This window comes from Hemitrygon akajei, chromosome 1 (assembly GCF_048418815.1).
Source record: "Hemitrygon akajei chromosome 1, sHemAka1.3, whole genome shotgun sequence".
Lineage (NCBI taxonomy): Eukaryota > Metazoa > Chordata > Chondrichthyes > Myliobatiformes > Dasyatidae > Hemitrygon > Hemitrygon akajei.
Genome location: NC_133124.1, coordinates 52,902,200 through 53,039,490, shown reverse-complemented (window position 1 = coordinate 53,039,490; position 137,291 = coordinate 52,902,200). Strand labels below are relative to the sequence as shown.

The 137,291-nt window shown below is 41.1% G+C and overlaps 2 protein-coding genes across 2 annotated transcripts in view; both read right to left on the bottom strand.

The window, feature by feature from the left end:
• Positions 1–15,803: 15,803 nt before the first annotated feature.
• Positions 15,804–82,068, bottom strand: LOC140726656 (HERV-H LTR-associating protein 1 homolog). The gene is made up of 13 exons (XM_073043320.1): positions 81,987–82,068; positions 71,335–71,423; positions 68,498–68,554; positions 49,190–49,270; positions 48,967–49,050; positions 48,784–48,867; positions 47,573–47,656; positions 45,923–45,976; positions 34,568–34,654; positions 23,177–23,266; positions 17,958–18,108; positions 16,536–16,618; positions 15,804–16,102 (listed from the first exon to the last, which is right to left on the bottom strand). The coding sequence occupies exons 2-13, from the start codon at positions 71,408–71,410 to the stop codon at positions 16,059–16,061; spliced, it is 975 nt and encodes a 324-aa protein (XP_072899421.1). The 5' UTR covers positions 71,411–71,423; positions 81,987–82,068; the 3' UTR covers positions 15,804–16,058.
• A 12,000-nt stretch (positions 82,069–94,068) lies between these two features.
• The window catches only part of kcnq3 (potassium voltage-gated channel, KQT-like subfamily, member 3), a 438,332-nt gene continuing 395,109 nt past the window's right edge, over positions 94,069–137,291 (bottom strand). Inside the window, exons 12-18 of the mRNA XM_073043231.1 lie at positions 134,512–134,538; positions 114,698–114,891; positions 111,017–111,116; positions 105,042–105,173; positions 101,652–101,750; positions 100,471–100,555; positions 94,069–97,138 (exon numbers count right to left, since the gene is read on the bottom strand). Of these exons, the coding sequence (XP_072899332.1) occupies positions 96,392–97,138; positions 100,471–100,555; positions 101,652–101,750; positions 105,042–105,173; positions 111,017–111,116; positions 114,698–114,891; positions 134,512–134,538 (1,384 nt within the window). The 3' untranslated portion in view covers positions 94,069–96,391. The remainder of the gene's footprint in view (positions 97,139–100,470; positions 100,556–101,651; positions 101,751–105,041; positions 105,174–111,016; positions 111,117–114,697; positions 114,892–134,511; positions 134,539–137,291) is intronic.

Genomic DNA, 137,291 nt, shown 5'->3' with positions numbered 1-137,291 from the left:
CGATAACCTTAGGCTCAAACAGGAAAATGATGAGGTGATGGAGCTACAGGGGGTAATCACACCAGGCAGGTACCTGGGTGACTGCCAGGAGAGAGAAAGGGAATAGGAAGCTAGTGCAGAGTACACCTGTGGCTGTTCCCCTCTATAATAAGTATACAGCTTTGGATATTGTTGGGGTGGGCTGGCACTGGGAGGAGCAGTAGCTCAGAGCTGGCTCTGTAACTCAGAGGGAAGTGGGGATAAGAGGAGTGCAGTGGGGACAGGGAATTCCCTAAGAGGAGCAGGAAGCAGATTCTGTGGACATGAAAGAGACACCCAGATGGTATGTTGCCTCCCAGGTGCCAATGTGAGTGATGTCTCAGAGCAGGTCCACAGCATTCGGGGTGAGGGTGAACAGCGGAAGTCGTACTACATATTGATACAAATAGGTAGGAAGGAAAAGGGGAGGAGGTCCTGAACAGAGATTATAGAGAGTTAGGCAGAAAGCTGGAAAGCAGGACCTCCAGGGTAGTAATCTCTGGATTATTGCCTGTTCTAAGTTCCATTTGGGATAAGAATGGGATGATTTGGCAGATGAATATTTGACTAAGGAATTAGTGCAAGGGATGGAGTTCCAGATTTCTAGGACATTGGGATCTCTTCTGAGAAAGTACAACCTGTACAAAAATTATGGGTTACACCTGAACCATGGGAGGAGGCTTGTTAGAGCTGTTAGGAAGGGTTTAAACTAATTTGGCAGTAGGGTGGAAATCGGGGTGATAGGGCTGAGGATAGGAGGGTAGGTATGCAAGGAGATGGAATGTGTTGTGTGAATGTGAAGAAGGATATGATAGGGCAAAATTGCACTAAGTGATATGAGTTGAAGTGCTACACAGGGATCAAAATTGGAAAAAGATGATTAATACAGGACTGAAGGTGTTATATTTGAATGGTCACAGTATATGGAATAAGGTAGATAATCTTGTAGCACATTTAGAGTTTGGCAGGTATGATGTTGTGGGGATCTCCGAGTCATGACTGAAAGAAGGTCATAGTTGGGAAGGATACAATGTACTTTGTATCAAAATGATAGACAGATAGGCAGAAGGGGTGGGTTGGCTCTATCGGTAAAAAATACAATCAAATCCTTAGAAAAAGTTGACAGAATGTAGAATCCCTGTGGGTAGAGTAAAGAAACTGCAAAGGTAAGAAAGCCCTGAAGGGAGTTATATGCAGGTCTCCAAACAGTAGCCAGAATGTGGAATACAAATTACTATGAGACAGTGAAAAGGTATGTAAAAAGGGCAATGTTACAATAATCATGGCAGATTTCAATATGCAGGTAGATTGAGAAAATCTCAAGAGAGGGAATTTGTAGATTGCCAACCTGATGATTTTTTAAGAGCATCTTGTGGTTAAGCCCACTAGGGGAATGGCAATTCAGGATTGGGTGTTGAGTAATGATTGGATTTGATTAAGAAGCTTGAAGTACAAGAACCCAGAGGAGGTAGTAATCATAATATGATAGAATTCGCCCTGAAATTTGAGAGTGAGAATTAAAATCGGATGTATCAGTATTTAAATAGAGTAAAGGGAATTACAGAGGCATGAAAGGGGAACTGGCCAAAGCTGATTGGAAGGGGACACTATCAGGAATGATGGTAGAATAGCAATGGCTGGTGTTTCTGGGGGAATTCTGAAGGTATTATATAACCATATAACAATTACAGCACGGAAACAGGCCATCTTGACCCTTCTAGTCCAGGCCGAACACTTACTTTCACCTTGTCCCACCGACCTGCACTCAGTCCATAACCCTCCATTCCTTTCTTGTCCATATACCTATACAATTTTTTTTTAATGACAAAATCGAACCTGCCTCTACCACTTCTACTGGAAACTCGTTCCACACAGCTACCACTCTCTGAGTAAAGAAGTTCCCCCTCGTGTTACCCCTAAACATTTGCCCCTTAACTCTCAACTCATGTCCTCTTGTTTGAATCTCCCCCACTCTCAATGGAAAAAGCCTATCCACATCAACTCTATCTATGCCCCTCATAATTTTAAATACTTCTATCAAGTCTCCCCTCAACCTTCTATGCTCCAAAGAATAAAGATCTAACTTGTTCAACCTTTCTCTGTAACTTAAGTGCTGAAACCCAGGTAACATTCCAGTAAATCTCCTCTGTACTCTCTCTAATTTGTTGACATCTTTCCTATAATTCGGTGACCAGAACTGTACACAATACTCCAAATTTGGCCTCACCAATGCCTTGTACAATTTCAACATTACATCCCAACTCCTATACTCAATGCTCTGATTTATAAAAGCCAGCATACCAAAAGCTTTCTTCACCACCCTATCCACATGAGATTCCACCTTCAGGGAACTATGCACCATTATTCCTAGATCACTCTGTTCTACTGCATTCCTCAATGCCCTACCATTTACCATGTATGTCCTATTTTGATTATTCCTACCAAATATCTATCCCAAAGATGAAGAAGAATTTTAAAGGGAGAATGAGGCAACTGTGGCTGACAAGAGAAGTCAAAGGCAGCATAAAAGGAAAAGAGAGGGTATATAATTTAGCAGAAGTAAATGGGAAATTTGAAGATTCGGAAACATTTTAAAAACCAACAGAAGGCAATTTAAAAAGCCATAAAGAGAAAAAAAGATGAAATAAATATGAATGTAAGCTAACCAGAGGATAAAAAAAATTCAGATATATGAGGAATAAAAGAGAGATGAAAATAGATATTTTACCACTGGAAAAGGACACTGGACAGGTGGTAATGGAGGACAAAGAAATGATGGGTGAACTTAATAAGTACTTTGCATTAGTCTTCACTGTGAAAGACACTAGAGGGATGCCAGAAATGCAAGTGTCAGGGGGTGGAAGTGAGTGTCATTGCTATTACTTAGGAGAAGGTGCTTGTGAAGTTAAAAGTCTGAAGTTAGATAAGTCACCTGAACCAGATGGACTACACCTCAGGGTTCTGAAAGAGGTACAGTAGCTGAAAGGATTTTGGAGGCATTAATGATGATATTTCAAGGATCATTAGATTCTGGAATGGTTCCTGAGAAGTGAAAAATTGCAAATGTCACTCCATTCTTTAAGAAGGGAGGTAGGCAGAAGAAAGCAAATTATAGGCCAGTTATCCTGACGTCAATGGTTGCAAACATGTTGGAGTCTTTTATTAAGGGTGGGATATCTGGGTACTTGGAGGCCAAAGTCCGCATGGTTTTCTAAAGGGGAAATCTTGCATGACAAATCTGTTGCAATTCTTAAGAGGTTAACAGGCAGGATAGACAAAGGAGAGTCAGCTAATGTTTATTGGGATTTTCAGAAGACCTTTGACAAGCTTCTACACATGAGGCTGCTTAACAAAATAAAAGCCCATGGTTTACAGGAAAGGTAATAGAATAGGTAATAGAATAAGATTAGCTGATTGGCAGGAGCCAAATAGTGGGAATAAACAGGGCCTTTTCTAGTTGGCTGCCAGTGACTAATGGTGTTCAATGGGGACTAGTGATGGAACTGTTTCTTTTCATGCCCTATGTCAATGATTTGGCTGAAGGAATTGGTGGCTTTGTGGCCAAGTTTGTGGATGATACAAAGATAGGTGGAAGAGCAGCACGTGTTGAGGAAGCAATGTGTCTGTGGAAACACTTTGTCAGAATGGGGGCATGGGCAAAGAAGTGGCAGATAGAATATACTTGATCATGCACTTAGGCAGAAGAAATAAAGGCATGGGTTTTCTGTAAATGGGGACAAAATTAAAATCAGGAGTGTAGAGTGACTTGCAAGTCCTTGTGTGGGATTCCTTAAGGATTAACTTGCAAGTTGAGTTGATACAACGGAAGGCAAATGGGACTGCAAGCCTTCATTTGGAGAGGATTAGAATATAAAGTAAGGATGCAATGCTAGTGGTGGTGGAGGGGGGGGGATGGATCTCATTGGAACCTATTAAATATTGAAAGTCTGGATAGAGTGGATGTGGAGAGGATGTTTCCTATAATGGAAGATCTGGCACCAGAGGGCACAGTCTCAGAACTGAGGGACATCCATTTAGAATAGAGGTGAGAAGGAATTTCTTCAACCAGGTTGTGGTGAACCTGTGGAATTCCTTACCACAGATGACTATGCAGGCCAAGTCATTGAGTATATTTAAGGCAGAGGTCGAATGGTTCTTGATTAATCAGGGCATCAAAAGTTATGGGAGAAGGCTGGAGAATAGAGTTGAGAGGGATAATAAATTGCCATGATGAAACAGCAGAGCAGACTTGATGGGCTGAATGGCCTAATTCTGCTTCTAGTTCTTAATCTGTTATGATTGCATACATGATTGATTTGATCTGCATGTTCCAAAGCGCAGGATCGTAAGAGGCTGCAGAATGTTGTAAATTCAGTCAGTTCCATCACAGGCACAACCCACCCCGCCATTGAGGGCATCGTTGGGAGGCAATACCTCGTGAAGACAATATCCATCAGTAAAAACTCTCAACATCTGGGACATGGCCTCTTCCTTTTACTACCATCGGGGAGCAGGAACAAGAGCCTGAGGACTCACACTCAACATTGCAAAATTAAGGTTAAGATTAGGTTTATTTGTCACATATACAGTATATTGAAAGAAACAGTAAAATGCATTGTTTGTGTCGACAGCCGACACAGTTATGCCACACTTGGAGTACTGTGTCCGGTTCTGCTCGGCTCACTATAGCAAGGATGTGGAAGCATTGGAAAGGGTACAGAGGAGATTTACCAGGATGCTGCCTGGTTTAGAGAGTATGGATTATGATCAGAGATTAAGGGAGCTAGGGTTTTACTCTTTGGAGAGAAGGAGGATGAGAGGAGACATGATAGAGGTGTACAAGACATTAAGAGGAATAGACAGAGTGGACAGCCAGCGCCTCTTCCCCAGGGCACCACTGCTCAGTACAAGAGGACATGGCTTTAAGGTAAGGGGAGGGAAGTTCAAGGGGGATATTAGAGGAAGGTTTTTCACTCAGAGAGTGGTTGGTACGTGGAATGCACTGACTGAGTCAGTGGTGGAGGCAGATACACTAGTGAAGTTTAAGAGACTACTAGACAGGTATATGGAGGAATTTAAGGTGGGGGGTTATATGGGAGGCAAGGTTTGAGGGTCGGCACAACATTGCGGGCCGAAGGGCCTGTAATGTGCTGTACTATTCTATGTTCTATTTTGCCGGGCACAGCCTGCGAGTGTCACCATACCTCCTTCACCAACATTACATGCCTACAACTCGGTAACCCTATCTCTGTCTTTGGAAGTTGGGAGTAAAGCAGATCACTCAGAGGAATGCCATGGAGTTACGGGAAAATCATGCAATTCCTTAGTGGTGGGAATTGAACCCTGATCTGTGATTGCTGTCACTGTAAAGCATTATGCTAACCACTACCCTACTGTATCATGTATTAAGGGCAACTTCTTCCCTTGCACTGTCAGATTTGTGAATGATCATGAACCCATGAACACTATCTTGGTATTTTTTGCTTGCACTACTTATTTAGTTCTGTAATTTATAGAATTTTTTTTGTCTTGCACTGTACTGCTGCTGCAAAACAACACGTTTCACAACATATGTCAATGATAATAAACCAGATTTTGAATCTGATTCATTGCAGTGTAAGGCAGAAAATTCTCAGCTACCTGTACCAAATGTCAAAAGAATCCTCATTTTCAACTTGGAAGAATTATGCAGCAATATGCTGCCTATGTCTGTTCTGGAAGACAACTCTGTCCTAGTTCTGTTACTTTATCAGTCATTCAAAGACCAGTCCTAATATTTTCCTCTGCTGAAGATCGCGTATGTGTGGTATACTAAAAATAGACTCCTGATTTGTATGCAGTGTCTCCTCATTGAGAAACACATGTACAATACATGCAGCAATGTGCATCAGTTTTTATGAGAAATTTAGAATTTATAGTGCTATAAATTTGTCATTACAAAATTAATAGGACCATATCCCTTAGCTTTTTCTATTAGCTGTGTCAAAGCAAGATTAAAAATCACTTCTCACTAACTTGTAATTAGAAATGACAAGAAAATCTCATTTCACTTTTAATCAAAACCAGCCTAATGATGTGTTCACTATCAACACTAATTTAAAGCTAAACAGAGACCCTGTGTACACCCTGCATTAGCTAACTCCAAAGCTCAACCCAGCATCTAAAATTTAAAATCTGAAATACTTCTGTAACATTCTATGGCAGCATTCCCCCCCACCACCATTAATAAGCCCTTACAGTAGCTAACCTGTAACACATTTTTAAAGAAAACATTATTAACCAATAACCTCACATGGTCTGTACACACCAAATGGGTGGTGAAAAAGGCACAACAGTGCCTCTTTCACCTCAGACGGTTGAGGGAGTTTGTTAGAACTTTCTACAGGGGCACAATTGAGAGCATGCTGACTGGCTGCATCACTGCCCGGTATGGGAAGCAGTGCCGCAGCATAAGGTCAGGATCAACAGGCTCAGGGACAGCTTCTTTCATCAGGCCATTAGACTGATGAACTCACGCTGATTTGAGTGTACTCTATATTACATTGACTGTTCTATTTATTATAAATTACTATGATTGCATATTTAGATGGAGATGTACCTACAGATTTTTACTCCTCATGTATGTGAAGGATGTAAGAAATAAAGTCAATTCAAATTTGCTGGGTTAGACAGAATATGAAGTAGTGCTTTCATTAGCAATTGCCACAATACATCTGACAAGCAAGCTGAGCCTAGCTGAGAACCTTGGAGATTCATAGAATTATACAGCATGACATCAGAATATTTGGCTCAACTCACCAAGATACCTATGCAAGCTAGTCCCCTCTGCCTATATTAGCATGTAAGTGTCATCACAAAGAAGGCAAAACAACACCTGTAATTTCTTTGAAGTTAGTGTAGATTTGTTATGAGAAGCTTCTATAGATGCACAATGAAGAGTATCCTAACTAATTGCACCACAGCCTGGTATGGAAACTCCAATGTCCAAGACTGGAAAAGGCTCAAGAAAGTGGTGGACACCGCCCAGTCGATCACTAGCAAAGTCTTGTCTGCCATTGAGTACATTTACATGGAGTGCTGCCACAAGAAAGCAACATCAAAGACCCCCACCATCTAGGCCATGCTCTCTTCTTGCTCTACCATTGGGCAGGAGATACAGAAGCCTTCAGAAGCCACACCATCAGCTCCAGGAGCAGTTATTATCCTACAACCATCAGACTCCTGAACCAGTGCGGGTAACTTCAGTCACTACTACGCTGAACTGATCCTCACTTTCAAAGACTATTTGATAACTCATGTTCTCAGCATTTTTTTTACAGAATTTTTCTTGTTTTGCATGTTGGTTGTTTGTCCATCTTTGACTGTTTAATGTTCTGTATTGTATTGCTTTTTCCCAATAAATGTATTTGTAGGTAATATAGACAATAGACAATAGACAATAGGTGCAGAAGTAGACCATTCGGCCCTTCGAGCCTGCACTGCCATTTTGAGATCATGGCTGATCATCTACTATCAGTACCCGGTTCCTGCCTTGTCCCCATATCCCTTGATTCCCCTATCCATAAGATACCTATCTAGCTCCTTCTTGAAAGCATCCAGAGAACTGGCATCCACTACCTTCTGAGGCAGTGCATTCCAGACCCCCACAACTCTCTGGGAGAAGAAATTTTTCCTTAACTCTGTCCTAAATGACCTACCCCTTATTCTCAAACCATGCCCTCTGGTACTGGACTCTCCCAGCATCTGGAACATATTTCCTGCCTCTATCTTGTCCAATCCCTTAATAATCTTACATGTTTCAATCAGATCCCCTCTCAATCTCCTTAATTCCAGCGTGTACAAGCCCAGTCTCTCTAACCTCTCTGTGTAAGACAGTCCAGACATCCCAGGAATTAACCTCGTGAATCTACGCTGCACTTCCTCTACAGCCAGGATGTCCTTCCTTAACCCTGGAGACCAAAACTGTACACAATACTCCAGATGTGGTCTCACCAGGGCTCTGTACAAATGCAAGAGGATTTCCTTGCTCTTGTACTCAATTCCCTTTGTAATAAAGGCCAACATTCCATTAGCCTTCTTCACTGCCTGCTGCACTTGCTCATTCACCTTCAGTGACTGGTGAACAAGGACTCCTAGATCTGTTTGTATTTCTCCCTTACCTAACTCTACACCGTTCAGATAATAATCTGCCTTCCTGTCCTTACTCCCAAAGTGGATAACCTCACACTTATTCACATTAAACGTCATCTGCCAAGTATCTGCCCACTCACCCAGCCTATCCAAGTCACCCTGAATTCTCCTAACATCCTCATCACATGTCACACTGCCACCCAGCTTAGTATCATCAGCAAATTTGCTGATATTATTTTCAATGCCTTCATCCAAATCGTTGACATAAATTGTAAACAGCTGTGGTCCCAATACCGAGCCCTGTGGCACCCCACTAGTCACCACCTGCCATTCCGAGAAACACCCATTCACCGCTACCCTTTGCTTTCTATCTGCCAACCAGTTTTCTATCCATGTCAATGCCTTCCCCCCGATGTCCTGAGCTTTGATTTTACCCACCAATCTCCAATGTGGGACCTTATCAAATGCCTTCTGAAAATCGAGGTACACTACATCCACTGGATCTCCCCTGTCTAACTTCCTGGTTACATCCTCGAAAAACTCCAACAGATTAGTCAAGCATGATTTACCCTTGGTAAATCCATGCTGGCTCGGCCCAATCCTATCACTGCTATCTAGATATGCCACTATTTCATCCTTAATAATGGACTCTAGCATCTTTCCCACCACCGATGTCAGGCTGACAGGTCGATAGTTCTCTGTTTTCTCCCTCCCTCCTTTCTTAAAAAGTGGGATAACATTAGCCATTCTCCAATCCTCAGGAACTGATCCTGAATCTAAGGAACATTGGAAAATGATTACCAATGCATCCGCAATTTCCAGGGCCACCTCCTTTAGTACCCTAGGGTGCAGACCATCTGGACCTGGGGATTTGTCAGCCTTCAGTCCCATCAGTCTTCTCATCACCGTTTCCTTCTGAATGTCAATCTGTTTCATTTCCTCTGTTACCCTATGTCCTTGGCCCATCCATACATCTGGGAGATTGCTTGTGCCTTCCTTAGTGAAAACAGATCTAAAGTACTCATTAAATTCCTCTGCCTTTTCTCTGTTTCCCATAACAATTTCACCCAATTCATTCTTCAAGGGCCCAACATTGTTCTTAACTATCTTCTTTCTCTTCACATACCTAAAAAAGCTTTTGCTACCTTCCTTTATATTCCTGGCTAGCTTGCGTTCGTACCTCATTTTTTCTCCCCGTATTGTCTTTTTAGTTAAGTTCTGTTGTTCCTTAAAAACTTCCCAATCATCTGTCCTCCCACTCACCTTAGCTCTGTCATATTTCCTTTTTTTAAATGCTATGCAATCTCTGACTTCCTTTGTCAACCACTGTGGCCCCTTTCCCCCCTTTGAATCCTTCCTTCTCTGGGGGATGAACTGATTTTGCACCTTGTGCATTATTCCCAAGAATACCTGCCATTGCTGTTCCACTGTCTTTTCTGCTAGGCTATCCGTCCAGTCAACTTTGGCCAGCTCCTCCCTCATGGCTCCATAGTTTCCCCTGTTCAACTGCAACACTGACACCTCCGATCTGCCCTTATCCTTCTCAAATTGCAGATGAAAGCTTATCATATTATGATCACTACCTCCTAATGGCTCCTTTACTGCAAGATCGCTTATCAAATCCTGTTCATTACATCATTCTAGATCCAGAATAGTCTTGTCCCTACTCCCTATCCTGTGGTCCAGCACCAACCTGATTCTCCCAGTTCACCTGCATGTTGAAATCCCCCATAACTACTGCAACATTACCTTTGCCACATGCCAATGTTAACTCCCTATTCAACTTGCACCCAATATCCATGACACTGTTTGGTGGCCTGTAGACAACACCCATTTGGGTCCTTTTGCCCTTACTGTTCCTCAGTTCTATCCACACAGACTCTACTTCTCCTGACCCTATGTCCCTCCTTGCAAAGGACTGAATCTCATTCCTCACCAACAGGGCCACCCCACCCCCTCTGCCCACATTTCTGTCCCTACGATAGCACGTATACCCTTGTACATTCATTTCCCAGGTCTGATCTCCCTGCAGCCATGTCTCCGTTATCCCAACAACATCATAGTTACCCATTCGCACCTGGGCTTCAAGCTCATCCGCCTTATTTCTGACACTTCGTGCATTCAGATATAGAATTTTTAGCCCATTTCTCCTCTCTCTCTGTTTGAATCGCTGCCTATTGTGCTTAACCCAGCTCCCCGAACTCCCATCAGGCTATACGCCCCTAGAATTTTGTTGTCCTTCCTAAATTTACTTATTCTTTCAACACATTTAACTCCATGTTCCGTCAGACCATCCCTCTGTACATGTGTCCTCCTTATCGCTTGTTCCGCCTCACCTTTCTCTACTACACACTTAATATTCCGGAACCGTGTAGTCCCCACCTGTCCTTTATTCTTCCTCTCGCTATCCTCTCTCACATTCTGGATCCCCACCCCCTGCAAATTTAGTTTAAACCCCCCCTAGAAGCACTAGCAAACTTCCCTGCAAGAATGTTAGTACCGCTCCAGTTCAGGTGTAAACCGTCCCTTCAGAACAGATCCCACCTTCCCTGGAACAAAGCCCAATTATCTACAAACCTGAAGCCCTCCCTCCTGCACCATCCTCTCAGCCACGTATTAATCTGTATAATCTTTCTGTTCCTTGCCTCACTCTCACGTGGCACAGGTAGCAATCCTGAGATTGTTACCCTGGAGGTCCTGCTCTTCAGCTTCGCACCTAACTCCCTGAACTCCCTACGCAGGACCCCCTCACTCATCCTACCCACGTCATTGGTCCCTACATGGACCACAACATCTGGATTCTTGCCCTCCCTCTCGCGAATAACCTGCACCCGATCTGAGATGTCCCGGACCCCGGCACCAGGGAAGCAACAAATCATCTGAGACTCCCGATCTTCCCCACAAAATCTCCTATCCGCCCCCCTGACTATAGAATCCCCTATCAATACCGCTCTCTTCTCTTCCCTTCTCCCCTTCCTAGTCGAGGGTCCAACCTCAGTGCCAGAGACAGGACCACTGTAGCTTGTTCCTGGTAGGTCATCCCCACCAACAGTATCCAAAACAGTATACTTATTTTTGATGGGAATGGCCACAGGGGTGCTCTTCTCTCTCTGTCTGCTCCCCCTGCCTCTCTTGACTGTCACCCATTTACCTACCTCCTGTCTTTTCGGTGTGACTACCTCCCGATAACTCTTATCTATCTCTGCCTCTGCCTCCCGAATGATCCGTAGTTCATCCAACTCCTGCTCCAAATCCCTAACTCGGTCTGATAGGAGCTGCAGCTGGATGCACCTATTGCAGGTGTGGACATCAGGGACAACTGTGTTGACCCTGACCTCCCACATACTGCATACGGAGCACACCACTGCTCTAACTGTCTCCCCCATTACCTGATCCTAGATTAGTCAGAATAAATGAAAAACAGGCTTATACTATATTAATAAACAAAGCATCTACATATATGTTACTGTGGTAAACTATGTATACCTGTCTGGACACGCCCCTCTGCTGACTGCTCCTGTGGCTCCTCACACAGACCCCTGTATAAAGGCAATTGGAGACACTGCTTCTCCCTCAGTCTCCAAGATGCTGTGGTCCCTTTTGCTGCTAATAAAAGCCTATTGTTCACCTCCCGTCTCCGAGAGTTATTGATGGTGCATCAGTTAACATATATTATCTGCAGATTCACATAATATGTAAAGGTAGAGATGTACAAGATGCTAAGAGGCAGAGGTCGAATGGGTTGCCAGAGACTTTTTCCCAGGGTAGAAATGACTAATAGTTGGGTGCATAATTTTTATGTGATTGGAGGATCATATAGGGAGAATATCAGAGGTATGTTCTTTACACAGAGAGTGGTGAGCTTATGGAATGTCTTGCCAGGGAAGTGGTTGAGGCAGATATATTAAGGCTATTTAAGAAACTCTTAGATAGGCACTTGGGTGATAGAGAATGGAGGACTAGGAAGGAAGGAACGGTTAGATTGATCTTTGAGTAGGTTAAAAGGTTACCACAACATTGTGAGTTGAAGGGCCTATACTCTGCTATACTGCTCTATATTCTAAATTTACTTTGAACTTTTTTTATTTGGCTTACATCACTCTAAACTTTTCATATGCATAAAAATGTTTTTCAAATGTTTTAAATGCTGTAATTGTACCTGCTTCTTGTACTTCCTATTGTTCCACATACTTTATTTAGAATTGTCTAGCAGATTTGTGAAAACCTTTTTATTAGTAGCACTCCAAATAATAGGACTTTAAGCAAAAAAGCAATCCTAGAATAAAATTCCTAATTTATTGAATATCGCAAATTGTTCTTGTGATTTTATAAGCTTAATAGGCAAATAGGTTAGTCCAGATGGGCAAAAGCATCGGCATGGATTAGATGCACGAAAGTGCTCAATTCTGTGCTATACAACATGATGACTATGTAATATTACACTGCATCCTATTATACAGGAAAATAGGAAGAAACAATCTGTTCACGCCTGTTTCCAATTATTAATAGCTGAAACTGTATGAATAATAAATATGAGAAAATATATCCACAAATACTTGTAATGCTTTCCCTTCCTTTTGGTAGGAAAGATCGATACATAGTTAGAGGCACCTAATGGAAACGGCAAAATTAGCAGAGGTTCACAAACTAAACTGTCTACGAATAAAATGTTGGCAGAGCACTATGAAATTATTTCAATATTTTCTTCTGCACTGAGTGCACAGTGTTTTTCTGTTATTGCCGGTGACATTTAGAAATGGCAAGACAGCTTTCCAAGAGGTACAGCAGGGGTATCAGAAAACATGTGGTGATGCCTGTCTATCAAGCTGGGAGGAAGCCTACCTGCCTTTCTCCTCTTGCCATTTTGTTTTGGTGGTGTCTGTGACATTAATGCAAGCTACGCAGAGAGAAAGGGAGAAAAACAACTATATTTCCAAGCCATAGCAAAAGCAAAATATTTTAAACTATTTTCAATGAAATACTTTTAAACAACGGATTCATTATTTGAAGAGTGCATTTGTATTTTTTATGTGACAAAGTGCTGAAATTGAAAGTTATTAGCGTTGCTGTGATAAAACCCGATTCCAGGGGGAGAGAACAAGCAGCTGTTCTTAAACGGAGTAAGTGACTTGGAAATTAACAGTACGAAAACTGAGAAGGAAGTGTAAATTACCGTGGCTGCATTCTACTGACAGATCACACCAAGAAAGATGAGAGTAGAAAGGAAAGACTGGCTTAAGAGAGAGGAAGAACAAAGGAAAACATGCATGGGACATAGAACACTACACTATGGGACTAGGCCCATCAGCCCATTATGTCTGTGCCAGCCAAACTGCACAAGGTCCATGCCCTTCAATTCCCTGTCTATTCATTTTCCTGTTTTAATGCTTCTTAAATGGTTCTATTGTATCTGCTTCCACCATTGAAAACAACTTTACTGGAACAACACTATGTTTGTTCCAGGCATTTACTATTCTCGATATAAGCAAAAAGCTGCTTTGTAAGTTTCTTTTAAACTTTCCCCCTCTCAAAGCTATACCTTCCAGTATTTATCATTTCGATCCTGGGAAAAATTGCTCTAAATATCCTATAGAATTTTATATACGTCTCTCAGGTTACCCTTCATCCTCTGATGTTCTGAGAAAACCAACTAAGTTTGTCCAATTTCTCCTTATAGATAACACTCTCAAGTTTCTACCTCTTCTGCAACTTCTCCAAAGCCTTCAAACCCTTCTTTTAACTTTGCATTTTACATCCATAAATTTCCAATAACAATATCTGAAGAAATACGTGAGAAATTGAGTCTTAGGTACCTTTGGTGCAGCAAATGGGTGCGGTGTATGGTGTTGTGGATACAGTGGTACCAGGATTACCTGTGTCCAGGACAACAAGTGGGTTGTCAAGACTGTTAGATACATGGCCCAGAGTTTTGTTTCGATAACTTTCCTGGTAACTGCATGGATGCGTTCAGACTTCGTGCAGTATCCATCATGCGTCCTCAGCAAGGTAGAACCCCATAGACTGCTGGGGGTGGGTGGGCAGTGAAACAACGGAGACCAGATGTTGGTGTTTGTCGATGTGGTTTCAGCAGACAGGCCTAGACACCGATTTAGTGGAGGCATTGCCTAGCTACCAACAAGCTATCGCACCTTCATTAACAATCCTGTAGCAAGATCTTGACCGTCAAAGAGACCTTGCAACATTCTCAAAATTCACTTTCAATTCAGCTGCATGTACATCATATTTCATTGTGATTTAAAGGCATACAGCTGAGTAAAGCACAGCTGGAGAGAGAATGGAGAGAGACCACATGGTTTGAGAGTGTGATGTAAGACCTTCGCTGAGGCGCTCTCATATCCCTATCATGGCTACCTTTACAAACATGAGCCTGTGATAACACTGCCCTTCAGAGGAGTGAAAATAGAACAGTGTGAATCAGAAGAGTCTCTGGGATTAGGATTTTTATGTTCACGGGTGTGCTTCCTGGGGTGAAGTCCCATTCTAGTCAGCATGCCAATTGTCACCATACTGATTACTCCAGTACTTTGACCACAGAGCTTCCTAATTCTTAGTGCCTATTAAATACTGTAAAAATCACTCAAGAGTGGGTTTCAACCAAATCAATGAGCTTTGGAACTTGCTCCAGTAGCCCATCCCAAAGTCTCAAGGACGACAGTTAGACAGCTGTCCTTTGCTCACTGAGATGCCTTTAAATCACAATAAAATATGATGTACTCACGCTGAATTGGAAGTGATTTTTGAGAAAGTTGCAACCAATAAGCTGAATGCGAATTGAAGGTAGAAAACAGAGCTTCACCCAGCAATGCTATTTTAGCTGCAAAAATAATAGCCTGAGGATGTTTTCTGCACACAGGTGAATAGCAGATGTAAGTGCCCAGGCTAATTTATGATATGTGCTAATTCTGACAAACCTCTGCATCATCACTTTATATTATACATTAAATAGTTTATATCTGCTATTTGCGTGTGAAAAAGTGACTTAGTGAGTCCAATTCTGAGCACTGCAAGAGCTAATTTTCTGTTCCAGAGTGGTTACTGGTTGTAATTCACCTTATTATTTTGCTAAACTGACAGGGCAAAAATATACTTCTGCCTAGCAAATTTATTGTGTAATGCACATGTTCAACTCTTTGCAAACAGCAAGATAGGACTTTCATAAACCCAGCAGAGGACTGGCACAACTCAGATGGTAACTTTGGAGCTTAACTGTGTGACTGTCCTTTCCCGAAGACACTGCACCAAATGTAATGACAAGATATAGAAGCCTCACAATTTAGAAAACAAATAATGCTTCATTATTGTTGTGGTTTTTGAACTAATATTCAAGGTAACCACAATTTTAAAAACTATTTAAATCAGCCATTTCAAATCCTAGTTGTTTCTAATGAACCGTTGGATATTGAGCATGTTTGAGTAGATATAACCGCTGGTTCCATCTGAATCAATAATTTCTTCTGCAGCCTATTTAAAGGTAAAACCTTGCAGCTGCTGTCTTCAGTTGGCAGGGCAGAGATCCAAAACATCAAGTAAATCATGATGGTCATTTCCAAAAAGAGTAACAGATTGGATAGAATGTAAGTGCTTTCCAATGAGGAGATAAAAGAAGACTCTGAGAAAAGCCTTTAACAATTTAATCTTTTTAAGTCCAAATCTCTTCTTAAGCATTACAATATTGACTAACATTTAACATTTGATGGATTAAAATAGAGCATATTGATTAATTGATCAATGTACGTATATTAACTACCTCACATGTTACTGAATTCACCATGTCCATTTAACATAATATCATTAAAAAGTTATTGCTAATAGATAGATATTATTTTTCCAGAATATTCCAAAGTGGCTCATAGTTTCATGAGACTATTTCTTTTCTTAATTTATGGTAGTCAGTTTGATTTGCAGATTTTTGACAGGCATATCTTCTTCAAAGCTGCAGTAGACAGAGGTAGATATTACAGATCTGAGGAGTTTCAGCTTACATACAAACAAAGGAGTTCTTCGTAAATTTCATAGTGATAACTGAATAGTGGTAATTTCATATTTAAACACTTTGTATGGAGAAGGAAACTAAAAAGTATCATATCATTAGCTCTCAATGATCCCTGCTTACTCATTAACACCATCCTACTGCACTAACTCCCACTCCCTAGCATTACTCTCACTCATCATGCAGTATATATCCCTATTGCACCCTTCAATTCTCTGAATCTGGACTTTCATGCATCCCCATTCTAGGCCCTGTCAGTGATGGTAAAAATTACAAATGCCTGGATAGCCTCCATAAACAGTCCCTCGATCCCTGTTCCTCTCTCCCCATTTTAATTAGCTTTAAAGCTGCATCTCTTCTGCTCTGTCGTACTTACATTTCAACCTAGAAGATTTCTTTGTGACCCTGCAGATGTTATTCTTTTGTGCCTGATACCAGGAGTAGTGATCAGTGCAATACCTGCATATACATTAAATTACTGTTAAAATTTCCATTCAAGAATAGATACACACATTTTAATCTAACATTTTGTTTAAATTATTTTCACAGATAAATGAATGAAAAGGAGAAAGACAATCATTACAAAGAAGTAATCAGTCAGTAATTAGCCATCAAGGTTGAAATGATTTAAATCCCAATTACTCAGACAGCTTAGGAATGATTTTGGAGAATAATTCTAATAAGAGGAGAAGGTGCATGTGGTCTTCCCATTCACTGCAAGTTTTTTTTCTTCTTTCACCCCTGAAAATTCCTCTGATATGAAGCTTTAGGACAGTTAATGTTAACACAAAGTACACTGCAGATGGATTGGTCAAATCAAGATGTACAAACAAGCTGGAGGAACTCAGCAGGTCGGGCAGCACCCATGGAAACGAGTTAATGTTACCTGAAATTTGTCAGGAGTTTCACTGAACCTGCTACACAGATTTTCAAACCTCCCCTCTAAAGAAGAGGCATTGTAAGTAAATGTTTAAGAAATAAAAGTTTACATTAAACATCCCAGATCCTTCATTTAAACAATAGGCTACATTTATGTTGCTTTCAATGGGGAGAACATGGCAAAGACTTCCATGGGACCAGTGAAGTTAGACAGTCACTATCTATATGTTGACCTTTAAAGCAGCTGAAAATGTTTGGGCCTCAAATTCTATTCTTGGGAGATCCCACTACTGATCCTGCTACTGCTGATGGTTCTCTAAGAACCCACAAGCATCCTTTGTTGCTACTCATAAAGGAATTGTGGAAATGGTATCTTTAAGGCAGAGATCGTTAGGTATTTGATAGAAGGTGAAAAGGTTACAATGGCCAGCCCAGGAATGTAGAATGGAGGTTACCATTCGTTCAGTCATTAATAGCAGGACAGTGTGAGGTACTCCATCTCCTAACCTTTATATTCAAACACATAAGCTGTGATGTTTATCATATGAAATTCCTTCAAGGAAATAGTTCATATTTAGGACAGAAATTCAGACACTTTCCATTGTCTATCTTACTTGACTGAGGCAAAAGATAGACGGATTACATCCAAACTAAACTTGTAACCAAAATATGACATTCCACCAATGTGTAAGTGCATGGCAGGTAAGACTAGCTCATTACCTGCATCCCATGAATAGGGGCTGTCCCATTGGAAAGCACCCACATTTTATATCTTACGTACCAAGGACCAAGCATCTTGCAAGCGTCAGAGATTATATATGAATTCATGATATTGCTTAAAATTCAATGTTAGTTTACATGTCAACAGCTTATTTCTGAGTCAAAAATCAAATCCAAAATAATATTCAGTTTCACTTACATTATGACAGCTCTCTGTGATTGAATTCTTCTCTTAATTTTGCATAGGCATCGTTGAAAGAATCGGCAAAGTTCCAGAACACACTGATTTATGTTTTGTATACCCACAATGGGCTTCTGTTCCTCTCTTTGCTTGGGAATACTTCTGCAGTCTATCATAAAAATTAAATCCTTATTTATAATAAGCTTAGAGCAATATGATGTCCAGTCAGCAGCATTACAAACCCCAGGGTATCTTTTTCCTAAGCTTTATTACTTTAATAGAATCATTGAACCACATGATTCTACAGCACAGAAACAGGCCCTTGTGAACTGCATTGTCCATGGAAATTGTAATGCCCATCTATGCTTCTCCCTTTGCCTGCATTAAACCCATATCCCTCTATGCCTTTACGACTAAATGCCCTTTACATGTTGTATTTGCATCTCCATTCACTATCTACTCTGGCAACTTCTTCTAGATAACTTTCACATTCTGTGTGAAAAGTTTACCCAGCAGATCTCCTCTAAATTGCTCCCATCTCACTTTTAACCTGGGACTAGGTCATTTTCAACTGTCCTGGGAAAAGACTCTGATTATCCATTTCAATTTTTGCCCATCATAAATTTAAAAACACCTTTAAGGTTAGCCCTCAACCCTCGATGTTCCAGTAAGAATAAATCCAGTCCATCCAATCCCTCCTTATAACTACAGCCCTCCATTCCAGGGAATATCCTAGTGCAGCTCCCCTACCACAAAAAATTGTATTGTTCCAATACTATGTTGATAATTCATTAATAACTTCATGTTCAAAGTATGTGATAGCCACGTTGATCCAAGAATTTCTGTGGGTGTTAGAAAGTTTCAGGATAGATAAAAAAAATAAAAAACACAGATTTATATTATGCTTGATATCCTGCTAATTGAACCATTTGGCTAAAAGCCAAGAGGGAACATTTGACAATAGACAATAGGTGCAGAAGTAGACCATTTGGCCCTTCGAGCCTGCACTGCCATTTTGAGATCATGGCTGATCAACTACTATCAATACCCCGTTCCTGCCTTGTCCCCATATCCCTTGATTACCCTATCCATAAGATACCTATCTAGCTCCTTCTTGAAAGCATCCAGAGAATTGGCCTCCACTACCTTCCAAGGCAGTGCATTCCAGACCCCCACAACTCTCTGGGAGAAGAAGTTTTTCCTTAACTCTGTCCTAAATGACCTATCCCTTATTCTCAAACCATGCCCTCTGGTACTGGACTCTCCCAGCATCTGGAACATATTTCCTGCCTCTATCTTGTCCAATCCCTTAATAATCTTATATGTTTCAATCAGATCCCCTCTCAATCTCCTTAATTCCAACGTGTACAAGCCCAGTCTCTCTAACCTCTCTGCGTAAGACAGTCCAGACATCCCAGGAATTAACCTCGTGAATCTACGCTGCACTTCCTCTACAGCCAGGATGTCCTTCCTTAACCCTGGAGACCAAAACTGTACACAATACTCCAGGTGTGGTCTCACCAGGGCTCTGTACAAATGCAAGAGGATTTCCTTGCTCTTGTACTCAATTCCCTTTGTAATAAAGGCCAACATTCCATTAGCCTTCTTCACTGCCTGCTGCACTTGCTCATTCACTTTCAATGACTGATGAACAAGGACTCCTAGATCTCTTTGTATTTCTCCCTTACCTAACTCTACACTGTTCAGATAATAATCTGCCTTCCTGTTCTTATTCCCAAAGTGGATAACCTCACACTTATTCACATTAAACATCATCTGCCAAGTATCTGCCCACTCACCCAGCCTATCCAAGTCACCCTGAATTCTCCTAACATCCTCATCACATGTCACACTGCCACCCAGCTTAGTATCATCAGCAAATTTGCTGATGTTATTTTCAATGCCTTCATCCAAATCATTGACATAAATTGTAAACAGCTGTGGTCCCAATACCGAGCCCTGTGGCACCCCACTAGTCACCACCTGCCATTCCGAGAAACACCCATTCACCGTTACCCTTTGCTTTCTATCTGCCAACCAGTTTTCTATCCATGTCAATGTCTCCCCCCCGATGCCCTGAGCTTTGATTTTACCCACCAATCTCCTATGTGGGACCTTATCAAATGCCTTCTGAAAATCGAGGTACACTACATCCACTGGATCTCCCCCGTCTAACTTCCTAGTTACATCCTCAAAAAACTCCAACAGATTAGTCAAGCATGATTTACCCTTGGTAAATCCATGCTGGCTCGGCCCAATCCTATCACTGCTATCTAGATATGCCACTATTTAATCCTTAATAATGGACTCTAGCATCTTTCCCACCACCGATGTCAGGCTGACAGGTCAATAGTTCTCTGTTTTCTCCCTCCCTCCTTTCTTAAAAAGTGGGATAACATTAGCCATTCTCCAATCCTCAGGAACTGATCCTGAATCTAAGGAACATTGGAAAATGATTTCCAATGCATCCGTAATTTCCAGGGCCACCTCCTTTAGTACCCTAGGGTGCAGACCATCTGGACCTGGGGATTTGTCAGCCTTCAGTCCCATCAGTCTTCTCATCACCGTTTCCTTCCGAATGTCAATCTGTTTCATTTCCTCTGTTACCCTATGTCCTTGGCCCATCCATACATCTGGGAGATTGCTTGTGCCTTCCTTATTGAAAACAGATCTAAAGTACTCATTAAATTCTTCTGCCATTTCTCTGTTTCCCATAACAATTTCACCCAATTCATTCAAGGGCCCAACATTGTTCTTAACTATCTTCTTTCTCTTCACATACGTAAAAAAGCTTTTGCTATCTTCCTTTATATTCCTGGCTAGTTTGCGTTCGTACCTCATTTTTTCTCCCCGTATTATCTTTTTAGTTAAGTTCTGTTGTTCCTTAAAAACTTCCCAATCATCTGTCCTCCCACTCACCTTAGCTCTGTCATACTTCCTTTTTTTTAATGCAATGCAATCTCTGACTTCCTTTGTCAACCACTGTGGCCCCTTTCCCCCCTTTGAATCCTTCCTTCTCTGGGGGATGAACTGATTTTGCCCCTTGTGCATTATTCCCAAGAATACCTGCCATTGCTGTTCCACTGTCTTTTCTGCTAGGCTATCCATCCAGTCAACTTTGGCCAGCTCTTCCCTCATGGCTCCATAGTTTCCCCTGTTCAACTGCAACACTGCCACCTCCGATCTGTCCTTATCCTTCTCAAATTGCAGATAAAAGCTTATCATATTATGATCACTACCTCCTAATGGCTCCTTTACTGCAAGATCGCTTATCAAATCCTGTTCATTACATAACACTAGATCCAGAATAGGCTTGTCGCTGGTCGGCTCTCGTACAAGCTGTTCCAAGAATGCATCCCGTAGGCACTCTACAAACTCCCTATCCTGTGGTCCAGCACCAACCTGATTCTCCCAGTTCACCTGCATGTTGAAATCCCCCATAACTACTGCAACATTACCTTTGCCACATGCCAATGTTAACTCCCTATTCAACTTGCACCCAATATCCATGCCACTGTTTGGTGGCCTGTAGACAACACCCATTTGGGTCCTTTTGCCCTTACTGTTCCTCAGTTCTATCTGCAGAGACTCTACTTCTCCTGACCCTATGTCCCCCCTTGCAAAGGACTGAATCTCATTCCTCACCAACAGGGCCACCCCACCCCCTCTGCCCACATTTCTGTCCCTACAACAGCACGTATACCCTTGTACATTCATTTCCCAGGTCTGAACTCCCTGCAGTTCCAGTTTGGAAGTGGAAAATGCTGCTGGAGATTTGAGGGACATTTCAGCGCAGACGTGATCAACTGAATGGCCTCCTGCTTTGCTTTGTCATAAAAATTTTAAAAAACATCATTTCAGAGTACTCTCTTCTTTTGATTTCTTGGATGTTGGGAAACTGAGCTTTAATTTAACCTGAGATTAATAAAATCCCTACATTAAATTTAAAGGGAACATTAGGGGAGGCTTCTTCACACAGAGAGTGGTGGGAGTGTGGAATGAGCTGCCAGATGAAGTTGTAAATGCAGGCTCACTTTTAACATTTAAGAAAAACTTGGGCAGGTACATGTATGGAGGGATATGGTCTAGGTGCAGGTCAGTGGAACTAGGCAGAAAAATGGTTCAGCACAGCCAAGAAGGGCCAAAAGGCCTGTTTCTGTGCTGTAATGTTCTATGGTTCTATGGTGCTATTAAAACAAAAACACAGCTACACTGTATAGGACATCTAAAAATGCTGGAAGTACTCAGCAAGTCAAACAGTATCTGTGACAAAAAGACAATCTTCTGGAGAACTCAACAGGTTGAGTAGCATCTGTGGGAGGAAAGGAATTGTTATTTCAGGTCAAAGCCCTGTATTTGTCCTGATGCAGGTTTTCGATTCTAAATACCAATCAACCTGCTGAATTCCTCCATCAGGTTGTTCCAGATTCCAGCAGCTGCATTCTCGTGTGTCAGCATCTGTTAAAAGGTGAAAGATTATTGAGACAGAAACTCCATTTCTTTTTCCACATTTGCTAACCAACCTGCCAAGTATTTCCAGCAGTTTCAGTTTTTATTCCATATCTTATTGAAACTGAACTGAATTGAGTGTACATGTGGTTCAAGTTGAACCACATATTTAGGAGATGCTGGAAAAGAATACGCAGATTTTATTGAAATGCCATCTTGTAAAAAATTTACTAAGACTACTTAGTAAAGAATATGCTGTGGCATAATTTCAGGCTACTCCGTCATTTTCTTTTTCAGTCTAATGTTTTCATTTACTCTGTCAACTGATTCATAACTTTAAATGTTTTTGCTCTGATATATGGCTAAGTACTTTTGTATCCAAAAAATTGACCTTGGGATCTTTCTTTCACTTAGTTACATTAGTAGTTCACATTGTTCTATGTTTCTTTTTGTCATTCTCTTACTAACCTTCCTTCCTAACTAACAACAAGTTCAGAGCCACAAGTAAGGCAGGCTGATTAATGTTCCCAGGAATGGTACCAGAAAACATGTTTGCACCAAAACTAAGTTTCTAACACAGTTCTGATGAAAGAACATCAGTGCAGTGGTGGCAGCTCTGTGGAACTTCAATCTAAGATGTCATCTTTCCTGAATAAAATTAGGTCAAGCCATTCGAGACTCAGAATTTCATTCACAGCTCTGCTCCACTGTGAGAAATTATTCATTTTCTCTCAATATAGTGTTAGTTCAATTACATCAAAACAATTGAACATTAACACCACATGCACCTGTGAGTGGCTGTGCCTGGAATGGGGTTGTCTTCCTCCTTCTGGGATCTTCAGTAGATGATGTGATCAATGTAGAAGTGATTGGTGATACTGAAATATAAATGCAAAGCTGTTTTTAAAATCTTATACATATTTTAATTTTCCTTTCTTTTGTGGGTGAGAATCTATATGTCTAAAGAGATGATTAATGGTAACATAGACAGAAACTTTCCTAGGTTCTGTCATTATCAATAAAGAGAAGAATAATGCACACATATATAGCACGATTGAATAGGAACATGCTTCCAGTCTGTTCAATGTATCACCTACAATGGACTACAAAGAATTTGCTTCCTGAATACTTTTGGGTGTGTCTTATGGATTTTGGGCTGCTGATCATGAAAATCACCATGAAATTCCCCTATCACACATCATATTTTTGTAATAGTCAATAACTTTTATTTCAATTCATAATTCAAGTCAGAATAACTGATGCAAGATTAAATTTGTATTGGTCCACAAATCAAACAGGTCATCAGTGACAGGCAACTTGAAAAACTTCTAGTGGGACTGAGGAAAATTACATGAAAGGTATTTAAAGAGATTGCTGAAAGTTTTCTTGGCAAGTACAGAGCACCAAACTACGTGCAGCTGGTTGACAACAAAATCATGAAGTGTAATATGCAACTAAGATTTATTTTCTGCATTCCCATTTAGACTTCGTCCCTGCAAATCTTGGTGCTGTCGGTAACGAGCATGATGAACGGTTTCACCAGGACATTGCGGTCATGGAGAAACAGTATCAGGGCAACTGGAATCCATCAATGCTGGCTGATTATTGTTGGACATTTAAACAAGAAGCCTCAGACACTAATACAAACAGGAATCCAACAAAACATTTTTAGCTTAGTTGAACTATTGCAAAGTGTCAGCACTGTTATGCAATTAAATGCATTATATTCAATAAAAGTTAATTTCTTGTTTCTTCAAATTCCTACATAATACAAGTAGTCTGAAATTATATTTGTATTCAGCTTCAAGTGGTCTATCATAAACAAAATGAACTTCTAATGAGGCAACACGTTCGAAAAGATATTGTTCAGTGATAGTAAAGGAGATGAACAATAGCTTAGTAAAAGAGATCAGCTACAAGGGGCATTTTAAATAATGTAAAGAGGCCAGAGGAAGATGTAAGAAATGTAAGAATAGAGATTATAGTTACAGAGTGGTGAAGAAATAATCTGAAAATAGCCATGGATTGAGGCACAACTGCACAAGCGCATGGATGTCACCAAGTTACACCAGCACGAAGGGTTTAAAAGGAGACAGCTTTATAGAGCAGGGGTGTTGTGGATAGTGTGGAGGGCTGACAGAGGTTACAATTGGACATTGATAGGATGCAAAACTGGGCTGAGAAGTGGCAGATGGAGTTCAATCCAGATAAGTGTGAGGTGGTTCATTTTTGTAGGTCAAATATGATGGCAGAATATGGTATTCATGATAAGACTCTTGGCAGTGAGGAGGATCAGAGGGATCTTGGGGTCCGGGTCCATAGGACGCTCAAAGCTGCTGTGCAGGTTGACTGGGTGGTTAAGAAGGCATACGGTGCATTGGCCTTTATCAATCGTGGGATTGAGTTTAAGAGCCGAGAGGTAATGTTGCAGCTGTATAGGACCCTGGTCAGGCCCCACTTGGAGTACTATGCTCAATTCTGGTCGCCTCACTATAGGAAGGATGTGGAAACCATAGAGAGGGTACAGAGGAGATTTACAAGGATGTTGCCTGGATTGGGGAACATGCCTTATGAGAATATGTTGAGTGAACTTGGCCTTTTCTCCTTGGAGCGATGGAGGTTGAGAGGTGATTTGATGGGGGTGTACAAGATAATGAGAGGCATTGATTGTGTGGATAGTCAGAGGCTTTTTCCCAGGGCTGAAATGGCTAACATGAGAGGGCATAGTTTTAAGGTGCTTGGAAGTAGGTACAGAGGAGATGTCAGGGGTAAGTTTTTTACGCAGAGAGTGGTGAGTGTACATGGAGCTTAGAAAAATAGAGGGCTATGGGTAAAGCCTAGGTAGTTCTAAGGTAGGGATATGTTCAGCACAGCTTCGTGGGCCAAAGGGCCTGTATTATGCTGTATGTTTTTTATGTTTCTAAGTGGGTAACAGTCATGTGAGGGAAGGGAAAGAGTCAGGTACTAGTGAGTACCCCTGTGGCTGTCCCCCTTGACAATAAGTACTCCTGTTTGAGTACTGTTGGGGCCTACCTGGGGGAAGTGGCAGTGGTCACGCCTCTGGCACAGAGTCTGGCCTTGTGGCTCAGAAGGGTAGGGAAAGGAAGAAGGCAGCAGTGATAGGGGACTCTATGGTTAGGGGGTCAGGCGGGCGATTCTGTGGATGCAGGAAAGAAACACGGATGGTAGTTTGCTTCCCAGGTGCCAGGATCTGGGATGTTTCTGATCATGTCCACTATATCCTGAAGTGGGAGGGAGAACAGCCAGAGTCTGTGGTACATATTGGTATCAATGATGTAGTGAGGAAAAGGGAGGAGATCCTGAAAACAGACGACAGGGAGTTAGGAAGGAAGTTGAGCTGCAGGACCTCAAAGGTAGTAATCTCGGGATTACTGCCTGTGCCACACGACAACGAGTATAGGAATAGAGTGAGGCGGAGGATCAATGCGTGACTGAGCGATTGGAGCAGGGGGTAGGGATTCAGATTGCTGGATCATTAGGACCTCTTTTCAGGCAGGTGTGACCTGTACAAAAAGGACGAGTTGCACTTGAATCCCAGGGGAACCAATATCCTGGCAGGAAGGTTTGCTAAGGCTACTGGGGAGAGTTCAAACTAGAATTGCTGGGGGTGGGACCCAAACTGAAGAGACAGAGGAAGGGGCTGTTGGCTCACAAATAGAGAAAGCTCAGAGACAGTGTGAGAGGGAGGATAGGCAGGTGATAGAGAAGGGATATGCTCAGACCAATGGTTTTAATGCAACAAGCATCACAAACAAAGCGGATGAGCTTAAAGCATGGATCAGTACTTGGAGCTATGATGTTGTGGCCATTACAGAGACTTGGATGGCTCAGGAACAGAAATGGTTACTTAGAGTGCCAGGCTTTAGATGTTTCAGAAAAGACAGGGAGGGAGGCAAAAGAGATGGGGGAGTGGCACTGCTGATCAGAGATAGTGTTACGGCTGTAGAAAAGTCAGACACCATGGAGGGATTGTCTACTGAGTCTCTGTGGGTGGAAGTTAGAAACAGGAAGGGGTCAATAACTCTACTGGGTGTTTTTTATAGACCGCCCAATAGTAACAGGGACATCGAGGAGCAGTAAGGGAAACTGATTCTGGTAATAATAACTGGGTTGTTGTGGTGGGAGATTTTAATTTTCCAAATACTGATTGGCATCTTCCTAGAGCAAAGGGTTTAGATGGGGTGGAGTTTGTTAGGTGTGTTAAGGAAGGTTTCTTGACACAATATGTAGATAAGCCTACAAGAGGAGAGGCTGTACTTGATCTGGTATTGGGAAATGAACCTGGTCAGGTGTCAGGTCTCTCAGTGGGAGAGCATTTTGTCGATAGTGATCACAATTCCAGGAGGGGCCATGAAAAGACCTAAGTGGGCATGATTAAGGAAAACCCCAAGGCATTCTACAAGTATGTGAAGTGCAAAAGGATAAGACATGAGAGAATAAGACCAATCAAGTATGGCAGTGGAAAAGTGTGTATGGAACTGGAGATAATAGCAGAGATAGTTAATGAATACTTCGCTTCAGTATTCACTACAAAAAACTATTTTGGCGATTGTAGGGATGATTTACAGGGGATTGAAAAGCTTGAGCATATAGACATTAAGAATGAGAATGTGCTGGAGCTTTTGGAAAACATCAAGTTGGATAAGTCTCTGGGACCAGAGGAGATTTACCCTAGGCTACTGTGGGAAGTGAGGGAGGTGATTGCTGAGCCTCTGACAATGATCCTTGCATCATCAATGGGGACCGGAGAGGTTCCAGAGGACTGGGGGGGTTGCAGATTTTGTTCCCTTATTCAAGAAAGAGAGTAAAGATAGCCCAGGAAATTATAGACCAGTGGTTGGTAAGTTGATGGAAAGTATCCTGAGAGGCAGGATTTATGGACATTTGGAGAGGCATAATATGATTAGGAATAGTTAGCATAGTTTTGTCAAAGGCAGGTTGTGCCTTACAAGCCTGATGGAATTTTTTGAGGATGTGACTAAACACATTGATGAAGGAGGAACAGTAGATGTAGTGTATATGGATTTTAGCATTGCATTTGATAAGGTACCCCATGCAAGGTTTATTGACAAAGTGAGGAGGCATGGGATCCAAGGGGACCTTGCTTTGTGGATCCAGAATTGGTTTTCTCACAGAAGGCAAAGAGTGGTGGTAGATGGGTCATATTATGCTTGGAGGTCAGTGACCAGTGGTGTGTCTTAAGGATCTGTTCTGGAACCCCTTCTCATTGTGATTTTTATAAATGACCTGGATGAGGAAGTGGAGGAATGGGTTAGTAAATCTGCTGATGACACAAAAGTTGGGGATGTTGTGGATAGTGTGGAGGGCTGTCAGAGGTTGCAGCAGGACATTGATAGGATGCAAAACTGGGCTGAAAAGTGGCAGCTGGAGTTCAACCCAGATAAGTGTGAGGTGGTTCATTTTGGTAGGTCAAATATGATGGCAGAACATAGCATTAATGGTATGATTCTTGGCAGTGTGGAGGATCAGAGGGATCTTGGGGTCCAAGACCATAGACGTTTAAAGCTGCTACGCAGGTTGAATCTGTGGTTAAGAAGGCGTATGGTGCATTGGCCTTCATCAGCCGTGGGATTGAGTTTAAGAGCCAAGAAGGTAATGTTGCGGCTATATAGGACCCTAGTCAGGCCCCATTTGGAGTACTGTGCTCTGTTCTGGTCACCTCACTACAGGAAGGATGTGTTAACTATAGAAAGATTTACAAGGATGTTGCCTGATGACTTATGAGAATATATTGAGTGAACTTGGCATTTTCTGCTTGGAGCGATGGAGGATGAGAGGTGACCTGATAGAAGTGTATAAGATGATGAGAGGCATTGATCATGTAGATAGTCAGAGGCTTTTTCCCAGGGATGAAATGGCTAAGACAAGAGGGCACAGTTTTAAGGTGCTTGGAAGTAGATACAGAGGTGATGTCAGGGTTAAGTTTTTTATGCAGAGAGAGGTGAGTGTGTGGAATGGGTTGCCAGCAACATTGGTGGAGACAGATACAATAAAGTCTTTCAAGAGACTCCTGGATAGGTACTTGGAGCTTAGAAAAATAGAGGGCTATGGGTAACCCAAGGTAATTTCGAAAGTAAGTACACGTTTGGCACAGCGTTATGGGCCAATGGGCCTGTATTTTGCAGTAGGTTTTCTAAGTTCTATGTTTTATGAAATCTAGATCCATTCTTTAAATGACATTCAAATAATGATTACTGCTAATGTAAGACTTGCTGCACCCCGTCTTATAGATAATGATTTGTTTGCAGCAATAAGGAGAGAATAAATAAGAAAGTAGGTCCTTGCTCCATTGGCATGTAGTGAAAGATAAAGAGAAGGAAATGATTTGCATATTTATAGCAGTTTGAATAAAGCTTTATAGTCAAGAAATACATTTGATGAGTTGTTACGCAGGGAAATGAACTGGTCAGTTTATACTTGGCAAGACCCCACAGAGAGAAATAACAATAGAGTAATCTGACTGCTAGAGGGATCTTGAGTCTCTCAAACTGCAGTGAGAACTGCCTGCTCATCTTTGGATAGAACTGTGGGATCTTTTAAGACTGAGAGGGCACTTGGGGTCTTGGTCTATTATCTTGTCTGAAAGTAATCACTTCCAACAGTGTGACACTTCTTCAGTAATGAATCAAAATGTCAGCCTGCTTTATATAATCAAGTCTCTGCAGTTTGGTTTGAACTCATTACTGTGATCTTTTCAATGAATCAAGAGTGCTTATGAACAGATTCTACAGAGATTGATAATATTCGTCTACTTTAAATAGCTTCAGATGTTCAATTGGAGCTATGCAGAAAAATAGCTACTGAATTCCCTGTTAAGATTTCCCAAGGAAATGGTGAATGGTATATTAAGGATGATGTATCTATGGTGACAGTGGTTGCTAAATGACAGTATTTATGACATCATGCATTAGTGTGCTGATGCTTATGGGCGTGCACTAATTGTGAAAAGAAAATGCTCAGGCTCACAGGTGAGAGGAGTAAGGTTCAAAGGACAACTGAGAGGCAAGTTTTCATACAGAGAGTGGTAGGTATATGAAATGAGCTGACAGGGGAAGTGACAGAACCAGATACAGTCACAATCTTTAACTGGCAGTGAATAAGTCTATGGGTAAGACCATAAGACATAGAAGCAGAATTAGGCCATTGAAATTGCTGTGCTATTCAATCATGGCTAGTTATTTTCCATCACAACTCCATTCTCCTTCCTTCTTCCCAAAACCTTTGATACCCTTACTAATCAAGAATCTATCAATCTCCACTCTAAGCATAGACCATAAGATGACAAGACAAAGGAGCATAATTAGGCCATCTGGTCCATCAAATCTGCTCTGCCATTCTATCATGGCTGACTTACAATCTCTCTCAACTCCTTTCTCATGCCTTCTCCTCATAACCTGTGATTCCCTTGCTAATCATATACCTATCAACCTCAGCTTTAAATATACTCAATAACTTGGCCTCCACAGTCACCTGTGGAAATGAATTCCACAGATGCACACCCTTAGGCTAAAGAAATGCCTTTTCTTCTCTGTTCAAAAGTGATTTCCTTCCTTCCTGAATCTGTGTCCTCTGATCCTAGACTTTTCCACTATTGGAAACAGTCTTCCCACGTCCACTCTCTCTGGGGCTTTCAATATTTGATAGGTTTCAATGAGACCCTCCGCCCCTTTTATCTTCTGAACTCCAGTGGGTACAAGCCCTGAGCCATCAAACACTCCTCATGCATTAGCCATTTCAGTCTCGCAATCATTTTCATACACCTATTCGGAACTTCGCCAATGCCAGCAGGTCCTTTCTTAGATACTGCTCACAGTTCACAAAGTGTGGTCTGACCAATGCCTTATAAAGCCTCAGCATTACATAGAACCATAGAAAACTACAGCACAGTACAGGACCTTCAGCCCACCATGTTGTGCTGACCCATATAATCCCTAAAAAAAAGTACTACACCCACACTACCCCATAACCTTCCATTTTTCTTTCATCCATGCACCTGTCCAAGAGGGTCTTAAATACCCCTAATGTTTTAGCCTCCACCACCAACCCTGGCAAGTCATTCCAGGCACTCACAACCCTCTGTGTAAAAAACTTACCCCTGATGTCTCCCCTAAACTTCCCTCCCTTAATTTTGTACATATGCCCTCTGGTATTTGCTATTGGAGCCCTGGGAAACAGGTACTGACTATCCACCCTATCTATGCCTCTCATAATCTTGTAGATCTCTATCAAGTCCCCTCTCATTCTTCTACACTCCAAAGAGAAAAGTCCCAGTTCTGCTAACCTTGCTTCATATGACTTGTTCTCCAATCCAGGCAACATCCTGGTAAATCTCCTCTGCACCCTCTCCATAGCTTCCACATCCTTCCTATAATGAGGTGACCAGAACTGAACACAATACTCTAAGTGCGGTCTCACCAGAGATTTGTAGAGTTGCAACATGACCTCTCTACTCTTGAACTCAATCCCCCGTTAATGAAGCCTAGTATCCCATAGGCCTTCTTAACTACCCTATCAACCTGTGCAGTGACCTTGAGGGATGTATGGATTGAACCCCAAGGTCCCTTTGTTCATCCACACTCTTAAGTAACTGACCATTATTCCTGTACTCAGTCTTCTGGTTTGTCCTTCTAAAATGCATCACCTCACACTTGTCCAGATTGAACTCCATCTGCCATTTTTTTGCCCAACTCTGCAGCCTGTCTATATCCTCTTGTAACCTTTGACAACCTACAGCTCCATCCACAACTCCTCCAATCTTCGTGTCATCCGCACATTTACTCACCAATCCTTCCACCTCTACATCCAGGTCATTTATAAAAATCACAAATAACAGGGGTCCCAGAACAGATCCCTGCGGCACTCCAATAGTTACCGACCTCCAGGCAGAATACTTCCCTTCCACAACTACCCTCTGTTTTCTTCCTTTAAGCCAATTTTTTATCCAAACAGCCAAGGTTCCACTTATCCCATGCCTCATGACTTTCTGGATGAGTCTGTCATGAGGGACCCTGTCAAATGCTTTGCTCTTATGTTCTAGTCCTCTGAAAATAATTGCTAACATTGCATTTGCCTTTTGTATCACTGATTCAAACTACAAGTTATCCTTTAGGGAATCCTGCATGAGGACTCCCAAATTCCTTTTCACCTCTGATTTCTGAAATCAGTGTCCCTCCACCTGGAATAGGAAAGGTTTAGAAGGAAATGGGCTGAACACAGACATATGGAAACAGCTCGGGAAAGCACCTTGGTTGGCGTTGATACCTTGGACTAAAGGGCTGTGTAACTCTAATTTCACCAATACTACTCTGTAACCATGTGAAAAAATCAACCTTCAGACCAGATGCTTAAGCTGGAATCTTTTCTGGCTTTAGATGTAACAGTTTTAAGGTGCTGGGGAGTAGGTACAGAGGAGATGTCAAGCATAAGTTTCTTTATGCAGAGAGTGGTGAGTACGTGGAATGGTGGTGGAGGCGGATACGATAGGGTCTTTTAAGAGACTCCTGGATAGGTACATGGAGCTTAGAAAAATAGAGGACTATGAGTAACCCTAGGTAATTTCTAAAGTAAGCCCATGTTTGGCACAGCATTGTGGGTCAAAGAGCCTGTATTGGTGCTGTAGGTTTTCTATGTTCTATGAAATTTAGATCCATTCTTTGAATGAGATTCAAATAATGATTAATGAGACTTGCTGCACCCACGTCTTACAGATATTGATTTGTTTGCAGCAATAAGGAGAGAATAAATGGAAAAGTAGGTCCTTGCTGCCATTGGCAAGTAGTGAAAGATAAAGAGATGGAAATGATTTGCATATTTATAGCAGTTTGAATAAAGCTTTATAACCAATAAATACCTTTGATGAGTTGTTAGGCAGGGAAATGAATCAGTCAGTAAGACTTCACAGAGATATAGGTTTTCTATGTTTCTATACTAGGCAATGTGCTGTTTTGACTCCAAATTACTTTCACCAGTGTGTAGTAGTCAGAAAGGAATGCCTCCATAGAAACTGTAAATTATCTCAAAAATGAGGTAGTACAAATCATAAATGATAGACCAAAGCTTCATATTCTGCAATTCTGCATATTCTCCCACTACTGCCTATACTCCAACAAAGACAGTAAAAGTTATCATTTTGGAGCTGTGACTGTTCATTATTACCAGTAATTGTTGAAAGATAGCTGATTTGAAATATTGCTTCTTCTGATAAAACTTAGACAAGAGCAAAAGAGAACCGAATGGATCAGTCCATTTGACTCCAGGCTGAAAGTCTGGGATGTAGTCCTAAATTACAAATGGAAAAACCTAAGTCTTTTGATGGTACTGAAAACATTAAGGATTATTGACCTGAAGCACTGTGTTGGATTGTGTCGGCAACATCACATTCCAGAATCACATACACTTTTTGCCAATTGATCCCATTGATGCTGATATTTTGCAGTCGTTGGGCTCCAAACATCCTGCCAGCCTCGTTTCTTCCCGCTGAGGTGGACTGTCGTCAGTGGTGAGGCCACAGACTGCAGGAACTTGGACCACCCTGATGTCCTTCCAATAACCCATGCTACCAGAAAGTTATGGCCACTGTTTCTCATGTCTTTGATTTATGAAATTAAAAGGTATAAATTAAAAACAAAAACTTCATGTGAAACTATAACTAACACATGTAAATTAATGTACATCAATATTAAATAAAATAAAGTTTAAAAATGTACCTCAGATTTTAATGAAGCTTAATACACAAATTCAAATGACGAGGATCATGCTACATACATCAGCTATGGCAGACACAATACTGAGAGGTCTGAATTTTAGAGTCCAGAGGTGGGCAGAAAGTCACCTGCACCCACAGCTGCCCTCCAGTGCATTCCCTACTTCAGTGCTGCAGTGGACAGATGTGGAAGTGTGGAACGTGCAGACACAAATGCAGCGGCTGGCTGATGCTTCTATATGGAGCTTCAGACTTGCACAGCATGCCTTTCAATATTTATACCAGCACCAAAGAAACAAGGGCAGCCAGGTCCCTCTCACCAGTAAAACAGTTAGTCCCTTCAATCTGCAAGCACCTGCAACTGGTAAAGTTGCAACATAAATACAAATTAATGTAGATAAAATTATTCTTTACACACTTATGACACTGCAGCAAAATATTTCAACAACTGTTTATATGTCTTCAATTACAATGCCCACATCAAACACTTGAAAAGCACAGATTTATGGGATTAACTGGGGTCATATTTTCACATTATCAAATTGAACCAGCCCGTATTGTGGGCTAGCATATTTTGCCTTAAAAGCATTTGTTGGGGAGACGGTTAGCAGGTCCATAATCTCTGCACTCAAACTCACATCTCACCTCCACTTTGTAATTGGTGGTATGGCTCACTCAGAAACCAACTTTTATTTCTCATGGGACCAAATAGTATGAATTGAAATATACTTACAATTTACAGCAACTTTGTTAAGGGCTTTGACCAAATAGAAACATTTATCAAATTTAAGATCAGAGTTTTAGTTTATTTGACACATGTATATTGAAACACCAAAAATGTAACTGTAACATGCATCATTTCCATCGATGACCAACACAGTCCAAGGATTGTGCTGAGGGCGGTCAGCAAGTTTGGCCATGTTAGCATTCCCACAATTCACTAAACGTAAGTGTATGTGTATGCAATGAGGGAGGAAACCAGAGAACCCGGAAGAAGCACACGTCGTCACAGGTAAAATGTACAACTTCTTACAGCCAATGATGGGAATAGAACTCCAGTTGGTGAGAGCTATTGCTATAAAGCATTGTAATGCCCACTAGGCTACTGCACTGCCTTTTTGAATGCTTCTAGCTGCAGTGGACAACAGTTCAGCATTTCATTATCAAGATCCACCCTGCCTTCTGGATATTTCCTGACTTCAGCTCCCAGATCCTCAGTACGAGCCTACATTTCACCACTGCTGTCCTCCTGATTCTCCACTCCTCACCTTGTTGCTTGTTTCTGCTATTGCTTTAACCCCAGCAGCCTGCAACTCTGACCTTCACTCTGCTGGCACAACTTATCTGGTATCATCCTTGATCCTCAGAGCAATGCTCCAGGAGATGTAATAATAAGAAGCAAAAGATGGACAAGTGAGCAAATAAGGGTACTGACCAGTGGTAGTAGATCTCCTGTTGTAAAATGTTTCATTTATAACTGGCTGCAGTGAATCTGAAAACCACAGCGAGGTCATATCTCTGTCTGCAAAATCAACAGAATAACAAACGGTTAATACCTCTGTTTCGCATTGTATTTTCTAATGACATAGAGGAGACTGTTGATTCTATGCTGACTCCCAGAATCATACTCTTGTGTTTATTTCCCTGCAAACTACCATCTCAGACATGTCCATAAAAACCTCCTGATTCTCTCACCAACCACCTCCATCAGAGGTAACTTCCAGCAAATTAAATGAACAGCCAGGATGAAAATGAGATGTGAAGCACTCAAGGAATGCCCTCAAGTTCACAGGGAGAACACAGACTGCACATAGTAAACATCGAAGGTCAGGATCTAAGTTGGAACTTTGAAACAATTGCACTCTACTGTATTCTAATATAACTATTATCAGAGCATAACAATGAAAGATTTTGAGATATTCTTGTACCTCTGTATTAAATTTCCATCTATTGTTATTTTCATCATTAATCCTTGTGTTAATGACAACACCCTTTCTGTGTTTCCCCAATATTGTTGTAGTAATAAATAATAACAATATTGTTGTAGTAATAAATATACATAATAATGTATAATTATAGTAATAATGTATAATTGTAGTAATAATAAATATACATTGGCATATTCTTTCAGGTAAACACTGGTACTAGGTATCATGGTGTCATCTAAGATCTGGCCATTGCTGCCAACTAGATATGAGCAACACACACAGAATGTTGGAGAAACTCAGCTAGTCAGGCAGCAACTATGGAGGTGCGGGGAATAAACAGTTGACATTTTGGACTGAGACCCTTCATCAAGGTCTGGGCCTGAAATGTCAACCATTTATTCCCCTCTGTAGATGCTGCCCTACTTGCTGAGTTCCTCCAGCATTTTGTGTGTGTCGAGCAAGATTTCCAGCCTCAATAGAATTCCTTGTTTTTAGCAGAAGGCATGCTTTGCCTAGTGTTTATCACCTGTCACAGTACAGATAGTCTCTCATTAGTAGTCAGGTGAAGTGCTGTAATGAATACTTAACAAACCTAAACATAATGGCCTAACATATCAACATTCCATGTTCACAAAATATTTAAAAAATATGAACAGTATTTGCAAGCACTCATCCACCTGAAGGCCAAGCCGATCACACAGATGTAGCATGGAAGATGCTAATGTCAATGTTTATCATACAGCAACGTTCATGATTAGTGAAGGAAGAAACAGAAATGTAAATTAGATTGAAAACCACTTAACAGAAATGATAGATATAATTGAAGAAATGTTCACTGCTTGCAGTCACACATTTCCTAATTCTAAAACATTTTGAAATCTAGACTAAGTCAATGAAGCCAAGTAAAAGATGACATAGAATGCAAACCAACAACTTACGCTAAAAAAATTCAGATCATTGCATAAGGAAATTTTCAGGTCCTGAAAATGATGGACTTGAAAGTTCCATGTCATGCACTTGTCCCTCAATTGCTAAAGTTGCTTCTTTGAAATCCATGAATAGTAAAGTCCTTACCAACAGGAACAAGTAAATGATCTGCTGGGCAGGGCACTACTTGAGATGTACCCAAGTGAGTTGGATATCTCCCAGCCTGTGCTTGATGCTCTTCCACAGCTACCTAGTGTGAAAGAGCTCAATGCAGAACCTTCAGGAATTGAACTCAAAAACACTCTTTGCAGATAAGAAAGCACCAGGCAGGATTGTAATTCCAGCTGAAATTTTCATCTTGTCATATTCCCATCAGTTGCTAATCCACTATGGTCTCCTCCTTCTTGGTTGCCTCTCCCCATGCATTGCACAAAGAACAAAAGTGACGGGGAAGGCAACAGAACCATCTCAATTCATGGCATCATTGGAAGGATCTTTGGCAGAGTCATGCTAAAAGTTTCGGTCAATTATCTGACAGATTATATCTGGTGGGGACAGTGGAAAGATCAATAGTGAACATTATCTGCTTTTTAAGTTGTCCTCAAGGCAAGTCAAGAGAGCAGCAACGGCACTTTCCTCTGCTCATCCAGATTTGGCAGTGACCAGGTTGGGTCACTAGCAGATAATGGAGAGATCTGGTCATCCCCTAAACTTCGCAGTCTCATTTGTTTCTGTCATGACAACAGGCACACCACAGTTCGGCAACATACGAGAGAGTACTCCTGTGGCTGTCCCCCTTAACAATAAATACTCCTGTTTGAGTACTGGGGCTGGGGAACAGCCTACCTGGGGGAAGCAACAATGGTCACACCGCTGGCACAGAGTCTGGCCCTGTGGCTAGGAAGGGTAGGGAAAGGAAGAAGGTTGCAGTAATAGGGGACTCTACGGTTAGGGGTCAGACAGACGATTCTGTGGACACAGGAAAGAAAAGTGGATGGTAGTTTGCCTCCCAGGTGATAGGGTCTGGGATGTTTCTGATCGCGTCCACGATATCCTGAAGTGGGAACGTGAACAGCCAGAGGTCATGGTACATATTGGTACCAACGGCATAGGTAGGAAAATGGAGGAGGTCCTGAAAATAGACTACAGGAAGTTAAGAAGGAAGTTGAGAAGTAGGACCACAAAGGTGGAAATGCATGGCTGAGGGATTGGAGCAGGGGGCAGGGATTTAGATTTCTGGATCATTGGGACCTCTTTTTAGGCAGGCGTGACCTGTACAAAAAGGATGGGTTACACTTGAATCCGAGGGGGACCAATATCCAATATCCAATAACCTGGAGAGGTTTGGTAAGGCTATTGGGGAGAGTTTAAACTAGAATTGCTGGGGGGTGGGAACCAAACTAAAGAGATGAAGGAAGGGGTGATTGGCTCACAAATAGAGAAAGCTTGGACAAAGTGTGAGAGGGAGGATAGGTAGGTGATCAAGAAGGAATACGCTCAGACCAATGGTTTGAGGTGTGTCTATTTTAATGCAAAAACCATCATGAACAAAGCGGATGCGCTTAGAATGTGGATCAGTTCTTGGAGCTATGATGCTGTGGCCATTACAGAGACTTGGATGGCTCAGGGGCAGGAATGGTTACTTCAAGTGTCAGGCTTTAGATGTTTCAGAAAGGACAGGGACGGAGGTAAAAGAAGTTGGGGCGTGGCTCTGCTGATCAGAGATAGTGTCACAACAGCAGAAAAGGAAGAAGTCATGAAGGGATTGTCTATGGAGTCTCTGTGGGTGGAGGTTAGGAACAGGAAGGGGTCAATAACTCTACTGGGTGTTTTTTCTAGACCACCCAATAATAACAGGGACATCGAGGAGCAGATAGGGAGACAGATTCTGGAAAGGTGTAGTAATAACAGAGTTGTCATGGTGGGAGATTTTAATTTCCCAAATATTGATTGACATCTCCCTAGAGCAAGGGGTTTAGATGGGGTGGAGTTTGTTACATGTGTTTCCTGACACAATATGTAGATAAGCCTACCACAGGAGAGGCTGTACTTGATCTGGTATTAGGAAATGAATCTGGTCAGGTGTCAGGTCTCTCAGTGGGAGAGCATTTTGGAGATAGTAATCACAATTTTATTTCCTTTACCATAGCATTGGAGAGGGATAGGAACAAACATATTAGGAAAGTGTTTAATTGGAGTAAGGGGCAATATGAAGCATAAATTGGGAACAGATGTTCTGGGAAATGCACGGAAGAAATGTGGCAAATGTTCAGGGGATATTTGAGTGGCATTCTGCATAGGTACATTCCAATGAGACAGGGAAAAGATGGTAGGGTACAGGAACTGTGGTGTACAAAGGCTGTTGAAAATCTAGTTAAGAAGAAAACAAAAGCTTACAAAAGGTTCAAAAAACTAGGTAATGATAGAGATCTAGAAGTTTATAAGGCTCGCAGGAAGGAGCTTAGGAATGAAATTAGGAGAGCCAGAAGGGACCATGAGAAGGCCTTGGCGAGCAGGATTAAAGAAAATCCCAAGGCATTCTGCAAGTATGTGAAGAGCAAAAGGATAAGACATGAGAGAATAGGACCAATTAAGTGTGACAGTGGAAAAGTGTGTATGGAACTGGAGGATATAGCAGGGATATTTAAAGAATACTTAGTTTCAGTATTCACTACGGAAAAGGATCTTGGCAATTGTAGGGATGACTTATAGGGGATTGAAAAGCCTGAGCATATAAACATTAAGAACGAGAATGTGCTGGAGCTTTTGGAAACATCGAGTTGGATAACTTTCTGGGACCGGATGAGATGTACCCCAGGCTACCATGGGAGACAAGGGAGGAGATTGCTGAGCCTCTGGCATTGATCCTTGCATCATCAATGGAGATGGGAAGGGTTCCAGAGGATTGGAGGGTTGCAAATGTTCTTACCTTATTCAAGAAAGGGATTAGAGATACCCAGAAATTATAGACCAGTGTGTCTTAAGTTGATGGAAAAGATCCTGAGAGGCAGGATTTATGAACACTTGGAGAGGAATAATATGATTAAGAATAGTCAGCATGGCTTTGTGAAAGGCAGGTCATGCCTTACAAGCCTGATTGAATTTTTTGAGGATGTGACTAAACACATTGATGAAGGAAGAGCAGTAGATGTAGTGTATATGGATTTCAGCAAGGCATTTGATAAGGTACCCCATGCAAGGCTCATTGAGAAAGTAAGGAGGCATGGGATCCAAGGGGACCTTGCTTTGTGGATCCAGAATTGGCTTGCCCACAGAAGGCAAAGAGTGGTTGTAGATGGGTCATATTCTGCATGGAGGCTGGTGACCAGTAGTGTGCCTCAGGGATCTGTTCTGGAACCCCTTCTCTTCGTGATTTTTATAAATGACCTGTTTGAGGAAGTGGAGGGATGGATTAGTAGATCTGCTGATGACACAAAGGTTGGGGGTGTTGTGGACAGTGTGGAGGGCTGTCAGAGGTTACAGTGGGACAGTGGGACATCTATAGGATGCAAATCTGGGCTGAGAAGTGGCAGATAAGTATGAGGTGGTTCATTTTGGAAGGACAAATATGATGGCAGAATATAGCATTAATGGTAAGACTCTTGGTAGTTGGAGGATCAGAGGGATTTTGGTGTCTAAATCCATAGGATACTCAAATTTGCTGCGCAGGTTGACTGTGTGTTTAAGAGGGCGTACGGTGCATTGGCCTTCATCAATCGTGGGATTGAGTTTAAGAGCTGAGGCGTAATGTTGCAGCTATATAGGACCCTAATTCAGACCCCACTTGGAGTACTGTGCTCAGTCCTCACTACAGGAAGGATGTGGAAACTATAGAAAGGATGCAGACGAGATTTACAAGGATGTTGCCTGGATTGCGGAGCATGCCTTATGAGAATAGTTGAGTGAACTCGGCCTTTTCTCCTTGGTGCGACGGAGGATGAGAGGCGACCTGATAGAGGTGTATAAGATGATGAAAGGCACTGATTGTGTGGATAGTCAGAGGCTTTCTCCCACAGCTGAAATGGCTAACATAAGAGGGCATAGTTTTAAGGTGCTTGGAGGTAGGTACAGAGGAGAAGTCAGGGGTAGAATTTTTATGCAGAGTGGTGAGTGCGTGGAATGGGCTGCTGGCAACGGTGGTGGAGGCAGGAACAGTTGTGTCTTTTAAGAGACTCCTGGACAGGTACATGGAGCTCAGAAAAATAGAGGGTTATGTGTAACCTTAGGTAATTTCTAAAGTAAGTACATGTTCGGCACAGCATTGTGGGCCGAAGGGCCTGTATTGTGCTGTAGGTTTTCTATATTTTTATGTTTCTACTTACATTATGTCACAAAAAAGAGGTCATTCAGCTCATCATTAGGGCCCAGGACAATTTATTCTCTTTCACATCCCCATGTACTCCTTTTAAGTTCTTCAGCCTCTGAGGGTTACCTTAGCCTCTTCAGCTTCACTAGGAGCAATTTATAACAGCTGATCAGCCAACTGACAAATCTTTGGAAATCCAACAGTGAAAATGCACATGGTCACAGGGAAAATATGCTAACTTTGCACAGGCTACTCCTGAGGTCAGTATTTACCCAAATTCCTGGAGCTACACTGACCACTGTGCCAAGGTGGTCTCAAATAAAGAATAAAGTGGAGCAGGCCTACCTGAAGCCCCCTACTTTATCAGACCTCATTTTTCCTGTTGTGGATTTACACTTTCCCTCTGGATTCACAGGTTTCAAGTTCAAGTTCAGTTCAAGTTTTTTGCCATTCAACCATACACGTGTGTAGTAAAACGATACGTCATTGCTCTGGGGCCAAGATGCAAAACAGAGTACATTTAACCACACACAGCGCATAGTTAGGATGCAGCACAGACAAGTCACAAAATACTTGTCACTCAGTCCCTGAGTGGCATGTCCTGAAGATTGACAGGTTGACATCAAGTGCAAGGTGCATGTTTATATATGACAGTATAAAGTTATTGACACTAGTATAATAAAACAAACAAAAACTATGTGAAACAGCAGCAGTAAAAGATGAAAAGTGACCAGTGCAGGATGAGAGTGTGTCTGTGAGTCGGGGAGTGGGTGGGGGCAGACAGGGTGTAACAGCCTAGGGGAAGAAGCTGTCAGCCAGCCTGACAGTTCTAGTTGTAATGCTGCATTACCTCCTACCTGATGGCAGGAGGTTGAAGAGCTAGTGGGAGGGGATCTTTGACAAGGCTGGAGGAAGTATGTATGCAGCATTTCTGATATATCTCTGGAGTGGGGGGGGGGGAGGAGAAAGAGAGAGACCCAGATGACTTTTACAGCCGTCCTCATTATTTTCCAGCCTAATGCATTGCCATTCCCATACCAGACCGTGATGCAGATGGTCGGGACACTCTGCATGGCGCTCCAGTAGAAAGCAGTGAGAATAGGGGTTGTGGAGCCTTGCTTGCCTCAGTTTTCTCGGGAAGTACATGTGGTGATCTGCTCTCTTGGCTAAAGGGGCAGTGTTGTGGGACGAGGTGAGATCATCGGTTATGTGTACGCACAGAAACTTGGTGCTCCTGACTCTCTCCATGGAGAAGTCGTTGATGTGCAGTAGAAAGTGGTCAGCCTGCATCTTCTTGAACTTGAAACCATCTCATTAGTCTTGTCCACATTGAAACTCAGGTTGGTGTGTTCATACAAGATGCTCTACCTTCTCTCTGTATGCTGTTTATTCATTGTTGCTGATGAGGCCAGCCACTGTTGTGTCATCAGTTAACCTAATGATGTGGTTAGAAATGGATTTGGCAGTTCAACTATGCATTAGCAGTGTGAACAGTGGTGGCTGAGCACACAGACCTGGGGGGCACTGGTGCTCAGCGTGATGGAATCTGAACTGTTTGTGGCTCTTGCATCTGTATAGATTGAAAGCCAAGGCAATGTTGCTACAAGTCCTGATCAGAGAGTTTTCTAGTGTTGATGATGCTGCCCAGCTGCCCAAACAGATAATCATGTTTAGCAGATAACGGAGCATCCTCTTCATGCATGTGTCATGTTCTCTCTCATTACCAGTGTCAACAAGTATATGGTTATGAGACAAGACAATATCCTTTGCCCATGATCAAACTCAGCAATGCTATGGTGGCAACAGTCATAACAGATGAAATTTCTCTTGATGAAGAACTCAGTGTAAGCATTGGAGAGACAGACAGCAAATTCAGCTGATTACCAAACTGACGCAAAAGCATAACAAGCTTACTGTTAGGACTAAGATTCTGAACCACAAGTCCTACATTCTTAGTATACCAGTACAGGCAGTGAAAGAACTGCCTATAAAGAAACCCAAACAATTTCCACCTGGAAGAAAGCCACCTTCAAGCCATTAATCCAGAGAGCAGATGTAATACTTCTCAGCATTTGTCAAGCAAAGAAGACCCGGCTAGTTTGGGTAAATGCAAAGCCATACCCTCACAGTTATGTTTAAAGGGGGGGACTGTCAGAACCACAGATGTTCTGTGTTTCATTTTCAAAGATGCTAGTGAAAGCCTTCAGTGTCGATTATGAGAAGTGGGAAATGATACTGGATTTCATAAAAACAGCAACAATGGCTACAGGTTGGGACGTACCACTATCACAATTAATGATTTCAATAGTTTCAATGGGGCCATGTGACTATAACTCACCCAACATAGTCAGCTACTGGCACTTCCAATCATGACACACCAGTTCTGGATTTCCAGAAATGGCTTATTTATTTATCAGAAAAATGCAAAATGTGACATCAGCGGCAAAATTGAAAATCTCATCTCCACCCTCATCTGGATTGTGAAGGATGGTGACACTTCATAACACTCATTCTGTACCTTCCCTTTATAATCTTAATCTGTACTTAATCCAAGCAGCAAACACCTGGGCCTGGAAGTACTACTGGAATGCCATTCCTGGTTGGAAGACGTTGTTGAGCAAGGTTAGCAGGTTAGTTAAGCTCCACACATGATAATTACATATTGCATGGAAGAAATCTTGGTTAAACATGATTGAAATATTGGCTAGTCCAATCACAAACAAGAGAAAATCTGCAGAGGCTGGATATCCAAGCGACACACACAAGACACTGGAGGAACTCAGCAGGCCAGGCAGCATCTATGGAGAAGAGTACAGTCAGCTTCTCACCAGGACTGAGGTTTCGGCCTCAAACATCGACTGTACTCTTTTCCATAAATGCAGCCTGGTCTGCCAAGTTCCTCCAGCATTTTGTGTGTGTGTGTTGTTTGAAATATTGGTTAAACTTGATTGCTTGACCTGATGTCATTTCCCTGCTACAACTTGGTTTTCCTGGCCCTTTTCACATTAGGACAGTCTCCAGAACTATTTTCCTTCATTTTAAACAGTGACAAGTGGAGGGGCCTGACAAGCTGTTCTGTCACCTTACCTCCTTCCTATTTCAGAGCCATCCAAGGACTATCTGTCTATAACTTTATGCTGGGACAGTAGCATAGCTGATAACTTGCATTGTATTTCCCTTACCCCACACTACTTGCTTCTACCTCTGACCCAAGATCCACACAAAATATCCTCTCCTATAACAAATACTCCTGAGTAGCACTGTCCTGATCTAAGTCAAAACATGTAACTGCTCTTCATGAGACCCTGTAGCATTGCTGTAGTGATGCTCATTGCAACTCGGTAAGTCTGGCACTGGTTGGGAAGATAAGTGGCCGGAGAGAAAGGAATCTGATAGGAGACAGGGAAAGAGGAGGGGACCCAGGGGGAGGTGATCAGTAGGAAAGAGATCTGTGTGGAGAATGGATGAAGAAGGGAAGGGGAGTGAAGGAGGAGGATGTTTCTGATATCTTGACAAGGAAAGCTATATTCTGGGAACATATGCAGGAGAGATGAAGGAACTGAGTAAAGGGAATAACATTTTTACAGGAGTCAGGGTGGGAAAAAGTATGGTCAAAATAACCATGGGAACTGGTAGGTTTATAAAAGATTGTGTATTGGTAGACAGTTTGTCTCCAGAGATGGAGGCAGATAGATTGAAAAAGAAGAAGGAGTTGTCAGAAATGGACCAAGTGAATTTAAGGGCAGGATGGAAGTTAGAGTCAAAGTTGATGAAATTGACGTGCTCAGCATGGTTTCATGAAGCCATAACGATGCTGTTATCAATGTAGCAGAGGAAGAGTTGGGACGCATTACCAGAGATGGCATGGAACATGGACTGATCTATGTAGCCAATGAAGAGGCAGGTATAGCTGCGGCCCATGCTACATGGCTACACCTTGAGTTTGCAGAAGGTGGGAGGAGCCTAAGGAAAAGTTGTTGAGGATGAGGACCATTTCTGCCAGAGGGAGGAGGCAATTGTTTGGTTCTTTTATTAAGAACCTGGCATTCAACGTCAGTAAGACAAAAGAGCTGATTGTGGACTTCAGGAAGGATAAGACAAAGGAACACATACCAATCCTCATTGAGGGATCAGAAGTGGATTGAGGGATCACTAAGCAGTTTCAAGTTCCTGGGCATCAAGATCTCTGAGAATCTAACCTGGTCCCAACATATTGATGTAGTCATAAAGAAGGCAAAGACAGCAGCTATACTTTATTAGGAGTTTGAAGAGATTTGTCACGTCAACAAATACAGTCAAAAACTTCTATAGTTGTACCATGGAGAGCATTCTGACAGGCTGCATCACTGTTTGGTATGGAGGGGCTACTGCACAGGACCAAAAGAAGCTGCAGAAGGTTGTAAATCTAGTCAGCTCCATCTTGGGTACTAGCCTACAAAGTACCCAGGACATCTTCAGGGAGCAGTGTCTCAGAAAGGCAGCGTCCATTATTAAAGACTTCCAGCACCCAGGGCATGCCCTTTTCTCACTGTTACCTTCAGGTAGGAGGTACAGAAGCCTGAAGGCACACACTCAGCGATTCAGAATCAGCTTCTTCCCCTCTGCCATCCGATTCTTCAATGGACAATGAAGCTTTAGACACTACCTCACTTTTTTAAATATACAGTATTTTTGTTTTTGAATATTTTTAAAAATACTATTCAATATAAGTAATTGATTAATTTGTTTATTTATTTATTATGTTTTATTTATTGTTATTATTATTTGTCTCTCTCTGCTAGATTATGTATTGCTGCTGCTAAGTTAACAAATTTCATATCACATACAGATGATATTAAACCTGATTCTGATTCTTATTCTGAAGAAAGAGGTGGAGAGCTTTAATGGGAGATAGAAGTGTATAGAGGCTAGACATCCATGGTGAAAGTGAGGTGGGCAGGGCTAGGAAATTGAAAGTTACTCAGGAGAACGAGAGCATGAGTAGTATCATGGATGCAGGTGGGAAGGGACTGAACCATGGTGGATAGAATAGAGTCGAGGTATGAGGACACGAGTTCACTGGGACAGGAGCAGGCAGTGGCAGTAGGCCTACCCAGACCATCAGGTTTGTGGATCTTGGGTCGGAGGTAGAAGCAAACAGTATGGGGTAAGGGAACTACTGTATAAGTTCGGTGGCAGTGGATGGGAGTTCTCCAGATTTGATGAGGTCGGTGATGGTGTCTCAAAGTACCAGTGATAAAGTCTAAGTCTTTATCCAGAGTGACCACTAATATGCCATGATGAAGTACAGAACATCACAAATATAATGTTACAATGCAAAGCTCTTATCTACTGAACATAGGAGTTAATATAAAAATTCCTTTCTTCTAATGCGTTTACATAAAATCAAGTTGCCATACTAATTTACAATTGTACTGAGAATTTTGTTCGGAATAGGAAACAATTCTGACAATTGATCTTTCCAATGAATTATAAGTTAGGATACAGACTAAGAAATATGAACTAAAATCCATCACCTTCAAGAAGATTTTGTTGATTAGAAGGTTAGGTCATTCATATTGGACATCTGCAATAAAATACTCAATTGCAAATTTTGAATGTGTTAGAGCATAACAAGAAAGCAGCTCACCCATAACACCAGCCATAACACAGATGAAAATGCAGTCCGTCTCGTTTTTACTCACTGCAATGGAAATAGATTTTAAATTAATCTCTTCTCTAATTACTGTAGCCTGTCTCACAATTTAGAGAATAGTAACTCATATGATTTCTCAATTAAAGTAACTGTCTATCCTTTTTTGGGACAAACATGCAATGCATTGGTGTGTTATGTTATTTTGACTTATCACAATCATTCTGACCGCTTTTCCTCTTCTGTGAAGAGATATCAGATGCTTCACACATAAAATTTCCAAAAGCATTTACTCAGCTGTAGGAGACAACTATGAACACTGCTGTTGCTATGAATTCCATATCCTGTATTTTGTACTAGGTGAGCCACAAGTCAAAATAGAATTATGAGAAGCTTAATTCAAATTAACTTTCCTACTTTGCATGTCTTACCTACTGTAAAAAGAGAATTATTGATATCTTATCGGTTGGATACAGGATTTGTTCTATCCTACTATAAAATTCCTTTATGTTACACTCACATTAAAAAGATAAAATTTGTAGTATATCCTTTCTCTGCTTGTAAGTTATACTATAATATCGAGTCAAGCTCATGAAGCCAAACTATCAATTATTCATTATTAGCTGGTCCTTTCAGTGCAATTTTCATTGTGATCTAGAAAACTGGTCTTCAATATTTGACAAAATATTGCCAGAAGTAACTGCAGGAATTAAGAGTACAACTACGTTTTGTAGCGAAAATAATCCCCTTTTCCATTAACTACTGAATAGAGGACAAAATTAATGGAAAACTGATTTAATCTAATTAACCATTTGCTGCAAAGTTCCTCTTGATTTTCTTATACATTGAAGTTATCTGGTAAGTTAAAAGTAAAAATGCCACCAAATAAAGATTGTATACTCCTATCAGTCTTAAAATTCCAGTTACATTGGAGATAATATCAAAATATACAAACCTTACTGAAAACTAGCTTATATTCAAGATTACTAGCCTATGGACCAAGATGAAGATCACTAATCTTTTTTTAAATAAACAAGATTGTAAATCTTGCCTTCATTCTGAGGATCACCAACTCTTTCTGCATTCCCAGGATTACCAACCCTCACCCCTGTCCAGAATCACCAACCCTTCTCTGATTCCTGGAACATCAACTCCTCCCTCGTTCACAGGTCGCCAATTCTTCCCTCAATCCCAAGATCCCAAAATTCTTCCTCCTTTTCCAGTTTCACTCCACTTCTAGGTCACTAGACTTTCCCCCATTGTCAGAGTCAAGAAACCAACCCCTATCTCCAAGCTCACAAGACATTTCCTCATTCCTAAAAGTACAAGTTTCTCCTATTCCCAGGAACACTAGTCTACTCTTATTCTCTGGATCACTGATTTCTCTACAAATTCAAGATCACAGTTTCCTATGCAGAGAATGTTTCACCTTCCCTCATTTCCAGATTCATCAGTATTTCCTACAACCATAGGATCAATAACATATTTTTAATCCACAAGATTACTAAACCTTTCCTCATACCCAGATCATAATTTTTCCTCTATGCCTGAAGCAGTATTTCCCTAATATATAACTTTCTGCTTTCTTGATCTGAAAGTATCCAAGAGGCCATGGCAAAGATATATAATAATCAATAAAACAGAAACCATAGAGAATGGAGTTAGATTTAAAAATCTCCTTGAAGAAACTGGTGGTATTTCCCACAAAGTCAACGACAATAGCAGTGAAATCTGTAAAAACAACATAGAGAATTGGTCTATAATAATATAGCAACTTAACAATAATATTTAAAATGTTCTATAGTAATAAATTATTATCATGAACATTAGAATGGTATAAGTTTTTGTAAGGTTAATTAGTTTATACTTTCATTCCAATTATTTAAGGAATAACAGAGATGAATCAGCATAATTAAGTGACTTGTGTGCAAAATTGTAAAATACTCAGCCAGTCAGGCAGCAACTGCAAGGAGAGAAACAAGGTATTCCAGTCCATGATCTTTCAACAAAAGTGATAAAAAGATTATTAATTGACAGATGTCAAAAACATTAACTCAATTTCTCTCTGCGCAGATGTTCCTTGACCTACCAAGTATTGTCAATGACTTCTTATAGATTTAAGATAAATGGCAAAATGCCCAGTTAGGATATAAGGAAATTTTTTATTGCAGTAAATGACTTAGAATGCACTTCTCAGTGATATTAATAGCAGTATATATAAAACAGAATTGTATCAGCAACATAAAAGTCAATTCAATCCATCAGGCTTCAAAAGTGTTACTAAATTAGCCTGAGAGGGTGATGGAAGTCAATTCAAAACTAATTTTCCAAAGCAAGCTAGATATATATTTGAAATAAAATTTCTTTCTGTCTATGCACAAGTCCAATTAGGTAATTCAATCAAAGAGCTATAAGCCAAATCATTTCCCTCTTTATTATATGGTTCTTGTTATCAGGAGCAACAAAGAGTTGATATCAACTAGAAACAAGCAAGGGAGGGGTGGGAACTGGGAAATTCCCCTTCTGCCTTAGTGTGATCTGTCCACTAGCCAGTACCTGCTGTGGTGCCAGAGTCTCTGCTACTTGGATAACTAGATCTGCAGTTTAAATGGGATCACAAAATGTGACATAAGAATTTCTGTTCTTTTTGCTTTTGATCTCAGAAATTACTCCTAAAATCTTTTGGCTGCAGGAAACATCTCTGAGGCTAAGAGCAGTAAACAATTCTACGGCAAATTTCATTTCAACATCCTAATTGTCATAATTACATATACCAAGAATAATTCTTTAAGGGGTCATATTTTCATATTTGTTCTATGGTTATGCCTCCTTATAGAATTGCTTTGACATAAACTTACCTGTCAAGTCATTGCTTCGGTTGTTTAAGCAGTAACAATATTTCATTGGGAAAATAGATGGATCAATTTTCCAGAAACTTGAAACTATGGGCAGTAAAATCACAAGATCAATCAATATCACTGCAGTTTTTACTACTGCATGACAATTTAAGACAAATTTTAAAAACTATGATGAGTACTTACTGTTATATATAAGAATGGACACTTTGTGGAGTGCAAAGGAACTATGGGAAGTGACTCCTAGCAACGAGAAGTATTGTTGATCTCCTGTGAATATTTTATATGTATATTTAGTATACATCTGGACCTTGTAATACTTTTTGAATGTAAGTATCTTGTCATATCCACAATATATTAACTGGAATTGCTTTGCTTTTCTGAGCATTTAAATAGTTATAAATTTTACCTTCAAGTGTTGTATTTATCATTTTATTGACTAATTCAGTCAAATCAATGGTAGTAGGATCAAGAGAACCGACTGGTAACTCTGAAAGAGAAGAAACAGCTTTAAAAATCATCAACAGCTGAAAGGAGATTCATTGAATTCAGAGAGGATACCATAGCAAGATATATACATATATAAAAAGTTTATGTGCATGTGTATGTATATATATATATATATGTATATATATATGTGTGTATGTATATATACATATGTATGTATATATGTAAGTATGTATGTATGCATATCCACATATGCTTCATGACCTGCTGAGATTTTTAAACCTTATTTCAGATTGTTCACCTTCTGCAAGGTTTTTTTTGGATTTCATTTGGATTTCTACTCTTTGCATGTCTATTTCCAGTTCTCAAAGGCTTACTGAATTAAGTCTAACAGATCAGCACTTTGTTATGATGAGAGGAAATCATTCCAATGCATCTTTGAGATTCTTATTTACCAAATTCTGGGTCAATGCTGTGGTGAACTAGATATACCTGTCTGACTGCTCCTGTGGCTCCTCCCAAGACCCTGCTGATTGCCCCTGTGGCTCCTCCCACAGACCCCTGTATAAAGGCGACTGTGGCCTGCTGCTCTCCCTCATTTCCCAGGATGTAGTGTTGTTCTTCAGTCAATAAAAGCCGATATCTCACTTCCTAAGTCTCGGCGTGAGTTATTGATGGTGCATCAATTTTATTGACTGAAAGTTACAACATGGAAACCGCTTTACGCCCAGAACGCCTAGACTTGGACCCCCGAGACCCTGGAGCAGCTCTTGCCTTTGAACACTGGCTGGTGTGCTTCCAATCGTACTTAGAGGAGGTTCGTGCCACCGACTCGGCTGTTCGGCACAAACTTCTCTTCTCGAGGGTCGCCCCAAAAGTTTATTCGTTCATCAGGGACATATCCACCTATGAGGAGGCGCTTGCCGCCCTCCAAAGACAGTACCTGCGGCCAGTAAATCCAGTTTATGCATGGCACCGCTTGGCAACACGAAAACAGCGGCCTACGGAGTCGACTGCTGAATTTCTCCGCGAACTACAGGCACTCGCGCGGGCTTGTGACTGCCAAGCGCTCACAGCAGAACAGCATAAGGAACTCTTGGTCCGAGACGCTTTTGTGACTGGGGTCCGGTCAGTGTGTATCCACCAGCGGCTGCTGGAAAAAGCTGATCTTACCTTACGCTCCGCGATAGAGACGGCCGATTCGATAGAAGCTGCGCAGCGGTACGCCGAAGAGGTCCAGCCGCGCGATTCCCCGGTTCCGAGCGAATTCGCCAACGCCGCTGCCAGTCGCGGTATCTCAAACCCCACGAATTCGCCAGGTATGAAACTCTGTTACTTTTTTGGGCTTCTGAAACATGCCAGAAACAGCTGCCCGGCGCGCGAAGCGACTTGTTCCAGCTGTGGGAAGAAGGGCCATTTCGCCAAGGTCTGTAAGTCTAAACCGCGCCCGGGGTCGAGCAGCGCTGCGTCTGAGACCTGGGGGCCGCCATTTTGCATGACCGGATGTGGACAACCATCTTTGCCGGCGTCACCAGGCCCCGCCCCCGACTCGCCATCTTGCATGCCCGGATGTGAGCGGCCAACTTTGCCGGCGTCACCAGGCCCCGCCCCCGACACGCCCCGTTCAACGCTGGCTTCCGTGACCCTCGACCAAAGCGCCCCACACCAGCTCGCAAGGTCGATGATGGACATCCTGGTGGAGGGGCACAGGACTAGCTGCCTGTTTGACACGGGCAGCACTGAGAGTTTTATTGACCCGGCCACAGTGAAACGCTGCGGACTCGTGACACGGCCGGTCCGTCAGAAGATCACCTTGGCTTCAGGGTCGCATTCCACAGACATCCGGGTGGGTTGTGTAGCGACATTGGTGGTGCAGGGCACAGAATATCGGAACTTTGCGTTCCTGGTCATGCCTCGGCTGTGCGCACCTGTGCTATTGGGGCTGGACTTCCAGAGCCATCTCGAAAGTGTGACAATGGCATATGACGGGCCTCTCCCACCGCTCACTGTCAGGAATCCTCAGTTTGGTGGGACTTCGCCATATACTCCGTTACCACACACACATACACACCGAACCACACATCCCGCCCAGCACCATGCCGATAGCTGTGCTGCTGACACTATTTGCAACCTCTCCACCCTCAAGATCCCTCCCCCATCGCTGTTCACCAACCTGACCCCCGACTGTAAACCTGTGGCAACTAAAAGTAGGAGGTACAGTGCGGGGGACAGGGCCTTTATTCATTCAGAGGTGCAGCGGCTGCTCAGGGAGGGGATCATTGAGCCAAGCACAAGCCCATGGCGGTCCCAGGTGGTCGTTGTTCGGACTGGGCAGAAAAATAGGATGGATGTGGACTACAGCCAGACCATCAATAGATTCACGCAGCTTGACGCGTACCCCCTACCCCGCATCGCGGATATGGTCAACCAGATAGCTCAGTACAAGGTGTACTCGACAATAGATCTGAAATCCGCTTATCACCAGCTCCCCATCCGCCCAGAGGACCGCCCCTACACCGCCTTCGAGGCGGGTGGCAGGCTCTATCACTTTCTGTGCGTCCCATTTGGTGTCACAAATGGGGTCTCAGTCTTCCAGAGGGAGATGGACCGGATGGTGGACCAGTACAAACTGACGGCCACATTTCCCTATCTAGATAACATCACCATCTGTGGTCGCGACTGGTCGGACCATGACGCCAACCTCCAACGTTTTTTCCAGGTGGCCAATGCTTTGAACCTCACTTATAACAAGGACAAGTGTGTGTTTAGAACCTCACGACTCGCTATCCTTGGGTATGTCGTGGAGAACGGGGTCATTGGCCCTGACCCCGACCGTATGCGCCCCCTGTTAGAACTCCCTCTTCCCACTACTCTCAAGGCCCTCCGGCGGTGCCTGGGTTTTTTTTCCTATTACGCCCAATGGGTTCCCCATTACGCGGACAAGGCCCGCCCCCTGGTCAAGTCTACCACCTTTCCCCTCTCTGCCGAGGCCCGCGCGGCCTTCAGCTGCATTAAAGGGGACATTGCCAAAGCAACGATGCATGCGGTAGACGAGACCATTCCCTTCCAAGTAGAGAGTGACGCCTCTGACGTCGCGCTGGCTGCTACCCTCAATCAGGAAGGCAGGCCAGTGGCGTTTTTTTCTCGTACCCTTCAAGGCTCTGAACTTCGGCACTCCATGGTGGAGAAAGAAGCCCAAGCCATAGTGGAAGCTATTCGGCACTGGAGGCACTATCTCGCCGGCAGAAGGTTCACCTTGCTGACCGACCAGCGCTCGGTTGCGTTCATGTTCAGCAGCCAACAGCGGGGCAAAATCAAAAATGATAAAATTTTGCGATGGAGAATAGAACTCTCCACCTATACTTACGATATCCTGTACCGGCCTGGCAGGCTCAATGAACCGTCTGATGCCCTATCCCGGGGACCGTGTGCTAGTGCCCAGCTCGACCAGCTGTATGCCCTTCATGCCCAACTTTGCCACCCGGGGGTCACCCGGTTTTATCATTTCATTAAAGCCCGGAACCTGCCGTACTCCCTGGAGGACATCAGGACGATGACCAGGGACTGCCAGATCTGCGCTGAGTGCAAACCGCACTTCTACCGTCCTGACACTGCGCAGCTTGTCAAGGCCACCCGCCCTTTTGAGCGACTGAGTATTGACTTTAAGGGCCCCCTTCCCTCCACCGACCGCAATGTCTACTTTCTCAGTATTATTGACGAGTACTCGCGATTCCCCTTTGCCGTTCCCTGCCCCGACACTACTACCACGTCGGTCATAAAAGTCCTGCGCCAGCTCTTCACTCTGTTCGGATATCCCTGCTATGTCCACAGTGATAGAGGGTCCTCCTTTATGAGTGACGAGTTGCGCCGGTTCCTGCTTGCTAGGGGCATAGCTACTAGTCGCACCACGAGTTATAATTCCCGGGGGAATGGCCAGGTGGAGAGGGAGAATGCCACAGTGTGGAAGGCCATACTTTTAGCCCTTAAGTCACAAGGGTTGCCGGTCTCCCGATGGCAGGAGGTCCTCCCTGAGGCACTCCACTCTATCCGCTCCCTGTTGTGTACGTCCACTAATGCCACCCCTCACGAACGCTTATTCTCTTTTCCCAGGAAGTCTGTCACTGGGACCACCCTGCCAGTTTGGCTGACGTCCCCGGGGCCAGTGCTGCTGCGTAAACATGCGAGGAGTAATAAGTACTCACCACTGGTCGAGAAGGTTCACCTCCTGCATGCTAATCCCCAGTATGCCTACGTGGTCTTGCCTGATGGGCGGGAGGACATGGTCTCTGTCCGCGACCTGGCGCCCGCCGGAGCAGCAGACCACTACCCCGAGCACTCCACGGTAACTATGCACCCTGTACCCGAGGTGACTCCGCGCGCACCGTGCCCCACACAGACTCCGTATGCGTCTGTTCCAGGGACCTCGCTCACACGCGAGGGATCCCTGACACCTCCTGTTGGGACAGAATTAACCCACTCTCCGCCTCCGGAGCACACACCACCTCCGGCACCTGTGCCGTCATCACCTCCGGCTCCTGTGCAATTGCAGCCGGAGCTACGTAGATCGCAGCGAACGATTCGACCACCTGATCGACTTAACCTGTAAATATGCTTGGGAATTTTTTTTTAAACAAAGGGGGGGTGAATGTGGTGAACTAGATATACCTGTCTGACTGCTCCTGTGGCTCCTCCCAAGACCCTGCTGACTGCCCCTGTGGCTCCTCCCACAGACCCCTGTATAAAGGCGACTGTGGCCTGCTGCTCTCCCTCATTTCCTAGGATGTAGTGTTGTTCTTCAGTCAATAAAAGCCGATATCTCACTTCCTAAGTCTCGGCGTGAGTTATTGATGGTGCATCAAATGCTATCAAAGAAATTAATACCATAACTGACAAAGATTAGGCTCTGATTAATGGCACCAGATTTAAAGAACCAAAATACTTTAAATTTAAATTTCACTCAGGAGAGTTACACACAGTCTAAAGAAGTGAGGCAAAGTGGCAGTGAGGTCATGGGCCCTATAAAGAGGTGTTTGCTGTCTTGAGGCAAATTAGGGTGAATAAATCCCTAGGGTTTGACAAGGTGTTCCCTCGAACGCTAGTGAGGTACCAGAGGATTGGAGGTTTGCTAATGTTGTTCTGCTGTTTAAGAAAGGCTGTAAAAATAAACCAGGCCGGTGAACCTGACATCAGTAGAAGGAAAGGTATTGGAATATATTCTAAGTAACTGGATAGATCGGTTTTTGGATAGACATGGACTGATTAGGGATTGTTAGCATAACTTTCTTCATGATAGGTCATGTCTAGGCAATCTTATAGAGTTGTTTGAGTAAGTTACCAGGAAAGTTAATGAACGCAAGGCAGTAGATGTTGTCAATGTGGACTTTAGCAAGGTCTTTCACAAGGTCCAACATGGGAAGTTGGTCAAGAATGTTCAGTCTTTTGGCATTCAACATTAGACCTTGGCCTTGTGGGAAAATCCAGAGAATGGTAGTATATGGTGGCCTCTCTGACTGGAGTTCTGTGACTAGTTGAGTGCCGCAGGGATTGGTGCTGGGTCCATTGTTGATTGTCATTTATATCAATGATCTGGATGATAATGTGGTGAACAGGGTCATCAGATTTGTGGATGACACCAAATTTGAAGGTGTAATGGACAGTAAGGAAGACTATCAGGCTTGCAGCAGGATCTGGACCTGCTGAAAAAATGGCAGATGGAACTTACCTCTCTCCAGGGCACCAGAGTCTTTCACTGATCCATTGCTTGGTCAATTTAAATGCCAGCCCAGATAGATTGACAAGACAGGGTGATGGTTGGGACAAGAGCCAATATTGCCCATTCTCCATGATCATTATCTCCATGGTGCTGAGGCTATGAAGACTGCCCCAGCTGTTGTGCTTCATGCCGGCTAATATGACAAACTGATAAATGAGGCTTAGGGCTGCTATAATTTATGCATTCTTTGATAATAAATGTACTTGAATCTTGAATCTTGAACTGTGAATGATAGAGCACTGAGGAGTGTGATGGAACAAAGTGATCTTGTAATAAAGGTGAATAATTCATTGAAAGTGGCAGCATTTGCCACGTTGACTTCATAAATCAAAGTATTGAGAACAAGAGATGAAATGTTGTTGAAGTTGTATAAGACATTGGTGAAGCCTAATTTGAAGTACGTGTGCAGTAATGGTCACCTACCTACAGGAAAGATGTAAATAAGGTTGAAAGAGTACAGAGAAAATTTACAAAGCTGTTGCTGGAACTGGAGAACCTGAGTGACAGGGAAAGATTGAATAGGTTAGTACTTTTTTCCTTGGAACATGCAAGATTGAGCGGAGAATTGATATAGGTCTATAAAATTATGAGGGGGATAGATAGGATAAATGCAAGTTAGTTTTGTGAGGCTGTGTGAGACTACAACTAGACATGGGTTAAGGGTGAAAGGTGAGAGGTTTAAAGGGAACAGAGGGTAAACTTCACTCAGATGGTGGTGAGAGTATGGGACAAGCTGCCTGTCAAACAGTGCATGCAAGCTCAATTTCAACAAGTTTGGATAGATACATGGATGATATGGAGGGCTATGGTCTGTGTGCAGGTCGATAGGAGTAGGAAGTTTAAATCATTTGGCAAGGAATAGATGGGTCAAATGGCCTGTTTCTGTGCTGTACTTCTCAATAACTCTATGGTTCTATGGCTATTTTTCCTGTATGCTCCAAACTCCTCCATTTCTGATTAATTCCCTCTTCATCTATTGATGTTTAGTATAACAAATGTGCATTAATTGCTGTCTTTTTGGGTTATAATTTGTAAAATCTATGCTGAATACTGATGTTCTTGATAAAATCCTACTGATTCTAGGGAGTATTAAAATTTGATGATCTCTGACCCATTCTGATATGGAAATGTTTATCCTAAATTCTCAATCCAAATCAATTAGCCCTTTCCATAATCTATTTCTATCAACAGCACTGCATACTATATAAGAGGCTGGAGAGCTCCGATAGCACATTAAAAAACCTTCATGTCCACCTGTATTGATTATAACACCTGACTGAGGGAATGTCTGCACCATTTACTTAAATGTCTTTCTACAATAAATACCTTAAGACCATAAAACCATAAAACATAGAAGCAGATTTAGGCCATTTGGCCCATTGAGTTTTCTCCACCATTCAATCATTCATGATCCTTTCATCCCCTTCTCTACCCCATTGCCCCACCTGCTACCCATGAGGTTCGATGCTCTGTCCAACCAAGAACCTTTCAAACTTTCCCTCTATCAAGCATTCAACCAATAAACTGTCCCCCACAAATGCCTGTGTTAACAAATTTTACAAATTCATCACCCTCTAGCTAAAGAAATTTCTCTGCATCTCTATTATAAATGGACACCCCTCTATTTTGAGGCTGTGCCCTCTTGTCCTAGACTCCCCCACCATGGGAAACATTATTTCCACATGTACTCTGTCCAGGCTTTTCAACATTCAAAAGGTTTCAATGGGATCTCTTTCATCCCTCTAAATTCCAGCAAGTACCGACCCAGAGCCATTAAACGTTGCTTGTGTGATAGCCCTTTCATTCCTGGAATCATCCTTGTGAACTTCCTCTGGACCCTCTCCAAAGACAGCATATCTTTTCTTAAATGAGGAGCCCAAAACTGTTCACAATACTCAAAGTGAGGCCTCGCCAGTGCCTTATAAAGCCTCAGCATCACATTCCTGCTCTTTTATTCAAAACTTCTTGAAATGAGTGCTAACATTACATTTGCCTTCCTCACCAACGACTCAGCCTCCAAGTTAGCCTTTAGGGTGTTCTGCCCAAGGACTCCCTTTGCATTTCAGATTTTTGGATTTTCTCCCCATTTAGAAAATAGTCCGCACATTTATTTCTACTACCAAAGTGCATGACCATGCATTTACCAACATCGTATTTCATTTGCCACTTTATTGCCCATTCTAATTTGTCTAAATCCTTCTGCAGCATACCTGTTTCCTCAACATTACCAGCTCCTTCACCAATCTTCTTGTCATCTGCAATCTTGGCGACAATGCCATCTATTCCATCATCTAAGTCATTGATACACTGCACAAAAAGATGCACCCCCAACACCGACCACTGCTAACACTACTAGTCACTGGCAGCCAACCAGTGATTGGGCACTGAGTATAAATGTATCTTTGTTTTAGTACCAAAAATAAGAGGAATCTGCTTTCTAGGTACAGGGACTCCTCAGGTTATAGATTACCTGACTTGCACAAATTATCCCATTCACTTTCAAAGCATTTTTCAAACTACGAACAATAATAATAAAATGTTTTACATTTTATTATTGATTGGATGCAGCATATATTCTATTAGTTTAATTCTAAGCAGGTTAGGCTAATTACTTAATGAATGATATGGATAACAACAGAAAATAGACATTGAGGACTTATGGAGAAATCAGTTGGTAATTTATTTAAGTTTTAGAGATACGATATGGTACCAGTCCCTTCCAGCCTAACGAGTCTGTGCCACATTTTTAACATTTAACCTCCTAACCCACATGCGTTTGGAATGTGGGAGGTACCTGGAATAGCTAGGGGAAACCTACGTGGTCAAGGGGAGAACATACAAATCCTTTACGGACAACAGTAGAACTGAACCTGAGTTGCTGCTGCTGTAATAGTGTTTCACTAACCACTATGCTCACTGTGCAGTCCTTTGTGGACAGATTTTAAGAATAGACCGTTATAGGACCCAGGGACTGCCTGTATGTAGTCTGTCATACATTCTCATTATATGCTACTGTATCATATTGTAATGGAGGCATTTCTCCAAATATATATTTGTACTGAAATAATATATTATTTGAAACCTTTAAATAGTTTTGCCAATATTGACAAATGTTTAGCCGTATAACTTAGACTATACAAGTAGCATTGAATTTTTACTTTCCCATAGTAGGCCACCTACTCTAGCAATATATGATCAGAACTAGTCCCCTGAAACTATTAAGGAGTGTAGCATTCATCTATCTATTCATTTGACTTAGCAGAATGATTTGAAGGCAGAGTTATCCATTAATTATAACTCTATCACTTCAAATGATTCATAAACCATTACCTTAATTCTTTTCATCATTTTGTTGAAGGAAATTATTTGATCAAACTTTGATTGCCTGGCATTAGGTTAAAGTCACGGGAGGTCTATTATATTACAGTATAAGTGTAATTTTAATTTCTACTGCTGGTGCAGTGAATATCACATCAATGAAATGGATTGGTTTCCAGTGATTAATGTACAACCCCATAGTTTTAATGTGGAAGTGACAAATGCAATTAACAGTTTACTGAAATATAACTTCTAAAAGTCTTCATCTTCACAGCCCCTTTTGTTACTCATTCATTTAAATTAGATTTGCTTGGCAGTTGCTAGTTGTTGTAAAACTGAACTCTTACTTGATACTTCTAATTGTTGCAACTTGCCAGCAAATCTTTCACATTCTAGCTGCTATGAGAAGTCCAGGCATTTTTACACAGTAGGAAAGGGAAGATTGAAAGTTATCAACATGGGCCACACTTAGAGACCCTGAAAAACATAACACTACAAAAATTAGGAATGTCAGTCTGCAAATATGGAGGAACTAAACAACAATTTTAAAAATATCCATGAAAGTATTATTAAATACTTCTGGCCACAAAAGTAAATTTGACTTAATAAACGTTCTATTGTGCCAAGAATTCTTTTTTGAATTATTGATGATAATTTGCTGACATTGACCTTACAAGTGGTTCAGGTAACTTCAATGCACAAGTTGCAATTTAAACGATAATGAATAATTGCAGTAATTTTCAATAGCAGCTTCACTGTTTTGCAAAAGAGAGTTGAACACAGTTATCCCTGAGGAGATTTTAAAATGTCAGTTATTTTGCATACATCAAAATCATGATTGCATGAAAGAAACTGAAAATAAATAGGCCAGAAATTGCCCTCCCAGTTCAGGTGAAGTTTTTAATGTCAGAATGATGATGTAACCTGCATCAGTACAGAAGTACTTAAACTGTTCCAAAATTTACACTGTATCTCATTAAAGTAATTATGTCTGTTTGTCTCCTCAGCTCTGCTTTTGCGAAGAGAATCACCTCAGGAAAATGAAGATTTTTTGACATTCAAGTACAAATTAAAAAAACATTTACAATGGCAATCTTTTAAACATTTTCAATTCTGTTTCACATATTTCTGAGACTGGTCCAGTACTAAGGGCAAAGTAGGTGCACACTGTGTCACTGAAAGTCAATATGCTATGAGAATGGTTGATACATCAGTGATGCAAGTTTCCCATGCTTTCAAAGTTCAAAGTAAATTTATTATCAAAGTACATATATGTCCCTATATACAACTCAGAGATACTTTTTCTTGTGGGTATACTCAATATATCCATAATAGAATCATATTAATAATAGAATCAGTGAAAGACCACACCAACTTGGGCATTCAACCAGCATGCTGAAGACAACAAACTGTTAGTACTTGCTCTAGTTACATTTTTATGTTTTCCTTAACCCAAGTTAAGACTTCACACAACTTGTCCTTCATCTTTATCAATCTAATACATTATTCATATTTCCATATTGTTGTGTATTTAATATTTCAGTAATATTGTAAAAATATTGTTGATTAAGCATTCCTTGTTGTTTACATAATTCATTACGGGTTATATGTAAAAGTACGTGAATGACATATGTCATACATCACCCCATCATATATGCGCCTCTCACTAAAGTAAAGACAAAGCTGATACGCTTATCCCTGGGCTCCGAGTTTTTTCTTTCAATTAGATTTGGAGTTACAAAACAACAGTGGTGTCCAGTAAGTTTTGAAATGAACCTAAGATGACTATCTACCTGCTGAATCTCAGTGAGCAATCCAGTTTAAAAAAAACACAGCATGCTTTCTTCTGAAGAGTAGAGAAATGGTTGATTAAAAAAACTGCAGCACATGGAAAAGGAGAGAGATGGTCGAGTTAAAAAAAGGCAGAAAATAAACAAAATATACAGGTTCATAAAAAGTGAGTACTGGTTGATAATAATCATAGATAATGAGGAAAAGTAGAACTGGCTAGCTACGTCGGAAGAATAGACATTCGACTGCAAAAGAAAAAAACTGTATATCATATAGATAGATAGATAGATAGATACTTTATTCATCCCCATGGGGAAATTCAACTTTTTTCCAATGTCCCATACACTTGTTGTAGCAAAACTAATTACATACAATACTTAACTCAGTAAAAAATATGATATACATCTAAATCACTATCTCAAAAAGCATTAATAATAGCTTTTAAAAAGTTCTTAAGTCCTGGTGGTAGAATTGTAAAGCCTAATGCCATTGGGGAGTATTGACCTCTTCATCCTGTCTGAGGAGCATTGCATCGATAGTAACCTGTCGCTGAAACTGCTTCTCTGTCTCTGGATGGTGCTATGTAGAGGATGTTCAGAGTTATCCATAATTGACCGTAGCCTACTCAGCGCCCTTCGCTCAGCTACCGATGTTACTGAGCAAATTGAGCAGTATTTTGAAGCAAATGAAATAGTTAATGAAAAGCAAGTGCCAGTTTTGCTGAATGTTTTGGGTGGAAAAGCATACAGTTTGCTTAGCAGTTTGACTGCTCCAACCAAACCAGCCAAAATGAGCTTTGCTGACATTGTGAAAGTATTGCAGGAATATTAAGAACCAAAACCATTGTTGTTGGCAGAATGCTTTAGATTTCATAAGTGGGATCAAAGGAAAGGAAGTCCACTTCAACAGACATGGCTGAATTGAAAAATTGGCTGAGCATTTATATTTCAGTAATGGACTTAGTGATGCACAGAGGGATCATTTAGTTTGTGGAATCTTACAAGAAAGCACTCAAAAACTCTCCTAACTGAAGCACAACTCAGATCTAGAAGAACAGCTGATATCACTCTATCAAAGGAAGTGACCGCAAGAGATGCAGTCAGGAATGAAAGTGAATGTGAACAAAACTGTAACGTCTAAACAAAAACCTGCCTGTCCATATAAACTGCATTGCCGTTGTAGCTGGGGCTCACAGACACCTGATCAATGCAGGTTAAAGGTGACAGTTACAGAAAATGCAACAAAATAGGATGCATACAAAGAGCATGTCAGCCAGACAAAAATAAATGGACTGCACAGAAAGAGAACAAGATAAAAAGTCAAGTTACACTTTCAAATAGAGCACTAACCTGAATGTTGTTGATGAAAAATTTGATTGTGATGAGAGTAACACAGCCTGGGTAGCACCACGATTTATAATACGAAAACTAACAGGAGACAAATAATATGGTTTACACCAAAACTAAGCAGTAAATTAATAAAAATGTAATTTGACACTGGCTCAGCTATTTTAGTGATTCCACAAAATGAGCTTGAATGCCGTTTCAAAGATACTGAACTGAAGCCTGCAGATATCCAATTAAGAAATTATCTGGTGAAAAGATAACTCCTGTGCAAATGACATTTGTAACAGTGAAAGACAACAACCAAGGACCACATTGGGCTTGTATTGTGGGGCCATGATTGTCTGAAACAACTACAACTTGATCAGAGATCCATCTGCCATTTGCATGCCACATTCCCTGCAATAGAATCTATTGAAAGTGAATTAAGAAAGGTACTGGATGATACCATAGCTGTGTTCAAGGGTGGCATTGGAAAACTGAAACATATCAAAAGTAAAATAATGTTAAACGAAAATGCCACACTGAAGTTTTACAAAGCCCATTGGGTTCCTTATACCTTCTGTGATAAAGTAGCCAATGAGCTAGATCACATGCAGGCTGAAGGGATTCTTTCCAAGTTTAAGTGGAGGCCTTGGGAAACAGTAATTGTTCCAGTAGCCAATAAGAATGCATTTGTCAGGATCTGTGGTGATTTTAAAGTCACCATCAACCCAGTCCTGAAAGTAGATCAATACCTTCTGCCAAGGATAGAGGATATCTTTGCAGACTCAAGTCCACCAAGTGGACTTAGCTGAGGCCTACCTATAGATGAAGATGGAAGAAGAGTGCAAAATGTTTCTTTCTAGACATAATAACTCATAAAGGGCTTTATCTCCATAACAGGATTATTTTTGGAATAGCATTTGCACCTGCAGTCTGGCAGAAATCTATGGACCAGGTGCTGCAAGGTTGACCAGGCACTTAGTTTACCTGGATGACATCATTGTTACCAGTAAGGATGACAAAGAATATCTCCAAAATCTTAAGACAGTGTTAAAAAGATTATGGACTCAGACCACAATGCAACAAGTGTGATTTCTTTAAATCAAGCACCAGTAACTGTGATCAAACCATTGACGCACAAGGATTACACAAGCGTGCTGAGAAAATTCAAGCAGTGGTGGATGTGCCAAAGCCAAAGGACATATCACAGTTGTGGTTATTTTCACGATTCCTCAATAACTATAGCAGGTTTCTGCAAAATCTGGCTAATGTGCTTCACGTCTTGAACTCATTACTACAAAAATTGGGAGGAAATGGCAATGGACAAAGCAGTGTGAGGTGGTTTTCCAAAAGACAAAGGAACTGGTGACATCAGACACTGTGCTCATACATTGTGATCCACATCCTCCAGTAAAGCTTGCCTGTGACATCTTGCCTTATGGTATAAGGTGCAGTCATGTCACATGTTATGAGTGATGGAAGTGAACACCCATAGCCTTTGCATCACGTTCCCTTACCACCGCAGAGTAAAATGATGCACAGATTGACAGACAGGCCTTGAGTTTGGTATGGGGTGTAAACCATTTCAACTAGTACTTGTATGGGTGAGAGTTTACCCTGATTGCTGATCATCAGCCACTGTAGACCATTTTCAATCCACTAACAGCAGCAGGTTGATTGCAGAGATGGGCTCTGTTCCTTGTAGGACACAATTACGTGATCAAATTCAAAAGGATGACTAATCATGGAAAGACTGGTGGATTGTCCTATTTACCCATGGAATAGAAAATACCTGAAAGTTTACAAAAGCGGACTCATCACTTGATGTATTCACCCTAACGCAAATCAAAAGTCTCCCTGTTACAACAAAGATGATCCAAGGGGAAACCAGCAAAGACCTCACACTGTCTCCGGTCAACAAGGATATCCAAAAGGGCTGTCCCAATATAGTAGCCATGTGTTCCCAATAGTCTCCACTACAGCCTCTCGAACACTATTGACATATTGAGAAGCCTCTTCTCAAGGACTGGTGTTCCAGAGCACTTAGTCTGTGACAATTGTCCACAGTTCATTGTGAAACAGTCTCAGTCATTGCTGAGAATGAATGGATTAAGACTTATTACATCTGCACCGTACCACCCAGTGACAAATGGCTTGGTGGGAAGACAAGAGAACGCACTGCAAGCATTGTCAGCAGAACACACTACACGAACACTGAATCAGAAGCTCACCAATTTCCTCCTTGGATATTGCAATGCAGCACAGTCCACAAATAATAACTCACTAGCTATGTTGTTCCTGGGTCATACTCCGTATTTACGCTTAGATCCACTCAAACCCAATCTCAGAAGGAGGATGCCGGTCAAACAGCTGAGACAAATTGAGGGCTCCTCAAACAAGGAGGTTTGATGTTTCACTCCTGGTCAAGCATTCCCGGTGAGGGACTAAGAGGTGATCAAAAGAGAGTTCTTCGAAAGATTAAGGACAGAATTAGACCACTCTCCTCTACAGTGCAGATTGCAGCTGATGTCTTCTGGAGATGACACATCAATCAGTTAAGGAGAGTAGAGTCAATTGTCAGAGAAGGGAGGTGTGCAGAGCTGTCAGAACCACTTCCTACAGTAAACCAATCAACTCCTACAACTACCACGGAGGAGTTCCCAGAACCTGAGATTGTCTTACTTGTGTGCTTGTGCCTGTGAACCCCCTTTTGTCAGGAAAGATGTTATCCCTCAAGATTAATAATCTTTAGGCCTGAATGGGACAGTTTAAAATTTACTCTGCTCCAGTTGTATTATATTACACCTGTATAAGTTCAGATGAACTCTATATTGATTCAGGTTTAATAGCTAAGCGGGGGGTGTTGTGCATTTAATATTTCAGTAATATTTGAGTAACAGTGTGAATATATTGTTTGATTAAGCATTGTTTGGTGTTTACATAATTCATTACAGGTTATATGTAAAAGTACGTGAATGCCACACACCATAACGCCACCAATTCATACTCACTAAAGTAAAAGTGAAGATGACATGCCTATCCCCAGGCTCCCATGTTTTTCTTTGACTAGTTTATGTTTTGGAGTTACAAATTATAACAGATATGACATCACAAGCCACTTACTGCATATATCAGTTAAGGCTTATGTTAAGCTTGTAACCTTTGATGAGTTCTGATATTGAAAGCCTAGGATAGCATGCACCCAGAAAATCGTGCATTTCTGAGGCCACTATAATGAGCCAAATTAATATATAGGTCTTGTTTGCTCATTACAAGCACAGGATCCAGAATCCTGTTTGTGATTGTCTTTTGTGCCACAGTTGCACCTGCATTGTGACAGCAAAGGAAATACAATTTCACTGCCCATGAGGACTTATAATAAGGTTAAAATCATCAGCATTATATATAACTAATTGTCTTATAAATATTCTCTGTCACAGAGGGCTAAGCGATATCTCATTAGTTGGGTGCCACTCATCAGTGCTAAATTAAACGCTATTCACAGCACAGAAACACCTTTCTAAAAATAGGCAATGAACACGAAAAATGTTTAACAAGTGCTAATCATGGCTTTGGGGAGATGGGTGTGCGTGGGCAAGTGAATTTGCTGCTGTGGTTCTTGGTGAAAAATTAATCCTTCAACAATGCAGAAGTAAGTCCAGAACAATTTTCTAGCTACTGAGAGATAAATTGAATGAAGAATCCCACCTATGCAATGTAAGTCACTGCTTCTTGCATAGTCTGGTGATCAACAACCCAGGCTCTGCTGGATCAGCCTTGTTGGCATGAGGAGCAACAGGTGTGTTGGCTGGAAGCTTCTGTGTGTTGCAAGTTGCAAGCTATCAATCTGCCCTAGAACTTGTAAAATGTCAAACAGCCAATTAATATGGACCAAGTGTATTAGACCCCAGGGTGGTGGGTGTTTTCGTAACTAAATGGTTAATGGTTTTTTTTGGGTTTTTTGAGAAAAGCAACATTTTAGGCATTTATGTTTTGTAATTATTGCACTATGTTATAACAATTTGAAATGTAGATTACCAGAATGGCATTCAAGTGAATTATTTTGCTGTCTATGTATATAAATCAGTTGTTAAATTAATATAAGCTCACGATAATAAATTTCATGCCTATTTTGCCAGAAGATGCAGAGAATGCACTCAAAATACCACCATTATTTTGGGTCACAGTATTGAATAAACTGGTATACTGCTAAAGTATTCCAGGAATCACGTTTCCTTTTCCCACATGACAAATGTTTTTTTTTGTCTCTTCCTTGCTCCTGAACATTGAGTGATTGATCAACCTTCAATTAGATTAATCGGACACTATGTGATAAAAATACAGTTGGGCTCCAGTTAGACTAGAATAGGTATTGTTTTTCGAGGACTTATACAGCAATTCATGAAAAAAAATTGCCAAGGGATTATTAAATTATGGGCTATGATTGTTTGGGAATAATCAAATTCAGGTGGTTTAAGTAATTGAAAGCATTATTGATGGAGACAGAAAGAGAGAGATTGTCCTTGGTTTTAAGGCTGTGAGGGAATCAGGGGACATGTGGCCAGATCATATGGTCCTGTCTTGCTAGTCTTTCTTGGGGTGGTGTAAGGAAACATTAATGTAAAGTTTAATGGCAATCAAGAATGTTTACACAAAAAAGCCTACTGTCTATGTTATTACTGTATGATTTTAAAAACAAGATTCAAAAACAACACACACAACATTCTGGGGGAACGTCAGCAGGTCAGGCAGCATCTATAGAAAAGAGTAAACAGTTGATGCTTCACGCCAATATGCTTCACCATGTCTGCTTATCAAAACTCTGTCAGTGGTTTTCAGGATTATGAAAAAATTTCAAATGAGTGATGGGTTAGTCTTGAGGGTGGGTGGTTCTCCTTTGCCTTTACATTTCACTCATTCAAGAGACGTAAAAATTGTTGGTAAAGAGAGTACTCTTTGACAATCACTACTTTAGCCCTCAGAAGGATAAATAGTGAGAATACCATCTGTTCTTCTGTTGCAGGCAGCATGCTCACTTGCTGATCATTCCATACAGCCATCTCTGTCTCTACTGTTGCTCACCTCAACACGAGATTCCTTGGGGTGACACCATTAAAATGGGGTGTCACCATTTTAATCCTGCTTGCACGATTTGAAGGGAATAGTAAAAGTTAATTCTTATAAGAGGAAGTGCATTTTGTTCAACCTGTACTTGTAAACATTTGTACACCTGTAAACACTTGCCACTCAATAAGACCTGAGAGACATTGCAGGACGTCATGATAGCAGGGAACGCGGACTCCAGGATTTTCTGATACTTTGCTGGAAGCCTGGGCAATGGAGGCCATGAGATAGAGTGTCACAAGTAAGTTTGTTTTCAAATCTGAGAGTGCCTCTTGGCCCCTCTTTTATGGAAACCAAGAGGCATTCTCAGATTTGCAAACATACCTAGTCATAGCACTCAAACACAAGGAAATCTGAGATGCTGGAAATTCAAGCAAACGCACACAAAATGCTGGTGGAACGCAGCCGGCCAGGCGCATCTATAGGAAGAAGTACAGTCGATGTTTCGGGCCGAGACCCTTTGTGAGTCCTGACGAAGGGTCTCGACCCAATTCGTTGACTGTATTTCTTCCTATAGATGCTACCTGGCCTGTTGTGCTCCACCAGCATTTTGTGTGTGTTGCTAGTCATAGCACTCAGTGCCTTGGGGGTGTGAAGTCAGGACAATAAATATTCCATAAAGCTCATGCACGTGACCAAGTTTAAATTCTACGTAAGCCAAAAGCAATGTTAATCCCAGCCTTGCTTAATGCACCACAATGCCATTGCTTGCATGCTAACAGCCTGCCTCAATTAAAACATACACCTAATACTCACTGATTTACCTCCTCTGCACAAGCTTAACACTGCTGAAAGCTCACACCCACATCTCACAGCTTGTACGCACTGCTGGCTCTGTAGCCATGGCTGGCACACTACACGGAGCACTCACTGACAAATGTGCTTCCTCTCTGCAGGGCAAGCTAGTAAATGCCTGGAGGCATCTGGCAACTGAACTAGTAGGTGCAACCAGTTAAGCTTTCCTGCATGGAAGAAGCACTATTCCCCTCCTCTGGAAAAGTTGATGCTGAGACTGAAGACATTACCAGAGCTGAATCTTTGATAGTGTGTGCCTTCACGTCCAAACCTCCTCTCCCATGCTACAAGCTACTCATCTCACAATCTATTCTGGGTTATTACAGGTAGCTGTCATTCTCCAACTCCTCATCATTTCTCTCACCACAGACCTACTATTACTTAAAGACACAACCTGCATTGTAGTGCTGGGTCGAGTGAGCCGCAGCCAGAACGATTGCACCTGGGCTTCCATGTGCCGATGGAGCACGATGGTGTACACCATTCCTGCGCAGAGGACTCATTGTGATGTCAGGAAGGTGATGCACTATCAATAACTCTCGGAGACGTGAGGCGAGCTAGGCTTTTATTAGCTGGAAGAAAGCACTGACAGCAGCAAGAGACCATCACACAACATCCTGGAGACTGAGGGAGGAGCAGAGCCTCCAATCGCCTTTATACAGGGGTCTGTGGGAGGAGCCACAGGAGCAGTCAGCAGGGAGGCGTGTCCAGACAGGTATATGTAGTTCACCACAGAAGGTTTGATGGAAGACTGTACTACAAATGTGATATTACTGAGAAGAAATGTCAATGTTTTAATACTTAATGTGGGCATCATGGTCGCATAGTGGTTAGCGCAATGCTATTACAGCTTGTGGTGTCAGAGTTCGGTGTTCAGTTCCAGCACCGTCTGTAAGGAGCCTGTCCGTCTTCCCCGTGGAATGTATGGGTCTCCTGTGGTTTCCCCTCACAATCCAAAGACATAATGGGTAGGTTAAATGATTATTGTAAATTGCTCCTGATTACGTTGTTGTTAAATTGGGGTTGTTGGCGTTTGCTAGGGAGGCACCACACGAAGGGCAGAAAGAGTGTATTCTGCATGGTCTCACTAAATAAATAATAAATATCTGGTTCATGAAAAAGTATTTCAAAAATTACTCACCTGTTGACATTAACAGGGCTCTTTTCCACCAAACATTTTCTCTCAGATTCTTTGAAGCTGGACAGAAGTTATTGTTAGTGAGAACAATACAGAAAAGAAAGAATATACAAATTTAAACTCCTATGCATAATTTTCCCAAACCAGTTATCTTCAGCATGTCAAAATGAAGTTGTCTTTCTGAACCCCATTTGACTCTAGACCAGGATGTTTTTCCCTGGAACAGACAGATCTCTAAAGGAAAGAAGTGGGGAAAAGCAAGGCCGGCACAGTAGTACAGCAGTTTATTCTGCTGTCTTATGGCTCAAGAGATGTCGGTTTGATCCTGAGCTCTGATGATATCCGTGTGAACTCCGCTCTTTCTCCCTCTTACTGTACGAGTTTCCATCATGTGTACTGGCTCCTCCCATATTTCCCTCAGATCCCTAAGGTGTGTCGGTAAGATAAAATTAAAATGGAAACATATAGAGAAATGCGCTTTTTGCGTCAATGTCCAAGGATGTGCTGGGGGCAGTCCTTAAGTTCGCCGTGCCTCCAGCACTAACGTAGCATGCCCATAACTCTGATTGGTACATCTTTAGAATGTGGGAGGAAATGCACACAATCATGGAAAGAACGAATAACCTCCTGAGTGGGAAATGAACCCAACCTTACAGCTGCCACTGTGAAGTGTTATACTAACCACTATGCTATTGTGTCACTGTTAATTAGCTGCTCTAATGTAGATAAGTGGCAGAAGAATTGACAATAAGCGGGTGGGCATGTGGGAGAGAATAAATTACAGAGGGCAGTGGAATGGTACTGGTAAGATTGCTCTGCCGAGAACAAGCATGAACTCAATGGGCTGCGTGTCCTTCTGAATTGTAATAAATAGGTACGGAATGTTTGTATTGTGTATTCATGGTCGACAAGGGATGGTTTTAGATCCATGATCAAAATCTAATGGCTTTAGACGTTTGAATGCTCAGTGAATCACAACATGGATAAATGAGAATTTCATCCTATTCTGTGCTGGGTCAGATTGTTCCATATGAGACAGCAATAGTGTCAAAGCACAGCAGGAAAATATATCTAAAAACAGATAGCAACATGAATTCCTACTGAGGTTCCACTTGTCAATGATGTGCAACATTTCTCTGCCTAACACTGGCAGCACTGCATTCTGGAAATTGCCAATTTATATTTTTAAAAGTATTTGTAATTACAAGGAAAGAAAAATCCCTATAAATGTATATATTTAATCAACATATATATGAAAGAAATCTATTCATTTTAGATATTAGCATGCAAATTTTCATACCCCCATTAGTTCCCAGTATATCGTGTCACTGATATCAAAGATTACAAATGCAGGAGATTTGTAAATTTTTCCACCAAGGCAAAGGTCTCTTAACATGATCAGAATTAACAAACACGATATAGTTGTAATTATCTACTGTATTCAATGCTGTAGGATATTGTGCATTACCAGTGTAAACATCAGACTTGGTGTAATGCAATTTGTACTCTTTAAATGATTTGTTGTTCATGAAGGGCAAATCTTTGGGATAGTTTTACTTGTATTTTTTCCAATTTATTTGAAGATATTGTAAGCATGAAGCACATAGAGCATAGAACACAAGATCATATTTCCATCTAATTTAGCAAAGACACCTAAAACTTTATAAGAATGAATGTCTATGCCTCTAACTGATTAAAGCAATGAATCGCTCCAATATTCCTGTAATATTATCTGTAACTGGCAGTCCGTGTACTGTTCGGGTAAAAAAGTATGATATGCTTCAGTGACTTACTTGTGGAGTTCAGGTATTATCTTGTTCCATCAGTAGAACAACTTTTGTTTCCCGAATAAATTTTCAAAAGGATTTCAACAGAAATTATGTTATATTTAAAGCTATATTGTCAATAAACAATGGCAAATACTGTACAGAATGAGAATCAGCTGATTAGGAATTGAGTGGTTGAATTTGGCCACATACTGACTATTTTACCCACAGAATTGCAAAGTATTTGGTAGTACAGGACGATTTGTTAATTTCCTGGTAGATGCTACGACAGGTATGCCTGTTTATTTTGGTAGGACAGGTTGATCTGTCAGCTCCCAGGAGTGTTGAGCCATTCCGTGGAGCACAGAGTGGCTGACTGGTTCTGACAAATACTGGTTACCATTATTCCACTCTATGATTTCTGCACTGAGATAAACAATGTACTTCATACTAAACCATGGCTTTCCAACAAGACTTTGATGGTAGCTATGGTATGAGTCTCTAATTGTTTTCTAGTCAAGGTTCAACTATTATCCCAAACTAGAGGTTTACTGAACTTTCAATTCCCCCTGATTTACCTTCATTTACAGTAGCTGCAGGAATTTCCTAGCAGCAGTTTATATAATTATGACAGGCATATATAGAGTAGACAACCAGTGTCTGTTTCCCAGGGTTGAAATGTCTAATACAAGAGAGTGAGAATTTAAGGTGAGAGGGGGAACATTAGAAGGAGATGCAGAAGGCAGTTTCCTTACACAGGGATTGGTGGGTAGCAATATTAAAAATGCACTGCACTGCCAGGGGTAGTGCTGAAGGCAGATATGATACAGCCATTTATGTAGCCCTTAGGCACGTGAATATGCAGAGAATGGAGGCAAAAGGACCATGTGCAGGTAGAAAGGATTAAGTGCCATTAGCTTAATTAGTTTGGCACTAAATCATAAGCCTAACAGTTTGTTCCTGTGAGATGCTGTTCTATGTTCAGATTTATCAACTGATTATTTATGAACTATATTAACTGATTTCTGTTGCTGTGGCTTTTTCCTTAAAGAAAACAGATAAATGGATACATACCTATATAGATGAACAGCATGAACGCAATTACTCCCACACACAGTCTGACACATAGACCTCTTCTGAATTCTTGCATTTTGTATACTTCACTGATAATGAAAAAATCATTTAAATTGTAAATTAGATTATAAAACATTAACTCCAGTCCATCTAGGAACTATAGAACCTCCACGTGAATAACAATGGGTGAAAATCAGACAGAAATATAGAGTAATTTCTCGTCTTATATCTCATCCAATGCAAATGAGAATTATGATGAGGCCCTAAGTTCCCAGAGATTCATACTATTCTGGTGGCAGAGAACCACTGTAAAAAATATTGCACAGGGAGAAGTTATGAAAGCAGTTACTTAAATTGCTGTTTTTATTGCCACAAGTGAACCTGTCAATTAGCCTGGAAGTTCTGCTTTCCTGATCAATGACCCATTTTCTGGAAGTGATTGTTGAATAGAAACCTAAACATTTCGTTTCTTAATAATCAGATTCAACTTTGTATTGATTTCATGTCTTTGATCTGAGTATTTCAACTCAATTATAGTCATCCTTTGACTCCATGGAACAGGTGCTCCATTCTGCACACCATCACTGCAAGGCAAAAGGATATTTCTATAAAAACTAACCCAGAGAGTACATATCAGCATCCTTACACAGGAAAAAGCTTCATAGATACTGTTTATAATCCACAAACATACCCATTTTGCTCACTAATTGGAAAGTACCACCCACACTGAATTATAGGAAAGATGTCAACAAATTAGAGAGAGTACAGAGAAGATTTACTAGACTGTTACCTGGGTTTCAGCACTTAAGTTACAGAGAAAGGTTGAACAAGTTAGGTCTGTATTTTTTGGAGCATAGAAGGATGAGGGGGGACTTGATAGAGGTATTTAAAATGATGAGGGTGATAGATAGAGTTGGCTTGTTCCTCTCCCTCCCTGTCGCATCTTTTCATTGGCAATTTACCTCTTGATTGCCAACTTTCCTTCCCTCCTGGCACTCACTTCACCAGTTATGCTGCAGCCTGAATTAGAAATTCTCTTTTCCAGAAAAGTACATCAAACATTACAAATTGAAATCACTATTGGGTGTGTCTTGGAGGCTCCTTTACTGCCCTGCAGGTAACTCATGCCCAATTTGCATAGCAGCATATTTTCTAGGCCAAATATACTGTTGAAAATAGTGCTTGTCAAAATTCCTGTCCTTAATGTTTGAGTTAAAATCTACAGCAACAAGTCAAATCATGATTAAAGACATTATTAAATCTTTTTCATATATATCAATACAAAGCTCTGATCCAGACCTTGAGTACCTCACCATACCCTCCCCACACCCATCCACTACTGTTACCATTTCGTTCCTACTGACCTTAAAAACACATCATTAATTTGAATGATCCCTGGACAGTGACTAAAAGGCCTTAGAGCTCTTTTAACTGTTGTTTATGTATTTGATAACCAAATACAATTCAATAGAGTGGAAATTTATTTAAATAATGTTTGAGCATTGTAGAAGTATTACTTAAGGAAGAAGTGATAGAGTCATACAGCAGGAAATGGGTCCTTCAGGCAGACTGGTCCAGGCCAATCAGGATTCCCGTTTGCCTGCCCTTGGTCGGTATCATTACAACCATGGAGTCTGGGCACCCTCACAGGCCAGAGGCTGGAAGAAGACAGCAATCACACATGTGAGAATGCGCATTCCAGACAATTAGGGTTTCTTTTTAATTGCGTTTAACTTGCTCCCTTTCATTTCAGGATTGTCAAGTCTCCTTGCTTACCTTTGCCCACATTCTGGGAAAGAAGACTAGGGCGTTAGACAGATGCTGTTGAAGGAGCAGTATAAATTTAGTTCAAGGTTGCTGCTTTTGAGCTGTGGTGATGACATGAGTTTTTAGTTAGCAGCACTGTTTGCTGAGAGTTTATTATTTTCCTTCTAATTAAGGGGTTGCTGGGGTGGCGTGTTCGAGGGACTGGAAGGGCCTACCTCATGCCGTATCACTAAATAAATAAATACAACCGAACGAACTGTTAATTCTAAGTCTGTGCCTCTCCCTCTGCAATTAGACCATCACCGATCTAATATCAGGTTTAACTCTAGACCTTTTCTATCCGTGTATCTGTCCAAGTACCTTTGGTTTGGTACCAAATACCAATTCCCCTGGAAGCTCATTCCATATTGGCACCACTTTCTGGGTGAAAATGCTGCCCTTCAGGTTCCTATTAAATCTATCCCACCTCACCTTTAAACTATGTCCTTTAGTTCTTGATTCCCCAACCCTGTGCATATTGAGTTTGATAATATTAATTATTATTTATTTATTAATATTAATTTGGTCACACATATTTAATTACAAATATATCTGGTGTAAATTAATTAAATACATAGAGTTTGCACGTGACACTAAAATTAGTGATATATTTAGGTTTGCAGATGACACCAAAATTGACGGCATAGTGGACCACGAAGAGGTTGTCTGAGGTTACAATAGGATGTTGATCAACTGGAAAAGTGGGTGGAGGAATAGCAGATGGATTTTAACTCAAACATTTGGAATGTGATGCATTTTGGCAAGCTAACTTAAAGCAAAACATACATAGCAGGATCCTGGGGAGACAAGGTATAAATTGAAGTTCCATGAAATCAGTGACATATGAAGACAAGGAGATGAATCAAAGTCAAATCTAAGTACATTAATTATCAATAGTTGTATATACAACCTTGAGATTTGGCTGTGTACTGCAGACACAAAGCAAGAAACCTGAAAAAACCCAATTGAAAAAAGACCAACACCCAATACCCAACCCAATACAAAAAGTAAACACAAATCACAAATAGAAGCGAGCAGCAGCATTCTAAACCAAATTGAGTCTTTAGATCTGACTGCTTGGAGTAGGCCCAAGCCTCGGTCACAGTGCATCATACTAGTGGGCAAATTGCCGTGAAGCTCACAGACATGAAACACAGCAGCTGGGGCAGTCTCACAGCCTCAGCATCACAGAGAGATGAGTGAACATTGTGGGAGTGTGAGCAAAATCTGGGCTGGCGTTTAATTTGCGCAAACAGCAGATCGTGCCTCGCATTAGGACCTGGACTCTGCCACAGTGAAATGCTTTAGGCTGACCATGCCACCCAGCTTGAAGCTGTTCTCAACCTCTCCAAATCGGCTCAGCACTTAAAGCAATCCAGCCTCGCTCTTGGGTTAGTTGGACGGGCATCGAAACTTCCCTGCCTCAACTTCTACTCTCTGAATCACTCACTCCAACTCCTCTTGTGTCGACTTGGCAAACATCAGGCTGGCTCGTTCCTCAAACTCACTTCGCCTTTGCTCGCCTCTTCATCATTTGCAGTGATATTTTACCACAATCTACTTCAGAAAAAATGCTATTAATAATGTTTCTAGTTGAATCCTTTGCCTTTTGAACTACCAGTGAGCTGTTGCTCACCTTCAATAGTGCCATCTTGTCAGTGGCTTCCTATTCAGTGTGCTTGCTTTCATTGTTGGGACATCACGTTACAATTATATGGAACATTGATTAGACCAGAGTTGGAGGATTAGATGTAATTCTGCTTGCCACATAACAGGAATAAAAAGCATTTCTGTATGCATTCTCTGACATTAAGTGGACCTTAGAAACCTTGAAACCTTTGAAGAATGCAATTCTATATCCTTCCCATAGTGAAAGTGCAGAAAAGATTTACGAAGATGTTGTGGGGACTGGTGAGCCTACGTTGTAAGGAAAGATTAGATTGGCTAAGAACTGCATCCCTGCAGCGAAGGAGGCTGAAAGAATAAGGTAGATAGTCATAAAAACAAAAGGTTCTTCAGATGCTGTAAATCCAGAGCAACATGCATGAAATGCTGGAGGAAATCATTAGGCCTGGTAGCTCCTATGGAAATTAATAAACTGTCAACATTTTGGGCTGAGACCCTTCATTTGAACTGGAAAGGAAAGATGCCAGACTAATGGGGGGAGGGGGGTGATGGGGAGAGTACAAGGTAGACAGTGATAGGTGAAGCCAGGTGGGTGAAGGAAGTGGGGCATAAAGTAAGAAACTGGGAGGTGATAGGTGGAAGAGATAAAGAGAGAAGAAGAAATCTGACAGGGAAAGAGAATGGACCATGGTAGAAAATGAAGGAGGAGGTGACAGGCAGGTGAGGGGAAGAGAATACTTAAGAAAGGGCTCAATGTGGGGAAATGAAGAAGAGGGAAGGAGGAGGAGGTAAAATTGCTGTAAGTTGGAAAAATGGATGTTCATGCATTAAGTTGAAGGATACCTAGACAGACTATAAAGTGGGCTATTTCAAGGGTGAAGACACAATTTCAAACCAGGATGGAGGCGACGTTGGATGCACGGCAACTCTGGCAGGGTCTGCAAGACATTACTTCCTACAAAGCGAAACCCAATAGCATGAATGGCAGTGATGTTTCACTACCAGATGAATTCAACACCTTCTATGCCCACTTTGAAAGGGGGAACACAGCACCTGATGACCCATCAGAGGCCGATGTCAGGCTGTCTTCAAAGAGGGTGAACCCTCGCAAGGCGGAAGGTCCCGATGGAGTATCTAGTAAGGCTCTGAAAACATGTGCCAACCAACTAGCGGAAGTATTCAGGGACACTTTCAACCTTTCACTGCTATGGACTGAAGTTCCCACTTGCTTCAAAAAGGCAACAATTATACCAGTGCTTAAGAAGAATAATGTGGGTTGCCTTAATGACTATTGCCCGGTAACACTGACATCAACAATGATGAAATGCTTTGAGAGGTTGGTCATGACTAGACTGAACTCCTGCCTCAGCAAGGACTTGGACCCATTGCAATTTGCCTATCGCCACAATAGGTCAATGGCAGACGCAATCTCAATGGCTCTCCACATGGCTTTGGACAACCTGGCCAACACAAACACCTACGTCAGGATGCTGTTCATCAACTATAGCTCAACATTTAATACCATCATTCCAACAAGTCTGATTGAGAAGTTGCAGAACCTGGGCCTCTGTACCTCCCTCTGCAATTGGATCCTTGACTTCCTAACTGGAAGACCACAGTCTGTGCTGATTGGTGATAACATATCCTCTTCGCTGACAATCAACACTGGCGAATATCAGAGTTGTGTGCGTAGCCCACTGCTCTACTCTCTATATACACATGACTCTGTGGCTAGGCATAGCTCAAACACCATTTATAAATTTGCTGACAATACACCCATTGTTGGTAGTATCTTAGGTGATGATGAGAGGGCGTACAGGAGTGAGGTATGCCAACTAGTGGAGTGGTATCACAGCAACAACCTGGCACTGACCATTAGTGAGATGAAAGAGCTGATTGTAGACTTCCGAAAAGGTAAGATGAAGGAACTCATACCAATCCTCAAAGAGCAATCAGAAGTGGAGAGAGTGAGCAGTTTCAAGTTCCTGGGTGTCAAGATCTCTGAAGATCTAACCTGGTCCCAACATATCAATGTAGTTATAAAGAAGGCAAGACAGTGGCTATACTTTATTAAGAGTTTGAAGAGATTTGGCATGTCAACAAATACACTCAAAATCTTCTATTGTTGTACCGAGGAGAGCATTCTGACAGGCTACATCACTGTCTGGTATGGAGGGGCTACTGCACAGAATGGAAAGGAGCTACAGAAGATTGTAAATCTAGTCAGCTCCATCTTGGGCACTAGCCTACAAAGTACCCAGGACATCTTCAGGGAGCTGTGTCTCAGAAAGGCAGCGTCCATTATTAAGGACCTCCAGCACCCAGGACATGCCCTTTTCTCACTGTTGCCATCAGGTAGGAGGTACAGAAACCTGAAGGCACACCCTCTGATTCAGGTACAACTTCTTCCTCTCTGCCATCCGATTCCTAAATGGACATTGAATCTTTGGACACTACCTCACTTTTTTTAAATATACAGTATTTCTGTTTTTGCATTTTTTTCATCTATTCAATATATGTACACCATAATTGTTCTACTTATTTTTTATTATTATTACTTTTATTTTATTTATCATTTTTCTCTCTGCAGGATAATGTATTGGATTGAACTGCTACTGCTAAATTAACAGATTCCACGTCACATGCCGGTGATAATAAACCTGATTCCGATTCTGTTGTTTTTCCAACCTGAGAGTGGCCTCATCATGGCAGATGAAGAGACCATGGACGATTCAGCATGGGAACGGGGATTGGTATCGAAGTGGTTCACTGGGAAATCCTGCTTATTGTGGACATTGCAAATGTACTTGATAAAGCGGGCCCTCAATCTACCTGGATCTCACCAATGTAGAGGAGGCTGCATCAAGAGCACTGGATACAGTAAACGACCCCCAACCAATTTGCAGGTGAAATGTTGCCTCACCTGGAAGGACTGTTTGTGACCCTGAATGGAGGGGAGGGTGGAAGTGGATGGACAGGTGTTCCACATCTGTCATTTGCAGGGATAAGTGCCAGGAGAGAGATTAGTGGGGAGGGAAGGATAGACTAGAACAAAAGCTGCAGAAAAAAAGCATGAAGGAGGTGTGGGATGGGATGAAGATCATCACCGGATGCGGTGCAAAGCGGGGGGCGAACATAAGTGGAGATGTGGAGAAAGCGAACCAGCTGAACAACTTCTTCAACAGGTTCGACAGCTCAATCTCATCCTCACCACAGAAATCCACACCAGGCTTACTTCCCTCACAGGAAAATAGCCACTCACAGGAGACCTTGCCCACGCCCAGGATTACGGCTGCACAGGTGGAAGGTCAACTGAGGAAGATCTGTACCAGCAAGGCGGCTGGACCGGATGGAGTTTCCCCACGATTACTGAGGGCCTGTGCGACTGAGCTGGGAGAACCACTACAGCGCATCTTCAACATGAGCCTGGAGCAGAGAAGAGTACCCAGACAGTGGGAAACATCCTGTATTGTCCCGGTACCGAAGAAACCACAAAGGAGTTGAATGACTTCAGACCTGTTGCCTTGACATCGCACGTGATGAAGACCATGGAGCGGCTGATAATACAGAATCTGAGGCCACAAACCAGGCTCGCCCAGGATCCTCTTCAGTTTGCGTATAAGGAGAAGGTGGGAGTGGAGGATGCTATCATGTATTTGCTGCACAAATCACTCTCTCACCTAGATGGGGCCAGTTGTGCTGTGAGGATTACATTCCTTGACTTCTCTAGTGCCTTTAACACCATCCAGCCCAAGATCTTAAGGCACAAACTAACGGAGATGGGAGTAGACTCTCACATGGTGGATTGGATAGTGGACTACTTGACAGATAGACCTCAGTATGTGCGGTTGGGAGACTGTAGGTCTGACACGGTGGTCAGCAGCACAGGAGCGCCGCAGGGAACCGTACTCTCTCCGGTCCTGTTCACCCTGTACACAACAGACTTCCAATATAACTCGGAGTCCTGCCATGTGCAGAAGTTCGCTGATGACACGGCCATAGTGGGGTGTGTCAGGAATGGACAGGAGGAGGAGTATAGGAAACTGATACAGGACTTTGTGATATGGTGCAACTCAAACTACCTGCGTCTCAATATCACCAAGACCAAGGAGATGGTGGTGGACTTTAGGAGATCTAGGCCTCATATGGAGCCAGTGATCATTAATGGAGAATGTGTGGAGCAGGTTAAGACCTACAAGTATCTGGGAGTACAGTTAGACGAGAAGCTAGACTGGACTGCCAACACAGATGCCTTGTGCAGGAAGGCACAGAGTCGACTGTACTTCCTTAGAAGGTTGGCGTCATTCAATGTCTGTAGTGAGATGCTGAAGATGTTCTATAGGTCAGTTGTGGAGAGCGCCCTCTTCTTTGTGGTGGCGTGTTGGGGAGGAAGCATTAAGAAGAGGGACGCCTCACGTCTTAATAAGCTGGTAAGGAAGGCGGGCTCTGTCGTGGGCAAAGTACTGGAGAGTTTAACATCGGTAGCTGAGTGAAGGGCGCTGAGTAGGCTATGGTCAATTATGGAAAACTCTGAACATCCTCTACATAGCACCATCCAGAGACAGAGAAGCAGTTTCAGCGACAGGTTACTATCGATGCAATGCTCCTCAGACAGGATGAAGAGGTCAATACTCCCCAATGCCATTAGGCTTTACAATTCAACCGCCAGGACTTAAGAACTTTTTAAAAGCTATTATTAATGCTGTCTGAGATAGTGATTTAGATGCATATCATATTTTTTTTTTACTGAGTCAAGTATTGTATGTTATTAGTTTTTGCTACAACAAGTGTATGGGACATTGGAAAAAAAAGTTGAATTTCCCCATGGGGATGAATAAAGTATCTATCTATCTATCTATCTAATGGAAGGAGTGATCCCTATGGAAAGTGGTGAGTGGGGGCGGGGAAGGTAAAGATGTGCTTGTTGGTAGGGTTCCGTTGAAGATGGCAGAAGTTATGGAGAATAATGCATTGGATGTGAAGGTTTATGTGGTGGTAGGTGAGGAGGAGAGGAACTCTATTGCTGTTAAGGTAGCAGGAAGATGGTGTGAGTGAGGATGCCTGGGAGATGGAGGAGATGCGGGTGAGGGCAGCATCAATGGTGGAGGAAGGGTGTTTTGAAGATGGAGAACATCTCTGATGTCCTGGGAACAGATGCAGCAGGGATAAAGGAACTGAGAAAATGGAATGGCATTTTTACAGAAGACAGGATGCAAAGAAGTATGGTCAAGATAGCCGTGGGAATTGGTAGGTTTATAAAAGATATCAGTAGACAGTTTACCTCCAGATATGGAGACAGTGAGATCAGGAATGGAGAGGGAGATGTCACAAATGGATCAAGTAAATAGTCATACAACAACACACACAAAATGCTGGTGGAACACAGCAGGCCAGGCAGCATCTATAGGGAGAAGCTCTGTCGACGTTTCGGGCCAAGACCCTTGGTCAGGACTAGTCTCGGCCCGAAATGTCGACAGTGCTTCTCCCTATAGATGCTGCCTGGCCTGCTGTGTTCCACCAGCATTTTGTGTGTGTTGTTGTTTGAATTTCCAGCATCTGCAGATTTCCTTGTGTTTGCTAAGTAAATAGTCATAGTAGTTTTCCCTGAGTAGGGGAGTCTAAAATTGGAGTGCATATGATTATGGTGAGAAGAGAAAGTTCTAATTAAAGGTGATACTCAAGAAGGCAACATCTCTCATCAACACCTCCCACCATCTTGACCATGCCATCTTTTTTCAACTATCATCGGGCAGGAGGTACAGAGGCCTGAAGTCCCACATCACCAAGTCTATGAACAGCTAATTCTCTTCAGCCATTCAGTCTTTGAACCAATCTGCACAACCCTAATCAACAGTTCAAAGGTTTTTTTTTATTATCAAAGTATGTATACAGTATACATCTCAAAGCTTCTTCTTTTCCAGAAAGCCACAAAACAAAGGAAAATCATGGATACCAGTTCAGAGAGAAACAGCAAACTCACCCCACTCACACAAAAAAAGAATGGCAACGATCATCAACCACACCGCCAAACCCCCCTCCTCCCACTTTAAGCACAACAAAAACATCGGCCCCCAAATCCTGCTCTCCTCCCACAAAAAAACGAACAAAAATGCAACAAGAACATTGACCCCTAAATCCCCCTCACCTGGCCCCCCAAAAAATGAGAAAGAATGGACAAAAACAGAATATAAAATCCACAAGACTGAAAAGAAGTCCATAGTCTATAGACAAAATCCTTAAACACAGAAACCTCAGTTACATCCTCCAACATCACTGAAGGAGGGAGACACAAAGGCCTATCCTCCAGCCACAGCAATTGGCCACATAGGCTCCCTCACCAGCAGCAGAGCAACCCCACAAGCAGGCAGTGGGCGCTCTCTGCATTCGCCTCAATGGTACAATCTTCCTCATCACTTTAATCAGTCAACAATGAATACTTTAAGCGGGAAATGGAGTCAAACATCGGCTCACACACCATCTTTGCCTTGACACTCATGCTCGCTGTTTTCCGGAATCTTCTCAGAGAAAACAAAGCACTAGTTCAACAAACTCTAAATTGCAGGCTCTAACAGTTCCAGAAACACATTCAAGATGAAACAGAGGTAAAATAAGTGAAATAAATAGCTTTGTGGTCCGACGGCAGAGAAGATATTGACTGATGGAGCTTTGTATGCAGGCTCCATCTTGACAGGAAGTGGTCATTACCTTACTAGCCCAGTATAGTAACATATTGACCATTTTACTCTTTTTGCACTACAAAATGACTTACTTATTATTCTAGTTGTGTTCTTTCTTATTTTTTTTATAACTTTTGTTCTCAATGTATGTTTTTTTTCTTGTGAATTTTGTGTATATGATGCTACAAACCTGTAAATTCTGCTGCAGGTAAGTTTTTCATTGCACCTATGCCTACATGTACAGTACTTGTGCAGGTGACAATGAACTCAGTTCTGACTTTGTTCTGATGGGCACCTTTTTCAAATGGATGGGCACGTGCAGTGAGCTGCCAAAGAAAATGATAGAGGCAAGTATGATCATGGTACAAGCATATGGATAGGTAAAGTTTAGAGGGATATGGACCAAGGGCAAGGAAATGGGACTTGCCCAGCACGCACAACTTGGGCTGAGGCTCTTGTCTCCATGCAATAACTCCATGACTCTAAGACTCAATGAAATTAAAACTAATTAACATAAAGGATAAAACACTTCTATTCACTTACCTTTTCCAGTTAGTTTGATGACTCCATTTGGAATGGGACAACCTGGATGCTGATGTAATGATCAGAGGCTGACACACAGCATATCCAGGATGATCCAGAACTATCCCAGATGTGGTAATGAGTTCAGGTGTGGAGTAGGAAGTCAACACCACTGTCAGCATGTACCAAGCTTCTAGACTGAAAGCCCCAGCTACATAAGCCGGAATTGCCCTGCTCTACGAGAAGCTCCTTTGCTGGCAGCTCTCTGTCAAACTGCCAGCAGAAAAGAGTTAAGAATGCTTCAGACCAGTTTAAAATAAGGTAACATCCAGCTATTTTAAGTCTCAAATTCGGAAATAAGCTTTCCAAAGTTATTTTTCACAAACGTAATCCCTATTGAGGCAATCTTGTTTGATCCCACCTTAGATTAGGTTAAAGGTACGAGATGATTTAAGTGAAAATTTCGTAGTTAATTTTTATGGTGTTATTAGTTAATCCAGCACTAATAACATTTTGTCTTTGTGTATCTAATTAAAATTAACAAAAATAAAGACAAAACTATACAGATAATTTGTTGAATGTGGCTTACCTCTATCCTATGGCTGAAGATTTCAATTTCAGAACAGTATTCAAAAGGCACTATCTGCAAAAGTAATCCAAATCTGAGTTTTATGAAGTATTTAACAAAAGATTAAGTGGCAATGAACTTGAGCCACTGATCCCACTCACCTAAACTGTTTTGAATTTGCAGTTTATTCCTCTCTCACTGCTCAGGTATTTGAAATCAGATCATGCGTGAAGCAAGTAGCTGTGGTATGTATAGGGTCTATTCACTAAATCAGTCAGGCTTGAAATGTGCGTCGAATTTGGCTGAGTTCTAGGATAACTTCATGACCTTAATTACTGATTATCACAATAAGCAAGAAAGATGATCAACTTAATATTGTGATGCCAGCTTTTATGCAAACAATTTGTTGCTTAATAATTTCACATCATATTTAGCATTAAGAGTTACCCATTCTTTGCCAATGGATGTTTAAAAATAGCGATATAAAACAGGTTGAAGTCCTCTTCTTGGACACCCTGCTCTGGATCTCTGCTTGCTCTGAATCATTTCATCTCAAATTGCCAGTGAGACAGCAGCTGTCTCGACTTCAGCACTCTCTCTCCCCTCTGAATCTTACCTCCGCTGAATGCTCTGCCCTCCCGTCTCTCCACACCAATCCCAACCATCAAGCCTGCAGACAAACTGCGTGCTGCTGTAGTGTGGCGTTCTGACCTCTACCTTGCTGAGGCCAGGTGGTAGCTCTCAGACACCTCCACATACCTACCCCTTGAAGAGAACCTCACTCTGGACCATCAGAAAACTGTCTCCAACACCATCACTGACCTTCATCAATTCTGGAGAACACTCATAGTTCCCTTAACCTGCTCTGCCTGCTTCTACCTCCTACTCAAGTTCCACAAACAAGACTGTCCAGGTAGACCTATTCTCTCTGTCTGCTCCTGCCCCACTGAACTCGTGTCCTCATAACTGAACTTAATCCATTCTATCCCAGTTGGTTCAATCCATTTCCACCTATGTCCACAACACTTCTTACGGCCTCAATCTCCTCAGTAACTCTCAATTCCCTGGCACTGACCGGCTTGTTTTCACATAGATGTCCAGTGACCATACACACCTATCCTCCATGAAGAAGCCCTTAAAGCTCTCTGCTTCTTTCTAAATGAAAGAACCAAACAATTCCCATGCTACACCACATTCCTCCATCCAGCAGAACTGGTCCTCATCCTCAACCGTTTTTCCTTTGGTTCCTCCCACTTTCTCCAGACTCGAGGGCTAGCCACAGACACCTCCATGGACTACAGCTATGTCTGCCCCTTCACTGGCTATGTAAAATAGTCCACGTTCTGTGCCTTCCCCGGTAATAAACTTCAACTCTTCCTCTATTTAACTAACAACTGCATTGGTGCTGCTTCATCCACTGAGCTCATTAATTTCTTCAACTTTGCCTCCAACTTCCACCCTGCCCTTAAATTTACTTGTTCCATCTCTGGCACCTCCCATACCATCCCTGCCCCCTTGATCGGTCTGTCTCCACCGCTGGAGACAAACTGTCAACTGACGTATTTTATAAACTTATCGACCCCCACAGTTATCTCGACTATACCTGTTCCCACCCTATCTCCTGTAAAAATGCTATTCCCTTTACACAATTCCTTCATCTCCACTGCAGCTGTTCCCAGGACACAGCTTTCCATTTCAGGACATCATGGATCTCCTCCCTCTTCAAAGATTGGAGTTTCCCTCCCTTCATCATTGACGCTGCTCTCTCCTCCATTACCTATACATTCATGGTCACCCCCTTTCCGCCACTTTAATAGTGATAGAGCTCCTCTTGTCTACCAGCCACCACATCATCCTCCACAACTTCTGCCATCTCCAAAGGGATCCTACCACTAAACATATCTTCCCTTCCCCACCTCTCCGCTTTCCACAGGGATTGCTCCCTCCGTGACTCCCTTCTCCATTCTTCACTCCCCACTAATCTCCCTCCCGGCACTTTCCCTGCAAACAGCGCAAGTGATACACCTGCCCGTACGCCTCCACCCTCACCTCCATTCAGGGTCCAAACAGTCCCTCCAGGTGAGGCAACACTTCACTAGTTCATTGTCTATTGTGTCCAGTTCTCCCCATATGACCTCCTCTACATTGGTGAGACTTGTCATAAATTAGTGTCGGCTTCATCAAGCACCTCCACTTCATCTGCCAAAAGTGGAACTTCCTGGTGGGCAAACATTTTAATTCTATTCCCATTTCCATTCTGGCATGTGAGTTCATGACCCCCTCTTCTGGAGGAGCAACACTTTACATTCCATTTGGGTAACCTCCAACCTGAAAGTATGATATCGATTTCTCCTTCCAGTGAAGATCGATTGCAGCAACTTCTACAGGGTCAACAAAAGCTGCTGTAGTCCTTTTTAAATGTATTTTATACAATCACAAACCCTTAAAGGTACTGCAGCTCTACTCTGTCAGCAAGTTGCTCATTAGCAGAGAAACTGAAGGAGCTGTGTACCGTGTTGCTGCCTGAATCAAAGGAGGCGTACAGTCTAATGGCGAGTAACTGGCTTGGTCACTTTTCTTGTGGTCGCAAGACCCTTTTAGACATTGTCAATGTGGATTGCTGCAAGCTCAATTCACTGATTTATTGGTGGAGAGCAGGGGTAGACGGCTGGGGATCCATGTGGTCTCGGTTGTAATGAAGACTAGGCCTCAAGCCAGGGTGTCACCTGTTTAGAGCCTCCAGGAGAGAGGCATCGGAGCTGGTGTGCTCCACCCGGGCAGGCTGGAGTCAGTGCTGTCCCCCAATGTGTTCGTTTGACAGGAGATAATCTGCAATGTGATCGAGCGCAGGTTTCTGTGGCATTCATGGACTCAGGATAAGGACAATATTTTTTGCATGGTTTTATTTCACTAATATCTTATATGTGCTTGCTATCTTGTACGTGTGAGAACGAGGCTTCAAGCAGCAGTGTTGCCTGTCTACGGGTACCAGGAGAGAGGCGTCAGAGCCAGTGCCCGCCATCAGCAGTGGAGTGGCACAGCGTCATCTGGAGTCAGTGCCGCCCCCACTGTTCTCTCAGCAGAAGACTGCAGGCTTCTGCCACATTCATGGCTCGGGACTGGACTACTTTTTTTCAGTGGCTGTATCTTACTGACTGTTACTGTGCCTTGCACCACGGCCCTAGAGTAATGTATTCATGGGTATTCATGTATGGTTGAATGACAATTGAACTTGAACTGAATTGAAAATTCTTTTCCCTCTGCCTCCCCTCTTCCTCTATTCCCCAGTATGTCCTTTTACCTTTTTTCATCTGTGTATCATTTCCCCTGAATCTCTTCTCTCCTGTGATCCACTCTCCTCTCCTTCTTCTCCAGCCCTTTACCTTACCCATCCACCTGGCTTTCCCAATCACCTTCCAGCCAGCCTCCTTCCCCTACTCCCAACTTTTTACTCAAATGTCTTCCCGCTCCATTTTCAGACCTGATGACGGTTCTCGTCCCGACACCTCAACTGTTTACTCATTCCCTTCATGCTGCCCGACTTGCTGAGATCCTCCAGCATTTTGTGTGTGTTGCAATAGGTTAACATTGGTAGTACTGGTAGCTTAACACCAAAGTACCACATGTCATCATCAACTTCCATTCTAGAAAACAACGTTAAACACAATGAACTCTTTTGAATATATGCAAACACAAGAATCCTGGATGTGTAAAAATTGAGCACTGGGGTTAAATCATGAAGACTAACTCATGAATTGCATTCGATGAAGTTTTGATGTTCCCTATTATCGAAATTTGTATATGTTATTATATACTACCTTCAGATTTGTTTTCTGCAGGCATTTAAAAGATGATAAAAAACAACATAGTTTACAAAAAGCAAACTATACGTAAACAAAGACTGACAAACCAACCAAATACAAGAACCATTGTGGAAAATGTGATCGATTTCCTGAAAGTGAGATTTTGGTGCCTGTGTCAGCCTTAGAGTTATAGAGTCATAGAGAAGTACAGCACAGAAACAGGCTCCTTAGCCACGCTAGTCCGTGCTGAACCATTTAAGCTGCCTATTCCCATCCCCCTGCACCTGGACCACAGCCCTCCATACCCCTGTCATCCATGTGCCCATCCATATTTCTCTTAAACATTTAAATTGAGCTCACATGCACCACCTGCACTGGTAGTTTGTCCCACACTCCCACAACCCTCAAAGTGAAGAAGTTTCCCCTCATGTTTCCCTTAAACTTTTCATCTTTCACTCTTAAGTGATAACCTCTGATAGTCATCCCACCCAACCGCAGTGGAAAAAGCCTATTTACATTTACCCTATCTATACCTCTCATAATTTTGTATACTTCTATCAAATCTCCCCTTAATTTTCTGCATTCCAAGGAATAAAATCCTAACCTATTCAATCTATCCTTATAACTCAGTTCCTCTAGCCTTGGCAACATCCTTGTAAATTTTTCTCTGTACCCTTTCAATCTTATTTACATCTTTTCTGTATGTAGGTGACCAAAACTGCACACAATGCTCACCAACATTTCATAAAACTTCAACAAATTCAGTCTCCTGTACTCAGTACTTTGATTTATGAAAGCCAACATGCCATGAGTTTTCTTTAGGACCCTATCTTTCTGTGCCGTTACTTTCAATGAATTAAGGACCTGTATTCCCAGATCTCTTTCTTCTCCCACTCTCCTCAGTTCCCTATTGTTCACTGTGTAAGATCTACCCTGGTTGGACATACCGAAGTGCAACCCCTTGGATTTTTCTGCATTGAATTCCATCTGCTATTTTTCAGCTGATTGTTCCAGCTGGTCTAGATCCTATTGCAAGCTCTAATAGTCTTCTTCAAAGTCCACTACACTCTCAATCTTGATGTCATCTGCAAATTTGTTGATCTAGCTAACCACATTATCATCTGGTTCATTGATATAGATGACAAGCAACAAAGGACCAGCAGGAATGGCACCCACTCTTGGGGTTTCACAACTGGCTGTTGTTCGACACGCCAAGGGTACGGTCTAAGAGCTCTGCTCGCCTTTGGAGGCCTGGGATCTCATGCCTCTGGAGGCGGGGGGGGGGGGGGGAGGGGTTGTGTGTGGGGAATCGGAGGTCAGTGCCTCTGCAGGAGATCGCTGTGTTGTTGGAGATGGAAGGTGTCTGGCTGTGTGCCCAGAGACCTGAGAGCTTCATGCACAGAGCTCAGAAAAAGTGACGCAACTGACTTTAACATTGTAAACTAGCAAGTTGTTTGTTATGTCTCCCCTCTCGCTGTGAAGTGGAGACACCCCTTTCTCCCTTATTAAGGAAAGAGAGAGAGCCGGTGGTATGTCGAATGCTGGGTGAACAATGTAGTCTTTGGAGCACTGCAAGTCTATGTGAGTGGAGCTGGAGGGGACTTTGGGGTTCTACCATTTAACTGTCATCCATTCTTTGGGGACACTCCTCTGTTTTCATGGATGGTTGTGATGAAAAAGCATTTCAGGATGTACAAACGTATATTGTATACATTCCTCTGACATTAAGTGTACCTTCCCTACACAAACTTCTGTCACTGCCCTGTCTTATTCTTTAATAGGTATTGCACACTCTCTCATTGGGACTTTGATGTGCTCATTAAGGAAGATTTCCCGAACACACTTGATAAACTCCATCTCATCTAGTCCTTTCAGAGTATAGGACTCTCGGTCAATACGTTGAAAGTTAAAATCACCTACTATAATAATCTTATGTTTCTTGCAATAATGTGCAACCTCTCTACAAATGTGTTCCAATAAATCCTGTGGACTGTTGTGTGGTCTTCAATATAGCCCAATTAACGTTGTCATACCTTCCTTATTTCTTCATTCTGCCCATAAGGACTCACTAGATGAGTTCTCCAGTCTGTCCTGACTTACCGTGACATTGCCCTGACTACTAATGCCACCTCTCCCCCTTTATTCCCTCGCACTCTGTTGCATTAAAATGAGACCCCGGAATATTGAGCTGCCAGTCCTGCCCCTCCTGCAGCCAAGTCTCACTAATGGCTACAATATCGTAATTCCACATGTTGATCCATGGCCTGAGCTCATCAGCCTTTCCTACAATACATCTTGCATTGAAATATAACTATGTTCAATGTTTTGATTCCTGACTTTGTCTAAGGTCTTAACAACATCGTTCTCCACAAGCTCTCCACTGTCTGTTTTGGCACTCTGGTTCCCATCTCCATACAGCTCCAATTTAAACCACCAACACTCCCCTCCCCCCACCACCCATGCAGCACTACCAAACCTTCCCACTAGGATGTTAGTCACCTTGCCCCTTCCATCTCAGGTGCAAATTATTCCTTCTGTACAGGTCCCACCTTCCCTGCAAGAGAGCCAATGAATACCAACTCCTTAGCCACACGTTAAACTGTATGATCTTCCTATTTCTGACCTCACTAGCATATGGCATGGATAGGAATCCTAAGATCACTACCCTGAAGATCCTGCCCTTTAACTTAGGACCTAAGTCCCTGAACTCACTTTGCAGAACCTTGTCACTATTCCTACCTATGTCATTGGTACCTACATGGACCACGATCTCCGGCTGCTCACTCTCCCACCTAAGAATGCTGAGGGCTCGCTCAGAGATGCCCCAGATTCTGGCACATGGGAGGCAACATAACTAGCTGGGAATCTCGATGTTGCCCACAGAACCTCCCTTCTGTTCCCCTAACTAATGGCTCCCCTATCATCACAGTTCATGTCTTCTCTGCCTCTTCGCTTCTAAGTTAGAGAGACAGAGACCTGACTGCTGTGACTCTCCTCTGTCGGGTCACCCTCCCCCAATGGTCAATAAAGTGGTACACCTGCTGTTGAGGGAGATAGCCACCGTAGTATTCTACACTAGCAATTTAACCCCTTTCCCCTTCCTGACTGTCATGCAGACTCCTGTGTCATTCTCTTGAGTATAATTACCTCTCCATGTGTCCTATTTATCATCCCTCCAGTCTCCTGAATGGTCTGTTGTTCATCCAATTTCAACCCCATCCCTTTAACATAGAGTGTTAGAAGCTGCAGTTGGGTGCACTTCTTGCAGGTCAAGTTGTCAGGGACACAGGAGGTCTCCCTTTCTTTCCTCATCCCACAAGAGGATCATTCAACTATCCTGCCTGGCATCCCTACTGTTCTAACGGTGTAAACAGAAAGAAGGAAATAATAAATAGACTGGAAAAAAATGTAATTACAGCTGTTTTGCCCTATTTCTCAAGCTTCTTCTGTGCTGAATCCTCAAATAACCACTCTAGCACTATCCGCTCCAACAATGGGAATCTTGCAGTGTATGCCCCAGAGGTGTGGAGACCACATCACTGTGTGCTGCATCCTGCACTTCTAATGGTCAAAAACTGCAGGTGATGTGAGAGGAAGAGTGGCACCCAGACCCAGAGCCTGGGGGACAGGAAGCACAGGCTGAACAGCAGGAGCAAGAAGAGCAGAAGTAGAGTATCATGGGCCTCACTTCCCAGGGCATCTGATGAGGGAAGCATTGAGTGTATGGGCAAATGGGACTCCCTGACAGACAAACATTGTTGAGAAGGAAGCTAAGTTACAGACTACATTCAAGACAAAGTGACTTTCTCCATTCTCTAATCTTCAACACCAACACAGCTCACCAGTAATCAGTAGAAAGAGTCCAGTGATAATCACTCACATTCTTCTTTGCTGGATTATCTGCATTGGTCATAATATTAGAGAACGGATCTCTGATCCATTTACTGAATTAGCTTAAATGACAGTTTGAGGTGGTGGGAAATTCGTATAGGTGTTTCTTTAATTTGGTAGGTGGGGTTTCTTTCATTGGATGGAGGCAGGTGAAGCCACCTTGTAGAAAGCCCAGACAGCTTCATAGTGCATCGAATTCTCTGTAATGGTGTTTGCTGCAAGTTAGTTCTTATGTCAGGTCTCAATATGAAATATTGACTTATACATTCAGTCTCCACAGATGCTACTTGACCTGCAGAGTTCTTCCAAAGTTTTGATTTTTGTTCCAGAGTTGGCAGTCAAGTCAAGTGTTATTTATTGTCATTTAACTACATACATGTATATGAAGTATATAATCATATAATGTATATAGAAATGAGACAACATTTCTTCAAACCAGAGTTTAAAGCACAGTAGTACACATAACACACAACACACGATAACTTACGAAGGTAAGGATGAATCACACAAAAATAACAAACTAAAGTGCATTAGTATTAAATATCATAAGCTATGCAACAAATGAACCAGTGATACTTTGAGTACAATGCAGCTGGGAGTTCAGAAGCCTAATGGCCTAGGGGAAGGAGCTGTTGCTCATCCTGACTGTTCTTGTTTTTATCATCATAGTCTCCTGCCTGATGGTGGAGAGGATGCCGGATGGATGGATGGGATCCTTAATAATACTAAGGGCCCTCTGTTTGCAGCACTCCTGATAAATGTTCCCGATGATGGTAGGGAGACCTCTATGATCCTCTCAGCTGTTCTCACAGTCTTTTGTAGGGACTCCAGGTCAGATGCTCCACTGCTCCCATACCAGATGGAGATGTAACTTGTCAGGATGCACTGAATGGCACTCCTGTAAAAAACACACAGGGTGTAGGAGCCTTGCCTGCCTCGATCTTTTTAGGAAGTGAAGGCGCTGCTGTACCTTCTTGTTCAGGGAGATGTGGTCTCTTTTGCTTTCACATTGAACACTCAGTTCATTGATGGCAATTACGTTTATCTTTCACTAAATGAAGAATTTCCTTCTCTCATTTGCTGTCTTGCCTTTTCCATAGCAGTCACAGTTTATGTTATTCAGCTGCCATAGGCAGTCTATCCTTCAAGGTTAGGGTGCAGTAAATTATCTGAAACTGCTTTTAAATAAGCCTGGGGTCCACCTGAGCAATTGATAAAGAAAAAAAATGTGAATCGAATTGTAAGCCACCCGAATGTTATCTCTAATGTATTCCTGGCCATTTTGTTAATCTACTATGGGGAATCAGATTGGGCATTAGGACTTTATGGGGTGTGGGCTTCACTCACCAGAAGTGGTGAAATTCAATTTCTATGCATGTGTCTTTACTCCCCAGATTGTCGCCTGCTGTTCTTCAGGACAAAGGGCAACTCAGTATTACACTACCAGATTAATTAACTCAGCATGGGATTGGTGAGCAAATATTTGACATAAGCAAAAACTGACTTGTAAATAATGTTAAATAAGATATATCCTTGTAATTTACTTTTCCAATGAAATTGAAAGTTGTTGCTGTTAGAGAACAAAATGATTTATACCACACAAAATGCTGGAAGAAATCAGCAGATCAGGCAGCTGGAAAAGAGTAAACAGTCCACATTTCAGGCCGAAACCTTCTTCAGGACTGACAGAGAAGCGGGGAGATGCCTGGATTAAAAGGAGTGGGGTTGGGGGGGGGGATGAGGGTAACTGGGAGATGATAGGTGAAGCCAGGTGGTTGGGGAAGTTCAAGGTTTGGAGAAGAAAGAATCTGATAGGAGAGGAGAGGAGAGGAGACAGGAGAAAGGAAAGGAGGAGGTGATCCAAGTGGAAGTAACAGACAGGTGAGAGGAAGTAAAGGTTCAGAGTGAGGAATTGGTGGGGGGGGGGGGGATGGAATATTATTCACCAGGAGAAATTGATACTCAGACTATCAGGTTGGAGGGCACCCAGAGGAAATATAAAATGTTGCTTCTCCACCCTGAGGGTGGCCCCATCTTGGCACAAGAGCAGGCCATGGATAGACACGTGGAAATGAAAATGGGAATGGGAATTAAAATGTTTGGCCGCTGGGAAATCCCGCTTGTGGTGGGTGGTGCTATATTGGGTAGCTAGAATCAGCATTGACCACTGCCCCCGTGAAATTGTTTAAGGCCACAATGGAACTTTCGAGGAACAGCACCTCATATTCCACCTGGGTAGACTACAAACCATTAGCAAGACCTGTGAATTTTCCAGTTACATGTGTTCTGTTCCCCCTCAGGCCTTTCTCTTTCTCCTCCTGATCTACACAGTTCCTCCTACACTACACGCATTCAAAAACACGCTTTCCAATTCTTTCCTCTCCCCCACCTCCCACACAGTGCATCTCCTCCCATGACTGTTCCCACCTGTCTTATTTGATTCCATGCTCCATCTTTCTAGCATATTCCATCGTCTGCAGTACTCTCTTGCCTCCAGCTGATGCCTTGCAGCCTCTGTCACTTAGTTCCACTCATCCCTCCTCCATCTGCCAATCACCCCTCCTGACCTTGCTCCACCTATTACTAGCCAGGTCTAGCCACATCCCTTCCCCTCACTTCTTTATATTGGCTGCCTCCCCTTTACACTTCCAGTTCAGATGAAGAGCCTCAACCCAAAATATCAACTATCCTTTTCCCTTTACGGTTGCTCTCTAACCTGCTGAGTTCCTCCAGCAGTTTGATTTTGTTTTTGCTCCAGCCACTGCCATTTACAGTATCCTCTGTCTTTGTCATCAAAGAATACTGTGTACCGTCGCTGGCAATGGAAGTACACAGCACACTCTTTGGGAGGAAAGTGCTGCAGAGTTGACCATTCAGATATGCATATGTTTATTTTAATTAGTGTTACCAAGTGGGGCAGACATTTTGTTATGATGGAGCAAAACGCTACAACAGGAGTCCGTTACAGAAATGCCTGCAGAGGCAATCTGGGATTGTGAAAAGAGACCTACAAAGCAATCTAACAAGCTGGCCAGTCATTCAGACCAGAATGAGTTCATGAAAGACCATCTACTATCAGCTGATCATCAGCTGGATGGCAACTTAAGCTGACTGGAGCAATGAGCTGGTCACAAACAGCTGTGGCTGGCAGGTCAAAAGAATCTATTCAACCTGTCAGAGAGTCCACTCAGAGATTTCAGAATCAGAGCCCACAAACAGGGTATAAAGCAAAAGGGCCATGATGGAGGAGATCTGCTGAAGGAGATAAATTCAGTGGTGTTTGACACATACAATACCAATTGAAAAGATGGGGCCGCAATGATTCTGACGACTCCATTCAGCAATTCCGTACACAATAAAAAAGTCTTTAAGCTGGACACAGGTCAGAATTGCTGAATAGATGGAGTGGACTGAGATACTTTAAGGAAGAACTGCACTGTAATGTGGAAGCCTGTCAAAACATTTTGCCGGCAAGAAGGTGCCACCTGTGCATATGATGGTAAACTCAACTTTGACTTTATAAGGGACGTAATAGGCATACTAATATAAGCCCAATACTCTGCAGCCAAAGTGCAGCAAGGCAGACTAAAAGTAGTCATAGCAAAGTTGAAAGCATTGAGGCAAGCCAGAGAGCAAAAGTTACAAGACTTTGCTTCTAATTCTATTACATTTCAACAAAATGTAAATCTCAGATACCCGACAAAAGGTAAAGTCTGTTGAAAGAATGTTTTGATGTCTGCAGGTATTGTTAACCACATTGACACTTAATTTGCTGGACTTGTTTGGAAGATGAGGATGGCGTGCGTGTTACAGCAGAAGAACACAGGACGGTTTAATATTCATTTAATTATAACTGTTGCTAGTGTCATGAAAAGAATAGAACCACTAATCTTAAATATAGGTCTAAATAATACATACAGTAAAGAAACAACCATACATCTTTCAAAAGATTAGGCAGTTGAGAATAGAGGTTACAAGAACAATTCAAATATGTTGATTAGAAATATAGATAACAAAACATAGAAATAGCACTGAAGGCCACTTGTTTGAAAACCATGTTTCTTTTTAATTTAAAACAGCAAACTGGTATCCACTCATTTATAGTTATCAAGAAAATGTCTCCTGGGCAAGGCACAAATACCTATCAGCTATTCTTAGTTTTAGTATATTTACCTTTAATAGTTTGAAATATTATTAAAAAACAGAGTAGAACAAAGTGTTAGTGTTACAAAAGGTATAGCAGGCCCTTTCATGTTTTACTCTTAAAGAAACAACATCCCTTTCCTTTCTTTTTATGTTGGACTACTGGAAATATTGTGAAATTGAACTGTCACAAATGAATGCTATCCTTGGCCTAATTATCATTTGAAGGAACCACTATATCCATTCTAAAAATACTTTTTTGTAATACCATCTTTCCTTTCTAAAATTAAATCTTGAAAGATATTGCATATGTTTCATTTGAACAGTATTATTTTTACAGGTATTTAAAGATAATATTTTATATCCTCCTCAGTAATAAAGTTCCTACCTATCTGAGTCAGAGTTTTAGATGGGTTAGACTCATGGAATGGGCTTCTTAATTTAAAACACACTTGTAACATAATCCTACAAGCGAAGCATGCTGTCAGAAAACACTTAGAAAATGCATCAAATGCCTGCTGAGGGAAATGGCAAAGGGAAATACCTCTGGATGTATTGTTTTTATGGACAGAATCATAACAGGCATAAAGGGAAAATTATTAAACATTTTGGTAGCAGTGTCCAGTGATCAGGGAATATGTTGATTGGTATGCAGTCTTTTCGATTCTGGTTACTACCTTTACTTGTGCAAGTTTCCTGGAATCAGAAAGTTGAATTAAAAAAAAATTACTTTGCAGTGAAAGAAAATTGGTGTGGCAATATGGAAGCGCTGTCACTGAGGGCAAAGAGGCCATGAGATTTGACATATACCTGTTATGTAATATATTGATCAAACACAAATGCTAATCAATTGTTTCATAAAACATACATCTTAATTCAATCCAGAAATGAATTATTTCAATCCAGTTACCTCAATTATTTTAGCACTAAATTATTAATTTCCGGTACTTTCTATTGCTTCATTCAAATAATCTTCAATTTGTTGCTCTATTAATCTCTAATAGTTTGTCGTTGAATATCTTTGTGTGCGTCCATGAAAGCTACAGATTCATAAAGATATGAGCTCACAGCTCTGAACTACACAAACATATTACAAACATTTAAAAAGTGATATGCTATGTTTATTAAAAGTCCAGCAATGTTAATTTATACTGCTAATATACTTGTCATTTAGTCTCACTAAACTAACAGTAGGCTTCATGTGGTAGCAGATCATTCGACATTTAATCTGTGATATGGTAAGTGCACTTAAAGAGGTGCAAAATATTCTGAAAGCATCTTTAGGATTAAAAGTAAAAATCAATAACCCATGCACAACAGGGACGTGATGAAGTCTGAAATTTGCACCACGTATGAGGTAGCACCATAATTCTCATCAGTTGTGTCTTTATTTATTTATTCCACCAGCCCCATAAATCGTGGCTTTGGGGATTTTTGCATTTCATACAGGATATTAAGTGTCTTGTTTTCCACAATATGTATACGGGAGCAGATTGTTCAATTTAATTTTGTATTTAAAATTCAGAAAAGATTTCTTAAACTTTAGGTTCCAGCAAAATGTTAAGTTATAAAACGGAACAAAAATATGTCATGGTAAAACCCATCTAGTTAGCTAGGATAATGAAAGGAACACTGTCTCTTTGAGAGTCTATTTGCAGGTCAAAGCACTGTTAAAAACAAATATACCTAATAACTCTCTGCATAGATTCTAACCCACATATATTGTAGGGATTAAAGTTACATTATTACTATACAATAACACAGAAGAGATGTAGCTTTGTTATTAATACTGTTCAAATTGCTCATGCACTAACATGCAAATCTTTACAACTTTCAAAATTTATTTATGAAAAAATTGCTTTTGGAATATTGAAAATGTTAACAGTTGTCAAGCATTTTGCCCATGCATTTCATGCAATGTTTGTCAGTGAAACAGGTAACAATAAGATCTGGATGCTTTGTATAAAGCAAGGAATGTGATTCTTTTTATATAGTACATATTAGTCAACCAGTGACCCCTGCTAAACTGGTTTATTTGATGAAGACCATATATTGTCTGGAAGTGTTTCCCCTGTAGAAGAGAGAGGCGCAGAACCACATGGTGTGTATGGATCGGTATCTGTGTCTGTCTCACCCTCTGCTAAATAAAGTTTTGATTTTGGCCAGCTTCCTCCCCCATAAAACCCAAAAGTCAAGTCGTCCTTAGACTGAGAGATGCTGAAGCCACTGGGAGATCGTTGAAGTTCTTCATGGTTGACTGAAAGGAGAGAGATGGGAGTATCACTGTCTCTCGTACTTCTCCCATGTCTCACTGTTACTCTGTCTGAGTAAGGACTCGTTACTTCTCCTCTTTGATAGCTGGGGCACACATTATCTTGTGCGTCTGTCAGCGAACAGATTGGAAGAACTGTCGGTCTCTCTGTGTATGATGGTGCAGGAGGTGGAGGAAATCTTGATAGATCAGCAGCTAAAGATGTAAACTTTGTTCCTCCTGTATTCTGTCTGAAGAAACTAAAAGGATCAACAGAAGCAACTTGGACTTGATAACAATTTTGAGGCACCATGTAGGTGCAGGATTCAGAATAGTTTGAGATGACTCGTTTAATCTCAGAGTATTTGTCTTCCACCTTGTCATCTACTGGACTCTGCCTTGTGGATGGCCCCGCCCCTCTTGCTGAATAATACCTAGTTGATGCAGAATGCTGAGTATTCATCTGCTGAATGTGCATGTCTACGAGGAAGTCAATCTTCTTCTCCATTCCCTCTACCTGTAATCGATCAGAGAAAGTGCATCAATTTAATAACTGTAGGCACACTCAGTAAGAGAACATGAAGAGTATTTCCTCATGAGAAAGAGTTTTGAACATTCTCCCTGAACTTCATTTTTCATTAAGGCTTCTTTCAGAAATGTCTGATCATCTTATCTACGGTCTTGCACAAATTAATGTTGCCGTTTGCAATCTGTGTAACATGATTGGCCAAATATTGACGTCCTGATCATTTCTCAGTGTAAACCCAACAAGATGACCAAGACTGCTTCAATCCAATAGAGCAATGATTACACATATGATATGTATGCACGTAAACCAAATGAACAGTCTCACTTTTCAAAAGTACCATCCCAAAATAAACAAAATCACACTGTGAATCTCCTTACAATACTTAAAAAAAATCCAAAACATGTGAAATAGTTCCCACCAATGTTTTGCATTTTACAAATGTTTAGGACCATTCTATGCACTGGATGTAATTAAACCAAAGGGCTTATCAGCAAAAGGAGCAGTCTGTTTGTGATTAGTTCCACTGTAATACTATTGCTGTTTGCAGCTCCTAGGAATTCTGAGGTAAATGGCAGTTGGCAGTAGATAGATAGATAGATAGATAGATAGATAGATAGATAGACAGATACTTTATTCATCCCCATGGGGAAATTCAGCATTTTTTCCAATGTCCCATACACTTGTTGTAGCAAAACTAATTACATACAATACTTAACTCAGTAAAAATATGATATGCATCTAAATCACTATCTCAAAAAGCATTAATAATAGCTTTTAAAAGTTCTTAAGTCCTGGCGGTTGAATTGTAAAGCCTAATGGCATTGGGGAGTATTGACCTCTTCATCCTGTCTGAGGAGCATTGCATCGATAGTAACCTGTCGCTGAAACTGGGAAGGAATGGAAACAGCAGGTTTGATGTGAAGCAAGGAGAGAAGGTATGACTATTGGAATTTGAGTTGGGTCCTCCTTGTATCTCATGTTTCTTCCTCTTCTCCACCTCAGTATTGTTTATTTATGGACTTGTATTGATGAGCAACGCATAAAGAAGGGATCAGTACCAAATTCAGTTGTCAGCTTTTAGCTGTGACACTAAACTCAGGTGTCAATACAGGCTCACTTGGTTGATTCCTGGGGTGGAGATATCACCCTAAAAGGACAAATTAAGCTGACTAGGCCCAAATCTATTTGGAATACAGAATTATTAGAAAGCTTTCCAAGACAGGTACCGGGGGAGTTTGTAACCTGACCAAGCAGCCAGAACCAGGAATATTTAAAAATATACTAGACAAGTTCAGCAGGTGGAGCAGCATCTGTGGAGGCTGGTCCACTTTGCATCATTACTGAAGTGTTTAGAATATAAAAGGAAAAGATGTGTGATAGGTGGAATTGGATTACGAGGAATTTGTCTGCATAGAATGAGAAATTTCAGTTTCAGAATAAAGGCCATCCTGTTAAGACCAAAATAGTGAAATGTATTAATTCAAAGCAGAGTGAGCTTTTGGTGTTTTTCCACAAAAGACAATTTAGGGACGTGCCATTTAGTTATCTTATTGTATGGCAGCAGAGAAGGCTCAAAGGGCCAAATAACTCCAGCTCTTCCCTCCTATTAGATCAAAATCTTAACCTAACACAGGAAAATATCAATACATTTCAAAGACTTCACACATTTTTCTTAAACCTCTATGCAAGTAATAAAGGGGGAGTTCTAGAACAAGAAAGGTCACATTGATTTTTAAATAGGGCTTAGATTATTTTACTCATTAATAAAAAGTATTATTTTTCTCCACAGAGAAGAATGTAAGCCAAAAAGTTACAGTAGAAGAAGAACTAAAGTAGCAAAGCAGAAAAGAAAATGTTAAAGTGCACGGGTATAAAAACTGATAAAAAAGGGATTACAACAAAATAAAAGTACTAGGTGAACAGGTGGGTTTGAAACATATCACAATAAATTCATTAAGCATTCTAGGATTAGTAGGCCAGCGAGAACCACTAATTATCTTGAGCATTTTGTGTAAGGAGGAAATTGTTTAGATGAGGGCATGACTCGGGCATCATATATTAAAGGGAAACAGAACAAAAATAGAGTTTAAAAATGATGTATGGAAACAATTGGTTTTAAATCCTAAATATATTTGGGAGCTTCTGGTCTGGCCATGAAACAATGAAAGCAAATCACAGAAAGAGATTTGCAGACGTAAGTAAGACGCTGGCTATAATAATTGGTTTCATTAATTACTCAACATAGATACAGAAAATGGAAATTCTCAGCAGATCAGATAGCATCTGTGAGAAAGAATATAAAGTTGATATTTCAGGACTGAAAAAAAAGTTAGAGATAAAATAGGATTTAAGAGGCATTAAAGAATGGGGATTGGGCAGAAGGATAAAATTGAAGGCCAGTGAAAGAACAGAGGGTTGGAATGATCAAAAAAGCATGTTCATGAAAAAATAATGCCAATGGAACAAATAAAGAAATAAAAATTTGGTCTGGATGAGACATAAATGAGAGAAGAAGGGCTATCATGTAAAATGATTATTATTAGAAAACAACAAAAAGTATTGGTAAATGAAAACTAAAATGATGGACATGCTAAATAACTGTCATTGTTGAACACAGTGCTGGTTCAGGAGGATTACATTGAGTTTCTTTGGAACAAAAAAGAAAGCTAAGGTTAGAGAAGTCAGAGTTGGGGAATTAACCATTCAAGTGACTGAAAGTCACTCTTAAGGTACTCAGTGAAGCTGTTCACCAAAATTATTACTGGAGATGTTTTTTGTTTCCTCTGTTTGGAGGAGACTGCATAATAAACAGCAGACAGCATATACCAAATGGGCACTGAAGTATTAGCTACTGGTTATGTTCCTGCTTCACTGATTTTGCATTAAGTAATAGAGAAATATTTTGAAAGTAAGCAAAGAACTGTAAAATAGAAAGAGTAGGACATTCGGGCCCTGACACATGCTCAATGAGCATGATTGATTTTACACTGACTCCATTTGCTTTTATTCTCATAATATCTGAACATCTATTGATTTCTGCTTTGAATATTCTGAGCATATGAATCTGCATAGTTTCAAAGATTCACTATCTTCCTGTGAAGAAATTTTTCTCAATTCTATCCTGTTAGAACGGTCCTTGTTTCTGAATGGCCTTGTTCAGTGCCTTTAATTTCTACAATTCTACTTTGCTGCTCTCAGTGCTCACAGGAATGACAAAAGCACATGGTACACACCTTCAGCCAGAAAGAGAACTGGAGTCTCTTCAAAACAAATCATAGCTGCATTATCATTGGTTAATGAACAATAATTTGAAGGTTTACCTGTCTTTCAACTTTGACAAATCTTCCCATCATACTTTGGTCTTCAGCCTCTGGATCAGAAGCTTTAGCTACATCAGGATCAATTCTAATGGGTAATATTTTAAACAGATACAAATTAACAGCAGTTCTGAATTATTTAAGGTGCATAAGACAAATAGTAAGACAATATTCCATATGAATCTATGATATTTTAATAGTTAATCATATTCCTTTCTGCTCCATTTTCTCTTCTGTGATTCCTTGATACAGTTACAAATTTTACTTTATTTAAAAAAAAGGTAGTAACATGTAAACTCTTCCACTTACGAATTACGGTGCTGAATCTACGTGCTTGTAGTATCAAGATTATGTCAAGATTAAATAACAGGATCTCACTTTAAGCGCTTAGGATCTGGAAGTAGTTGTTGAAATCTTTTTGGATGAGAATAGATATTATCTCCTTGTTACAGATGTTCTATATAACTTAATCCATAGCCCATCTGGGAATCTATCCTAAGTTAAAAATCCTAAACTCCTCTGACATATTACAATATCCATCACATTCCCGTATGAAGAATAATACCGTATGCAGGTATTAGACCAGACCAAGATGGCTGGGTGTGGGTACCCAGAGAGAGGCATCTGAGATAATCCAGAAACAAGAACAACTGGAAACTTTCAAATATTGTCCAGTTACAAGGGGACCATTGGGTTTGTCTAATCGGCTATCCAGGTGCGGATGTAGCTTGCGTTTAACACCAAAAAAAAATACTACTGCTGAACCACCACCATGTCACCATTATCACCACCCATTGTATATTCCCTTTCTTCATCTACTTAGACCATAAGAGCATAGGACATAGGAGCAGACTCAGGCCATTTGGTTCATCGAGGCTGCTCCGCCATTTCATTATGACTTTTTCCTCTCTGCCTCAATCTCCTGCCTTCTCCCCATGTCCTAAAGCATACCAGTGATGCCAATGAATTTTAATCCCTTTTTTATGCCAAAACAATACTAAAATGTATTATTGCATGTTTGTAACGTTAGCCTATACAATAGCAAAAAATGCAATTTTGCTTCAATTTTCAATAGGCAATGCATTTTATAGGATTAATAGATAATGGATCATCTGATGCTATTATATGGCATAAGCTTTAATACATAATTAACTTGTTTATTATAATTTATTTTAGTTTCTTACTTGGGTGATTGTTGAAAAGGATATACAAACCCTCCTTTTAGGCTTGTTTTTTTATGCTTTGGAGTTGATGGTGGTGCAGGAGCAAGAATCATGTCAATCCTACAAAACGAAGTATGACACACAATTAACAAACTAAGTTTTGTGGTTAGAGTGGTTCTGCGCATTTGATTTTTTTCTCAGTGCAATGAGTAAAACAATTCAATCAATAGATTCCAAATCAAAACCATGCAGATGCTGAAAATATGGCAGAAAATGATGTAGCTCTTCTTTGCCTCTGTCCCAAAATAGATAAAATTAGATAAAATTATAACCAGTGTCATCTTTTAGATTTAAACGTGTGTTTTTGATTTTAGCAGTTCAGTTGTGGGTACTAGATGATACAAAGATACAAGTTGTCAGCATTAATTGACTAATATACTGGAGAAAATAATGTCACAACATATTCATCTTGTGACTGCCAACCAGCAAAAGTTTCATCATTAACTTTAGCAACACTATGACCACTTCGACCGCTTTGCACTAAATTAGACAACGGTTTTTTTCTGTTTGAATTGTGTTTCCTTGTAAAATTGTGCATAATTTATGTTTTTTTTGTGAATACTGGTAATTATTTGACAAAACTGACATGGAAAGAGATACAGTATATCAGGGCTGGAAATTAAACACCAGTTTATGGTTTTTGAGGTTTAACTGCTAAGCAAGCATAATGAGAGGCATTGATCGTGTGGATAGTCAGAGGCTTTTCCCTAGGGCTAAAATGGCTAACACAAGAGGGCATAGTTTTAAGGTGCTTAGAAGTAGGTACAGAGGAGATGTCAGGGGTAAGTTTTTTTACGCAGAGAGTGGTGAGTGCGTGGAATAGGGTGGTGGAGCTGGAAACGATAGGGCCTTTTAAGAGACTCCTGGATGGATACATGGAGCTTAGAAAAATAGAAGGCTATGGATAAAGCCCAGGTAGTTCTAAGGTAGGGATATGTTTGGCACAGCTTTGTGGGCTGAAGGGCCTGTATTGTGCGGTATGTTTTCTATGTTCTATAGCAGAGAGTGGGGTCACTTAACTTTTTAATGTACATGACTGATATTTTGCAAGGTACGATAATGTTATCTGTGATTTGGAAGGACTCAGAGGACAAAAGAAATAAGTGAAATGTTAAAGCCATAGCTGAAAAGGAGCTCAGATATCATTACAACAGAAGCTAATATCTGTACTACAAGAGGGTTGCTCATGAGGATAAAGCTGCAAATGAACTGAGCATGGTTTAGAACTGTATGGCAAAGCTGTTAGACTTAAAGAATTACATCTAAATTAATCTCACTAATTTCTTGCCATTGACTCTGCTTGTTGTGTTTGTCATGAAACGCTGATCTGCCCTTTTAAGCTTAGCTATAGATTGTTTCTCAAGCACAAATTACCCCAGCTACTTCTAGACATAAAAATGAAAATGCTGGAAATGTTCAGCAGGTTGGGCAAAGTCTGGAGAGAGAGAGAGAGGGAGGAAGAATTTATGTTACAGGTCAATGATCTATCACGTAAACCCACATCAATTCCACCTCCTGCACTTGCATCCTTCCTGATTCCTACCACAACTACAATAAGGATCACAGTATCCTGACTTTCTGCATACTTCCCCTCTCTTCCTTTTCAGTATTCCAAAAGAACTCTGCACCTTGCAGCATCCTGATTAATTCTCCACTAACATCTCTTTCACCCATAGCATATTCTTACAGTCTATGACAAAGAAAATCAATTCCGTAACTTTCATTATTAAAGGAAAAAAGTCCAGATGCTGGAAATTGAAATTAAAATAGAAAATACTGAGCAGGCCAGGTAGCATCTGTGGGAAAGTAAACTGAGTTAATATTTTAAAGCGATGATTGACAATTGAAGCTGCCCTTTTACTTTCTCCCTTCACACCATGCAGGGATGCAACCACTTTCCAGGTGATTTATTTGCCTGTTATCAAATCAGCATAGTATACCCTTCTCAGAACATGACCTCCTCTCCCTTGGGGAAACCAAACACAGAACAGGTGACTGCTAAGCAGCCACTTCCACTCAGTCTGCAATCAAGACCCTGGGCTTCTAAACACCTGTCACTTTAATTCCCCCCCATCCCACTTCCACTTTGAACTCCTCTTTGGCATCCTACATTGTTCAAAAATAACACAACGTAAACTCAAGGAACAGCACCTTGTTACGTAAATGGGTGCTTCATTGTTAGCATGAACCGGACGAGCTAAGAGCCCGTTTCCATCCTCTGGGACTCCATGGCTCTAATTCTAGGTGTTGACTATTTCTGGCACTTTCCTTTTTACTAAATTTCATATTTCTACCATCCACTCTCTGTGAGGCATTAATTGGCTAGGGAAAATCACATTACAGACTGTAACAGTGAACAAGTAATGGCTAATATCTAATGAATTAACACTGGGGACAAGGAACAGATGACGTGGTGATGTAGTGATTCGCGTAAGGCTTTACACCACCAATAACCTAGGATTAGTTTGTGTTGCTGTCTATAATGTTCTCCCATGATCACCTTGGTTTACCTCGGGTGCATTGGAGTCCTCCCACATTCCAGAGGTGTAGACGTTACTAAGTTGTGGGCATAATATGCCAGAAGCAAGGCAACACCCGTGGGCTGCCCCAACACATCCTTCCGTTGTGTTGGTTTTTAACACAAACAGCGTCATTCATTGTATGCTTCAACGTACATGCGATAAATAAGTGAATCTGAATCTGAGAAAATTTCTAGAAAATTGTGGGGATCAGGTTTAGATTGAATGAGTGAGTAACTGAAAGAATTTAGCATTAGTCAATCAATAGTACCAAATGTATTCACATGAAACTGAATGCTAATAAATCCAAAACCTGATTACCTGCCTGTAAAGTTTAAAGGAGGCTGCAGTGGGGGTGTCGTCACCTTCAAAAATTCCAAATGTTCTAGAACTATTCCCAAAGATTGGGAGAGAGCAAATAACTCCATGACAAAAGAAAGGAGGGACAGAGAAAATGAGAAATGATAAACCAATTAGCCTATCAAAGGTGGTAGGTACATGCAAGGTAATGGTAAAAAGACACTTGGAAAAATTATAATATTCTATTTATGATAGGAAAATTATTTTTTCTTATCTTAGAGTTTTTGAGGCTACAGGTAGCAAACTAAAGGGAAAAGCAGTGAATGTAGTATATCTGGATACACAGAATTTTGTCAGCTAAGTGTACAATGTGCATAACACCAGAACAATCACTGCACTGATGCTTGAGAATAGATAATAAATATCATATCCTATTGACATCCTCTGATTGTTTTTCAAAAACAACTTGTTAAATCGTGACATTTCAACACATGCCATTTCACAAATTTATGTTTGGTTTCTCACTGCTTACCTGGACTGAAGGTATTTTATCCTCGAGAGCATATCTAAATGCCCTGCTGAGTACTGTTCAATAACATCCTTCACATCATAGGGTCGTAAAGTCTCCTTGAACCTTTTCTTGGTGAGGTAAAATTTCATGATACTGAAGATTTAAAAAATAAGATTATTTCATTTCTCCTTTACTGATTAGAGAAATCACTTACATTTTTTCTACGGCAGAAAACATTTTCTCTTTGGATATTTCATATGGTTTCTTCAATAATTTTTCAGTCAATCGTTTTTGAATCAGCATGGCTTCCTTCAGGGAAAATCCTGCCTGATGAACCTGTTGGAATTCTTTGAGGAGATTACACTTAGGATAGATAAAGGGGATGTGGTCGATGTTGTATATTTGGACTTTCAGAAGGCCTTTGACAAGGAGTCACACATGAGGCTGCTTACCACGTTAAGAGCCTATGGTGTTTCAGGAAAATTGCCAACATGGTTAGAGCATTGGCTGATTAGTAGGAGGCAGTGAGTGGGAATAAAAGTATCCTTTTCGGGTTGGCTGCCAGTGACCAGTGGTGTTCCACAGGGGTCAGTGTTGGGTCCACTACTTTTTATGTGGTATATAAATGATTTAGATGATGAAATAGATGGCTTAGTTGCCAATTTTACAGATGATACAAAGATTGGTGGAGGGGCTAGTAGTGTTGAGGAAGCAGGTAGTATGCAGAAGGGCTTAGGCAGATTAGAAGAATGGGCAAGAAAGTGGCAAATGAACTACAATGTTGGAAAATGCATGGTCATGCACTTTGGTAGTAGTAATAAATGTGCGGACTATTTCGAAACGGGGAAATATCCAGGAACCTGAGATGCGGAGAAACTTGGGAGTCCTTGTGCAGAACACCCTAAAAGTTAACTTGCAGGTTGAGTTGGTGGTGAAGAAGGCAAATGCCATGTTAGTATTCATTTCAAGAGTGGTATAGAATACAAGAGCAAGGATGTGATGCTGAGGCTTTACAAGGCACTAGTGAGACCTCACCTTGAGTATTACGAGCAGTTTTGTGCCCCTCATCTTAGAAGAGATGTGCTGGCAGTGGAGAGGGTCCAGAGGAGGTTCACAAAGATGATTCTAGGAATGAAAGGGTTATCTTATGAGGAACGTTTGATGGCTCTGGGTCTGTACTCGCTGGAATTCTGAAGGATGAGGGGGGATCTCATTGAAACTTTTTAAATGTTGAAGAGCCTAGACAGAGTAGATGTGGAAAGGAAGTTTCCCATGGTGGGGGAGTCTAGGACAAAAGGGCACAGCCTCAGGATAGAGGGGCATCCTTTCAAAACAGAGAAGTGGAGAAATTTTTTTAGCCGAAAGGTGTTGAACTTGTGGAACTTGTTGCTACATGCAGCTCTGCAGGCCAAGTTGTTGGGTGTATTTAAGGCAGAGATTGATAGGTTCTTGATTGGACATGGCATCAAAGGTTACGGTGAGAAGGCCGGGAACTAGGGTCGAGGAGGAGACAGAAAGAAAAGGGTCAGCCATGATTGAATGGAGGAGCAGACTCGATGGGCTAGATGGCCTAATTCTGTTCCCTTTTGGCCTTATGGAATAATCAGTTTTGTAAATTAGAATGTGCAATTCCATAATGTTATGAAGGAGACAGCATTACTCTTACCCATCTCATTTATTGTCATTTGGTTGAGTATAGTAATCCAATAGTTAACAGACCTAGCAAATCTAATACACATTTATCAAATTAACAGCAATGGTAGGAGGCAATAGAAGGTTGCATCAGAAAATTCATCTGCCAATCACTGACAAACTGATCTAATCTTGTTCTCAGTGGCATCCCTTCCTCCATTTATTTCAGCACATTACTCTTATGCTTGATGCTTTACTTAATTCTCTTTCACTTCCCTGAATCTTCACTGTCATATTTTTGCAGATGCCCCTCCTTTTACTGCATCCAAATTCTCACTTCTCATATCGTATAGGATATGAGAAGTGGTTACTTCAGACAGACACAGCATGGGTTCATGAAGAGTAGCCCTTGTTTGACGAACTTACTGGAGTTCTTTGAGTGCAGCTGACAGTGGAACAGGTGGATGTTGTATACTTGGATTTTCAGAAGACATTCAATAAGTTGTCCCATAAAACATTTATTGATCAGATAAGAATTCATGGAGTTAGGAGTAATGTATTAGCATGGATAGAGGTTAACCCGTAGAAGGAAGAGAGCTGATATAAATGTGAGTATCTCAGACTGACAGGCAGTAGTGAGCAGTGTGCCACAAGTATTGGTGTTGAGCCTGCAATTGTTCACAATATACATTACCGATTTTGAAGAGGTGACCAAGAGTAACGTATCGAAGTTTGCTGATGACACTATATTGAGTGGAAAAGCAAATTGTGCAGAGCATGTGGAGAGCCTACAGAGAAATATAGATAAATAATGTAAGTGGGCGGGGGGTATATTGTTGGAGTACATTGTCAATGGAGTATATTGTTGGTAAATGTGGTTATCCATATTGGAAGGAAAAAATAGAAAATCAGATTATTATTTAAAAAGTGTAAGATTGCAGCATGTTGCTGTGAGACTTGGGAATGATTGTGCATGAATTACAAAAGGATAGTTTGCAGGTGCAACAGTTCATCTGGAAGGTAAATGGAATGTTGGCCTTCACTGCTAGAGGGATTGAATTTAAGAGCTGGGATGTTATGCTGCAAATGAACAGGGTAATGGTGAGGCCACATCTGGAGTACTGCATGCAACTCTTGCCTCCTTACTTGAGAAAAGTTATGCTGGCTTTGGAAATGATGCAGAGGAGGTTCATGAGGTTGATTCCAGAGATGTGGAGGTTAACCTATGAGGAGAGACTGCTTCACCTGGGACTATACTCACTGGATTTCAGAAGAATAAGAGGGGATCTTAAAGAAACAAATGTACAAAGTTATGAAAAGGACAGATGGGTTACTGGCAGGATAACTGTTTCTGCTAGTAAGTGAATCTAGAACATCATAAAATATATTGAAGACACAGTTAGATGGATTTTTGCATAGCAGGGGAATTAAGGGCTAAGGAAAAATGTTGAGCAGAGTCCAAAGAGAGATCAGCCATGATCTTACTGAAGACAGAGCAGGCTCAATGGGCCAAAGGCCTCCTTCTGCTCCTATTGCTTATGTTCTGCTATAGGTCCCTGAACATTGGAACTCTGGCTCTATTTCCCCTTAAACCAAGAACCTGATATTGTGCAGTTGCTAATTTTGATAGGTCTGATCCTTTATCCTCTTCCAGTTTACTAACTAACTAAAGCTTTTTATCTAGGCATCCTCTTTCCTGTAATTAAGGTAGTGATTTCATCTGAATCATTGCAACGTTTGGGTTTTACTCTAATGTTAATAGAAAACAAAATAAATCCAGCTAATCTAACCCTGGCAGGATAATTAAACGTCTTTCTACACTGCAGAGGGAATAGTGTTCTCATGTTCATGTGAAAAGAAGGAAAGCTCTCAGAGTCGATTTTTCCCATGGAATGATCAACACAATTATGCTCTTGTCTGATTGAATTTCATCAGGTAATGCAAGACAGAATTAATCAAAAAATGATACATGTAAGTTACTCTGTTCAAAATGTATTGTGTTTCAGAACTTTAAAAGTCCAAATAGCATCTGCTTTTGAGCTTCTGGCTTTGTCCTTACTTTGTTAGTAATTTAATGTGAAAACCAAGTGGTGTTGTACAGTATACTCAGTTTATTAGTTGAAGCTTGCAAGTAAATAGCTCACATACTTTAATCCTTCATTCACAAGAATCCACAGAGCTACTTTTTTTTTCTGACTGGCAGAACCAGCTTTGAGAACTCCAGCCACACTCTGGAGATTTGAGCAGAACAAGATAGATACACTGTAATTAATACCTTCCATGATCTCAAAACCATAGGAATCTTCTAAAACCCAATAGTTCCAGAGCCTAAATTCCTCTACTTCATTTGCCATTTCTTCATTTTTGTGTTGACCATGCTGGCACATTGCAACTATGGTTCTAGACATTCGCCTTAGCTTCTAATTTTTTAAAAGGAGAAGGCATATAATATTACACTCCCAGTATGGATTCCATGCTTAAAGAACAGAGGCAACAGTTCTCTATACACTGAACCTTCCAAGCATTGCACCAGGACCAGAGGGGCTTCACGAGAATGAAAGGGTTAACATATGAGGGGCATTTGCTGGCTCTGGGCCTGTACTCGCTGGGGTTTAGAAGAATGAACCCTATTGAATATTAAAAGGCCTAGATAGATTAGATGTGGGGAGGATGTTTCCTGTGGTGGGGGAGTCTAGGACCAGAGCGCACGACCTCAGAATAGAGGGACATTGATTTGGAACAGAGATGAGGAAGAATTTCTTTCACCAGAGGGTAGTGATTCATTGCCATGGACAAATGTGGAGGCTAAGCCATTGGGTATATTTAAAGTGGAGGCTGATATGTTCTTAATTAGTCAAGACATCAAAGGCTATGGGGAGAAGGCAAGAGAATGGGATTGAGAGGGATAATAATCAGCCATGATGGAATGTTGGGACAGACACAAGAGGCCGAATGGCCTAATTCTGTTCCTCTGTCTTATGGTCTTATGGGTCTATGTTATGTGCAGGAACACAGTTCAATTTAATGATAAAACCACACTGGATATTATTCTTTCTGACTCAAAGTGAAAGGAATTTTGTTCAAGCACAGTCTGGTCATTTAATATTTCACAGAATATTATCTGGGGCCTCAGTCTGTTGGGATGGTATGATTAATAATTACCAGGAGTTTTATTATTTGCTGTGGGATGTTGTCAATTACTGCCTGTCCCCAAATGAGTATGGTTCAACTGAAGAGGCATCATATTACGGGCTTCCTCAATGAATTGCCATCCTCAACATTTCTTCGAAGATTACAATGGTAAATTAAATAACTAGTCATGTCCTTCTGTCTTCATTTTTAAGAAGATGCCTGTCACTCGAGTAACAGTTTCTATACAAAATAGGGATACTTACTCTTGAAATATCCAGAATAGTTGTGATGTGCCTTTGAGCAGTAGGAGAGAAGAGTGGATTGGTGCTTAAGGCAATTTTATAGAAGTTGGGATGAGGGAGGTCCGTAAAAACTCTGAACACAAGAATGAGAATCTGAATAGGAGGTTTCAAAGCCTAGGACATTCAAAAATATTGGCACTGTGGCTACACCAGAATGTACATAGCAAAGTTTTTGATTATCTAAATTTTATGGGTAGTGGAAGAAGGTGAGAAAAACTGTAAAATATTCACTTCCGAAGTAGAACTTTCAGTAAGATGGATCAAAGCATGGTGGAGTGGACAACGTCAGACCTGTGGGAAGAGTCGCTTTAAGTATGGACAGCAAACAGGCTCAGAACATGAACTCTTGGTCAAATAGACTTTGGTTTGTGACAGTGCCCTGTAAAGGGTGTTGAGTACAAACTTAATGGTGTGGACTGGAGATGATGACTTCAGTCTTTCCAATATTTAACTGAAAGAAATGGCTGCCATTCTGGACACAGGTAGCTTACAAGTACGCATGAATTCAGCTAATGCCACGTCTTTTGACTTTCAGTCACACTTTTGCCTGTTTTGCAAAATTTGCAAAATTTTATTCACAGCAATAGATGACAGATGGTAGGGGAATGGGGATGATGGGAAGTATTGGATCGGCCCATGATTGAATGGTGGAGCAGACTCGATGGGCCTAATGGCCTACTTCTTCTCCTATATCTTATGGACAGTGAAGGCAGAGAAATTATGTAAAAGCATGTATGAGTTTTTTTTCTTACACACATCATTACTATGCTCTGCAGTTTAAGTGCAGAGCTATATAAAGTTGATTTAAAATTCTTAGAAAACTTGCTTTGCCCATTTCATTAGTAATTCTAATAAATTCAGTCAAAATATCACCATTTTTAGCATTTAAAAGAGAAGGCAGTGGAAAACTTATTTTTGAATAAGCCTTACCTTGCAGCCCTAATAACAGTTTTCAGTGTCGGGATCATTTCTTCCATGAGAGCAGATTGATAAGCCTTATCCTCGGGTTCTTGTTCAACTTCAGCAGCATCTGAAAATCAATGAAAATGGCTCTATTATCCATGAGAGTGCAATAATTAAACAAAACCTTTCACAGTCAACAAGCCTGATGCTTTCTGTATTTCAGGAGAAAGATATCCCAGGAAAAACATCTGGTACCAGGTTCCCTCCATTCATCCCTAATCACTAAGGAAATCAATAATAAGAACATAGAGGCAACAGGGAGAAAAAAATTACACCAATGTCACCCCTTATTAGATTCAAGATTGAAATTTACTTATCAATCGAACAACAATGAAATGCATCACTTGTGTTAAGATGCAACATGCCCAAAGTTTTGCTGGGGGCATCCTGCAAGTGGTTTTCCGGCACCAGTGAAGCATGTCCACAGTGCTCAGCAGAATAACACAGAACACAGCGAAATAACAACAGCAAAACAAGCCCCCTTCCTCCCTACCAACACAGTCCTCCAACCCCATTACTGGCCACCTTCAGCCTTCAGCCTCCAGCCTCCAGCATACCTGGACTCAGACTCGTCAACATTGGGCCTTCAACTTCCCCCGCAGACTTGCAGAGATGTGCAGACTTGGGTCTCTGCTATTTCACTGATGGGGCTAGTGAAGTTGAATAAAGTTACCCCCTTTGGTTCAAGAGCCTGACAGCTGAGGGATAGTAACTGTTCCTGAACTTGGTGTGAATCCTGAGGCTCCTGAACCTTCCTCCTGATAACAGACTGAGAAGATGATGGACGCTGCTTTCCTGTGACAGTGCAGATGTGCCCAAAGTTGAGATGGCTTTTCTCTCATCATTTTCAGATTTTTTCACCAATAGCACGGAGATTAGTGAAACTGCAACTTGACACTTTATCCTTTCCCTCTGCAGTCATTTGTTTTTGTCTGCCCGGCATGCTCTTTGTTTGTATCCTACTTTGTTACATTTTCTGCAAGTTTCGCCTTTAAATCTGCATTGGTCTGGTGTATATGAGTCCCTACTACAATGGCAACATATTTTGTTCAAAAGGCAGATTTCTGGTTACACACTGCAATTTTGCTTACACTCACTGTCATTCATGATTGCAACACAACTGTGTGTCTGTCTGACTGTAGTTTCCAGTGATTTCAACTGCGTTTTTAAATGTATGTTGTGCTCAGTTAGGAGCTGTTTTTGAATGCTTTCTTGTAAAATTCCACAAACAAAACAATCTCTCTGTGCATCATTAAGCTCATCACTTAACTGACAACACTCAGACAATCTCTTCAATTCAGCCACGTATGCTGAAATAGACTCTCTTTCCTTTTCATTCCACTTATGAAACCAAAAGTGCTCTGCAATCAACAATGGTATTTTGGCTGGTTTGGTTGGAGCTGTCATAGTTCTAAGCAAACTGCCTTTAAACACAATTCACTCACCCAAACTGGCACTCGCTATTTCATTTGCTTCAAAGTACTGTTCATTTAGATCAATATTCATATTCCAGTTATCCCTTGTGCAATTGAACTCGCCTATCTTTCCAATGTAGCCGGTCATTTGTTTTATTTATGGATGGTTATTATCACTGTTTATCAGCCCATGAATTTGTCCTCTTTCTGCCTTTTTTAAACTCAAATGTCTCTTCCCTTCTGAAGAATCAGATGGTAGAATGATTCCCTGCACTTTTTTTAAACTAGACTATCTTCCTGTGTTTCAACAGGTAGGTAGTCATCTCAGTTTGTTTAAAACTTCCTTGATGCCCGAATAATGCGTGTCTAATTTTGTTTGTACTTTTAATGAGACACGCACAAATGATGTGGTGACATGATGAAGTATACATTGGTGTACTTTTACCTACACAGCCCATAATTAATTATGTAAACAAACAAGAATTCTTAATTAAACAATATATTTACGATATTACTCAAATATTACTGAAATATTAAATACACAAGAGTATTTGGAATCTACCGACAATTTGCCGACTCGATGGAGGTCCGTCAGCCCTCCTCCAAGCTAATCTGTAGGTCTGACCATGGATGTCCCACGTCACTGTTGCTGGTCCTCAAATGTGGAGCAGAGGCTTAGATTCTGGCCTGACCTTTAATTCTCCCACATCCCTATCCCTAAACTGTAACCTGAACCCTAACTCCTCTCTCTATTCCCAAAACAGTTCCCATGAACTGAAAACAATTACAACACATCTAAATCTGAGCCCTGATCTCTGTGGAGACAGCAGGTTGGCACCATCTTGAAATCCCACCCAATATCTCTCTATATCTTTCCTATTCATGTTTTGAAGAGAAGCATTAGGTGAAGAGAAGCACCTCAGTGCCCTGCCAAACATCAATCTTAAGCCAACAATATTAAAGCATCTGAAATGATCACTTGTATTTGATGTGAGCAAGTTGCTTTATACGTTGCCAGTTCCAGAGGGTTTTCCACTCTCAGCAGTATGGTCAGGATGTTAAATTTGCTCATGTTAAAAAACAGCCCTTGTTTTCATATTTGCAAATATCCATTGGTATTTGATGTTTATTGGTGGATGCAGGAGGCATTTCATGTTAAGATATTATACATATAGCCCAGATGTACAGTGATTTTTTTTTATCATGATGCTGAAACTGATAGATAGTAAATAAATACAGATTAAATCCTTCATCTGATCCCAAGACACTTATAATTGGTCAAGTTAGGTAGATGAGAGTGGTTTCAAGGAAGCCATTCATAGTGACTCAGTTAAAACTCACAGAAGAGACTGGTCTTAGAGAGACACTCTACCTCATATCGAATGGGATACCCAGTCTGCCTTGGTGAATACTAAAGGTTCCTTTATGGATTTGGAAAGAACTACAGAAAGTAATGGATGTAGCCCAGTCAATCACAGGTAAACCCTTCCCCACAACTGAGCATATTTGCAATGAGCACTGTCACAGCAAAGCAGTATCCATCCTCAAAGTCCCCCAACCATTCAAGTCATGCTGTCCTCTCGTTGCTGTCATCAGAAAGGAGGTGCAGGAACCTGAAATTCCACATCACCGGGTTCAGTTATTATTCCTCAACCATTAGGTTCCTGAATCAGAGGGGATAACTTCACTCACACCAACAATGAACATTCCACAAACTATGGACTCACTTTTAAGAACTCTACAACTTATGTTCTTGACATTTATTGCTCAGTTATTTATTATCGTTATTATATTCACTTTTGTTTTATGTATTTGCACATTGTTGCCTTTGCACATCGGGTGTTTGTCCATCTCTGTCGTGTGTGGTTTTCATTGATTCTATTGTGCTTCTTTCTATTTACTGTGAATGCCCGCAAGAAAATTAATCTCAGGGTAATATATGGTGACATATATGTATGATAATAAATTTACTTTGAACTTTGGAAGGAGAATGGAGTTCTACTGCAGTTGTGGTCAACACACACTCCCTCAACAAACTGACATGTAAACAAACATATATACCGGTAGGTTGAACACCTTATTGTAGGTATATTTATAAAAATGAAAAATCATCAGCTCTTTGTCTGTGAAACCCACTGATAGAATGATGGATAATATAAGCTCAAGTTCTTCTATCTAACAAAAAGGAATATTTGGGAATTTCAGAAAGACTGATAAAATAGCTTTGTGATACCTTCTGAGCTTTGTCTGAATCCAAAAGCCCTAATACGAACTGCAGCTCGAAGGTCACTGAAACCCATACTTTTTTGATCTTTTGAAGGACTATCTTCTCCTCCTTCTGTGTTCAGAGGTGCAAATTGCTTGCTCTTTACAGTGGCTCCTCTAGGGCCGGAAATTCGAACCCGTTCCAAGAGACTCAGTTTCTGGCTGTAAGAAAAGCAATTACAAAGCAAATGTTCTCAAAGCATTTATTTATCATTCAATATCCCCCCAGTGATAGCAGATTGGTGTTTAGTATCACACGCTTTCCAGCGAAGACCCATGGATTGCAGCTGTGGTTCAAAGGTAACACTTATAGCTCAAAACAGCCGAGTGTTTGTAGAGGCAAACAAAATCCAGAATGACACTCTGGTGCAGCACTGAGGGAATGGTGCAATTTCAGATGAGTTGCTAAACGAGGCTCTCTGAGATGGATGTCAAATACCCTTGACACAATTTTGAATTCTCTCCAGGTTCTCGATTCACATATGCTGCTCATCCAAGATCTCTATAAGTCAAGTTATCTTGGCATGACCTCATTAATGTTTGAAGGGCTCTGCACTAAATTGCTGCCACATCCCTTACATTATTACACTTTACCAAGAAACTTGGTAGAACTGTGTTTCAGATTGTCCTGAAGTCATTGAAATATGGTTCTGCTGCCAGTGTCTTTCTTTTTTAAATTAGGGAGTGTTTATCAACAACAATGCTTCAGGCAATGAGTTGGATGAGAAAAAAGGAGGCATGAATCACAGCAAAATCTACACAAATAATGTTAACTGATACAGAGAGTCAAGTCAATTTAAAAGAGTAAGGAAAGAAAGAGTAGGGCAATTTTCACAGTAAGTACAGGGTAATTTCTTCAGAAGAATGCAATTAAGATAAAAATATTATAAGAGGATCATTATGTTTTAGTTATGTACATAACATCAATCTCAATCACTTAGAGAAATGTGAGATGATAGCTTGATTGACAATCATTCCCACTTCAGTGATTAAATATAATGAGGATTAAAAACAAAGAAAAAGAGGCTTGAAAACAGTGTGTGCTGCAAAAGAATCAAAGAACAGCACAGTACAGTACAAGCCCTTTGGCATCGATGTTGTGCAGACCTTTCAAACTACTCTAAGGTCAATCTAACCCTTCTCTCCCACATAGCCCTCCATTTTTCTTGCATCCACATGCCTATCTAAGAGTCTTTTAAACGGCCCTAATGTATCTGCCTCTACCATTACTCCTGGCAATGTGTTCTTAGCACTTATCATTCTCTGTGTAAAACACTTACTTCTGACATCCTCCCAATACTTTCTTACAATCACCTTAAAATCATTCTCTCATATTATCCATTTCCACTATGGGAAAAATGTCTCTGGCTATCCCTCTACCTATGCCTTTTATCATCTTGTACACCTCTATCAATCCTGCTTTCCTCAAAAAGAAAAGTCCTAGCTTACTCAACCTACCCTCATACAACATGTTCTCCTACCATACAGCATCCTGGTAAATCTCTTTTGCATTCTTTCTAAAGATTCCACACCCTTCTTATAATGAAGTGACCAGATGAGGATACAATATTCCAAGCGTGGTCTAACACCAGTTTTATAGAGCTGAAAAATTACCCTACAGCTTTGAATTAAATCCCCAATTAATAAAGGCATATGCACTTTCTTTACCACCCTATCAACTTGGGCGACAGCTTTGTGGGATTTACGGATATACGATCCCTCTGTTCCTCCACACTGCCATTAACCCTGTACTCTACCTTCAAGCTTGACCTTCTGTATCGCGTTTCCGGATTGAACTTCATCCATCACTTTTCACCGCAGCTCTACATCCTGTCAATGTAGTACTATCACTCTTCTAGGTCACAGGTGAAGATTGTAACAGGTTCACTGGAACTGAGCAGGGCCCCCCTTTTGTTTCTCTTATCAGACTCAAAATGGACAAACCTATCCACAATGAAATGCAGGACACGATCTGTGTCTGTTCCACTGAAGAGGTCAATGAAGAGTTTACTGACAGAAAGGAAGAAAATACAGCTCCTAAAAATTAGAGCCTAGCATTGTTAGCATAATTTTTCAAGTTTCTTACTACATGAAGTGCTGTATCTAAGAGCCAAAAAGTATTTGCATCAATGTTGATCAATTAAGATAATTACATATTCAAACTGAAAACACAATAAACATTTTCTTTTGTCTCCTCTGCCAGACTTGCTACTTGACGATAAAGAGGGTCACTGTCAGTTTAAAGATTAAAGACTGTGGCAGGCAGGTAGGCAATTACTTGGGAAATTATTGATTATTAATCAAAATAATCATCTCAACCACAGGAAAAATGACTAAATTGTTCTTTGGTAAACTAAACAACTGTGATCATACTTTTAAGCCCTATGTAAGATAGATGAATAAAAAAACTTACATTTCAAGCATTAATGAACATATCAGATTAAACCTGTATTTAAATGGACTAATGAGAAAATTCATTTTCAATGTCTTTAGCCTTGAAATGATAAATGCATCAAAAATATGTTGGTTCAACATTATAGAATGTTTTAACATATTGACCTACCAAGGCTAATCGAAGATATTGGCACATTGCTGGAAAAAAACATGATTATTAACAAATACTTTGGAGACTTAACATAAATTGATCTTCCAAAATGTTCCATGAACCTACAAAGAGAATTGTTATTTGAGGTAATAGGAATAGACCTTATTTAAAGCAGTTGTTTTAAGTTGGAGTCTTATAGGAGGATGGAAGTGTAAAGTCTATGGGAGGGAATTGCAAGATGGCTGAAGATGTACTTATTTATGATGAGCCAACAAGAGGCTGGGTGAATGAATTTCTTAAGTCACAAAAACAGATTTTGGAAATGGATTGGGGGTAGGTAAGATGAAGGGGCAGAGGTGGAAGAAGTGAGGGCACACAAGCACCAGGTGAGATGTTGTCATCTAGGAAATACTATAAGAATCAAGAAATTAGATGTATAGTAGATTATTCCTTGACAAACACATGAATTTTATCAGCAGAAGGAGTTAAGGTAAAGCCAGTAGTGGGAGTTGCCATGTTATATCTGCAAAATACATTTTTTTTGTTTTGAGCATGGTATGGGGAAAATGGCACTGATAAAGAGCAATATGTTGCATGCAGCTCCAATGGGAATGATCAAATACTCCCATTCAGAAATTTATAGTTTTTATTGCTATGTATTGCAATGTACTGCTGCCACAAAACAACAAATTTCATGACATATGCTGGTGCTGGTGATATTAAACTGGAAAGAAAATCAGTTCACTGTGCTACAGGATGTGAAAGATGATGTAGTCTGACTCCTGGTTTGAATTGTCAATTGAAGTACATGTGGAAGCTGTAGATAGATGATATCGCCAAGGAACAGCCTCGAGATAAAGAAAAGGAAAGAACTCTGAATGAATGCATGAAGATCTCTTGAGGTGCTTGTGCGAGGTTGGACAACAAGCCTCTTTTGGAGATGATCTGATCATGATTATATATAAACAATAGTTCTGAGAAGTCATGGGATAGATTGAAGTGACATTAGAGAGAATTTGTAGTTCAGGACTGGCATCAGGGGAGATTTGGCTTGGATAGCAAAGTGAAAGGAGAGAAGCAGCCACACAAATGTCCACAAATATCTTGTAGTTCTTGGTACTGAGGGTGAAATCCAAGGTCTATGAAAACGAGTGTTAGTGGACAAAGGAGCCTAGGTTTATTTTTGCTCTCCAGGATTAGGCTAGGTTAGAGGGCAGTTTTACCATTGAAGATTAAGGTTCAGTAGGCATGGCCCAGCTAAGTCTGGAGATGAATGGCCTAGCCAGCTGTGAAAATAAGTCCCAGGGAGTTATAGAAAGTGGAAGATTAGATCAGATTAGAGTGATTTCTTCTATTACTTATACACATTTACTGCTTGCTGAAATTGAATATTTATAACCAGCAACAATAATGTTATAAAGTTCTAATTATTAGCAGCTGGAATTTTCTAAAACAATTCCAATTCTGTACAACTGTCAAATTGTTAAACCAAGTAATGCAAGAAATCTCATTGTAATAATATAACCTTGCCACTTTCATCTTCGATATGCAATCAATATGTTTTCTTGATCTAAAGGTCTTTGAATAATCTTAAGATATTTGTTAACAATGAGAGTACCACCACTGACTTTAACAATGAGAGGGATATTTAAACAAATCTGGTCTGGAGTCATCAGTCTGTTAGGTGACAGAAACTAATACTTAATCTCCAGACTGCTACGTTTAGCAACTTCAGAAGAAACTTCAAGTGGTTATGGAAGCAGGTGATTTGATGATATTCTAATAAAGATTTGTACCACCAGTAAATAGAAGAGTTAATACTCAAGTTACATCAAAGAAACAACGATGCTATGTTTCTTCATGCCATTGAGAAGATATTCAGAGTCTTTATTAGTCAGCATAACTTGATGCAAAAAAAATGTAACCCTGTGTCAAGGGCAAGTCAGTTGATGGTGAGAAAGTGAAAGCTTATCATATCACTACTGAATTAAATGGCACTTGGGTAAAAAAAAGTGAGTTACTAAAGCAAACTCACCCTGTATTTATTAAGATTAGGTTCAGTGAGTTCTTTGACAGAGTAACGGGCTGATGTTTAATACAGATAACGCAGTTCACTTATATGTGAACACTCAAAACACTTGAGATAACCCCATGTAATAGATTGGTCATGAAACTTGAACCCTTGGTGATTAATGAAGCAATGGTTATGTTGATACAAAAACAGTGAAGGGACAGGAATAGGCATTCTGAGTCAGTAACAATGTTAATTTGAGCCCTACCAACTACTTAAGCACCTCCCCAATACTTTTTAAAATCTAATCCAATCCTTTACTATTTCATAATTTATTCTGATGGTGGTAAGATTCTTTACTTCAGTCAGTGTATACTTTCCAGATTTGAGGATACATGCACTGATGCCTTCCAGGAGATGTGTTGCAAATACTAATGCTTTTGACAGAGATTAATGATGTAAACTTGAGTAGATAAAGCATAATTTCAGAAGTTGGAGATTATATACATTTTGGAAATTGTAGAAATTGGTGAGAAGAATGGTAAAAAACTCTAGAGGAATAGACAGAACAAAGAATTGGACAGGCACACAGAAGGGATATGTGAAGTAATTAATTTTCATTAGACGTATGTATATTTTTAATGTTTTAGGGAAAATTAAAGTTGTGGTATGGTTAGATAAGTTTAAAATGTTCCAGGACAAGCTAGATAGCTTTTTAAAACATATAAAAACAATGGAATCAATTTCAAAATTAAGGAGGTTATCCTAAATATGAAAGTAGCAAAAAGAGAAACAATTGGAATTTTGTGGCCAGTTCTGCATACCATATTTAAATCTAAACCAATACTGTATTTATACCAGGTGAGAGGCATTGATCATGTGGATAGTCAGAGGCTTTGTCCCAGGGCTGAAATGGCTAACATGAGAGGACATAGGTTTAAGGTGCTGGGGAGTAGGTACAGAGGAGATGTCAGGGGTAAGGTTTTTATGCAGAGAGTGGTGAGTGCGTGGAATGGGCTGCCGGTGACGGTGGTGGAGCTTAGAAAAATAGAAGGCTATTGGCAACCCTAGGTAATTTCTAAAGTAATTACATGTTCGAAACAGCATTGAGGGTTGAAGGGCCTGTATTGTGCTGTAGGTTTTCTATGTTTTCTATATTCAAGGAAAAAATCAAGGTATCGTCAACGCAGAGAGAATAGAATGTATAAAGTTGTCAAGAATATCAGGGGAAATTTACAAGAAAGGTACCACAGGTAAAAGAATAAAGGAACTGACATTCTCATAGAACAGAGAAGCTTAAGAGGGAATTTGTTAGTGGTACTCAAGATCATAGAATTCTAAAGGAGTAGAACACAGAACATAGAACAGTATAGCAGAGTATCAGCCCTTCGGCCCATGATGTTGTGCTAACCTATGCAAACATTCCAAATTCAAACTAACACTTCCCTCCGACTCAGCCAATAACTCTTAATTTTTCTTACAGCAACATATATTTTTGAGAGCCTTTTAAATATAGTATATATTTCAACCTATAGTATCAACCTCTACACCACACATGGCAGTGCATTCTAGTCATCCACCTCTCTTTGAAAACTTACCTCTGACATCTCCCCTAAACATTCCTCCACTTACCTCATAAGGACCTCCTCTGTTGTTGGCTGTTACCACACTGTGGACCCAAGCTCCATCCTGTCAAGAGCCCTGTCTGATTATTGCTTCTTAAACCTTAAGTTTGCTTCTTTTTTTTCTGCAGACTAAATGTTCCACCTCTCTTGTCAACCATGGGTCCTTCACCTTTACTGTGCTTTCCCTGTCTCAACTGGGCAAACTTATCCAGAGCCCCATGCAAGCAGTCCTTAAACAACCTCCATGCTTCTACTCTGCATTTCCCTAAGAACGCCACTTCCCAATATACACCCCCAATTTCATCCTTAATATCATTGTAAATGAAGAGTAAATGAGGAAAAATTACTTATAGCACTTGGAAAGTTGACAACCAATTGCCGCAGATGAAGCTTTGGAATGCAGTGCTTGAGGGAGCAGTAGGAACACATTCCATAATGTTTCAATGTGGAATTGGTTAATCATTTGAAAAAGTGATATATGAGTCATAGAGTGATTCAACAGGGAAACACACCCTTCGGACTACCATGCCCATGCCAACCAAGGTGCCCTACTGAACTAGTCCTATCTGCCAGCATTTGTTCCATATTCCTCTAATCCTTTCCTATCCAAATTTATATTATATATTGTAATTGTACCCAGCTCTACCACTTTCCCTGACAGCCTATTCCATATACTCACCACCCTCTGTGTGAAGTCCTGCCCCTACTATCTCACATTAAACAAATGCCATCTAATTTTTGAACATACTTGCCCTTGGAAAAATCTATGACCATCAACCATTATTACCTATGCCCCACTGCAGAAAAGAAGTGGGGAAAGAGAAGGGTGTGACTGACTTTTTTGAAAGATTCATTGTACAGACAAGGGAGCAAATTACCTAATTTTTGCTCTATCATTCCATGGTCCTTAGACTTTGAAAACTCTGCAGGCAAAAACATGTGGAAGCAAGGAGCAGGTTTCAGTATAAAAGAGATGGAGAAATTTCTCAATGCGGAAAATGCATCAGTGAACGGGTTTTTGAAAATAAAAGCAGAAGTGGAGCTGATATCCAGGTAACATTTAAGAAGCAGTCAGATACTGCAAATGTCATTCAGAATGGTTGAGCAGAAATTTGCTAAGTTACTCTCTTCATCTGTAATTATGTTTAATTGTGTAATCTTGCAGAAAGTATTTTAAAGCCAGAGCATCCATGGACAGAAAGCTAATGAAGATTGGTGAGAATTGGGGTCATTGCTGACAAAGTACCTCCAGCAACAAGCAAACACAACCTTTTTATAAATGGAAGTTGATGTCAAATATTTCCACAGAGTGGTGAGATGCTTGATTAATGTACGTACATAAATTGGATACTTACAATTTAAGTGAGAACCAAATTTACAATTTAATGATCTACTAATCCTATTTCCCCCTCCCCTGAATGTATCCTTTGCCTTTGCTGTCATTCTTTGCTATTTATTCTCTGCTATTTTCTGTAATAGCACAGACCATCCATCTGTTCTTTCCTCACCTCACATTTTCTTTGCAACAAAACCTGCTTATCCATGCCTTTTACCTCAGTGTGAAATGCCAACCCTGATTCTCGCTCCAAAAGTTTTGCCCAAAATGTTATGTCTTACAGCAATTCTTGTTTTAAATTTAGTACTTACTTAGAAGGCTGGAAAAGAGACTTACTGATCCAAAAGACACCTTAACCTTTGATGAAGTCCAGTGAAGCTGAATTCTTCCTCCAGCTATTCAAGGAAGTGTTTAAAATGTCCTCAATGCCCATAATTGCTGGTCTTGCCAAGGTACATGTTATCACCAGCTTCCTCTCTCCATTTTATGGCTCTCATTCCATTTTGGGTCATGGACATTTCCTTCCTTTATACCAGAGTACCTCATCCAGAATCAAAATCAGAATAATCACTGACTTGTTCTTCATTGGCAGCAAGACAGTGCAAGACGTAGCTGTACATTGAAAGGCATCGATTACTATCATCTAACATCACCCTAACATTGTGTTCTCGCCCGTTAGATCTGGGGTCACCCTTCTCCTGATCCTTTGCGCTCCATCTTGGATTTCATTCAGATTCCCCTCCGCAGATGCTGCCGGCCCTGCTGAGTTTCTCCAGCATTTTGTGTGTGTTGATTCAAATTCCTCTCATAGGTTTCTCCAGGTTCCAAATCAAGAGCACATAATTTACAAGGATCCTGCTGGTGTGGCTTCCTACCCACCAGGTTGGCTGGTTATTCCAGACTTTGGGAAGGAATTAGAGCTAAAAAATATTGTCAGTGGTTTTGCAATTTCACATGGAGAATCCCCTGACCTGATCTCACTGGCTTCCCTGGCCATTTCCAGTCTCTCGTCATCTTGCACAGCTCTCGGGGGCTGCAGAACTGGGATTTAATACAGGCAAAAGGAAAGCATTGAACATGGAAGTGTAGAGTTTGTGATAGGGGTGTAGGTAGGTGAGTTTTCAGAGTGACTTATTGATTTTGATAGTTGTGAGAATGTGATGTTCGAAGTTCAGGCTGGCAGCTGACAACTTCCTGTACCAGTGGGTGCAGCTGGCATGAGCTGCCAGTGTAGGTGATGGAGCTGTGGGCTAAGATCGAAGAGCTTTCCAGTAAACAAGAAGGATGTATCCCTCCCAAAGATAGGAAATAGGGTAGTTTTACCCCAGAATTCTCAGCAAGAGAAAGCAGCAGGGTGGAAGTAGACAGCTTGTGTACAACTACCAATTGTCCCCCTTTCACCAGTTAAACAGATAGCAACGTGGTGCCACAAGTAGAGCTTCCGGGTTCTCAGGTTCAATCCTGATTTCCTGTGTTGTCTGTGTGGAGTTCGCATGTTCACATGTCCTCCCTGTGGCCAGGTGACTTGGGCAGTGTTCACCACTTTACTCCCACTTGACAAAGATATATTGGTGGCAGGCTAAACCAATCAGAGTCAGAATCAGAATCATTTAGTATCACCAGCGTACGGTACGTCGTGAAATTTGTTAACTTAGCAGCAGCAGAACATGATCATATAGGAACAATATGTATTACATATATATATGTACATTAAATAGTATATAGTAAGTATATATATATGTATATTAAATAGTTAAATTAAAAATAGTGCAAAACAGAAATAATAAAAGTGAGGTAGAGTTCATGGGGTCAATATCCATTTAGGAATTGGATGGCAGAGGGGAAGAAGCTGTCCCCGAATCGCTGAGTGTGTGCCTTCAGGCTTCTGTACCTCCTACCTGATGGTAACAATGAAAAGAGGGCATGCCCTGAGAGATGGGGTCCTTAATGATGGACGTTGCCTTTCTGAGACACCGCTCCCTGAAGATGTCTTGGATACCAAGGTGGAGCACACTAATTTTACAACTTTCGGTAACGACGGTGTTAAACACTGAGCTATAATCAACGAACAGCAAATGGCCATTGTAAATCCCTGTGGTGTATTGGTGAGTGCTACAATACTGGGGAAGTTGGTGAGAATGTGGGAAGAGTAGGTTAAGGGTGATTAGTACAAGAATGAAATTGTTCTGTGAATTAACATGGCCATAAAACCCTCCTTTGCTGGGGTAAGAAAATTTAGAATATGATACAGCGGTGGCCAAGGTGTTCATTGTAGAAACAAGTGGTTGAGCTAGGTGATCTCCAAAATTAGATAAGTAATCAAAATGCATTTTGTTTTTGATCTCCCTACCTGAGCAGATGGAATGCAATAGGTTGTCTTCAAAGTAAGGATGAAAATTGCATTGGTCTACCAACTCCTATCAATCCTGTCCAAGCAGTGTAGTTTGTGATGTCTGAGGCCAAGTGATTTAGCATGAGTTAGCATCCATGCTCCTGATAAGGTACTGTGTCCAAAAGATTTTCTCTCATAGTAAAAGCTGCTTCAGCAGAATACATGATGGAATCAAGCTAAACTAAAAATGGATAAGAGAGGCTGTTGAGGTCTCGTACAGTCTACGCAGATTGTGGAAGGTGCAGCAGTCACAGTTACAGGTAAATTATAGGAGTCTGACTAATACTCCAATCTCTCTCTGCTTGGCTGAATTAAATTTATAAATTTAAATTTGTGCAATCATTGATGAACCTATGTATCCCATTATCCTGTGATGAAGTCATTGAAATACCAGCAGGAGGTGTTCTTATTCTACCCTAATTTATTGTTCAGTAAATATTCAGCAAGTAGATCTGATGCACAATTCAGTCACTTGCTTCAGCTAACAATCAAATAACTTTTCTAAATATCACTGAAACAGAAAGGTTCTTCACTTGTCATTTCAAATCAGATGTGAAAAGAAATACATATTGACTTAACTAGATGGAGTAAAATTGCTGCAGGTCTATTTGCTGTATTGAAGGAACATTGGAATTGTGATCAGTCTGATGTTAAAACTTTGTTTCCCTGAGAGTCATAAAGCACTACAGAGAGAAACAGGCCCTTCAGTCCATCTAGTCTGTACCAAACTATTATTCTAAGGTGACAAAAGGTTGCTGTATCCAAGCCAACAACAAACATTGATTGAAACTGTTAGAATATGAACTCAGAGGAGCTGACACCTTATAATACTAATCATCATGGTTTTGAATTTATGCACTATTGAAGGATCTTGGGGAAAGGATTTTGACCTTAACAACACACTAACAGTTAAAATGTTGTTAAGACTGACATCATTGGATTCATCTTAGAAAATATAAGCTGAAACTTCAGATTATTCTGGTTGATTGGGTTATAAGATCATAAGGCCATAGGATAGAGGAGCCGAATTAAGCCATTTGGTCCATCAAGTTTGGTCTGCCATTTCATCATACTGATCCCTTTTCCCACTCAGTCACAACCTCCTGCCTTCTCCACGTATCCCTTCATGTCAAGACTAGTCAAGTATCTATCAAGCTCTGCCTTAAATATACGTAAAGTGTTGGCTTCCACAGCTGCCTGTGCAAGAAATTCCACAGATTCACCACTCTCTGCCTAAAGAAATTCCTCCTCATCTCCATTCTAAAAGGATAACCCTTTATTCTGACACTGTGTCAATAGACAATAGACAATAGACAATAGGTGCAGAAGTAGACCATTCGGCCCTTCGAGCCTGCACCACCATTCTGAGATCATGGCTGATCATCTACTATCAATACCCGGTTCCTGCCTTGTCCTCATCTCCCTTGATTCCCCTATCCATAAGATACCTATCTAGCTCCTTCTTGAAAGCATCCAGAGAATTGGCCTCCACTGCCTTCCGAAGCAGTGCATTCCAGACCCCCACAACTCTCTGGGAGAAGAAGTTTTTCCTTAACTCTAAATGACCTACCCCTTATTCTCAAACCATGCCCTCTGGTACTGGACTCTCCCAGCATCTGGAACATATTTCCTGCCTCTATCTTGTCCAATCCCTTAATAATCTTATATGTTGCAATCAGATCCCCTCTCAATCTCCTTAATTCCAGCGTGTACAAGCCCAGTCTCTCTAACCTCTCTGCGTAAGACAGTCCAGACATCCCAGGAATTAACCTCGTGAATCTACGCTGCACTTCCTCTACAGCCAGGATGTCCTTCCTTAACCCTGGAGACCAAAACTGTACACAATACTCCAGGTGTGGTCTCACCAGGGCCCTGTACAAATGCAAAAGGATTTCCTTGCTCTTGTACTCAATTCCCTTTGTAATAAAGGCCAACATTCCATTAGCCTTCTTCACTGCCTGCTGCACTTGCTCATTCACCTTCAATGACTGATGATCAAGGACTCCTAGATCTCTTTGTATTTCTCCCTTACCTAACTCGACACTGTTCAGATAATAATCTGCCTTCCTGTTCTTACTCCCAAAGTGGATAACCTCACACTTATTCACATTAAACGTCATCTGCTAAGTATCTACCCACTCACTCAGCCTATCTAAGTCACCCTGAATTCTCCTAACATCCTCATCACATGTCACACTGCCACCCAGCTTAGTATCATTAGCAAACTTGCTGATGTTATTCTCAATGCCTTCATCTAAATCATTGATGTAAATCATAAACAGCTGTGGTCCCAATACTGAGCCCTGTGGCACCCCACTAGTCACCACCTGCCATTCCAAGAAACACCCATTCACTGTTACCCCTTGCTTTCTATCTGCCAACCAGTTTTCTATCCATGTCAATATCTTCCCCCCAATGCCATGAGCTCTGATTTTACCCACCAATCTCCTATGTGGGACCTTATCAAATACCTTCTGAAAATCAAGGTACACTACATCCACTGGATCTTCCTTGTCTAACTTCCTGGTTACATCCTCGAAAAACTCCAATAGATTAGTCAAGCATGATTTGCCCTTGGTAAATCCATGCTGGCTCAGCCCAATCCTATCACTGCTATCTGGATATGCCACTATTTAATCTTTAATAATGGACTCTAGCATCTTCCCCACTACTGATGTTAGGCTGACAGGACAATAGTTCTCTGTTTTCTCCCTCCTTCCTTTCTTAAAAAGTGGGATAACATTAGCCATTCTCCAATCCTCAGGAACTGATCCTGAATCTAAGGAACTTTGGAAAATGATTACCAATGCATCCGCAATTTCCAGAGCCACCTCCTTTAGTACCCTAGGATGCAGACCATCTGGACCTGGGGATTTGTCAGCCTTCAGTCCCATCAGTTTACTCATCACCGTTTCCTTCCTAATGTCAATCTGTTTCATTTCCTCTGTTACCCTATGTCCTTGGCCCATCCATACATCTGGGAGATTGCTTGGTCCTGGACTCCATCGCCATTGGAAACATTTTCTCCACATCCACTCTATCAAAGCCTTTCAACATTTGATAGCTTTCAATTAGGTCATGCCTCATTCTTCTGAATTCTAGTGAATACAGGTGGAGGTGGAGGATTACAAATACCTGGGGATACGAATTGACAATAAACTGGACTGGTCAAAGAATACTGAGGCTGTCTACAAGAAAGGTCAGAGCCATCTCTATTTCCTGAGGAGACTGAGGTCCTTTAACATCTGCCGGACGATGCTGAGGATGTTCTACGAGTCTGTGGTGGCCAGTGCTATTATGTTTGCTGTTGTGTGCTGGGGCAGCAGGCTGAGGGTAGCAGACACCAACAGAATCAACAACCTCATTCGTAAGGCCAGTGACGTTGTGGGGGTGGAACTGGACTCTCTGATGGTGGTGTCTGAAAAGAGGATGCTGTCCAAGTTGCATGCCATCTTGGACAATGTCTCCCATCCACTCCATAATGTACTGGTTAGGCACAGGAGTACATTCAGCCAGAGACTCATTCCACCGAGATGTAACACTGAGCGTCATAGGAAGTCATTCCTGCCTGTGGCCATCAAACTTTACAACTCCTCCCTCGGAGTGTCAGACAGTCTGAGCCAATAGGCTGGTCCTGGACTTCTTTCCACTTGGTATAATTTACTTATTATCATTTCATTATTTCTGGTTTTATTTTGCTATATTTCTACTCTATTCTTGGTTGGTGCAACTGTAACGAAACCCAATTTCCCTCGGGATCAATAAAGTATGTCTGTCTGTCTGTACAGGCCCAGAACAATCAAACACTCTTCACATGATAAGCGTTCAATCCTGGAGTCATTTTCCTGAACCTCCTTTGAACCCTCTCCAGTTTCAGCACGTCCTTTCTAAGACAAGGGGCCCAAAACTGGTCACAATATTCCAAGTGAGGCCTCACCAGTGCTTTATAAAGCCTCAATGTTACATCCTTGCTTTTATATTCTAGTTCTCTTGAAATGAATCCTAACATTGCATTTACCTTCCTCATCACGGACTCAACCTGCAAATTAACCTTTAGGGAATCCTGCACAAGGACTCCTAAGTCCCTTTGCACCTCAGATTTTTGAATTCTCTCTCTATTTATTTTAATTTCCCTTTCAAGGTCATTATAGTACTTAATATTATTTAGAAAGTAGTCTACTCTTTTATTTCTTCAACTAAATTGCATGACCATACACTTCCTGACACTGTATTCCATCTGCCATTTCTTTGCCCACTCTCTTAATCTGTCTAAGTCCTTCTGTAGTAACTCTACTTCCTCAAAACTATCTGCCCTCCACCTATCTTCGTATCATCTGCAAACTTTGCAAAAAAGCCATCAATTCTGACATCCAAATCATTGACATATAACATAAAAATAAGTTATAGTTGGTCAGGTGACTTTGCAAAGGGCAAACAACTAGAGGTATTGAACTGGCCACACAGTCAGTTTTATAATTGTATCGTTTTGCTATACTCATTGCACACTTATTCACCACAATAAAACAAAAGAGGCCTCTGGGCTTTATACCTCTGTATTGAGGCAAGAGCAGCACCATATTTTAAATCAACTAAAAGCATGAATAGCCATTTAATTACCTGAGTTTTTATTGAAAAGGAGCAATAAATTACAATAGCAGTTCAGAAATTTGGTATTCTGTGGCAAACAACTCACTTCCTGACACTCTAAACCCTTTACATTATCTTTAGGGAAAAGTCAGGAGTGTGATGGAATTACATCCCACTTGTCGGGCTGAATACAGTTCAGAGATTAATTACTTGGTAGGCTCTTTGGAAGATGTCACCAGAATCACAGAGGAAAAGGCTGGAGTATTGAGAGGTTGAATTAGGGATTTGAAAATGCACTATTTCAACTAGAGAAAGGTAAGGTGATCCAAGAATGATTAAAAAATACAGAACATTGTAGAAAGTGAGTATCAAGTCTAGAGGTACAGTCAATAGACAATAGGTGCAGGAGTAGGCTATTCGGCCCTTTGAGCCAGCACCGCCATTCACTGTGATCATGGCTGATCATCCCGTTCCTACCTTCTCCCCATATTGCTTGACTCCGCTATCTTTAAGAGCTCTATCTAACTCTTTCTTGAAAGCATCCAGTGAACTGGCCTCCACTGCCTTCTGAGGCAGAGCATTCCACAGATCCACAACTCTCTGGGTGAAAAAGTTTTTCCTCAACTCCGTTCTACATGGCCTACCCTTTATTTTTAAAAGTCAAAAGGAGCACAATACTGGAAGTGGGAATCTTAACTGATATGGTGACACAAGAAGTGTTTAGGAAAGGCTACATAGTTATGAAGGAAATAGAGAGGACTCAATATGAAGAGTTAAAATCAGCTAGTTCCTGACAAGACTAAGTTGATGTAGGTAGGGTAAAACTGACATGAAGCACCGATAAACTATAATCCATATTTGGAGCCAGGTGTGATGAGTCAGAAGCAGTTTGAAGGGCACATTCATGTTTAATGAGCTGAAGAAAATATTTCTGTGAGAGCAAAGAAACAGGAGATTGACTAAATTGGTTGGAGCAAAGAAAAAAAACTGAGAAGGTAGAGATCAATATAACATCCAAACAAGTGTGGAGAAATGTAACTCAGGCCAGCAGTGAGACTGCTTGGGCCAGTTGGCAGTGTGCAGCTAAAACATCAGTGGACAGACGCTGATCGGCATAGAATGGCAACCTCGGGAATGTAATGGGAAGCTGATCAAAATTGTACCATAAGAGCAGAATTAGGCCATTCCGTTCATCAGGTCTGCTCCGCCATTTAATCAGAGCTGATTCGCTTTCCCTCTCAACCCCAATACAAATATACATTCAAATTGAATAGCAGATGGCAGATTCACTTGCCAAATTCGGCAGACTGGATTCTGGTGCTGCTATTGTGCTTTAATATCCATGTAAATTCAGAAATTCAGCCACTATTTTCTTTAATATAAAGGGTGTAATGGTCACTGAAGAAACAGAAGGGCAAAGCCAGCAAGTGGCAATTTAAACTAGGAACTTATCTTAGTTAGGCCTTACATTGTGGAAGAAAGGAGAGAAAGAACAAGTAAGTTTCATGCAAAGCAGTGTGCAATAGAGAGAGCTGGATGTTTAGGACAACGAGTGACCCGTTATTGAGAGTTGTGGAATACATGTAGTATTATGATCTTAGGACCATATAACCATATAACAATTACAGCATGGAAACAGGCCATCTCAGCCCTTCTAGACCATGCCGAACGCTTAACTTCCACTTAGTTCCACCTACCTGCACTCAGCCCATAACCCTCCATTCCTTTCCTGTCCATATGCCTATCCAATTTTTTTTTAAATGACAAAATCGAATCTGCCTCTACCACTTCTACTGGAAGCTCGTTCCACACAGCTACCACTCTCTGAGTATAGAAGTTCCCCCTCATGCTACCCCTAAACTTTTGCCCCTTAACTCTCAACTCATGTCCTCTTGTTTGAATCTCCCTTACCCTCAATGGAAAAAGCCTATCCACATCAACTCTATCTATCCACCTCATAATTTTAAATACCTCTATCAAGTCCCCCCTCAACCTTCTACATGCCAAAGAATAAAGGCCCAACTTGTTCAACCTTTCTCTGTAACTTAGGTGTTGAAACCCAGGTAACATTTTAGTAAATCTTCACCGTACTCTCTCTATATTGTTGACCTCTTTCCTATAATTCGGTGACCAGAACTGTACACAATACTCCAAATTTGGTCTTACCAATGCCTTGTACAATTTTAACATTACATTCCAACTCCTATACTCAATGCTCTGATTTATAAAGGCCAGCATACCAAAAGCTTCCTTCACCACCCTATCCACATGAGATTCCACCTTTAGGGAACTATGCACCATTATTCCTAGATCACTCTGTTCTACCGCATTCCTCAATGCCCTACCATTTAACATGTATGTCCTATTTTGATTAGTCCTACCAAAATGTAGCACCTCACACTTATCAGCATTAAACTCCATTTGCCATCGTTCAGCCCACTCTTCTAACTGGCCTAAATCTCTCTGCAAGCCTTGAAAACCTACTTCATTATCCACAACGCCACCATCTTAGTATCATCTGCATACTTACTAATCTAATTTACCACCACATCATGCAGATCATTAATGTATATGACAAACAACATTGGACCCAGTACAGATCCCTGAGGCACTCCACTAGTCACCGGCCTCCAACCTGACAATGTATGATATATTAGTTTTCTGATATCTATTAGGGTATCAGCAGGTACTGTAGCTTCCTTCTTCCATGAACAACCCTTTCCATCTGCCTTCCTTGTCAATTAAAGGTAACAAGGATCATTACTAAAAAACAAATGCATCATGTATTATGTGAGTACAATGGGTCATCATTAGAGTATTCTTTTCCAATGGCCCAGGCACAGATTCATCCAATAGACAGTAACGTGGACAGTGAATTTTATGCTTCCATAGGTATGAACTTGGGCTTCTGAAAAGGCATCAGTAACTGAACTATAATTACTTCCACAATTTGCCCATGTGGCATAGGAGCAGAATGATCCATTGAATTTGACCCATTGAATCAGCTCCGCCATTCCATCATGGCTGATTTATTATCCCTCTCAACCCCATTCTCCTGACCTTCTCCCCATAACCTTTGATGCCCTGACTAATCAAGAACCCATCAACCTCCACAGCAGTCTAAGGCAATGAATTTCACAGATTCACCACCCTCTGGCTAAAGCCACAATCGGCATTGCACTTAATAAAAAAAGTAGCCAACATCATTAACAGACAGAGTCAATGACCCCTTGAATCTCCTACCCAGTTACAAGCCCTTCTTACCCATCACCTATCAGCTTGTACTCCTTCCCCCCCTTCTGATTATTCTGCCTTCTGCGTCCTTCCTTTCTAGTGCCAACGAAGGACCTTGCCCCAAAATGCTGACAGTTTATTCTCTTCCACAGATGCTGCCTGACTTGCTGTCTTCCACCAGAATTTTGCATGTGTAACTTCTTGATGTACCTAAATGTTACTTGCATTTACTGGAAGTAATGACTGCAATAAAGTGGACCAACTGTATCACCATAATGCCCCTTCCTTGCTATTAAATAAGTGGGTAAAGATATTATCATTTGAAACATACTAAAGTCTTATGGGTTTTGCAGTGTAAATGCAAGAATATTGTTCCCTCTAAAAGCAGATCCTGAAACTAAATATTAATCTCAAAATAAAGTTATTCATTCAGGACTGAGATAGTAAAGTTACCCATTTGGAACTGAGATGTAATTTCTTCACTCAGAAGGTGGAGAATCCTTCAAATTCTCTATGGCAGAGGCGGTAGAGATTCCTTATCTCTAACTGATTTATGGATATTATAGGAACAAAGTAAATGGGGTTAGTACAGGAAAGTTGTTATGACTGTACAGAATGTCAGAAGGGATAGCAGCCGAGTCCCATTTCTTTGTTCCTGTGTATCGAGGTTATCAATGGGGGTCTTGATTGGATTGTAGATGTTGGATGGAAGTCTTCCTGTAAGGGATGGCATAGCTTATCCGCTGATGACTTGCTCAACCAAGATATCTAGGCCTACACTCTTCTCTGAATTCTAAGTGCCTTTTCCTGACTCAAGGACACCGTTGGAACAAACCAGAGAGCAAGATAGGATGGGAAGCAATACTTACATCGCGGCAGTCTGTTACAAGTGATAAAGCTGGCATGCCTCATGTTGCTATCAAAAGCCCAGTGACCTTTGGGATTAATACAGTTCAACTGTTTTGGCTGCCAACAACTGGGATGTATGTGTTAAACATAACATCTTCTACATGGACAAGAGAGGAACTATTTACAGGTCAGGCATCATGAACCAACAGTCTGTAACCACACAGCTGGAGTCACCTATCACATCACAGAAGCAACATCCATGTACCTGGACAGCAAAATCATATTGAGTTCATTGTTAAGAAACTCAAGGAACAGGACAGGCATTGGTAGTAACTGTTGGATTCAACGTGGGTCATCAGTATAGTAAATTTTTGAAAGTACCTTGATGAACCAATTATATCTTGCTTTACCTTAACCTGCAAGTAAGTCAGCATTCCTTTTTACTAATCTTACTTATTCATAATCTATCTTTATCATCACGATACTCCCTTTCTGGTACAGTTCTAATATAATCTGATTCTGCCCAGGGATAAACACACTACAGAAATACTTATATTCTATCCTGGAGAGGCAAGCATTTTAATACTTCTGCCACTGCTTCAAGCAGAACCATAGATGCTGGCAATGATACACACCAAGCCTAACTTTGTTGCTCCTAGCTCTCTCCCAATTATTGTCAGCTTTGACGTATATGTTCATGCTTTGCATAATCTAAACTTTATTGCTTGGAAATAGTAAATATAAAATACTTCACCCTACAGTTAATAATGACAGAATTTTCTCCCAGCATACACATAGCATTATTATTTGGTATCTGTTTCTAATTCACCATTCCTTATTTATAATAAAAATGTTTGCTTACAACACTGTGCCGTGATAACTTTTGGCACTCGTATTTAAGTGAATATTCAAAATTGAAAATATCCTTGGGATCAATGTGAAGGAATTCTGCTAGCAGGTTGCTTAGTCGCAAGCTGCTGATGCTGAATGCAATTGCCCTTGTGGGTCCTCCACATTCTGCAGTATGATTGGCACCTAATAAGTGAAATCCATTTGTTAAGGATATTAAAAATCATAGAAGATTGTAAGAAGTTACCAAATGAAGCCTAACCTCTGTAACCAGCAGTCTTCCATTAAGTAGATTTTATATACTTTCATTAATCAAACACTGAAAATGAAAAAAAGTGAGAAAGATCAACAAACCTGGTAGCTTCATCCCCTTGATCTTTTCTTTAGAATTAACAAAGGGGAAAAAAAGACAGTATTAATGCATTAATCTACAATCAGCTATAGACTGAGATTTTTTTAAAGTTTAAAAATAAAAATACAACTATTGCACAGAATAGATTTTGTATCTTCCATTCAATCATTCAACAAAATAATCTCAATAAGCATAAGTCATTCCTGTCTGTGAAGTACACTATAAATATTCATTTCCTATCTATCATACAGAATTCATGCAGTTGGATAGGTTTCCAATCGCATGCCAGTTTTTAAAATAAACCGGGTTGTCAATGACAGACTACTCACATGTTAGACCTCTTGGAACATATTGTGAAGAGTTGCAACACAACTTGCATACAGATTTGATAAGGAGGTTTTGAGAATGTTTTTTTGCTGTGCTCTAATGTTCACAATTATCCAAAATTGCTCCTCCCAGCCATAGGTCATCAAGAGGGCCACAGATAAGGAGGTCAGCAATTAATGTACAAGGAGGTGTGAAAAGTCAGATAACCTTTGCTATTTAACTTGCTATGGGTTGAATTGACAGCTTCATTGCAGGAGGCCAGGCAACATTTAATGCTCCACAGTTGAGGCAAGGAAAGCTGAATATTAATCTGAATATGAACAAAAAGGTGATTTCAAAAAAAAAATCAATTAGGTCAAAATATTTATAAGATGCTCATTCCTTGCTGAGTTGAAGTTCTTTTGATGCCTGGTACCAGCAAGTCAGTAATAGCAACAGAGCACCATTCACTTACATGGAGGGGTGCTGAATGTAATCATCTGGTTCGTGCAGCAGACATCTTACCTTCAGCTTACACTTGTACCTCTGGAAGAGGCTTCAGACAAAATTTCCACCCTTAATGGGGAATTATAGAGCATCTCCTACAACTTTGGCTGAAAGGGATTATCAGAGTTCAGGTCTAGACTGAAGTTTGAGATTTCCTATTTATCTTGCATCTCTTTGAACAAGTACATCAATCCAGTTTTGGAAGTTCAATAAAACTTTAAGTGAACTCTGATGCATCATTGAAGAGAATAAAGATGACTCATAACACTCTCACTCTCTCTTTATTTTCTTTCTGATGCTCATGCACTGAGATTTACTCAGCCTGTGTTGCCGATCAGTCCTGCACTCTTCAATTGCCACTACAAAGCAAAGGTGAGAGGGAAATCGAGGGAAAACTGCACTGATTGGAACAAGTCTCCTGGAATAGTAAGAAGCTGCTGGTGTTATGATTAACAACATTTTCCTGATTTCACATATACAATATAAAAGCTTGAAATATAATGCAAAATATAGCGTGGTTATTTATTTGCATGCTCTGAGGTTGACGTTTGTGTCAATTTTTCACTTCTGCCAAAACCATTTGCATTTTATTGTAACCTTTACTAGTGGTTTCAATCCCTGCACCCATATTCACATGGTCTACTCACCCAGTCGACACAGATAGTGTCCAATCTGTGAGTAATAAACGCCTCACACATGAGCAGCCCTCCTTGGCAGCACTGGAGGACGATGCACACAGCAGGCAGTGAGGATTACAGTATCTGCAGGTCACAGTGCACCAAAAGGCACTACTCCTTCACTGCCTTTCGAGCAAACCTTTAGTAGTTCCCTTCAAACATTCCCCTCTAGCTATTTCAGGCACTTTAAATAGCTGTCTTGGAATGTTTTGACAGTTTAATTCTTAGTCATAGAATCAAGCAGCATGAAATAAAATCTTGGCCCCACTGTGCCAGCCTATACTAATCCTATTTTCCAGAATAGGCCTGCAGCCTTCTATGCCATAACATTTCAAGTGCTTATCCAAATACTATTTCAGTTTTGTGGGAGTATCAGCCTCCACCACCCCCAGTGGCAGTACACTGCAGATTTCAGCCACTTTTCCTGAAGGATGTTTCTCCTTAAACCTATGCCTTACCTCCTCTAAGGGGAAGTTTCAAACTTCCTATACACCTCACATTTTGTATACCTCAATCCAGTCACCCCTCAGTCCTCTCTGCTTCAGAAATTCTGGTTCAAGGAAGCCCCTCTTACTTCTTTCAGCCTCTCCGTTTACATCTAGATACTCGAGCACAAAGAAGCACAAATGTACAGATGCTTCTGGTGAGAACTTTCTAATTTCCAACACCATGGCTATAGGAATCAATTAGAAACATAGAAAATAGGTGCAGGAGTAGGCCATTCGGCCCTTCAAGCCTGCACCGCCATTCAGTATGATCATGGCTGATCATCCAACTCAGAACCCTGTACCTGCTTTCTCTCCATACCCCCTGATCCCTTTAGCCACAAAGACCATATCTAACTTCCTCTTAAATATAGCCAATGAACCGGCCTCAACTGTTTCCTCTGGCAGAGAATTCCACAGAGTCACCACTCTCTGTGTGAAGAAGTTTTTCCTCATCTCGGTCCTAAAAGGCTTCCCCTTTATCCTTAAACTGTGACCATTCGTTCTGGACTTCTCCAACATCGGAAACAATCTTCCTGCATCTAGCCTGTCCAATCCCTTTAGAATTTTATACGTTTCAATAAGATCCCCCCTCAATCTTCTAAATTCCAGTGAGTATAAGCCTAGTCGATCCAGTCTTTCTTCATATGAAAGTCCTGCCATCCCAGGAATCAATCTGGTGAACCTTCTCTGTACTCCCTCTATGGCAAGAATGTCTTTCCTCAGATTAGGGGACCAAAACTGCACACAATATTCTAGGTGCGGTCTCACCAAGGCCTTGTACAACTGCAGTAGAACCTCCCTGCT

What these genes read in the sequence shown, in the direction of transcription:
- LOC140726656 (XM_073043320.1), bottom strand. Translation starts at nt 71,410, where the DNA reads ATGCAAGAATTCAGAAGAGGTCTATGTGTCAGACTGTGTGTGGGAGTA. An exon ending in GATAAATACAACACTTGAAG is followed by an intron (nt 49,051 to 49,189) that starts GTAAAATTTATA and finishes AAATATTCACAG; the next exon opens with GAGATCAACAATACTTCTCG. An exon ending in GAAATCTTCTAGGTTGAAAT is followed by an intron (nt 16,103 to 16,535) that starts GTAAGTACGACA and finishes TGTCTACTGCAG; the next exon opens with CTTTGAAGAAGATATGCCTG.